Source organism: Halichoerus grypus, chromosome 1 (genome assembly GCF_964656455.1).
Source record: "Halichoerus grypus chromosome 1, mHalGry1.hap1.1, whole genome shotgun sequence".
Lineage (NCBI taxonomy): Eukaryota > Metazoa > Chordata > Mammalia > Carnivora > Phocidae > Halichoerus > Halichoerus grypus.
Window position 1 is genome coordinate 4,595,460 of NC_135712.1, and position 144,179 is coordinate 4,739,638.

Below are 144,179 nucleotides of genomic sequence, written 5' to 3' on the forward strand. Positions count from 1 at the left end.
TAAACCCATCATTTGTAATTATATAATTTATCATTATACATCTATATTGGCAAAACACTCCACTTGATCGGTGCAGAGCACACCTGTGTGTTACATACCATTTCCACTTTACCAGTTTATCCACTTTTGATCCTGTACAAATAATTCTCCCTCTGCAAAGGGAGCTGACCACATCTCACCGCCCCACAGGCTCGGGCAAACACTGATCAGCAGATATTTAGAGGCGAGACGGGGATTTTACTAGCACACCTGTCCTGTGTCCCGAGATGTGAGCTGGGCACATCCAGACTCACTGTTTCCCCAACGGTGCCCACCAAGTACCCGAGGGCTTTCCGGGACACGTGGAGGCTCTCAAGCATCGAAGGCCAGGTACCCTGGAGCCGCTCTTGCAGTGGGTGGGCTGGATCTGAATTTATCTGGATCTGTATTGATTGGTTGAGGTCATGTGTCCTCGTGACACTCAGAATTAACCCCAGGATGACATTCTCACCAAGCCAGGGCGTGTGCCCAAGCCCCTGGCTGCGTTCACTAGGACACCCGGGGAGCCTAGTGACCTGCCCGGATTCCTACTAGGACCAGGGTGAGCTCCAGGCTGGCATGGCCCCACGAGATGCTCCAAGTGTCTCCGACGGCAGGTGTTCCCAGAGAAGGAATGTGGTCAGGAACCTGTCGGATTCTTTCTGAAATCAGTGGGCTGCCCCGGCAGGGTGGGTGGATGTGGCATGTCTTGAGTTGCTTTGGCTTTCGATGCAACTGTCAGATGCTCAGACCCTAAAGGTAACTGCTAACCACCCCTGCTGGCTTCAGCCTGTTGGGACCCTGTCCTATCAACTTCCCAGTGTGCAACCTTGAACCTACAGCCTAAGGACCATGACCTGCTTGGGAGCTCATGCGTCTCTAGTTTTGTTAGAATGCAGGTGCCTAAATATGGCTGCAAAGCAAGTTTCTCTTTGATAAACGATAAATCCTGAGAGGTTCCTTTGGAAAGTTCCTGAAAAGTAGGGGTGCAAAAAAAAAATCATTTCCAAGGGTGGAAATGAGTTGCCTAGGACATGTACTCAGTTCACCCAGACCTTTGCGGACACCTGCTGACCAAGGGATAGGACTTCCTACCCCACCTCCCTTCCTACGTTCTAGAACCTTCCAAGTCCCAACCATCCCCTTCCCTATTCCTCTAATGAACCTTCACCTGGCTCGGGTGAAGCGTGAGGAGCCACATTCTCACTTTGTCCACATGACTCCAGCTTGAATACTCCTGGAGTTTGGGGTTTGCTGCTATGTAGAATACACCACATCTCCAGTTGACGCAACTTTACGGGTGAGAGAAATCTGAGGGTTCTGGTAATTAATTAAAGCGACTTTTCCAGAACAGCCACTTCTGCATACTTTGCATACTTTTGATTATGTTTCTCTTTTCCTTCCCCACTCTCAAAATGTATTTTTTCCTGCTTGCCATTTAATTGGTAAACTGCCGTTAAGTCCAAATCTGAAATTCTTAAAACCCACTAGAAATGTCCACAATAGCTTCTGTCGTTGTAGAGTTTCCTTGGCACTAAAAATCTTCTATCTCCCCAATTTTACATTTTATGACGTTTTATGTTTGTTTTTCCTAAAAAAGAAAAAAAAATCGGTGGCAAGTGTTTTGTCTGAACAGTTCTGTAATCAGTTGTAATCAGTTTGTGCAGGAAAAAGGCACACTGGGAGTCCACCCAGGTATCTGCTCCCTCCTAATAAGGAGAAGCTGGTGAAACTCGATCATTGTTGCTTATGGCAGGCTTTTGGGAGGGCAGTGATTTATTCCCCGTGACATCACATGGCCCTAGGCCAGAACTTAGAACTGAACCACACTTGGCAAGCCACCACGCGGGGGCCCGGTAAGAGGAACGTGACCAATTTTTCATTTGCACAGGAACCTATTAAATTATGAAATAATCTGCTCTCACTTCTTCAATAAGACAATGCAATCCCTACACCAAACCTGCTTGCTAAATCTATTACCCAAAGCTCTGCGGAGCTGGTAATGCTGCCTTGCTGGGGATTACTTTCCAAATTTTGAATTATAACTGACCCCAAATTGACCCCTTAACCAAAAACCTCTGCATCTCACAATGAGTCAGGTAAAATCTTTCCAAACGTTCAGGAGCGGACTGTGTTCCGGAAAACATTCCCAGAAGTCACATGCCAAGAATCTGTTTCTTTAATGCCAGGTACTTGTTTTTTGGTTCCGAAGAAATACAACATACTGTATGGGAAATGCCAGATGACCTGGCACCAATCACGGTGGTGCTTTTTAAAACTCCCGAGGGGGAGGGTGGAGAAAAATCAGATTCAGTCCCCATCTTGTTTCTTGCTAGTTTTCATAGACAGTTCCAGCTACTCAAGACAGGATTTCATGTGGGGCTTCCAAATAACTTATCAAGAATATAAAGAATCACCCTATTAAAAAAACATTGTTCATGAAGAAGCATCCATTTCTTATAGGAGGGCTGACAGCATCTGACGACAGGGTTGCAAAGTGCAGCTTTCAGGAAAGGACCGTCTTCCGGCTTTTTCCGCAGGTTACAAGGTAAAAATGACACCCTCAGACGACTGTTGCTTCCTTTCCCGTTCAAAGCAAGCCTCCTTGAAGGTTTTCCAAGCTCGGTATCAATTTACATAATTCGAGGAGGTGGGTGTCACTAACCAGGGTTTTGACTCAAAAGTCCAATTTTCGACAGCAAGGCATGCCAGGAAAATGTCCCACGTTCAATTGTTTCCTTCTTGTTGCTAAGTTATGCTTTTATAATTTAAGCATCTCCATTAAAATGTCACGTCCAATGACATCGGAGATGAGAAGGTGGATAAATCTGATATGAAATTCAGAGCATTATAGCAAACTTGATTCAAATAGCCTAGCTTGAGATCTGCCGTGCTTTTATCATGTACTCTGGGAACAGCGCCTGCCGATCCGCTGTAACAGAAATGTTCCCCAGCTCAGAAACCAAACACGAGAAATTGGAGAAGGCGCCTGTGTGAAGGAATAAGCAGCCAAACGAACCGGGTCATCTCTGCAACTCCCTCCTTTTATTTCAGGGGTCCGCATTTTCACAGCACAGGGAAGGTCCGCTCTGGAAGGACTGCCTTCCCTTCTGACCACAAAATGGGAACGGATGGAAAAGCCCATGGGACGAGAGAATTAGACTTCCAGAGATTTCTAACACTGAGGTGTATTTTGGAATTACTACCATTCACCTAGCCGAGACCAGACACCATAATGAGTACCTGGTAACAGAATCCCCTCCTGCTACCCCACCGTCATGAGGGCTTCATGCACGCCAGACTCAAACTGTTTCTGAGAGAGGGCCCAGAAGGTTCAGGTTCTAAGATGCAATTCAAACCCGCTGCTGCTGGAGCATCTGCAAGGACACCATGACATGTGTGAGTGGCCCCACAGTTCTCCGGTCCTATATTCCCCAATATGGACCTGCCCTGGTCCAGTGAGCAGAGCCGATGGCTCAAACACCCACATGCAGCCTATCTTGAACAGAAATGACAATCCAGCCAGAGGAGACGCTCCAGTTAGCCCTTCCAGTAGGATTCTATCGTACCTCCAGCTCATCCCAATAGCGAGGCAATGCGAACACTGAACATGAGAAGGGATATTGGCTTTGAACCCTTCTTCTCATTCTATCTGATCGCAGAAGGCTGACTGCAACGAGTTAAGGCTTCTGCTTTTTTTTTTTTGGTGAAGAAACTAATTTATCAAATTAATGATAGTTAAGAGGAAGGTTCCCCATGGAGGGAGAGCACTGCACCCGTCCCCGAAGACTAAACACGCCCCGGGGAGGAGGCGTGTGGGTAAACACCTCCACAGATGTGTTTATGCTGACACGGGCAGCCGTGCTGGAGGCTAGGGGTTTCTGCAAAATGCAAACACGCGGTCTGAAAGCGTGGGAGAAGCAGTTCCTTCAAGTCCTCTGCATGTCTTGTGTCTTCCTTCCCCTGAGAGTTGGTCAGGAGGATGGGCATGGAGCCATCTCCCTATTTCCCTCCAGCGAATACCCAACCCACCTCCAGAGATTTGGAAACACAAACAACTATGCTAGCGAAAGAGGATTTGCTTTTCTCACCAAAACACCTTTTGTTAATTTTAAGTAAGAGTAAGCATGTGACACGACGACCCGCTTGGAGACAGAACGGCACCAGGCTACCCTGGCCTGTTGGAAGGAGGATTCTTTTCGCCGAGGCCAACGGCTGGAACTAGGCTGCCCACAGCCCGACCCGGGCACAGGGCCCTGGGCAAAGTCTCCACAGAGGTAGTAGCTTTTTATCTTTATCCCAACAAGACTACAGAAGCACTGAGTACAAAAGAGTAGGTTTCCTTCCTACTCTACCAGGACGGACAAAGGCTTTCCTCTTCAGAAGAGGCTGGTGAAGACCGTTGAGTGATGTTCCCCTCCAGGAGGACTCTGGCTCGCACTCAGAGCACACAGAGGCTCAGAAAAGGGCTCTATTTCTGATTCAGAAGCAGGCAGGATGGTGAGATCGTCAGGCCCCAGGCTGGTTCTCCTGCCACCATATTGCAAAAGCCTCTTGTACTCTCGGACCCAGGCTGAGGCCTGGTGCAAAACACCCTTAAATGCAATTAATATGAAAAGCTTCCCGTTAGCTAAGAGGAGTTACGAACCACACGTACTCATTTCTCCAGAGACGGGAGGAAGAGGAGAACTAGCCAGAAGCTTGCCTTTTTTTTTGGTGGCACACCTCGACAGTTTGGCATGACCAGTCACAGAAAGCCTGAAGCCCAATTCACTCTCTTTTGGTTTAGAATGAGGTGTTTTTTATTATAATTTTTCTTGGAAGTGAGGGAGAAGAAGGAAGCTTTAAAATCAAGAATCAAAATACAGTGTAATCTGGAAGGCATCTGGGAGCAGAACAGATTTAAGACTAGTGGACACAGGGAGCAGCCCTGCCTTACGACCCCGCCTGCTCCACCTGAAATGTAACTCTCTTCACAGAGAGTTCAAGGTCGCTCGAGTTCGGCCTCTGCTCTTCATTTCCAGCGGTGCCGGACAAGAGAGGACTCATCATTGACAACCTCGGGATCGCGGGGCAGGTGCCGACACCGAAAGGGAAGCAGCAACAGGATGATCAGGATGAGAAGGATGATTCCACACACGCTCATGAGCGTATAAGAGACGATCCACAAAATGGGCTCATTCAAAGGCAGGGCGGGGACGCAGTTGCTGGCCACGTCGTCTGTTGAGAAAGGCCCAGAGATTTCAGACACTGGAGCACCTGCAATTTCTGAGGAGACAGAAGGGGGAAAATCCACAGCTATGAAATGAGCAGTCTGTCTGTACCCTCTGGAAAAGAGAGAACATTCGCCTTACGACCCCACCTCCTGCCCTGCATTGTGCCATGTTCCAAGGACTGCAGCTGCCGAGCCTATGTGGCGGAGAGCAACGTGCAATGCCGAAGGGCCCGGGCAGAAGCATCAGGCGCTCTGGGGAGGCCAAGCTGCGGAGCCCCGTGGGTGAGCGTGCGGAGCTCGGCAGAGCCTGCCCGAATCACGGGATGGCCCCGGCGTAGTCAACCTGACTTCATGCTCTCGGGTGACTGTCCTCCTACCAGCCCGACCCCCAGTCTGAATGGGCTCCAAGACCACCCGGTCAGACCCGGAGATTCTTCCCTGCCCCATGCTTGCCCCGCGTCCCACCTACAGTGTAGGGAGGCCCTGGAATCAGGAATGGTACGTGAGGGCGACGTGGAATTCACAGCCTGCCCGGGAACAAAGGGACACACAGTGACGATTCACCTGGAGACCCGTGCCAGCAGACAGTGGGGAAAGGCTCTTCCAGGGGATTCGCTACATCAGACGTATCTGCCCTTCTCAGAAGTAGAGAATTTATCTGGCATTTTACGTTTCACTTGGAAAATGAAAAAGGCCTTGTTACCCACCTCACCCATGTTTAATTACCATAATGAACATTTAGGCACGAAAACACAATGTTGCTATGCATTTCATTTCTCTGTAACTAAAGCCTCAAGACCCTAATGCCTGCCTAATAACATCCTTTTTTTTGTTTTTTTAATTGAGGAAAGAAAAAGTCAAAATAACATTAACAATGGCCTTATCAGAATGGTGTAAAATGAGGGAAAAAACAGATTCGGTTAGAACAATTTCCTTGCTAACGTGGATTCTGTTTGTGTGGATTCATGCCTGCTTCTGCGTGGCCTCGAAGAGTCCGGCAATGCACGAGAGCCTGCAAATACCCAAAAGCAGAGGGAGGCTGGCCTTTTGTTCATCGAGGGCCCAAAATGCCCATGGCTAAAGCCACCATTTAAAACACACACACTCAGGGCGCCTGGGTGGCTCAGTCGTTAAGTGTCTGCCTTCGGCTCAGGTCATGGTCCCAGGGTCCTGGGATCGAGTCCCGCATCGGGCTCCCTGCTCTGCGGGGAGTCTGTTTCTCCCTCTCCCACTCCCCCTGCTTGTGTTCCCTCTCTCACTGTCTCTGTCAAATAAATAAATAAAACTTTAAAAAAAAAACAAAACACACACTCACTGACCATTTATATTTCTGTTACAATTTCTTCTTCTCCTGATTTGTAAGAATCCTTTATATGGTAGAATCTTAAGTGGCAAATGCCTTCCCACAGGTCATTTTTCTTAAAAACGTACTTGCTTCGCGAAAAGAGAAGCTTTAACACATACACTAATGTGGGTGAGGCGTGCTTCACGCAAAGCACCAAAACCCCCGCGCAGCGTGACGGGAGGCAATGAAAATCACCGGAAACCATCTCTACTTCCAGACAAGATGGAGTAAGAGGGGCCAGAATGACCCCGCGACCTGAAACAACTAAAATATTGGGGAAAATACGTGAAGAAAGAAAGGCTCTGAAGATACTGCTAACTGAGCAAGGAGCGAGATGGGAAGACAACGAAGGGAGCCCGACAGTTGCCTTGAGAACGTTTGGGGTTGTAGTGCAGGGTGGGGGACACAGGCAGAGTTGGGCAGCCTCCTGGGCTGGGGGGGCAGTGCTGAGGCTCCTGGAGTTTGAAGGCACAATGCAGGGCAGGAGGTGGCTTTAGACAGAAATTCCATGCATCTCTGGAGGGCCTCCCCCGAGCCTTCAGCTGAGTGCTGACCAAAATTGAGTGAAGGCTGGTCAAAGGACCACTCGAAAGGGTTGGAAAGAACAGAGCTCGGAGCTCCCAGGTAGGGCCGAGAACAGTAGCTACTGCCAACTGCTTCCTGTTTGCTGTTTCTCAGGGTGAAAAAAGAAAAAAAGGCCAAAAACCCCAAGCCCAATTCAAAGGGCATCAGTTAAAAGTCCTAAGGATCTCTCGTCCGTCCCGGGGGGAAAGGAACCACGCACTGCACTTTGCTCTGATCTCATCTAAAGAAGCTTCAGAGCGAGACAACACAGGACTCTAAGTAACTTAAACGTGACCCAGGACACGTGTCAAGAATACCTGCAAGAAGACAAAAGTATTCAGCACCCTTTTGGGTACCTGGACCCAATTTCAACGTGTTGGAGGTTAAATTACCAACAGGCGATTCTCACACACCAGCAGGATGTCCAGGAATTCAACTCACTTCTGACACTATCTACCCAGAAACAGCATCAGATCCCACTACTTCTGACGTGAGTTAAAAGCCCAGGCTCTCGTCACCTGTGCTTCTGACCCACTGGCTACAGATCAGAGGGACCAACCACCCCCCACCCTGAGCTTGATTAATTTGCTAGAGCAGCTCATGGAACTAAGAGAAACAGCTTTCTTACTACATTACTGGTTTATTATAAAAGAATATAACTCAGGGGGCGCCTGGGTGGCTCAGTCAGTTAAGTGTCTACCTTCAGCTTGGGTCATGATCTCAGGGTCCTGGGATCGAGCCCTGCGTCGGGCTCCCTGCTCAGCGGGGAGCCTGCTTCTCCCTCTACCTCTGCCCCTCCTCCTGCTCATGCTCTCTCTCTCTCTCTGACAAATAAATAAATATATATATATATATGTATATTTTTTAGAAGAATGTAACTCAGGAACAGCCAGATGGAAGTCATGCCCAGGGCAAGGTCCATGGAAGGGGGCGGAGCTTCTGTGCCCTCCAAGGGCCACTCTCCCCAGTCCCCCGTGTTTACCAGCCTGAAAGCGCTCCAAACCCTCTCCTTTTTGGTTTTTATGGTGGTTTCATTGGACAGACAGAACTGCTTCAACCTCCAGCCGCTCTCCCTCCCTGCAGGTCAGGGGGCGGGACCAAGAGTTTCAACAATAATCACAGGCCAGCCCTACACTAGGATGTTTTCAAAAGTCACCTTATTAACATAACACAAGACATCTTATCGCTTAGGAAATTCCGAAAGTTTCAGGAGCTCTGTGCCAGAAATGGAGACAAATACCAAATACATACTTCTTGTCAATCGTAATATCCCAAGCACCCAACAAGGTGAAGTTCACAATGTCTGGCGTCCAATAAAAAATGTACAAGTGTGCAAAGAAGCAGGAAAACACAATTCATAATTCACAGAGAAATAAAAAAACACAATTCATGGCAAGGGGGCAAACCAATCATCTGAAGCGTGGCAAGAAATGACACAGATGGTAGTGTTAGGAGACAGGCTGTGAAGACCGTTACTGTAACTGCGTTCCACTCGGGATGCCGGAGGGAATACCAGATGTGCGAAGCAGAGACACAGGACCTCTAATAATGTCAGCTGCGTTCATCAGAGACACAGAAGCTATAATCAAGACCTAAGTCAAATTTCTAGAGATAAAAACTATAGGATGTGAGACAAGAAATACACTGCATGGCATTAATAGAATATATATCTGCAAGAAGAAAAAAAAAGACTAGTGAACTTGAAAACATAGTAGAAACAATCCGTGAAACACAGAACAAAATCCTGGAAACATAAAGGGAGAACGTCAGTAAACCGTGGGAACACACTAAGAAACTCAACATCCATATAGTCAGAGGACCCCGATAAGAAGGGATGGGAGGCAGAAAGCATCTGAAGAAATAATTACCAAAACCTTCCCAAATTTGAGGGCAACTGTAAGCTCACAGATCCAAGAGGCTCAAAGATTCCCAAGCACAAGAAAGGCGAAGTAGATTACAACAGTGAACTGCTGAAAACCAGCGACAGAATCATACAAACATAGAGAATAAAGCAAAACAAAATAATCTGTATGAAGGAACAAGAAGAATTATACCTAATTTCATCTTAGAAATAACACAAGCAGTAAGACTGTGGAGTGCTGGAAAGGAAAACCTGGTCAACCCAGAATCCTGTACCAAGCAAGAGTGTCCTTCAAAGTGAGGATAAGGATGTTCTTAGACATACACAAGTTGGAAGAATTTATCACAAGAGACACACACACTAGAGTATTATCCAGCCTTAGAAAAGGACATCCTGCCTTTTGTGACCACATGGATAAACCTGGAGGACAGGATACCAAGTGAAATAAGTCAGACGGAGAAAGACAAACTCTGCAGGGTCTCATTTGTACGTGGAATCTAAGAGTCCAACTCAGCAGCAGAGAATAGAATAGTGGGGGTAGATCTTGAGAGAGAGAGAAAGAGAGAAAAAAGAAAAGAAAAGAAAAGAAAAAGGGAAGGAAGGAAGGAAAAAGAAAAGAAAAATGTAAAGAAGGACAACGGTATCCACATGAGCTGATGGATATTAGCTGGTGGTGATCACTTTACAATACATACATACAACAAAACCTCATAATGTATACCTTAAATGTGTGTAGCTTTTTATGTGTCAATTATACCTCAATGAAGCTGAAGAAAAGAAAGAAATCATCACAGTCCATTTGCACTAAAATTACACTAACAGAAGCCCTTCAAGCAGAAGATCAGTGAAGTCAGACAGAAACCAGGACCTACAAAAAGGAGAGATGAGCACCAGACATGGTAACTACCTAGGCAATGATCACATCTGCACTCTTCACTTTAAATACGTAAGAAAATAACTGGATTAAAGCAAAAATGACACCATTGTCGTGGGTGGTTTATAACACAAGTCAAATGCACGCCAACAAGATCGCAAGGGGCGACGGAAGGAACTTCTCCTCCTGTGTTTAGGAGTCGAGCAAGTCCCTCAAAGGTGCATCCTATAAACCCTAAAGCAACCGCTATGCCGACACAGAGCTGGACCTAAGACACGAGCCGCGATGAAGAGAAATAAAAATAATCCAAAAGAAGGCAGAAAAGGGGGAAAAAGAACAGAAGAGACAAAGAGAAAACATGGGACCACATGGTAGATGAAACCACCACCTTATCAATCATCACATTAAACAGAATCTACACTGGGGGTCAGCAAAATTTTCTGGAAAAGGATCACAAAGTAAATGTGTTAGGGTTTTTTGGGTCACGGAGGATTTCTGTCACATTCTTTTTGGATTTTTTTTTTTTTTTCACACCCCTTTAAAAATGTAAAACCGTTTTTACAGGCCGTACAAAAAACGACAGGCCAGATTTGGCCTGCAGGCTGTTATCTGCCAATCTCTGGTTGGAACACCCGGAAGACAAAGCAGAGCTTGTCGAATTAGATGAAAAGCAAGACCTGACTATTTGCTACCCAGAAGAAGCCCCCTTTAAATATAAATACTCAAGGGGCGCCTGGGTGGCTCAGTCATTAAGCATCTGCCTTCGGCTCAGGTTGTGATCCCAGGGTCCTGGGATCGAGTCCCACATCGGGCTCCTTGCTCCACGGGAAGCCTGCTTCTCCCTCTCCCACTCCCCCTGCTTGTGTTCCCTCTCTCACTGTGTCCCTCCCTGTCAAATAAATAAGTAAAATCTTTAAAAAATATATATATAAATACTCAAATCCCTTAAAAAGTCACAGGGTGGAAAAAAGATGTGTCTGGCTAATAATGCTAATCAAAAGTAATACAGAGAGAGTGGGGCGCCTGGGTGGCTCAGTCAGTTGGGTGTCTGCCTTCAGCTCAGGTCATGATCCCGGGGTCCTAGGATCGAGCCCCATACTGGGCTCCCTGCTCAGCGGAGAGTCTGCTTCTTCCTCTGCCCCTCCCCCTGCTCGTGATATCTCTCTCTGCTAAATAAATAAAATTTTAAAAAATCTTTAAAAAAAGCAACTATACTTTGATTAAAAAAAAAGAAGAAGAAGAAAGGCAGAGTGGCTAGATTCGCATCAGATGCTGCAGACTCAGAGCAAACAGGATTACCAGGGGTGGCAATGGTCATTTCATAATGGTAAAGGTTCAGTGCACACACAAGACAGAGCAACACTAAACATTTATGCGCCTAATAAGAGTTCGAAAAGGAAGAAACAACCATGATGAAGCTGCAGCAGTTTATGGAAACCCACAAAGACAGAGATGTCAACAGCCCTATTCTGCTCAGTAGCGGCAAGTGGGCAGGAATGAAGCGAGGGCAGAGACCAGTGTGACCTAACAGCCAAGTGCAGAATGTTCCACCCACACAGCAGAATATACATTGTTTTCAAGAACACATTTACCAATACGGACCACATTCTGGGCCATAAGAACAAATCTCAAGAAATTTGGAAAAGAATTCAGTTGATACTATGTTCTCTGACAGCAGTGGAATTCAGTTAGAAGTCAGGAACAGAGAGCAGTCTGTGCTGTGGGCGTGGCAGCAAAGCCCCGGCAGGGGGCCGGGGTTTTTCCGAGTCCCATACATATGGGAAACTTCAGCAAACTGGTCCCCCGTAACACAAACTGTACATTTTATACCAATTGTATCTCAATAAAGCTGTTAAAGAAAATCAAAAAGAACGAGGTAGTCAAAAAAGTATGTCAACGAGCAACACATGATAGGATTGCCTTTAGGCTGAAAAAGAAAAATGGAAAAAAGAAAAAGAAAAATGAACCTAAGCCCAGCTCCGTTAGGTACATGGGGGTTAATTCTAGCATTGTTCAACACTCAAGTTTATATTCATTTTTTCATATGTACATATATACAAGTACATCAAAACCCTCACCAAAGTCAAATTGTCTTCAATGTACATGTATTACTTTTATATTCAGAAAAAAAATGTTTTTTTAAGTGATTGAAAAACAGCACCAATTTAAGGTTGCCAGTCAAAATGTATTATCTGGAAACAGCTGTGTCCTCACATTTTATAAATAGCTACTTCACATTGGAGGAGGGGCATGGGCTGGGGGAATGTGCAACTCTTGATCTCGGGGTCCTGAGTTCGAGACCACATGTTGGGTGCAGACATGACTTAAATAAATAAACTTTTTAAAAAATTAAAGGAGGGGGCAACGCAAGATGGCAGAGGAGTAGGAGACCTGGATTTCGTCTGATCCCAGGAATTCAGCTGGATGGGGATCAAACCATTCTGAACACCTACAAACTCAACAGGAGATCAAAGAAAAGAATAGCAACAACTCTCTGAACAGAAAAGCGACCACTTTCTGGAAGGTAGGACGTGCGGAGAAGTGAATCCGAGGTGATATTCGGGAGGATAGACGGCGGGGGAGGGGCCTCCGTCGGCCGCTTCTGGCAAGTGATAGAGCCGCGGAGCACAAAATCGGAACTTGTAGAAGTCGGCTCCGCTGAGGGCCGTCACTCTGGTGGCTAAGCAGGGGGTGGAACCCTCGTGGGACACTATGGTCTCAGGACCCTCGGGGTCACAGAAAGACCGGGGGTGCCTGAGTGCGGCAGAGCTCCCAGGGATCGGAGCGGGGAAGCCGGCTGCAGAGACGGAGCCCAGGCGCGGGCTCTCAGCTCGGGGTTGTCATAGACCGTGATCCGCGGCACAGTCGGGCCACTGCTCCTCCAGCAGGGACCCAACAAGCGGCAGATCCGAGGAGACTCCCCTTCCTCCCCCGGGAGGAGCGGCGCGGGAGCGCACCGCGGGGATCTGCTGGGTCTGGAGACTCCACACGGGGTCGGGGGCCAGAGATAGAAATGCTCGGTCACAGGCCGGGTAAGCACGGAGTGCGGCCGGAGACCGGGGAGACAGGCGTGACTGACTGCTTTTCTCTGGGGGCTCACTGAGGAGCGTGACCCCGAGTTCTCGGCTCCTCCGGGGTGGAGACTGGGAGGCTGCCATTTTCACTCTCCGCCTCCAAAGCTGTACGGAAAGCTTGCAGGGAACAAAAGCTCCGGAGAGCAAACCCGAGTAGGTTACTTAGCCTGGACCGGGCAAGGGCGGGGCAATTCCGCCTCCGGCAAAGACATTTGGGAACCACGGCAACAGGCCCCTCTCCCAGAAGACCAGCGAGAACAGCCAGCCAAGACCAAGTTTACCGATCAGTGAGAATGGCAGAACTCCAGTGCTAGGGGAATACTGCACATAGAATCCATGGCTTTTTTACCATGATTCTTTAGTCTTTCAAAGTTAATTTTTTTAATTTTCTTTATTTTTTTCTTTTTCTATTTTTTTTGGATTTTTCTTTTTCCCTTTTTCAATGAATATCTTATCAATTCCTCTTTTAAAATCTTTTTAATTTTCATTTTTAGAGTCATATTCTATCCTTCATTGTAGTTAACCTTATTTTTTGTATATATGTAAGTTTTTCCTTCTTTAAAATTTTGGGATACAGTTTCTTCTAACAGACCAAAATATACCCTAAATCTAGTGTATGACGTTGTCCTAGTCTCCTGCCTGATCCCATTCTCCTTAATTTTTTTTCATTCTTTTTTCAACCAACTTATCAATTTCTTTTTTAAAATATTTTTTAATTTACATCTTTACAGTCATATTCTATCCCTTCATCGTATTTACCCTTATTTCTGTATATAGGTTTTACTTCCTTTAAAATTTTGGGAGGCAGTTTCCTCTAACAGACCAAAATACACCCAAAATCTAGGGTGTGGCTCTATTCTATTCACCAGCCTGATCATATTCTTTTTTTGTCTTTTCCCCCTGGTTTTGGGTCTCTTCTGATTTGTTTAGTGTATATTTTTCTGGGGTCATTGTTACCCTTTTAGCATTTTGTTCTCTCATTCATCTATTCTTCTCTGAACAAAATGACAAGATGGAAAAACTCACCTCAAAAAAAAAAAAAGAAAAAAAAAACAAGAGGCAGTACCAACGGCCAGGGACCTAATCAATACAGACATTAGTAAGATGTTGGAACTAGAGTTAAGAAACACGATTATAAAGATACTAGCTGGGCTTGAAAAAAGCATAGAAGATACTAGAGAATCCCTTTCTGGAGAAATAAAAGAACTAAAATCTAACCAAGTCGAAATAGAAAGGCTATTAATGAGGTGCAATCAAAAATGGAGGCTCTAACTGCTAGGATAAATGAGGCAGAAGAGAGAACTAGCGATATAGAAGACCAAATGATGGAGAATAAAGAAGCTGAGAAAAAGAGACAGAAACAACTGCTGGATCACAACGGGAGAATTCGAGAGATAAGTGATGCCGTAAGATGAAACAGTATTAGAATAATTGGGATCCCAGAAGAATAAGAAAGAGAGAGGGGGGCAGAAGGTATATTGGAGCAAATTATAGCGGAGAACTTCCCTAATTTGGGGAAGGAAACAGGCATCAAAATCCAGGAGGCACAGAGAACCCCCCTCAAAAATCAATAAAAATAGGTCAACACCCCAACATCTAATAGTAAAACTTACAAGTCTCAGAGACAAAGAGAAAATTCTGAAAGGAGCTCGGGACAAGAGGTCTGTAACCTACAATGGTAGAAACATTAGACTGGCAGCAGACCTATCCACAGAGACCTGGCAGGCCAGAAAGGACTGGCGTGATATATTCAGAGCACTAAATGAGAAAAATATGCAGCCAAGAATACTATATCCACCTAGGCTGTCATTGAACATAGAAGGAGAGATAAAAAGCTTCCAGGACAAACAAAAACTAAAAGAATTTGCAAACACCAAACCAGCCCTACCAGAAATACTGAAAAGGGTCCTCTAAGCAAAGAGAGAGCCTAAGAGTAATACAGACCAGAAAGGAACACAGACAATATACAGTAACAGTCACCTTACAGGCAATACAATGACACTAAATTCATATCTTTCAATAGTTACCCTGAATGTAAATGCGCTAAATGCCCCAATCAAAAGATACAGGCCATCAGATTGGATAAAAAACAAGACCCATGCTGTCTGCAAGAGGCTCATTTTAGACCCAAAGACACCTCCAGATTGAAAGTGAGGGGGTGAAAAACCATTTACCATGCTAATGGACATCAAAAGAAAGCTGGGGTGGCAATCCTTATATCAGACAAATTAGATTTTAAACCAAAGACTATAGTAAGAAATGAGGAAGGGAACTATATCAATTCTTAAAGGGTCTATCCAACAAGATCTAACAATTTTAAATATATATGCCCCTAACATGGGAGCAGCCAATTAAAAACAAAATCAAAGAAACACATTGACAACAATACAATAATAGTGGGGGACTTTAACACACCCCCTCACTGAAATGGACAGATCATCTAAGTAAAAGATCAACAAGGATATAAAGGCTTTAAATGACACACTGGACCAGATGGACTTGACAGATATATTCAGAATATTCCATCACAAAGAAACAGAATACACATTCTTCTCTAGTGCTCATGGAACATTCTCCAGAATAGATCACATCCTGGGTCACAAATCCAGTCTCAACTGGTACCAAAAGATTGGGATCATTCCCTGCATATTTTTGGACCACAATGCTTTGAAACTAGAACTCAATCACAAGAGGAAAGTCGGAAAGAACTCAAATACATGGAGGCTAAGGAGCATCTTACTAAAGAATGAATGGGTCAACCAGAAAATTAAAGAAGAATTTTAAAAATTCACGGAAACAAATGAAAATGAAAACACAACTGTTCAAAATTTTTGGGATGCAGCAAAGGCAGTCCTAAGAGGAAAGTATATAGCAATACAAGCCTTTCTCAAGAAACAAAAAGGTCTCAAATACACAATCTAACCCTACACCTAAAGGAGCTGGAGAAAGAACAGCAAATAAAGCCTAAACCCAGCAGGAGAAGAGAAATAATAAAGATCAGAGCAGAAATCAACAAAATAGAAACCAAAAGAACAGTAGAACACATCAACGAAACAATGAGCTGGTTCTTTGAAAGAGTAAGATTGATAAACCCCTGGCCAGACTTATCAAAAAGAAAAGAGAAAGTACCCAAATAAATAAAATCATGAGTGAAAAAAGAGAGATCACAACCAACACCAAAGAAATACAAACAATTATAAGAACATATTATGAGCAACTATATGCCAAAAATTAGATAATCTGGAAGAAATGGATGCATTCCTAGAGACATATAAACTACCAAAACTGAATCAGGAAGAAATAGAAAACCTGAACAGACCCATAACCAGTAAGGAAATTGAAGCAATAATCAAAAATCTCCCAACAAACAAGAGCCCATGGCCACATGGCTTCCCAGGGGAATTCTACCAAACATTTAAAGAAGAATACCTATTCTTCTGAAACTGTTCCAAAAAATAGAAATGGAAGGAAAACTTCCTGACTAATTTTATGCGGCCAGCATTACCTGATCCCAAAACCAGACAAAGACCCCATCAGAATGAGAATTACAGACCAATATCTTTGATGAACACGGATGCAAAAATTCTCACCAAAATACTAGCCAATAGGATCCAACAGTACATTAAAAGGATTATTCACCACGACCAAGTGGGATTTATCCCTGGGCTGCAAGGTTGGTTGAACATACGCAAATCAATCAATGTGATACAATACATTAATAAAAGAAAGAACAAGAACCATATGGTCCTCTCAATAGATGCAGAAAAAGCATTTGACAAAGTACAGCATCCTTTCTTGATCAAAACTCTTCAGAGTATAGGCATAGAGGGTATATACCTCAAGATCATAAAAGCCATCTATGAAAAACCCGCAGCGAATATCATTCTCAATGGGGAAAAACTGAGAGCTTTTCCCCTAAGGTCAGGAACACAGCAGGGATGTCCACTATCACCACTGCTCTTCAACATAGTATTAGAAGTCCTAGCCACAGCAATCAGACCACAAAAAGAAATAAAAGGCATCTGAATCAGCAAAGAAGAAGTCAAACTCTCACTTTTTGCAGGTGATACAATACTTTGTATGTGGAAAACCCAAAAGACTCCACCCCAAAACTGCTAGAACTCATACAGGAATTCAGTAAAGTGGCAGGATATAAAATCAATGCACAGAAATCAGTTGCATTTCTATACACCAATCAGAAAGAAGAAAGAGACAGAAGAAAGAGAAATTAAGGAGTCGATCCCATTTATAATTACACCCAAAACCATAAGATACCTAGGAATAAATCTAACCAAAGAGACAAAGAATCTTTACTCAGAAAACTATAAAATACTCATGAAAGAAATTGAGGAAGACACAAAGAAATGGAAAAACGTTCCATGCTCATGGATTAGAAGACGAAATATTGTGAAAATGTCTATGCTACCTAGAGCAATCTACACATTTAATGCAATCCCTATCAAAATACCATCAACTTTTTTCAAAGAAATGGAACAAATAATCCTAAAATTTGTATGGAACCAGAAAAGACCCCGAATAGCCACAGGAATGTTGAAAAAGAAAAGCAAAGCTGGTGGCATCACAATTCTGGACTTTAAGCTCTATTACAAAGCTGTCATCATCAAGACAGTATGGTATTGGCACAAAAACAGACACACAGATCAATGGAATAGAAAAGAGAGCCCAGAAATGGACCCTCAATGCTATGGTCAACTAATCTTCGACAAAGCAGGAAAGAATGTCCAATGGAAAAAAGATGGTCTCTTCAACAAATGGTGTTGGAAAAATTGGACAGCCACATGCAAAAGAATGAAACTGGACCATTTCCTTACACCACACACAAAAATAGACTCCAAATGGATGAAAGACCTAAATGTGAGACAGGAATCCATCAAAATCCCTGAGGAGAACACAGGCAGCAACCTCTTCGACCTCAGCCGCAGCAACTTTTTCCTAGAAACATTGCCAAAGGCAAGGGAAGCAAGGATAAAAATGAACTACTGGGACTTCATCAAGATAAAAAGCTTTTGCACAGCAAAAGAAACAGTCAACAAAACCAAAAGACAACCGACAGAATGGGAGAAGATATTTGCAAATGAAATATCAGATAAAGGGCTAGTATCTAAAATCTATAAAGAACTTATCAAACTCCACACCCAGAGAACAAAGAATCCAGTCAAGAAAGGGGCAGAAGACTTGAAAAGACATTTTTCCAAAGAAGACATCCAAATGGCCAAAAGACACATGAAAAAGTGCTCAACATCACTTGGCATCAGGGAAATCCAAATCAAAACCTCAATGAGATACCACCTCACACCAGTCAGAATGGCTAAAATTAACAAGTCAGGAAACGACAGATGTTGGCGAGGATGCGGAGAAAGGGGAACCCTCCTACACTGTTGGTGGGAATGCAAGCTGGTGCAGACACTCTGGAACACAATATGGGGAGGTTCCTCAAAAAGTTGAACATAGAGCTACCATACGATCCAGCAATTGCACTACTAGGTATTTACCCCAAAGATACAAATGGAGTGATCCAAAGGGGTACGTGCACCCGAATGTTTATAGCAGCAATGTCCACAATAGCCAAAGTATGGAAAGAGCCCAAATGTCCACCAACAGATGAATGGATAAAGAAGAGGTGGTGTATATATATATACAATGGAATACTATGCAGCCATCAAAAAAATGAAATCTTGGCATTTGCAACGATGTGGATGGAACTAGAGGGTATTATGCTAAGTAAGTCTGAGAAAGACAAGTACCATATGATCTCACTTATATGAGGAATTTGATAAACAAGACAGGATCATAGGGGAGGGGAGGGAAAAATGAAACAAGACGAAACCAGAGAGGGAGACAAACCATAAGAGACTCTTTAATCTCAGGAAACAAACTGAAGGTTGCTGGAGGGGAGGGGGGTGGGAGGGCTGGGGTGGCTGGGTGATGGGCATTAGGGAGGGTAAGTACTACCATGAGCGCTGTGAATTGTGTAAGACTGATGAATCACAGATCTGTACCCCTGAAACAAATAATACATTATGTTAATTTAAAAAAAATTTTTAAAAATTAAAAAGAAATAAAAAAATAAACTAAAGGAAAGTTGATTTAAAATTATTACTGGAGGTTATTTGCTAGGAGTGCCATTCAGTGGATGATTTGTATACTTATTTACATATGCTACTAATTCTATGATCATGGAATAGATTTTAATTTTTTTTTTTTAAAGATTTTATTTATTTATTTCAGAGAGAGAGACACAGCGAGAGAAGGAACACAAGCAGGGGGAGTGGGAGAGGGAGAAGCAGGCTTCCCGCAGAGCAGGGAACCCGATGCGGGGCTCGATCCCAGGACCCTGGGATCATGACCTGAGCTGAAGGCAGATGCTTAACAACTGAGCCACCCAGGCGCCCCGATTTTAATTTTTTATACTGGAATTATTTATGAGGCCATCCTATGCAGTGGTGAAGAGCCTGGACCCTGGGGTCAGACTGCTGGGGTTCAAGTCCTAGTTCCCACTTATGAGCTCTGTCATCATGACCAATTTACTTAACTTCTTTGCCCCTCCGTTTCCATATCTGTAAGTTGGGGAAGGTAACGGCAGCTCCCAGTCAGTCTTGTTGAAAGGCTCACCAAGCTAACTGAAGGTACTTTAGCACAGCACCTGGGGTAAGGTCGGTGCTTCCTAAGTATCTCTTGTTAATATATTGTTATTTTAAATCTTTCATCAATGTCTTGGTTAAAATTTCAATTATGTTTTCTCTGTCTTATCTCCTAGAAGACCCAGCCCCAGTTGATAATGGGCACCCAAGGAAGACACATTAATTTGCCAATTATAAAAATTATCATAGTTGGGTCTTTTCTGGTATGGAATGCAAAATAAAGTGAACTGTCTCCCCAGATCAACTCTTTGGTAGTAAGATGCCGTCTGAGTAGCTGTGGTTCTATGGTTCATTTGGTAGAGTGTTCTGGAGTCTACAGGACCGGTGTCCTGGGCCTGGGGCCATTTTGCTCTGCAGCCACATGAGAACCACTTAGTACCCCCAGTCCTCAGTGTTCTTTTCTATCAAATGAGGAATGAGGGCTACCTGATCCATGTCTTTGGGGGCCCTGGCTTGCCATCTTTCGATTGGATTCTAAGTAGATGGCAGAGGCCTATCTCTCCAACTCTGCTCTTAACAGCTAACTTTCCTATTTTTAAATATGAATATGTACCAGATGATCCACTTTCAACCTGCAGCAAGGAAAATTCACAGTGAAATGACTGCCACAATCCACGAGGAGTCTCAAGTTGTAAAAGCTGAAATCTATACAGCTCTTGGGTGCTAAATGTCTTATTCTATAAAAAGAGATGGGTGGTATTTCAGAAGCTTTGGATACATTAAGAGAGAGCTGTCACTCTTAACACTCGATTATCTTCCTAGCTCCAGGACACTTGGCTCGGGCAACACAGAGGCAGCTGAACGGGCTCCAGCCTCTAACACCTGCTCCTGGCACGCGAGACACTGTCCGTGGAAGCTCCAGGTCAGCCAGCCCCACGGCACACGGAGCCACCAGCCTTATTTACGTGGCTCTGATCCGAGACTAGAATAGTGACTCTTCGTAGGGGTTGGGGGGTGAGGCGAGGAGAGGCAGGGCAGCATGAGAGAAGCATCTGTGCATCTTTTTCCAAAATAACCATCACCCTCCCGCCCACCACCATTCTGATACACCCTGGCTGAAAAAGGAGGGGATGGTGTGGGACATAATGTATTTTAGAAAGCTCCCTAGGAAAAGTCTTCAAAGAGCTCCCACTCACTGCCCTCCTTCCCACCCTGCCCCAACCCCTATAGAAAAGCCTAGTCCTCTAGCTAAGTGTTGTCTGACAAACACCAATTATTACGGAAAGCAAATAAAAGATATGAAAAGGGAAGCTCCCAAAGATTTGGGCTCCGCCAAGTGCTAGTTGGCACCAAGGTAGAACTTCCTCCTACTATAACACATAGAAAAGATGATAAACTCATATTTTTAAATATGTAGATGAGCCTAGAAATAGGCCCTAGAACTGGGGATCCAATGCCCAGGGACAGGGGGAGGGGGTGGGGGGGGTGGGCAGAAGACTTGACCCCAGCACCACAGAGATGGGTGAATAGAGCCTGGTCCACTGGTGGAGGACTCCAAGAAAACTCTGCCAACCAGGAAGCCTGCCTCTGCCTGGGGTCCGAGGAGCGGAGTGCAAGGAGGGCAAGAAAGAATCTTCCGAGAGAAACAGAGTCTCCCAACCACCACCCCAAGCATGGCAGGCATCTAAACTTGCACAGCTTGGTGCAGAAATCCTGAAAGTTCTCATCGCCTCACACTCAAGCAGAAACAAATGCAAAGTTGCTTTACAGCAACATTTTTATAACCCAAGGTGCACAGAACTCTCTCCAAAGGAGAAAAAAAAAAACAATTCCCACTAAAGATAAGCTCACAACAAAAAGTTGCAAACCAAATGGGAAGAAGATCTACCCTGAGAGGACAGTCAGCAGACCCAAACACAGAGAGACCCGCTCTCCACAGATGACAGGAAAACAGAACAAAAGGCTTGAGACTATATAATAGCTGTGTTTACAGTGATTAAAACCTCACAAAAATACTAGCAAGATATTTTTAACAGGCTGACTTAAAAGTTCACAATGGAGAATAAAATTAAGAACAGCAGGGAAGTTCTGAATAAAGAATAATAATGAACAGAACTAAGGCTGTAAGATCTAGCCATCGAACAGAACGGAAAGTCCAGAGATAAACATGTATCTTCCAAATATTTACTGGAATTTGGTATATGATAATTGTGGAATTTCTGATCAGTGAAGAAAATGTGGATTATTTGAAAAATGTTACAGGAACAATGGGGTAGTCATCTTGGGGGAAAAAAGGTTATCCATACGGACTACGTCAAGGTATATCAAACCTAAAAGTACTTGCACAGATCACAAAATAATTTCAATAAAGAAGGACATTTTTTTTTTTTTAAAGATTTTATTTATTTATTTGATAGAGAGAGAGGGAGCACAAGTAGGCAGAGTGGCAGGAAGAGGGAGAGGGAGAAGCAGGCTCCCTGCTGAGCACAGAGCCCGATGCAGGGCTCGATCCCAGGACCCTGGGATCACGACTTGAGCCTTTGAAAGGCAGGTGCTTCACCGACTGAGCCACCCAGGCGCCCCAAGAAGGTCATTTAAATGTGACTTCAAACCTAAGAGCCTTAAAAGACTGATATATTTAAACATATAAAAGCATTTTTACAATAAAATTCATCAGCAGCAAAGTAAATCTGTAAATAATGTATAACTGGAATATGGATTATAGCTTTTTTTCACCAAATGGTTAATTACTCCATTACACAGAGTTTCTACAAATCAATAGAAAAAACTAAAAACCCAACAGAAAATAACAGGGAAAAGATATGAGCAAACAGTTCACAGAAAAGGAAAAACAAATGCCCTTAGACACATGAAAATAAACTCAATCTCATGCATATAAAGTAACTGAATAAAACTACGCTGAGATCATCATTCCTACCTATCAGACTGGCAAAATTCCCAAAAGTGTGACAACACCTTGTTGGTGACGCTGACTGGGGAGTCAGGCCATTGTATACGTTGCTAAAGAACCGGTACAATCAGGTATAAAAGGGTAGAACCTCCTTGGAAGGCAATGTGACAATATCCATCAAGATTACAAATACTTGGGGCACCTGGGTGGCTCCGTCATTAAGCATCTGCCTTCGGCTCAGGTTGTGATCCCAGGGTCCTGGGATCGAGCCCCGCATCGGGCTCCCTGCTCAGTGAGGAGTCTGCTTCTCCGCTCCCCCTGGCTCATGCCCTCTCCCTCTCTCTCTCTCTGTGTCAAATAAATACATAAAATCTTAAAAAAAAAAAATTACAAATGCTTGTACCCTTTAACCTGGCAATTCTACTTCCAATAATCTAACCTAGAGGTATACTTTCATATGTGTGAATGAACACAGACAAATGGTATCATTCCAACACTGTTTATAGTAACAGGAGACTGGAAACAACTTAAATATATCAATCGGGAATTGTTAAATAAATTAGGGAACATCCACATAACAGAGGATTATGTACTCATGATGGCCTCTGAGGGCGTGAGGCACTATGTAATGTATTGTATCATTGGGACATTACCTGGCCATTTTCAAAAATCAAAGAAAACAATGGAGACAAAGTAAATACAAGCCATGACAAAATTATTACGGAACACTCCAGGAAAGTAAACTAGTATATTTGAAAGAGTACAAAATGGGGGGCACCTGGGTGGCTCAGTCATTAAGCATCTGCCTTCGGCTCAGGACATGATCCCAGGGTCCTGGGATTGAGCCCCGCATCGGGCTCCCTGCTCTGCAGGAAGCCTGCTTCTCCCTCTCCCACTCCCCCTGCTTGTGTTCCCTCTCTCGCTGTGTCTCTGTCTGTCAAATAAATAAAATCTTAAAAAAAAAAAAAGAGTACAAAGTGGAATTTCGAGAAATGCAAAATACAAGCAATGTCATTAAAAACTCACTGAATAGGTTGGGGCGCCTGGGTGGGGCAGTTGGTTGAGCGTTGGACTCTTGGTTTTAGCTCAGGTTGTGATTTCGTGGTTGTGGGATGGAGGCCCACGTAGGGCTCTGCACTCAGCGTCAAGTCTGCCTGAGATTCTCTCTCCTTCTCCCTCCCCCTTTGCCCCTTCCTGCTCATGCATGCTTGTGAGCTCTCTCTTTCTCTCAAATGAATAAATAAAATCTTTATAAAAAGAAAACCTCACTGAATAGGTTAAATGGTAGACTGAACACAGCTGGAGAGAACTAGAACAATATAGGATGTGTGTGCAGAAACTACACAGAATGCAGCAAAGATAAAGAAAGGAAAATATGAATGAAAGGTCAAGGGACGTGGAGGAAATAATGAGAAATCTCAAAATTTATCTCAGGAGATCCAGAAGAAACTAGTAAAAAATGGGTGTGAGGCAAGAGTGGAGGAGGTAACAGCTTAGAATTCTCTACGACTGATGATAAAAAACATGAATTATCAGATTCAGAGAGCACAATGAGTCTTGGAGCAAGATGAAAAACAACTGATATCCAGATACATCATGGTGAAACTCCAGAAGATGAAAAATGTAGCCTAAGTCTGAACAGCAACCAGAGAAAACAAACAGATTACCCTCCAAGGTACAACAACTGAAACTGACTGGGGTTTTTTTGCCAGCAATAATGTTGGCCAGAAAACACTGAAAATAGCACCTTCAAAACACTAAGGGAAAATGGTCAACCTAGAATTCCATACGCAGTTAAACTATGATTCAAAAATTGGGGCAAAATGAAATTTGAAAGAGATCCTCAAGTACATTTTTCAGCAAAAGGAAAATTGCTGTGTCATAATTTGTTTATCCATTCTCCTTCATTACATTTTGGGCTGTTTTTAGTTTGACGAAAAGGGTGGTTTTATGTAATAATGTACTACTGAGGGATGTAGTACTTTAGTTCTTTTATGAATAAAGCTACTTCTGGTCAAGTCTTTGGGTGGACACACACATTCATATCCCTGTTGCATATACCTAAGAGTGAAGCTGCTGAGTCATAGAGTAGGAATATGTTTAACATCAGTAGAAAATGTCAAACTGTTTTTCCATTCAGACCAAACAATTTCAGCAAACTGAGAATCCGAAGGCAATTCCACAAACCTGCTCCATGCATCAGACTATATGAATGCTTTCATAGAAAACCCAAGCAACTCTAACAACTATTTTTTAAAAGAATTCAGCAAGGTGGGTGGCTGGATAGAAGATTAATATACAAAAAGCCCCTGCAGGCCTATAGACCAATCAAAATGCAATTTAAAACAATCTCACTTATAGGAACAGTAAGAGCTAACAGGTATCTAGCAAGAAGTATATGTGTTAAGACCCTCTTGGAGAAAACTACAAAGCTGCTGTAGGACATAAAAGAAGACCTAAACAAATGAGAATTAGTACATTCATGGTGAAAAGACTTATATAATAAAGACTTGATTAATCTGTAAATCCAATGCAATTCCAATCAAAATCCCAATAGAGTTCTGAGATCTTGACAAGTTGAATGAAAGCACAAAAGTAGCCAAGAGCATTTAAAGAAGAATAAGGAGAAGAGTTGAGCCCTTGCTAGATATTAAGTCTTACTGTAACTACAGAAATTAAACCGTACGTTACAGCACAGGGACAGCAAATATACCAATGGGATAAAAGAGAATGCTCAGAAATAACAGATCCAGGGGCGCCTGGGTGGCTCAGTTGGTTAAGCAACTGCCTTTGGCTCAGGTCATGATCCTGGAGTCCCTGGGTCGAGTCCCGCATCGGGCTCCCTGCTCGGCAGGGAGTCTGCTTCTCCCTCCGACCCTCCCCCCTCTCATGTACTCTCTCTCTCTCTCATTCTCTCTCTCAAATAAATAAATAAAATCTTTAAAAAAAAAAAAGAAAGAAAGAACAGATCCAGATACATACTGGGTCTTGGTATATGACAAAGAGGTTATTAAAATTTATTTTATTTATTTATTTATTTATTTATTTTTTAATTTTTTTTTTAAAGATTTTATTTATTCATTTGAGACACAGAGATACAGAGAGAGAGAGAGAGCATGAGCAGTGGGAGAGGCAGAGGGAGAGGAAGAAGCAGACACCCCGCTGAGTCAGGAGCCCGATGTGGGGCTCGATCCCAGGACCCCGGGATCATGACCTGAGCCGAAGGCAGACGCTTAACCATCTGAGCCACCCAGGCGCCCCAAAGAGGTTATTAAAATTTAGTAGGTATTTTGCAAAATTAATTTAACCTGAATTTAACCAAGCCTCTAGACCTAAGTTCAAGTTTACAGCAATAAAGGTAAAGTTAAAGGAACATGTTAAACGATACTATTAGGAAAAATCCAGACAAATCTGAATAGGATATATTCTACAAAAAAATTGGCCTCCAAAAGAAAAAAAAAACAACCCATAGCTAAGGAAACCATTTTTGAGGTAACTGAGGAAATCTGAATACAGCCTAGATACTACATAATACAATATAAATATTGTTAAATTGTTAGGTGTCATAATGGTATTACATTTATGTATGAGCCTGTCCTTATTTTTAAGAGATATTTATGGATGAAATATTATGGAGTGAAATATTTAGGGGTAAAATGTCATGATATCTGCAACCTATTTGTAAATGGTTCAAACAAAAACTACATATACACATATACTGATATATGGCAAAACGTAAAAACTATCAAATCTAGATGGTGGGGGTGGGGGTGCCTGGGTGGCTCAGTTGGTTATCTGCCTTCGGCTCAGGTCATGATCTCAGGGTCCTGGGATCGAGTTCCGCAACAGGCTTCCTGCTCAGTGGAGAGCCTGCTTCTCCCTCTCCCTCTGTTTATGCTTGCTCTCTCAAATAAATAAATAAAATCTTAAAAAACAAAAATCTAGATGGTGGGTATGTAGGACATCATTGCATTATTTTTAGTCTTTTCTGTATATTACAGAGGGGGTAATATATTCAATAAATAATGCTGAGAAAACAATGTCCTTATAAAAATTAGATTCCTACTTCACATTATATGAGAAAATGGCGGGGGGAAGTACACTGTATCTTTAGAAAAAAATCTCTATTTCCTGAGATTGAAGAAAAATTTCTTAAATAAGAGTAAAAGCCATAAGGAAGACATTGGTATATTTTATCTCACTAAATTTAAAAAAATGTAAATGAAAGATAATAAAAACAAGTAGAAGAAATCCAGAGAGATTAGCAGTTATTATTTACGACGCATAAGCCCCCCAAATTAATGGATCAAATATTAAGAATGTATAGACATCAATAAAAAAGATAGGTAGAAAAATGTACATAAGCTATTGGTAGAAAAATTCACCATCAGAAAAAAAGCTCAGACACTCCATAAATATATCAAAAGTTGTATCATCTTGGGGTGCCTGGATGGTTCAGTTGGTTGAGCGTCCGACTCTTGGTTTTGGCTCAGGTCATGATCTCGGGGTTCTGGGACTGAGCCAAGAGATGGGCTCCATGCTCAGTGGGGAGTCTGCTTGAGATTCTCTCTCCCTCTCCCTCTGCAGTAAATAAATCTTTTTAAAAAAGTTGCATCATCTCAGAAGTAATCAAACTGTGACACTATTTCATACAGATTGGCAAAAAAACAAAACAAAACAAGTGAACGTTCTTATGTAATTCTGATGGGTCCAGCTGCTTGGAAGACAAATCTGACAGTAGCCAGTAACGCTGAGGACTAGCATACCAAACCACCTAGAAATTCCATTTTCGGAAGATCTCAATAGCATGCAGAAAGATGTTTCCTGCAGTGCTGTTTATGATTGCAAATATTAGAAACAAACCAAATGGTAATCAAGGCAGAACTGGGTAAATAATCTGGGTATATTCACACAATAGAATACTACACAGCAGTCAAAATGAGTGACCTAGTACTCCTATCAACAGGGAAGATCCAGTAAATGTGTAATGCTGAGCAATCAAGCAGGTTGAAAAAGGATATGCACAGTACTGTAGAGCATTCACATACATGTAAAAATACCAAAACCCCACAACCAACCAACCAACCAACCAACGTTTTGTTATATGGCACTTCTACTTATTTATAGGTAGACGGGAGACAGGTTCTAAGGGGACTCCAATGATCCCTGCTCCCTGGTATTTACTTTTGTGTAATCCCTTCCCACACTGGGCCAGGGTTGTTCTGAGCAACCAACAGAACAGGGCAGAAGTGACAGCATGTCACTTTCAAAATTGGGTGCAAAAGGACTGTGGTGTGGGTGCTCTGTGGCACTCTTACTCTCTGGAATCACTTGCTCTGGCGTGACCGGGTGCTCATCTTAAGGATGTTCAGGGAAGCCTGGCGGGAGGTCCCAATGGTTTAGAAAGGAGCTCCTCTCAGGTACCACACTGAGCGAGCTTCCAGTAGGACCCTCCACCCCACTGGGAGACCCTAGCCCAGAACCACCCAGCTAAGCTGCTCCTCGATTCCTGACCCTCAGCACCTGCACAAGGTCAGACGGTGCTGCTAAACGTGGGGCGGGGCTAAACTGTTACCAAGCAAAAGACAACTAATCCAAGGCACTTGTAACTATGTAGCCAAATCTTAAGTGTGTAGTAATTCTGAGAAGAATCGACACCATGTTCAGGATAAAGGGTCATTCTGGGGAAGGCAGTGGGGTGGGGCTTTAAGCTATATTTATTTTCTGTTTCTGTAACAAATTTTTGAAGAAAATATGACAAAATGTTAGCATTTGTTAAATCTGGGTGTTCCATAAGTGTGCCCAAAGCACATGACTTCCTAGGACTTAAATCATTTTGTTATTTAAAGCATGTGATAAATTAAAAATAAACACTTTTAAAAAGAGGGAAAAAAAGGCAGTGTACCTCTTCCATTTATTACAGCGCTAGAGATCACTGTCTGGCTCCTAATTTGCAGCTTGGAGGGAAGTAATTACTTTAATGGCTAAACAGTTTGCACGGAAGAGGAGACATATCCGTGTCTATTCCCAGTGCTGGTAAAATCAAATGTTTAAGTACCACAACCTTAAATACGCCTTTTTTTAAAATAGTAACAAAAAAACTCCTATAAGCACACCTAACAAAGAATTCACACTGAAACGCAGGAATGAATGTTGCTTTGCTGGCAGACACTTAATATTAAACTATTTCCAACAGCAATTCACTTAGGAGACGCAGTGATTACTCGCTCCGTGCTATTAAGTGGACGATATAAGGGCTGTTGCCATAGTAGCCTCTATTTTCATGGTATTTAACAAGAGAACAGAAATTGTGGGGAAAATTGCTTTAGTGCTTAGTTCTCCGGGTTACAAGACGTGAAATACTCACAGCTGGGAGACAGAGTAACACCGTAGAGGAAGGTCTCTCCAGGGATACCTCCCAGGCTAAAAACAGTTAATGCACTCTGAGAGGTAAACATTCACTCCCAACAAAGATGACAAAATGACAAGCCCCAAGGATTCCAAGCCCGTTCACCAATGCAGAGCGAGAGAGCTCGGCGTTAACACCCAAGAAGGGATTTGCAACAATCAAGTATGTACATAGTGTTGGGTGCTTTTATTTATGCAGCATGTGAGTTGGACTAATATTCCAGATGTAAGTTTTCCCTTTGATATGCATCTCTTCCCACTCTCCAAATTGTTATTTCACCCTCTGGGAATGCCCGTGTGTCCAAACAAGGATAGGAAGCATGACTGACCTTTATTTACCAGGATTCCCATTTTACCAACCGCAAGTCGGATAGTAAATAAGACCTGAAATGTCTCCCTCTGGAATAAATCAGCTGAGATCACTGACATTTGGCCTGCACAACCTGCCCCCCCCCAATCTCCATGGCTCTCCCCCAGACTTCTCCGTTGGTTTTAGATCCCAGTGAAGGTCCGGTCAGGGTCAGGGCGACCGGCTCAGCCAGCATTCCTGCCTGTGGGTCACTATCCTGAGTGTTCCATCAAATTCACACCTCCCTCTCCGCACTGCATGGGGACCCATGTCTCAACCCACAGCCTCTCATATTCTCCTGTCCCACCTCCTGGCTGTCTCACATGTGCTTAATTTTTCTCTCCATTGGCATGTTACCCGCCAACTCTGAATCCCACATGCCAGGATCTGTCAGTCCCCTGAAATCCCACTGCCTGGTCATGCGCTCTCTATGCGTCCCCAGCGATCCCAGCTCATGCCCACGTCTAGGACTGGCCTTTTCTGCCGGAGGTACCCGACCCTCCCAGTAAACCTTGCACTGTGTGGACACTCCATCCTAGCAAACTGTTCATCTACAGACATTTTCGAGTTTGGGGGTTTACCCACCCATCACCTTTCCTGCCCTCTCTCCTGTGGTTTCCCTGAACACTGGCCCAACCTTCAAGCTCAGCATCGCAGAGCAATGCTGCTAACTCACCCCCAAACCAGCTCTTCAAAGGGGTTCTGGGAGAAAAACACGCTCCTTGATCTAATCATTTTAGGATTTCAAGAAATAGCAATGATAGGCATTTACTTCTTATGGCACAACAAAGATTGCTTTGATGGAAAAAAAAATACATAGCTTACCCATGAATCTTTATTTATTTTAATTTTCCTGTCAAAAAACTGTAATTCTTCCCCAAGTCCTCTTTACTCTGTGGTGTGAGATACCATCTTAACTTTAATGTGAGAAATAATCACAATACTAACGTCGATCACGCATTTGCCATGTGTCAAGCATGGGACTAAATGTTTTACACGGAGGGACTCATTTCCTCCTCTCTGCATCCTGCCGTGCGTCTTACTGATACCACCCACCACGGATAACGGGCCCATGGGAAACAATTCAAAGGCAACTGACCCGTCATCAAGAGTTGCTCCCAAGTCAGTGAACAGACATCGAGTACTCCAGCTGGGGCTCCCCGTCCAGCGCGCGCACCACTTACCTGCACAGGGGCTGGCCGCAAAGCCCACCCTTTTCCGAGCTCTGTCGAAGATCACGTAGAAGCCCTCCATCACGGTAGCACCGATCACCAGCGCGTTCGTGGAAGGTGAAATGCCGAACCGGTAACATTCATAATTCAGGCCCGCCCCCATCATGGGCTGGATGTAGAGCTGTTTATGAGGAGCGAGCACACAGACAGGGGGAAGCATGAATCCGGCAACATCACAAAGCTGTCAAGGCCACAGCGCGTTCCAACCCTCCCAGGTGCCGTGGGGCGATGCGGGGGGGGGGGGGGGAGATGACATCACCCTGCCGGGTCCCTGCCACCTGGAAGATGACATCATAAGCATGGTGAATAAACATTCCTGAAAGTGATAAAAACACGTGCGTTGCCTGCAACTACACACAGGGGCACCCATCCACCCGTCCGTCCGTCCGCCCGTCCATCCATCCAGCATGTGGCATGGCCTAGATAATGCCTCAGTACCAGCAACCAACACAGAGTCCCACGCCCTTGAGGCTTCCCATCCAGGGAGGGGGCAGGTGAGTAAATGTGGAGTGGGACGGGCCCCTCTACCATAATGTGGACCAGCTAACTCTCCCCCTCAAATCTCCTCCTTCCCTGGGCCTCTGAGAAAAGGTTGTCTCGTCTTCCTCCCAACACTGGCTGCTCCTTCTCAGGCACCTGTGTAGGATTCACTTTACCTTCCTCACTGTAAGCATCAGAGAATGCCAGGGCTCCAGCCTCCTGGTGGCCATTGCCCCCACCCCCACCCCAGGTGACCCATGTGGCCCCAAGGCCCTAAGCACACCCCAGGGCTCTATGCTGATGCCCAAATCTTGACCTCCAGCCAGATCTTTGCTGCCTTGGCCACACTCAACAGGCTCCCCAAATCTGCTTTTTTTCAAAGTCTTCTGTTTCAGTAGGTCTGTGATTCATTCACTTCCTCAGGCCCTACAGCACCGGGCCAGGATCTCTTTCCCCACCTGGAAACCATAACAAGAGGCTGCAGGCCCTCCTTTGAAATGGCATCTGAATCCAATCCCGCCTCCCATCCCCATGGCTTCCAGACCATTAGCATCCTCTGCTCTCCTGCGAGACCGCAATGCTCCTAACTGGCCCCAGGATGCGGTCTTTGTCATCCTCTGCCAAAGAGAGCTTAAAAGTAGGCAGCAGGGTGGAAGCAGGATGACTTATTTCCTCAGAGAGACAGAAGATGTCACAGGGAGAAGACCCAGCACCCCCTCGTAGGAAGCTCCCATGAGGATGAGGACCATGGGCTGTGCATGTTCCATCAACACAACACATGGCCCTTGAGGTCCTCTGGGGGCAGAGCCTGCGAGGAAATGAGTCAAAACTTAATCAAGGAGCAAACCAATGTCACCTTGGTGAGAACAATCCCTTTGTGTTTTAACAGCAAAGTATTCAAATGCAGGCAAACAAAAGAATAGAGCAGCTTAGAAAGACAAAATACCAAATATCTGGAAAAAAAGCAATAAAGGGCAAAATGAGTAGGAAGAAGGACTTTCTTGTGAGTACTGACCAGCCCTAAAGGGGTAAAAGCGCAAGAAAGATTACGGAGGGAGAGGCTGGGAGCCCGGGGCATTGTGGCCAGAGGGAGTGTGAGGGGTGGGGATTTTTAGAGGGTGCGGCAGGGAGGGGCTGCACCAGGGTGACAAGGGAGGGGTGCAGCCGGGAGGCAAACCACAGCATAGAGGCGGGACCGAGCACCAACCCTAAGGAGAGGGAAACACAGGAGCACTATTTAACGTCTGGGCAGAAAAGGAAACCAGAAGTTGTACTAGAGAAAGAGAATATGATCAAGCTGACACCCGAGGAAGATGAACTTCACCGCCCTTGCCAGCGCCAGATGGCGAGAGGGAGAGGGGCTGTCAGGGCGGGGGTGAGCAAGGACAGAGCTATGACAGCCCCTGACGTCATCAATGGCTAGACACGGAGCAGCTACTGGGTCCAGAACTGTGCCCGCAGTCAAAACCCTCCACGACGGGTTTGTCTGCCTGCAAGCCCCGCTTCGAGGCAAGGAATCATTCATTCTGTTCTCCGCTATGCTCCTGGCCCCTCAGCTGCTGTGAGGGTAGGGGAGGCACCCAGGAGGGCTTCAATCAATGCACATGATGTCAATGAGTGGTGCTGAGCTTGATGAGCATCAAACGAAAGACACAACTTCTCACGATTAACTCAAATTAGGCAAAGGCAGGGGATCACTGACCTGCCGCCACAGCACCTTCACCTAAGGGTCTGTAAGCAAGCCCTAGGAACGTACGTGGACACACACACAAACACACCTCGGCCTTCGAAGGAACTAACTCTATAATAAAACCCAATTAATTATCACTTATCGTGTAACTGAGGATATTGATGCAAAAATATGCAGACCGAATTTGTATCTTTTACTCCTTGTGTGTCCCAGCTGACTGCCAATAAAAGTTCCAGACTGTAGATGCTGTAACAAGCTGGGGAAAGCTGAAGTATTGCTAAATCTCAGAATAAACTGTCTGTCTTCAACTAAAATAGCACAAATAGACCAACCAGTGATAGACTGAAATTATTTACATTTTTAGGGTTATGTGGAAAAGAAAACCAGAATTTGCCTGTGGGCTGGGGTTGGGGGCTGCTTTTGTCAACGGGCCAAAAAAGATGCAGCCCATGTGTTTTTGGGAAAGAGTGCAGACAGACAAAATTTAAGATAATTGCCTTTGACACAACTCTTTTCTGCACCATCAAGCATATGCCCATCTAGTCCTGCTGATGCCAGAAAGGTCCTGGACACGGGCCCTATTCTAAAACTTCGGTGGGAAGGAGCCCTGATGATTGCCATAAACGTTAGGGAGAGGGGGGCAGGCAGGCAGAACTGCGGTGTTAGGAGGTGACCCCCCAGCGCTGACCCCGAGGGCTGTGTCAGTGACACACAGAGCTCGTGAGGTTATCGGCACAGGATGGTTCACAACTGCCCATCCAAGCCCTTTTCCAAGGAGGCGATGGAAAGAAAAGGGAAGGGGAATGTTGAGTAAGAAATCAGGAAAACAGCAGGGGAAGCAGATTTTTAAAAACCAAAAATGTGAACTTGTCAAAGTCAACCAAAAAATATCTACAGTCTCGTGAGACTAATACTGGATTCTCACGCAGAGATAACAAAAATTAAAGGCAACACTCCCAAGCCTCCCTCATTGTATTCCCGCCCCCGGCCCGTGCTCGGTCCTGGAACCAGCTGCCGAGCCCCAGTCACCTTCCAGCTCTGGCGGCTACTACCCGCCCTGGACGTCGTAGATTTTCCCCAGAATGCCTGTTTTCTCCTGCATCTTACGAGTCCCTGATTCTGCCAACCAACGCCCCCGCCATTTATTTACGATCACACGCTCACCTCTGTCCTGAAGCTAGGCTTCAACTTGAGTTACAAACCACACTGAGGAAATACTGTCCAAATCGTGCTGTTCGACTGGCCAAGATTTCATCATAAAGAGCAATTATTTTAAAGATGCAGGAAACATATCACTGTGTGCAGTGAAAATGTCTTTGGCAAGTACTACGATTCCTCCCTTTATAGTTAAAGGGACAGACGGAGAAAGGGCTCAGTGATCTGCTCCACGTTACAGCGTTGAGTCAGGGGCGGAGCTGAGCGTGTAACTTGAGCATGTAACTCAAGCCTCGGTCAACGTGTCCTCTGTCCAGCCGTGTTTTCTCCTGAGGCTCTCAGGCTCTTCCCCAGTAACCCACCATTCCACGTATAAAGTGGAGAAGGGAAAAGGCAGCATTATCACTTCCTTTTCACTTCTGAAATCATTCCTCCTTCCCTATCCCCCAATCCCACCCTTCGTCCCAAAGTCACCAAATCACGACAAAGGCACATTGATCTGTCTGTTCAAAAAAACAGTGATTACACACTAGTCTCCATGCACGCTCGTGCCAGGGAAGGAGCAAGGATCTCCGATCTCATGGTTCTCCTCTGCAAGGAATTAACGTAACGGAGGAAGAACTGTAAGTCTGTGTATGTGCTTTTAAAGAAAACAGAAGTCCAACAAAAAAGGCAACAGCATAAAATACCCCCTAAAGGGGTGACTGCCTGCGGGATGAGTAGACTAGGAAGCATGCATTAGGAGTCTGAAGGGCAGGCTCACAAACGGGTTATTCTGCTCAGCAGAGGTTCAACAAAAGAGGGGTTGTTTGAGTTGGATCTTGAAGGATGGGAAGAATCTGGATATGCAGAGGGAGTGGGGGAGGAGAGGGCATTTCTGGCAGGGGGGGTGGCAGAAGTAAAGGTCAGGAGAGTGAGCTAGCACGAAGCCTGGGAGGACACTGACTGGTGAGTGGCAGGTCAAGGGTGTGGAAGGGTCCAGTGAGGACCAGAGAGCCACAGGGAGTAAGGTCATCAGTGTGCACCGAGTGGGGACTCCCTGATGGCTCAAAGCAAGGACAGCAGGCTGGAAGATGCCACCTAGGAAGATCATCTGGCAATGGCTTTAAGGGCAGAAAGGAGGGGACTGGGCTACACGGAGCATACTTGGAGGTCCCCGGAGGGGTGCAATAGGGGACCTGAGAGCCTCGGGAACCGGGAGGAGGTGAGAAGCGTGACTGAGCAGGGCAGAACATGCTTTGTTTGATTATAAGCTTAGGAGGAGGAAGGAGCCAATGGAATATGGAAAACAAAAGGATGTCTTCATCTCTCTGAGGGTCCAGTTTTATTCTCCTTTTAAAAAGAACATATTTTGGGGGCACCTGGGTGGCTCAGTTGGTTAAACATCTGCCTTCAGCTCGGGTCATGGTCCTGGGGTCCTGGGATCGAGCTCCCTGTCGGGTTTCCTGCTCAGCGGGGAGTCTGCTTCTCCCTCTCCCTCTGCTGCTCCCCCTACTTGTGCTCTCTCGTTCTCTCTCTCAAATAAATAAAATCTTTAAGATAAATAAATAAAATAAAAGAACATATTTTGGTGCTGTGATGGATGCTGCACAAATGTCCTCCATTCCTGGCCTTCCCCGTTGCCAGGCCCTTGGGATGGGACCACGCAGCCGGCCTCTCCTGCTGGGAGGTAGGTCCACTTCCCCAGTCCGGGGTCTGGGCTGCCTGGGCCCCGTGCGCGCAGCGTGCTCAGAGTAGCGGGCCTGCCCAGACTCCCGAGCAGGGGTGCAGGCTCGTTGATGAGGGCCGCCCGGTTTCTCGGCCATCCCACAGCACCACTATGCTACCTACCTAGGCGCATGAGGCACGAAGCGCCTCACTTCGGCGTGGTGCGTGTTCCGGGAGAAAAGCACAGGTCCCAGTTCATACCTGAGGCAGGATGGTTACACGGAACGACTGGCTGGAGTTCTCGTCTCTCAGGTAGATGGAGATTTTAGGGAAGTAAGACCAAGGTGTCTCAGAATTCGTCCAGCAAGCCAGCTGGGACCCAGTCCAGAAACCATCAGAGAATTCTGGAATCTGGACAAAACGAGATCATGTGAGAAGCGAGGACTAGTCTGGCACATCAACAGGAAACGGCTCCCAGCTCCCCTCATCACCTCGCCAGATGCCCGTGGCGGTAAACAGTGTTTCCTTTGGACGGCGTGGTGGAGACAGCCGTCCTCTGGAAGGAGACCGGTGATGACAAATCCACAGCTATCAAGATTAGGCACAGGCAGGCACGCAGAGTACCGACCGGCGCCAGGCACCGCTGTAAACCCTCTGCAGCACTAATGACTTTAGTCCTCGAAAAGCCCCAGCGGCCCAGGAGCGGCACCCCCGCACCCCACATTACAGGTGAGGAAACCAGAGCACACAGAGCTGAAGCAATGTGCCCAAGGCCTCAGTAGGGGGCAATGGCCCTTTAGAAGAGAGAATACATCCGACATGTGGCCCTCCAGACCCTTTTGGGCATCACCTCTCCTCTGAATTTCGAGCACAGCACTCGTCCTCCTGGTGCAGAGCCCTGCACGGGCTCTCTGCTCTTCTGGAATATCTTTCTCCTCCTCCAGACTTCAGCTCAGATGCCACCTTCCAGGAAGCCCTCCCCACCGTGCTGATTACCCTGCCATAGAGCTCTCCCCTTGGTCTTTCCCCTCATAGCAGCTGTAATGTGACATTTATGGGTGTAACTGCTTACATTCTCTTTCCTGCACTACAATCTGAGTCCTCAAACAACAGAAATGTATTGTCTGCTCGCCTTACAGTTCTAACACCTAGCCCACAGGAGAGATTCGGGAAATAGCTGTGGGAAAAATGAACAGTCAAGAACACAGAGCGCGCCCACCTGAGCCTCCCAGCAGGGGTCTGCTGAACCTGATGACGAGCGATGCCACCTGCACATGCCCACTAGTCGCTAAATTCTCAAATTAACTACAAATAACTCCCACTATCTCACCAGAGCAAGGGAAGGTTCCTGAGCAAACCCGACCTGTCCTGCACCTGCTAATAGTGTATGTGATGGAGATAGGAATGTATGGGTAGGCGGAGCTAGGGAAGGATGGGATGGGGAGGAGCTAGGAGAGCAAGGGATGGGGCGGGGCCAAGAGAGCCAGGAGGACAGGGGATGGGGCGGGGCCAGGAGAGCACGGGGTGGGGCGGAGCCAGGAGAGCAGTGGGATGGGGCGGGGCCAGGAAAGCAGGGGATGGGGCGGGGCCAGGAGAGCATGGGATGGGGCGGAGCTAGGAGAGTACTGACGTGGATAAGACGTGACTGTCAAGGGAGCATCCCCAGGGAGCCCTAGGAGATGAATTTGAAGGAGGGCGGGCCGAGCACGGAAGCTGCCTCACTGGATAAAACAGATGGCAGCCGTGGAGGCCAGTGCGACGGACGGGAAGGAGCAGGAGATGGGGGACAGAGGGTATCCTGGTGGCCTTGGCGTCTTCATCAGAGATCATGTGTCAGAGATCTGAGCTTTGTGGCAAGCCGGGTGTGATTTAGAAGTCCAAATGGGACTCACATAGGCCACTGGTTCTTGAGTCTAAACTCCTGTCTAGCCAGGCCCACTCGAGAGTCACTAAGGGTGGGTGAGAAGTGGTGATGTGGCACCGAGGGAATCCCTTGAGAGGATACAGGGAGAAGGGAGGGGCCCAGGATCCACCCTGGATGGGCAGGCAAAGGACACACCCACGAAGAGGGCATAGGGCCGGGAAGTCCAGGAAGGAGGGTGCTATGGAAGTGGAGGGAAGGTAAGACAGGTAAGCGGGGATGGTGCGGAGACCAAGCAGGGCAACTGAGGAATCGGAGCCTCACTGGATGAACGCTGAGTGCTGTGTGCTGCAGGACCATACATGGCAGGTGCGAGCTTGCGTGCCCTCGTCACTCTGTCCATCCGTCCCTCCCTCCATCAGTCCCTCCCTCCAGGACCAGACAGTGGGGAGAAAACGCCCTGGGGTTTTCACCCATTACATGGACCATCCATTATGAAACCGTCAGTGATCTGTAACATGTCTAATGTTGGCGTTAATTTTTTTTTTTTTTTTAAAGATTTTACTTATTTATTTGACAGAGAGAGAGACAGCGAGAGAGGGAACACAAGTAGGGGGAGGGGGAGAGGGAGAAGCAGGCTCTCTGTGGAGGAGGGAGCCCGATGTGGGGCTCGATCCCAGGACCCTGGGATCATGACCTGAGCCGAAGGCAGACGCTCAACGACTGAGCCACCCAGGCACCCCGGCGTTAATATATTTTTACCTTTTGTAAAAGTTAAGTCGATTTGAACTATGTATCAGAGGGCAGATGAGTCAACAGAGTGGGGCAGTCATTTGCTGGACTTAAGGATGGGCTAAGGTGAGGCTGGGTGGGCCTGCGCCCAGGACGGGGAGCCCCACATCAGCGCCCAGGACGGGGAGCCCCACATCAGTGCCCGTGGGCAGCTGCAATTTGCAGATGAGGGATCAGGCCTGGAAACTCACCTAAGGGGCACAGCTCTGAATTGGATGGGGGACCACCTGCCTCGAAAGAGGCGTCTCTGAGTCCAAGGGCCTCCCCGGAGGCTAAGCCACGTGTCCTTGGAGGACAGTTTTGACCCTCAGATCATGGAGTTCAGAGTCCGAAGTCATCCTAAAGCAGGTGTCATCCTGCGTCTGGATTTTACAGATGGGGGAGCGCTGGGCCGAGCACAAGGGCGCTGCAGCTATGAGGAGAGGGAGCCCGGGTCTCTGCCATATACAGAACTCCATTTCAAAATACAGACCTATAAACCATGCATTCCTAAAATCCCGTCTGAACAAACCAGGCCAGGAGACAGGAGCCCAACATATGCACTGCATTTAATTCCCCAAAGCCAGGTTATTCCCTTAACCAGAAAGAAACGCTACTCAATAGGTGAGAAAGAATATGCCCATCTTTGGACCAGGCACGCGGACACAGGGACCCCGTCCGCCCTCGCTGGGCTTTTCTTGCCCAAGACGGAGAACCTTCCCGGGTCCTCCCCCTTCCTGACACAGGCTCTGAAATCAGAGGATTAATTTTAGATAAGGCAAACAAATTCTGTAATCCCACTCCTTCTACCTCGTGGTTTTCTTATAAAGTCAGTCCCCGCTGACCACGGGCTCCCCAGAGGCGGGGCTGGCCAAGGGCGAGCCAGGCTCACCCGCACGCCCTTGAGCATTTCTGCGGGATGGTCCTCACACACTTGCAGCCCAGAATACTCAGTCTGAAGATGCTCGTGTCAGGTCTGCTGAGGACAGTTTCACTACTGAAGAAAATCAGCATATGGCTCCGTATTTTAAGCATGGTCTGATTTTCAGCCAGCATTCTGAATTTAGGGCACTAAAAACTTTCCTTGCCATTTTTTCTGATTCAGCAGATATGAGACAAGATAGGAGCTTTCCTCTGGCTTCTGACCACTGCTGCCCTGAAGTCCTTTCAAGCTCAAAAAGGGGCCTCTGAGCTACTTCTTTTTCACTGCTCCTGTCCGTTCTCTTAGTTCACTCGCTGCTCTTCCCACAGCAGTTTCAGACCTCTGAAGTCGGGTTCAGGACAACCAAACGCCCCTTCCTCCTTCCCCTGCTCCTGCTAGAACCTGTAACAAAGCACCGCTATGCATCTTCCCATCATTCTCTGAATTCGGCCAGCGGAGTCGTGGGACAGTCAGGCCCGCGTTAGTACCAGCATAAAGACTTTGGACAGGAGATGCTGGTTTCTGGTGACCTTGCAAGGGTGGCCCTATACAGAGGGAGGCTTATGAAAACACCCAAGAAGCGGAGAGAAACGTTTCTCCCGTTCTAACAAAGAGCACCAGCAACCGCGGTGGGACATTAGATGCCTCTCCTTCTAGAGCACCGCTGTGTGGGGCGCATCGTACCCCAGCCCTCCCAACAGCCCCGCGATGAGAACGTGGAGACTCCGAGGGCCCGAATCCCGCCCCGGGCACCCAGCTAGTGAGCGGCAGAAACCAGCCCCCATTCGGGTCCATCTCACCCCTGAAGCTGTGCTCTTCCCAATCAATGCCTTCGGTCTACCCTGGTGCCCAGAACCAACTGGAAAGTTGGGGCCATACTGGAATGCTGTCAGCCACTTCTCACAAAATGCATGTTGTTCTTGAGCAGGGTTTTAATAATTATTATACTGGCTGATTGACCTTTGTCTTCTGAGAATCACATTCTTTTATAGAAGAATTAGAATCCCACCACAGCCTGGATGAAGGCCAAAAAGTATGATTTGGGGCTCGTGTCTCTTGTTTTAAAGGCTACGAACATATTCATTGGTCACTATTTCCTTTAATATAGAATGTGACCAAGAGGCTTTTTTTCTTAGATTAAAAAAAAAAAAAAGTACTGGGCGCCTGGGTGGCTCAGTTGGTTAAGCGACTGCCTCCGGCTCAGGTCATGATCCTGGAGTCCCGGGATCGAGTCCCGCATCGGGCTCCCTGCTCAGCGGGGAGTCTGCTATTCCCTCTGACCCTCCCCCCTCTCATGCTCTATCTCATTCTCTCTCTCAAATAAATAAATAAAAAATCTTAAAAAAAAAAAAAAGTACTACATCCACTACACTATTATTTGAAATACTAAACAGCATGGCACCTCCAGATCCAAGTTCCCTGAGGTTAACGTGAAGAAATTCTTTGCTAGTTAAGAGTAAGGCTGTGAACTTAATAAGTAATAGTTTAAAAAAAAAAATCCAACCCCTCAAAATCCCCAGATGAAGACTGTTGAATACACAGGAGTGCTCCCCAGCACGTGGCCATGACCTGGCGCTCTCCGGGATTTATCAGCACCCTGAGCACTCACCAGAGACGTGCGGGCCACGGCCTCAACCACTGCATTGAACACCTTCTGGGGCAGGCGCAGAAGTGTGGTGCCGCTGTCCACGATGGCCTTGTCTGCGTTATACTGGAACAGAGGAGAATTGTGGGGAGAGGGCATGAGTGACATGCAATGTGATTCCAGCCCGCTGTCACTGTGGGTCCGCCATCCACAACTTCAGGCAGCCCTACCTCGCTGGTAGCTCCACTCACTGCCCAGTCTTGGAACTGGGACACCAGCCCAACATTCTCACTTCCCAGATAAGGAGACGGAGACCAGGAAAGGGAAGTGACGTGACCAAAATCAACAGCTCTCCCCATGCACACATTTCCCCGTTTGGAGGTGCCCAGACGTCCCTGTCGAGGAGCCCCAAGAACAAAGGGGGGAAACCCCCTTGTCTTTCAGATTGAAATGACACATTAATTACCATTTATACAAATCCTACAGAATCAATGATTATCCCAGGAATGGAGACAGAGAATTAGGATGGAGTTTTTTTTAACAGACACCCCATTTAGGATGGAACTTTAGGATGGAACTTTAGGATGTATTCAGGAAGAGGATCTTGCACGTGTGCACACACGAGTTTGTGTTGTATTATAGGCCTTCCCCCTTGATTCTACCACTGGATTCTTTAGTGGCAACTAAGTGCCTCTGACAATAAACCCAGCTCTGTGGCCTTAGGACTGGACACTCTCATAGTGGGAGGGGACACCGCTCTCTCAAGCTCCGACAGGTTTCAGAGGCATCTGTGCACATGGGCACCGTGGTGGACGGGGATGGTTCGTGAGAAAGGAGGTGAGGGCAGGCAGGAATGGAATGAAATGCTGGCGGTTTTTATAAACCATCCTGCAGACGTTGTGGGAGACGGACCCCCGCAAGCTGTCCTCATCATAACGTCATTATGGCCGCAAGTAAGCCAAATGCAGACAGGGTGTGACCGGGGCTCCTGTATGACTCGGCGCCCAGCTCTGCATGTCTGCCTCCTGTCAGGACAGTCGGGACATGCTGCTCTTCAGAGCATCACTTGTCCTGGAGGGAGAGGTGAGCGGCGGGGGGCATGAATGGAAGATAAAGCTGATGGTTTATTTTCAGTTTCATTTTGCTTATTTCTAGTCGTTTTTTCCCTTGCACTGATGAAAGCCTGCTTATTCGATCCTCTTAAATGGAGTCCAGGAACCATCAGGCCCAGGAGAACAGTGAAAGGGGCTGGATAGTGCTCTTCATACACACCATTTTATGCTAATTTTTCCCTATGAAGCCAAGTGACCGGAAGGAAGCAAGTTTTCTGGAAGGAGGAGTTTGTTTTCATACAAAAAGCCCCTGTAACTTTTAATGTAATGAATCTTTGATTTATCTTGTAGTGTACCTTCTAATTTCTTTTTTAAGATTTATTTGTTTATTTTAGAGACAGTGTGCCCATTGGTGGCGGGGGGGGAGGTGCAGGCAGAGAAAGGAGAGAATCCAAGCAGACTCCCCCTGAGCTCAGAGCCAACACAGGGCTCCATCCCAGGACCCTGAGATCATGATCTGAGCCAAAACCAAGAGTCAGACGCTTAACTGTCTGCACCACCCAGGCGTCCCTGTACCTTCTAATCTCCTATTTGGGTCCCAACTATAGTAGTGAAGTGACCCAGGCACCTAGACACAAAGAGATCACAATGTGAATACCTCTCTGCAGTCCAGATTCAGGCTCTGGCCTCCAATTTCCAACTTGAGAATTTCTATCTGATAATACCACTCCTCCTTAATAGGGGTATACCAGATGTCTCCTTTGTACAAACTCGGCTCAATTCCACCCAGGACCTGAGAAGAAAAATATTTACGGGTGTAAGAGAAAAAATATGGAGGCATATCAACAGGTTACACAGAGAAGCATACAATCAGAAGGTGAATCCTCACTGGAATCAGTACCTTCACATTATGACGATGTTACAAAATATATATGCTTGAAAATTAAACAATCTTATATCCTCGTCTGATCAAGATGCTCTGGTGGTTTCCCTTCTATAAAAGAAGTACCTACAATTCTAGCCTTACCATACTGAGATCCGCCCCCAAACAAATGAAGTAAAATAGTGAGCCACATTGACGGACAAGAATTCAGTTCCTCGGAAGACAAGAGGAGGACTTGCAATCTCACACATTTGCATGGAAAGCAAAACAAAGGAGCTTCCCTCATCAAAATTTCATGTTGCAAAACTATAAAACATTGCCCCACAAATCCTAGGCTGTCCTCTGTCCTGAAAAGGGGGGTAAATAAGGTATTAAGATCGGGTGTAGTGTAAGCAAATGAAAGCAACCGAGTGTCTGCTTCTCATAGCTGGACTAGAGGGTTGTCAGCACCCGCCCTGAGGGGCCCTTCTCGGGCACTGTCCCTGTCACCTCCTGCTTGAGACATCTGGGTGCAGGGTCCATCGAGGGGACACTCAGCCTCAGCACATCCACAGGGCTGGGGGCCTTGATCTGTTTCTGTTTCACTAGAAAACTTTCTGCTGTGAGTGTGTGAGTGTGTGAGTGTGTGAGTGTGTGTGTGTGTGTGTGTGTGTGTGCAAAGAAAGGATATGCAGGTGTTCCTGTCTCTACACCAAATTTAGGAAACCGTCAGCATTTCCCTCAACTGGCGGCCAAGCCTGGGTAAGGCCCACCTGCCACACCCCCTACGGTTCCTCACTTGCCCCTCCCTCACCTGCCAAAAAGTTACCCTTCAAGGGAAACATTTTAAAAAGCTTTAATGGAATTTGGGGAAGCATTGAGAATCATCTTTTGGCTGGCAGGATAATTAGGAAAGATAAAAATAATACCTAATTTTACCCAGTTTTTTTTAAAGGTTCTATAACAAGGGTTATCAAAATTCCACAGTACTTATGTATGCTTCTGCGTCTAGTATTTCCACCAGGGTGTTCATAAAACAGAAAAGCTGCCCGATTTATTTGCGATTTTTGTTCCCCCTTTAAGACTAAAAGATACCCACAAGACTACCTCCGTTGGTACCAGATCCAGCTACAGGTAGCCCCGCCCCACACATCTGCATGGAGAAGACATTGGGGATCTTCGCCTGGGCCACCAGGGAATCGAAGAACGTCTCCAGGGAACTTGACGGCTGCAGGAGATACAAGGACAGCAGCTGAGATGAGGACTGACCCCGAGCAGACACCGGGCATGAGGTACAAAATGGTTTTTCTTTGTATTTAATTCTTTTCACGGTGAACCAACAAACAAGCTTCTGATCAAGGGCAGTAATTCAGAAACCAACAACAGGCCTTCCTACTACGCAGTGCTTTCCCTGTGCGTGCGGCTCTGTTGGAAAAATCAGATAGTATTTCTACAATTGGAACGAGACACAGAAGATCTGCACGGACCCTGCGCAAGGCTGAGACGCAAACCTAAGACGGTATTGCTGGGGAGTTAGGACGTCGTCCCATTTATCACCACGATGCCCTGTGATGCAGGCACGAGACGTGGAAGTGGGTCACCGGCGTGGGCGGTGGACTCTCATCTCAGCCAGAGCGAGGAGAGAAGCGTCTCTGGGAGCGGCCTTCGTGGCTTCAGAAAACATGCTTCACTTCTCCCGGCCACGGTCGTCTGCCACACACCAATGACAGGTGCTGAGCACGAGACCTCTCAGACCCCAGACCCCGCTGACCTCCAGTGAGCAGGAAAACAGCAGGAAAGAACAGTCCCACACCCCTGAGGTTGAAAAGCCCCGGATTCCCAGCCACCACAGTTCAGTGGACCTCAGTGGCCCGTGCCTTCCTTCCACGGAGCCAGCACTCACTCGGGGCGCCCCCATGTCTCCAGGGCTCAAAGTGAAGAGGTGTGGTTGTGCGAGCAGCTCCGAGCTGGGGGTGGGCCTCCAGGGCTGCTGGTCCCGAGGGCCGGTCAAGCACCTGCGTGTAAATTTTGGCTTTGACGACCGGGAGATCTGGATCTCTCTGAGCTGCTGGTTCCCAATGGAAACTTACTTGGAGTGGCACAGATGCTGCGGGCACATTCTGACCACCAGCGGTCAACGTCGGGACTATTATTTACTGCCTGTAGGAATGAAAACTGTAACTCTGGAGGGAGTAAGACCCCAGCCCATTAGCAAGTAGAAATCTTCCCACTTATTTAACTCAGTTGCGTCTGGCTTCCTCCTCCTGCTTCCGTGGAATCTCTGGCAGGATTCGGCACCATCTCCATAGGTGACGTGGGCAGCACGTGTGGCTTCTGGGTGGATGACGGGGACAAGGCCCCCCCTTCCCAGCGTGGCCGGGTGTGCTGCTGACCCAGGCCACCGTTCTTCCGGCCACCTGCTTGGGAGGCTGCAGAGTCACCACCACCTGGGACTGAATTCTGGCTCCGCCACTTGCTCACTGCGTGACTTGTTTCTTTGTTTCTTTATCTGTGAGATGGGGAAACAGTAGCCTCCCAGAGCTGCTCCTGGGGCTTAAATGGGCCAGTACACACAAAGGCCTTGGAACAGTGCCTGGCGCACAGTAAGGGATCTATTATGATTCTGCCGAGTTATTCCTCAGGATCCCTCTTGAAGTTTAAAAACATACAGGTGCCAGGGTCAACCCAAGAGAGCCCGACTCGTATGTGTGCAGTTGGACCCAGGCATCGGTGGCGTGGGAGACCCCGGAGGGCAGGGTCTGACGCACATCCTCAGCAGGAATCCTCGGGACTGACCGGGGGCCGCCACGCGCCATGGCCACCACGCGCCGTGGCCACCACTGAGCGCTCGGTCAACCTATTTCAGCCGCAGCTCTGGCCCACCAAGCCACACCACCCTGCTAGCCCTGTTCCCAACCACGCGCCACGTCCTCCCAATCCTGTGACCATCTCCTCAAACCCAGGACAGGAAGCCGATCATCTTCATCTTGGAATTCCACACAGAAAAAGGTCGTGTGGCGAGTCCGGCCACCCCTAGGGACCCTGAAGTCATTATTTGCGAGGAAGCTTATTATCAGTATCATCCATTGCGGGCAATTTAGCTTTATTCTGCCATCTTTCCAATAATCAGCATAAAACCAATCATGTTTGTACCTTTCACGTCCAAGTCAGGTAACAATGCAATGTTTTGTCCTCGGTCACACTGTCCATGAAATCGTACTGAGGAATGTATGTTATTAAGAGTCTACACAGTTCATATTAAGCTCACCCTACGGTACTGAGAAGGGGCTCCACAGCCCCCCAGGCTCCGCAGACAGGCTCTGGGCGAGCAGGGTAAACCTCTCTGACCTCGGTCGGCACATCCCTAAAATGGGAGAACTCGGCCTCCTGCGAAGCGCACCAGAACCTAAGGAACCAAGTCGTGGGATGTCCTCAGCCCGCCTGCCTCACGGGCCCCCCTCTCCTTGAAAATCACAGGGTCAAGAACTCCCCTGCCTGCCACCCCCTCCCCGCCTCACCCCCCTGCAGCATTTACTAGTGAACTGGGGCTGGGACGCACATCCCTGCGGGGAGAGAAAACAGGCCTTCCCTCCTGGATCCTCATGGACCACGGGGGGCTCTGCGGCTCCTCCAACCTGCTTCTGTTTGTTCCATGCTTCTCTGGCTCCAAGCCGAGCACCGAACAATGAGAGGGCAAGGTGCGGTGCCCGTTACGGGCCAGGAGGGGTGACCGCCTTCTGCTCTGCTCTAGGCCATGCCCTGGTATCTAACCCGCTTATCTCCGGCTCCCTTCCTGGTGGAAATTCCCCCACCTGCATCCCCCCTCAGGCACACCAACGTCACTTCCTTTGGGCTGGCCTGAGTACAAATGTTTGCAGAGTCTGTCTTTCCCATTTTGTGCGAGTTCTGATGCTGATGAGAGGGCGGGCTGCACGCGTTCCCCTCCTGGGCTGATGGCTGGCAGTCCCTGGGACGTGCATCTCAGGCCCTACCCGGGCTCCAGGTGGCTCCTCGTGGGGTATCCGCAGCCACGGGAAGGCAGCACGATGCTCTCTCCCCTGGTGGGGGGCCTCCCCAGCCGAGGTTCCAGGCCAGCCGCAGGTTCCACGTCTCCATGAGAATGTATGAATCTAATAAGGGTGTTTTCTTTTAATCCTCCCCTCAGAAAAACACTTCGACGCCAAAATTAAAGTGACTCAGATTCTGTTAACATTTTTAAACTACAGAAGTAAAATAAGCAAAAACAAAGACAAATGAAAAAAAAAGTAATGCTATGGGTATATCTTGGCAGGAAGGTTCAAAGAACTGCACCATTCACTTTAAATTTTTAAGATGCCTAGGAACGTAATTAACTGTGCGACCACGGTCTGTCTCCACCAAGCGACTCTCACCGACCAACCGTGTCCCGCAGCCGGGACCCACCCCCACCGCCCGTCTGACTCGTCCCACCTTTGACCTACTTAGATCCCCAGACTGGCCTTACCTTGGCCAGAGCAGCATACGCGAGTCCCAGGATCCCATTCCACTTGATCCCAGGCAGAAAGAAATTCTCTGACTCAAAGATAGTGGCGATGTTGACAAGAAACGAGCTATTGAAGCCCTTCGGGATGGTGACAACGTCCTCCCCGACGAAGCCCGTCCAGCTGCCTTGCGTGTACTTCACCGTGACGTCAAAGCCCTTGGAGCGGTAAGTACTGGACCTGGAGAAGGAAAAGCCAAGGCCCGCTCTGCACCTGCGCGTCCGCGTTCGGACCAGGTGGCCCGGGACGGCGGCAAGCACAGGGACGCGAATGCACGCATCACGAACCGCATTCATTCCTGTCGACAAAGGGACCTAGCCCACAAAACATCAACACTCACACTGGGGTGGTGTTTCCGTGCCCACGTGTGAGGGAGGCTCTGGGGTCGACACGCAGCCCCGAGTTTAACGTCTACACAACTGAAGCATGTACCTGCCCGATCTGGCACCAGCCTGGCCCTGTGGCTTTGCAGGGACCCTGCGCTGCTCTGTGTGACACAGCGAGGGGCCTGGGGCCCAGAGTCACATGCACAACCCATGTGACAAATAAAGACCACCACCACGCCTTCCTCCTCAGCGCCCATATTTGCTCCTGATGTCACAGGCTCCTTCTCCAGGCTCTCTCCAATGCCACACTCATACCAAAACATGGGGGTACAGCCAGTGCCGTGAATCCCTGTGATACCATCTGCAGTCCTGTGTGCATATGGTCCTATGGGTAAGAGCTACTCAATCAGAGTAACGTGAAGGAGGTCAGACCATGGGCAGGGCAGATGAGAATGCTGCCCCAGGGCTTTCAGAGACAGGCGGGAAACCAACAGATACATAAAATTCCAATCTAGGCAGTGATAAAGAGTGGAAGGACTCCCCAGGGAATAAAGTGGGCGTGGGGGTTGGGGCAGTGACTTGGCAGTCACCCAGGCCTCTCTAGTGCAGCCACGTCTGTGTGGTACCCACGTAAAGACAATGACCCCGTGGGAAGGACGTTCTGGACGAAGGACAGCAGGTGTCAAGGCCCTGGGGTGTCCAAACCTGTAAGGTAATTCTTACACCCATCTGAGTTTTGAAAACTCTGAATTAGAGGAAGGGACCCAGAGAATGTCTCTAGGCAAATATCTGAACATTCAAACCACACTCACCCTAGGAAAACTGTTAAGTTCCTGAGAGAGGTATCAATTCACCAAGCAAATCATTGTCAAGTGCTCCCATTTGCCTGAGGTTTTCATTCACTATTTTCACATTAAGCCTCTGAACACCAAGTCTTTGTCGTAGGATTGTCTGAACTAGTGCAGTCTTGCCTGGGGTCCAAAAGGAAGTTAAGTCAGAGATGGTATGACCTCTTCTTTGGGGGCACATCTCTCAAGCTTTAAATACGTTAACAGTCTTTAATTCAGTAAACTGCACTTCTGAGCATCTGATCCTAAGGAAACACCCATGATGCAGATGGAGATTCAGGAACAAAGACGGTCATTATGTTTTACTGAAAATAGCAAACAGTTGGAAACAACCTAAATGCCCAAGAAAAAGGGAACCATTCAGTAAAATTATAGTGCATCTCGATGATGGAATATTATGTAGCACCAAAGAATGCTATTTACAAACTCATTTTCAATGACACAGAAATAAGGGGGAAGAAAACATTCAGTGGCTCCCTCTGGGTGGTGGGGTTTGGGAGGGAGACTCTCCTTGTGGTTAGGCCCATCTAGAGTTTCTGCATACATAGCTTTTATAATCAGGAAAAAGAAGCGATTCTTGGGGTGCCTGGGTGGTTCAGTTGGTGAAGCGTCTCCCTTCGGCTCAGGTCATGATCCCAGGGTCCTGGGATCGAGTCCCATATCAGGCTCTCTGCTCAGCAGGGAGCCTGCTTCTCCCTCTGCCCCTCCCCCTGCTTGTGCTCTCTTGTCTGTCAAATAAATAACATTTTTAAAAAGTAAATTAAAAAATAAAAAATAAATTAAAAAAGAAAAAAGAAATAAGTGATTCTTAAAACGCCTGGCAGACACATTTTGGAGATACCTGATTTATGCGAACTTCATAATGGGATACAAAATATGGAGACTACTTAATTTTAGTTTTTACCATCTTAGCTCGCTCTGCCACGATCTTAAAGGCACAGCACATTAGGGGACTACCTCGCGTGCGCGTGTCTCCCGGCAAGGGCAGAAGACACAGACAGAGAGTGAGAGTGAGAGGGGACGGGTCTGGGCACACGGAGCGCTGGGGGCCCGCCCATCAGAGGTCACACAGGCAGGGCAGTCAGTCACTGAAACAGGGCGCCTGTAGGGTTGCTCTAATCCCACATTTACCACCAGCACCAAGTCAGATGTACCTGCTGCAAAGCAGAGGCTGTACACATTTGTGGTGAACAGCAATGAAAACACTGAATTTGGACCATTTGGGGTCAGTCTCAAGGGCACAAATACGCCGCCGCTAACAGAAAAGGCTATTTTGAAATGCGAAGAGAACAGGACCCAGTCCAGGCTCAGCACGCTTTTGCTGTCCAGGGCTAAGAAAACCTTTTGCGGGTCCCATGATCTCCGTTACACCTCCCCAGCTCCGCAGTAGAGTGAGAAAGCAGCTACAGAGGATACTTAACAAATGGGCACTGTTGTAGTCTAATAACGTTGTATTAACAGAAAGAGCAGGTTGGATGTAGCCTGTGGGCCCTCGTCTGCCAAGTCCTGATCTCAAAGATTAGTTCTCTCCCCAACACAGCCTAAGGAACCATCACTTTGTTTGGAGAAATTTTTTATTTTTACACTGCCCAGTCTCTAGAACGCTCATTAGAACCTGCTAATGTCTAAGAGCCTGAAGCAGCCTCTTGGTTGTCTATATAGCGTGTTTCCTACACTACCCTGACCAGCTCGTTCATCCCCTCACGGGGGGGAGCATTCTGGGTATTTCGGTGCCGCGTGCAGGGATGAGAGGCCGTTGATATTACACGGCCCGGGTTCAACCACTCAGCTGTGTGACACCAGGCCAGGTTATTTAACCTCTCTGTCCTCTAAGGCCTCAACTGAAAAAGGGAGACCACGTAGTACCACCTCTCATGGGGTTAATTCTGAAGACCAAGACCGTGAACTCTGGAAAGCGTTTAGAACAAATCCCTGGGACGCAGCAGGTGCGCAAAACACAAAAACAAAAAACAAAACAAAACAAAAACAAACCAGCTGCTACTATTATAATTATCCAAACACTTACTGTCTTTATTCAATCTATGAACTACTACTAGAAAGTGCAAGAATGTTTTTTCCTGGGGCGCCCGGGTGGCTCAGTCAGTGGAGTGTCCCAACTCTTGCTTTTGGCTCAGGTCGTGATCGCAGGGTCGTGAGACGGAGCCCTGAGTGGGGCTCTGTGCTCAGCGGGGAGTCTGCTTGGGATTCTCTCTCCCTGTCTGCCCCTCCCCCCGCTCGCATATGCGTGCGCACTTGCTCAAAAAATTTAAATAAATCTTTAAAAAAATGTTTTTTTCCCCTGAAAATGCTCCTATAGAGTTACTCTAAATGAATACCCACAACAGTCTCATTTGGAAGTCCAGCCATCCCCACAGAAAGGGGCAAGTCTGTTGTAGGACTTGGTTAAGGTGGTCAGGAGTGGCGGTGGGGTCTTCTTGGTTTCTAAAGGCAGAGTTCTCCCGAGTCCCAGCACTGTCCAACAGAACGGGCTGCCATGACGGAAAGAGTACGTATCTACGCTGGTCAATACGGGAGCTGCAGGTGCACTGAGCGCTAAAACACAATTATACAGCGGGGCTGAAGAAGTAAGCTTATTTCCTCTAATATTACATAATTTAAATAGCCACATGTGGCTAGCGGCTACCCTTGTAGAAAGCATAGTTCTAGAAAATGCGAGAAAAAAGTAAAAGCATACTCTGAACTCCTTGAACTAAGCCTCAAAGGGCAAAAACCCCAGTGATGAATTTTAAGTAACTCTGAGGGGTATCGACGTAGTTTCCAGCACTTAAAAAAAAAAAAAAAAAAAGGGTTCCTCCATCTTCATGCTCTAACATCCTACTTGTTGGCACTAAGATGCTTTGGCTCTCAACTGCTCTGCACATTAATTAACTATACTGAGAGAGAACCCCAGACTGGCTCGTCCTGCGGCATCCATTCTGGGTGCTCAGAAACAGCAATCAATCAGGGATGTAGGTAGCCAGGAAAAAGTCCACTCACAGCAATAAAATCACTTTGAACCAAGTTCAGGAGGCATTCTGCCTCTGATAAGAGTGTTAAGGAAACACAGGAGTGAAAGGTGAAATCAATGAACAGGGGAGAAAAGAGCCAAAGAACATTTTATTATTTTAAAAGAAACCCGCTATTGTTTTCGGAGGACATAAAAAGAGAAGGTGGAAGGGCATAATTGAAAAGAGTTGAGTCCTGGGTTCTGCTCTGGTTCTCTGAAGCCACCCGAATGCAGCCAGGGGCTCTTCTGCATTTTGTGGGGGGGGTTGTAACCTACCTTTGGGGCTGTCAGACTGGCCCAAGTTGACCAGATACCATCCCCCTTCTCTGCTAAGGGTCTGGAAGTGATCAGACCAGAGTGGATGGGGCCACTGGTGGCCCAGGGGCCGCTCGACCAGCCCGCCCACCCTGGAGGTTCAACACGCTCAACAATGGCCAACGCTCGTGGGCTCCAACAGTCCCCTCTGGGACAAGCAGACAATGGGCAGGCTTGAAAAACAATCTAAATCATCAGGCCCAGGTATCGGTCATCATCACAAGGAGAGATGAGGCCTTTCTCAGGGGTCCAGCTCAGCATCCTTAAGGAGGTCAGCCGGTAACTTCCTAACATCCGAACACTACTTACAAGCATCAGTTGAGGAAAATAAACTGCTCCCTTTGCCACAACTACTCTGTGGGCCTTTACCGCAGATGGGAGTATGGGAGGAGGAGACATTTTAATTTCCCCCGAATAGTTTAGTAGAGGGTCAAGGGAATGAATATATCGGATCTTTAATCAAGCCAACTGGCTAGAGGCTATTTTATTGGCTAAAAAGGAAGTACATCTAAGGAAATACACAATCTTCTTTTGCCATGTAGAAATTCACTGGAGCATTGACCACCATGGAAAGAGGGCCTCTGATGGGAAGAAGCTACACAAGTCATTAATGGTAGCCTGACGGCTCATCCCATAATCAAAGAGCTCTTGTCAAAGAACCCAAAGCCAAATCTCCAATTACTGGGAAATGTTTCAGGAAGCATTAAACCTGAATATCCAAAGACTGGGGGACTTGAATCAGAGGCTGACAAATCCAACCAGAAACCTTATTCTAACTAAGGGAGATCAGAGGGACAAGCAAACACAGAAACATCATAGGGCAGGGAGCTACATCTCAGAAAAGAACCCTTTGTTGGAAATTGAGAAGGGAAGTGAGAACGTTCTCTTGGCTTCCATTAAATATGGTGGTGGAAAGCATACACCTTAGGCCAATGGAAAGTCAGCTGAAAGCAATACGCAAATCAGTAATACATACCTCACACAGAAAATGTTCCTATCTTCACCACATTAAATCTGTGCTTGGGGCGCCTGGGTGGCTCAGTCCGTGAAGTGTCTGCCTTCGGCTCAGGTCATGATCCTGGGGTCCCGGGACTGAGCCCCACACTGGGCTCACTGCTCAGCGGGGAGTCTGTTTCTCCCTCTTCCTCTCCCCCTCCCTCCTGCTAGTGCTCTCTCTCTCTCTCAAATACTAAAATCTTCTTAAAATCAATCAATCAATCAATCAATCAATCAATCTGTGTCAAATAGAAGCCCGTGAGAAGCACGGGATAAAAAAAACAGAGGAAGGGAGAGAAAAAGTTAACGTAAATTGGAGCAGGTACTTAACCTGCAAAGCACCCACTGTTTGTAGGGATGTGGCTGATGGGACAGAACTTGCCCCAAACTCAGAAATGTGATGCTTCCCATCTGATTTGGCTAAGAAGAAACCTGACAGCCCTGCAGAAGAATAGTTCTCTTAAAAGGAAAGCCAGAGGGCCAAAATGTCGGTGACGTCTTATGGGTCCTGAGTACATTTCAGCAACACCTGCGAACAAAGAAGTGGGCTGACGATGACAGAGCCTGGGGCTTCCCCTGCCCACTGGTAGGTTCTGGGGGAGCCCAGGGAACCTGAGTGCTCAGAAAGCTGGTAGGGAGCCCTCAGCTCTCTCACGGAGGTAGCAGGAAGGAAGGCTACAGTCGTTCCCACGAGTTTTCACATTAAACCAGGCTCAGTGTTTAAGTATGAAAAACAGGAACATCTGCCACCTGACCACAAGCCTGGCCAGCAAGGTGAGCAGGTAAGTTAGAAAGACGTGTCCTGGGGCGCCTGGGTGACTCAGTCGGTTGGGCATCCACTCTTGATTCTGGCTCAGGTCATGATCTCAGGGTCCTGACATCGAGCCCCGCATCGGGCTCCATGCGCCGTCAGCGGGGAGTCTGCTTGAGATTCTCTCTCCCTCTGCCCCTCCCCACCGCCTGCCCTCTAAGAGATAAATAAATCTTAAAAAAAAAAAAAAAAAAAAAGAAGGACCTGTCCTACTGAAGCCTGAGACAGAACCACTGTTCAACCAAACCATGAACAAAGTAGGAAGTAATTACGACACCGGGAGCGTACACATATTCACTGGCATCGTACATAGTATTTGTAACGTTGACTATGACTCACCCTCGAATGTTCCAGTAACTACGTGGCAAAAGCGTGACTGCTGCAAAGTGCTGTTGGTCTTTATCGACCCCTGGCTGTGGGCGTTTGCCAAAGAAATGCAGTTCACCCACCAGGAAGGAAATACTCATCCATAGGGTTAAATCCGCACACCTGAAGCTAACGTGACTATGCACATCTCTTGAACTTTGGCTTTGCTCTGTCTCACGCGTCTGCAGATCCGTGATGAAAGACAGAACTACACGGAAAAAACCACTAAAGATACAGCCAAGCCTCAAGCATGCGTGTTCTGAGCCCCATGGCAGGTGTGGGGACGCTGGGTACATATGGGGACCACTGCCCTACAGTGGGAAAGACGGAGGGCTAGGATTGCTTTGCCACCAAAGTAACGTTTTTTTTTACATACTTTGAATACACATTGCATTTTCCAGAAATGCAGCTAAACTAGGGGAAGGTGATACTTTTGGGGGAAAACTTTACCAAGATTCTTCACCTATTTGGAAAATCACATCACCAACCCAAGCTGCTGTAGGGGTCTGGGTCTACTTCGACCCCCTTCTATCAGTCTGCACTGGGTGCTGCAAGCCCCCCGGGACGCTCATGGCCCCCCACTGCAGACGACCAGAGCATGCACATATCGAGGTCCTGACTACCTCTCTCCGCCTGACCTCTTCATTCTCCCAAGCACCACAGTAGGGCGTCTAGACTTAGGTACGTAGGCAAGTGATGTTACCTTTGCATTTCATTCAGGGCATTACAGAGTACCGGCTATATGGACGGAGTGTGGGGGCTGATGGTCTGAGAACTGCTGACCTAGAAGCTGGAACCTGGACAAGTATCCTCCCCTCCTGGACCTCCCGTGCTACATGAGTAAAATCAAGGTCAGGACCAACTCGAAGCTCTGCTCCATGACGAAGCAGTCCAGAGTGAGCAGCCTGGGGATGGGCGGCCGTGGGGGGGTGGCAGAGGACGTGGACGGACCACCCATCAGAACGGGGAGGGGCAGAGGGTAGCCCCCCGCCCCCTGCACACAAACAGAAACAGCCCTGCCCCCACCGCACATGTCCCTGGCCGGGAAGTTCACCCAGAATGTCAATGATGAAACGGTTATCAATACACTGAGTTACACACTAAGCTGCAGGCTCTTCGGAGACCACACCTCTTGTGCCACCAAAATGGAGACCAAGACGCGCTCCCGGGAGAAGACAGACCGGCACTCCTCCCACACAGGGCAAGCTAGGCTGCCTTGTTAAAGTTGCCTGCAATTTCCAGAAGCTTCCCAGTCGTTCTTTTCCCCTAGCGAGAGTTGGGGTTTGTTCCCGGGAACAGAGACTGTGGGTGAGGCAAGTGAGCAGGGAGTTTCATGGGGCCGCTCTGAGAAAGCAAACCATGTGTCAGCTTATTCGTTTCATCTGTTTGAGTTTCAATTTTAGGGTCATGAACACAGATGTGAAAGTAACACACGCATCTGGAAGACAGGGCTCTGGCCCCACGGGCCCCCTGGGAGCCGAACGCCGCCACGAGGCCCTGGTGGCTGTGTCCGGAGCCCACCCCCCGGCTCCCCGAGGCCCAGGCCATGCAGAGACAGCCGTCCGGGCTCCACTCCGGTCTCACATCCCCACCCTGTGACAGAGGCTCGGAGCCCGGTCCCAGGTCTCAGTGCTCTGTGCTCCTTCCTACGCGAGCCACAGATTCCTCGCACCAGCAACCCTATTCCCACAGAAGTGGTTTCGATGAACCACACCTTGACCACTACTGAACGTCCAAGAACCAGGCCGCTGCCCAGGGCAGCCTCACGCTCACACCGAATGCCCCTCTCCCTGCGCTAGCCCACTGCCACTGTAGGACTCGAGGCCTCGATGACCAGCAAAGGATGCTGTGCTCTCTGCAATCAGGTGTAACTACACAACGTCCAGCTGACTCGAATTTTCAGAAAGTAAATGTCGTAAGAACGCACCACAGCTATTAGGAGAATCCTCCGCTGGATTTCCCTGGAAGGAACCCATACAGGTACAAACACACGTGCCCAGACGAGTCCACCGGTCACAGAAAAACACACAACCACTCACACACACACACAAACATACACATACACATATCTACATATACCCAGATGTCTACACACAGAAATATGCACAAAACCGTATTTACACATGCAAATTATCTACACATACACACAAATATACACACAACCATATACACATACACAGATATTTACACGTATACGTAGATATATACACAATCATATACACAGACACACAAATATACACGTACAAATATATACACAACCACAAACACATGCAAATACCTACACACACAAATGTTTACACGCATATATACAATACACACATACGCACAGATGTCCACACAAACCTATACATACAAATACGCACACAACCGTCTACACGTCCACACGGATATCTACACATACAAAAGTACACACAACCATACACACATTACACATACACAAAAGTATATACATACACAGATCCCCCTTAAAACGACAGACCCTTGGCTCCTCCTGTTCCAGTGTATTCTCAAGCACCGGCGTGCTGCCCCGAAAGCCCGCCGCGCCCGGCCCCGCGCCGTCACTCACCTCTCCGCGTCGAAGTACGAGTCTGTGTAAGGGTGCGGGGCACCTGCCACGGCGAAGTTGCTGCTTCCAGTATCAACGAGAATCTGCAGCTTTTATTTGTAAGGGGAAAAAACAGACACTATCAGGTTACTTGAATAAGGCAACACTCTTGAATAATTCTTTCAAAAACGAAGCACCAAGAGCAATGTATTACTCGGAAAAAACTTGTATTGATTAGAAATTTTTTTTAAAAGCTGCTTTGAAACTGAAATCTGAACACAGTCCATTAAGAAGCTTACGGCAGGGAGGGGGATCCGTTTTGCTTTGGATTATTTCAGCGAAATAATAATTTCCTTTTTAAGCCACCGGCGCTTGCTTCTAGGCAGAGCCCCGTCCCACCCCGGGCTGTCTCCCTGCCTTTCCAACCTCACGAGGAAATCCTGACCCGGGGTGGGGGCCCTGCCCAGGATGCCCCGACAGCCTCCCCCTGGAAGCTGGCATTCCCTCATCTGTGCCCCACAGCACCTGGGGACACCTGTCACACGTGTCATTTCCTGGTTTTAATGACTTCGAATTTACATACAATAACAATGCAAGATCTTCGCTTTCCCACCGGTGGGCTCTGGCATGGTCGGCATCCAAAGCAAGAGACAGGCACTTCTATTATTCCCAAAAGCTCGCTTCCTGCCCCCTTTCCAGGCAACCCTCCTGTTCCTCAGAGGCAAGCACCTCTGACTTGCTTGCCATGGACTGAACGGTGTATCAACATATGTGGGTTTGTTCTTTTGCCCGGCAGGGTGGGGGGCATCTCGCTTCTTCTGATCAACAGGTTTCTGAGCTCCTCTCCTGCAGTGATGTGTGCTGGGACTTGTCCTACAGCTGAGCAGTATTCCTCACACGGACAACGTCTGTCCTCCTCAACGGGCACTGGGGTCGCTTCTGGCTTCAGCCTTTTGGGCACAAGGCTGGTACGGACGTTCTTGTAGAACTCACTCTGTGGATGTCTGTTTCCATTGCTTTTGGGTAGATACCTAGGGCTCTAACATGATGGGTCATAGAGTAAGTGTATTTTTAATGTTGTTTAATTCCAAACACCTCTCCAAAGGAGACAATACCAAGTTACACTCCCACGGTCCACTGTTCCTCTGGTTCATCCGCTCCATATCCGCCTCCAATTTGGCATCGCTGGTTGTTTTCCTGGCAGCCATTCTAGTGAGCGTGGACTGGGCTCTCCCTGGGGACCAGTGACCCCGAGCCACCACACTGTATGTGAATCGTCGTCCACCCCCCCCCCCCTCTGGCAAGCAATGATGTCCGCGGGCAGGGTGTGCTCAGCATCATCCCAAGTCCAGACGCACAGCCCACTGCACACACAACGAGGAGAACTTTCGGAAGCAAACACAGAACATGCAGATAAAACCCCAGAGGTTGGAAATCGAGTTTAAAAAGCTGTAGATAAGGGAATCCAGGTGGGTAAGTTTCTACCTAGAATTCTCTCAACACTCCCGCCGCTGCTCTGGTCAAACCCTCAGTTTTGCCAAAGCCCATGTTTTCTGTCTTTCTCTTACCTGGGCCCCCCCACCCCCGGCAGGATGTCCCTCAGTCAGCCACTCTGTCCTTCTGGAAACTTCTGGAAATTGGTCTTTGCTTTGGATTCCGGGACACGGCACAACCAGCGTTCCTCCAACGTCTGCACCTGCCCACCTCAGCCTCACTGCTGGGGCTTCTCTTCCCCGCTTGTGGACCAGAGTTTCCCACTGGTCAGCCCTGCAACCACTTCTGGGCACCACACACACAGGCCTCATGGCGACCTCACCGTGTCACCTGGCATTCCGTGCCCTCCACCCACCTGTGACTCCCTGCGTCTCCCACCTGGGCCACCCCTGAGCTCCAGGCCTTCCCTACTCAACGCCTCCACTTGGGATGTCCAACAGCCGTCTGTTAGCGGTTGAACTGTGTCCCCCAAGAAGACACACTGGAGCCCTGGCCCCCTGGGACCTGTGAATGTGGCCAGACTTGGAAAACAGGGTGTTTGCAGATGTCGTCAAGTTAAGATGAGACCGTTAGGGTGGCCTCGTCCAACAGGACTGGTGTCCTCCCAAGAGGAGAACACCACGAGAAGACACAGACACACAGGGAGAAGGCCAAGTGACAGAGGCAGACACTGGAGTGACGCGGGCGCAGGCCATGGTGCTCCGAAGACCGGCGGCCACCCCCAGGACCAGGAGATGCAAGGACGGGCTCTCCCCGGGGTCCCAGAGGGAGCTGGGCCCTGCGGCCACCTTGACGTCAGACCTCTGGCTCCAGACCGTGAGGGGACATTTCTGCGTTAGACCACCCGGTCTACACGTCACCACGGCAGCCCCAGGAACAAACACACCATCTCAAGTCTGCCGTGTCCGAAACTGAACTCCCAGCACCCCCAGACATTCCAATCTCAACAGTGGCTCCATCACGTCAGCTCAGGCCGCCCAGCTTGGCGACACCATCCGTGCTTCTCTCCCTTGTGCCCCACGTCCGGGCCATCAGGAAGGTGCGCCGCTGCCTCCTCCAGGCTGTACTCAGTGCCCGCCCACTTCTCATCACCTCCTGGGATAACCACAGCGACGGTGGACAGCTAACTCCTACTATGTGCCAGGGACTCCTTACAGTGCTTCAAATACACTAACCTGTTTAGTCCTCACGAGGCCCTTCTGTGGGCAGCGCCACCATCACCCCCATTTCACAGGGCAATCCGGCGCCGAGGGGCGGACCTGCCCAACCACGCCGGGGTGAGTAGCGGGGCTGGGTCTGAACCCACGTCGCCTTCCTCCAAACGCACTCCTGTAACCCACCTACCGCTCCCTAGGCTCTAGGAGCCCTCCGTTTTCCCTCCAGCCCACCAGCAGGTGCGCTCTCGGGCGGGGACTGGGCCCGTTTTGTTCTCTGCTCTGTCCCCAGTGCCCAGAACGGGGCCAGGCACAGAGCAGACACTCAAATATTTGTTGAATGAACAGCTAAGGGATTCTCAAAGGTAAAACCAAAGACACTAACCTTTCCCTTGGCAGAAGGACATTCCAGATTCGGGAAAAAATAAAGGTTCGGTCGGTATGCCTGAACCTGCCGTGCGCGGGCTCCCCAGACGCTCGGGTATGGGCTGCCAGGCATCAGACAGCAAACCCAGCTGCCGCGTCCCTGATCCACGGAGCGCGCCGGCCTTCCCTGCAGGAGGCTGTGGAAATGGCGGGGAATCGTCCTGGGAGCCCCTGCCCTAGAGCTCTGGGCACAACAAACGCATCACCATGTCTTCTCAAACCAGAGCCTATTCTGTGAGCCCAGAGTGTGCCCTTCCCACCACTGAAGATCCCGTCCGTGACACCGGAAGGGATGGCGGGGACACAGACCTGGGGACTAAGGCCTGACGTGAATCTAAAATGCACTAAATAGGTGCACCTGGGTGGCTCAGTCGGTTAAGTGTCTGCCTTCGGTTCAGCTCATGATCTTGGGGTCCTGGGATGGAGCCCCATGTTGGGCTCCCTGCTCAGCGGAGAGCCTGCTTCTCCCTCTGACCCTCCCTGCTCATGCTCTCTCTCTCTCACTCTCTCTCTCAAATAAAATCTTAAAAAAATAAAATAAAAAGCACTAAATAAAGATGATAAAAGTCACTTTATACGCCTTAGCTTTAGGAGGTGAATTCTGCGCTTCATCTGCATTTATTAACACAGAGTCACTCGCAAAGGTGCAAGATCTCACTCCCCTACAGAGAGGTTTGGGTATTTCAGACAGCATGCAGCTTGAATGAAAATTACCTGGTTCCCTATTCAAATAGTTGATGCCCAACAGCCCTGAGCTCCCAAACCGCAACGTGGATCGGACTGCATATGAATTTCTCATAAACGTACAAAGGGGTGCCAAGAAGTCTGCATGTGCTCGGATTTGATGGGAGAGGAAGTGGCGATGCAGAGGGATCCCCTGTGCATCCAGCAGTCTGAGCAGGTAACCGGAGCGGAGAAGCTCCGTGCACAGGTCAGTTGGATGGGCCAGATTTTCCTACAGGGCAGAGTTCTCTGTTCCCAGACACGCTCACGTTCAGTGGCTCACCACAATATGATCCTTAAAGTGGGTGTATCAGAATCTCTGTGTGGGTTTTGTGTTTTGCTTTGTTTTTTTAAAGTAGCTTCCCCTGCCCTGTGTGGAGCCCCCAAAGCGGGGGCTTGAACTCACGACCCTGAGATCAAGACCTGAACTGAGATCACGAAATCAGAAGCTTAACTGACTAAGCCACCCAGGCGCCCTTCTGTGAGGGTTTTTTTTTTTTTTTAATCCCCTCAACTTTAATTCTTTTCAGAGACGAGTTCATCCCCTGTACGTCCAATCAGATACATTTTTCTCAATCCTTTGACTTCCCATGCCACATTTCCATGACTGATAACCACCTCAGGCACCTTGCCCTCCAGAGGAGAAAGCGGACTCCACCTCTCCTCCCAGGCTGGGTTCCCCACCCTGGGGGCTTTCCAAGAGCCAGCTCATTAAGTCACTCAGTTGTGGCCCAAAGATGCTCGCTATGCATCACAAAAGATGCCTTTATCAGTCCTCTCCCTGGGGGAACGCCTGGGGTTTCAGGAGCTCGACCAGGAACTGGAATAAGACCAAATATAGATTTCTTCTTAAAAGTCACAGTATCACAAATAGCCAATGTGAAAACAGCAAGGATGGGACCTTTACCCATCCTGGGAATGCAGTTCCAAATGCAGCCTGTCATGCACCAAGGCTTTTGTCCCAAGAGCAGACACCGGGTCCAAGTGGACATAAGCTCATCCATGCAACTCACAGGGCCCTGCATCCAGATTTCAATGGTTCCTGGAGGCAAGATGAGCTTTTCAAGTTGCCTGGATGAAAGCGCAGAGAGGCAAAGGAGGAGAAAAGGCAACAGGACTCCTTCATGAACCAATCAGGCAATTCCACGCTTTTAAAAGCAGTGGGGCTGAGTGTATGTGGCAACACACCTCAATCACCCGAAAAACACAAAACCAAACCAGACACCAATTGTACAACAGTGAGTAATACTTCATCGGTCATTAAAAGTCACAGACAATCAAAGCTCTAGATTCTAACATGAGCATCCTTCCTGCCCACGCTCGTGGTCAGTCAGGAGAGCGCGTCGTCTCTATGAGTGTTTCTGGGTCTCCACGCACCCGGCCACCAGCAGGCCGTGTGCAGAAAGGCCAGCCGCTGGGGCATCCCACGTCCCCACCAAATGCTCCTGCGCAACACAGCGTGGTCAGAGGGACACAAGACTACTGTCCTGGGCATAATGGCCCAAGTGACCAAGGCCTTTCTGGGCAGACGTTCCCCCCATGGCCTCCGCATACCAGACCCGAGAGTTTTCATACACCCCCACCCATACCTCTACCACGACACACAATGTCCCCTTTTGCAGAAGCAGGGGTCAGGAACGCAGAGAAAAGTTGCACCAGAATACAAACTGCCTTAACTTACACGCAGACAACTCCAAACCATCCAGGCTTTCGGTACGACCCTCTTTCCCAGCTAGTTCAGCAGGGGCCAGCTCGCAAGAAAATTCAATTCGGAGGCGCAGCTCAGCAAAGCTGGCCACCCCGGTTGTTCCTAGAGCTTATGATCCGAGGAGAGAAATCGCCCCAAGAGATGAGGCAGCCCAAAGTCAGGCAAGGGATGGATGTCCAGGGTAAACACTGTGGGTTGCATTTCAGGTGCACAGCAAACAAGCCAACACCTTTTTCTGTGAGCCGATGCTGGACGCGGAGGCCATGCGTGTTGACTTCTGGCCAAGAGCCAAGCCTCCCCTCGGGAAGGAGTCTGAACCATAGAGGAAGAGGCTTAGTGCCCCCTGCCCTATACATTTCACCCCATCTGCTCTGAAAGGATCGAACCTCCGAGGCTCTGGGTGCAGGCCACCTCTTAGCCTGTCTCCACGCACCTGCCCAATCCTCTGCGGGTTCCTTCATCCCGAACTTCCAGAATCATCTCCCGCTTCCTTGGGTTCAAGTCCACACACACGATGGTCTAACCCCAGAACACATCGCTCGGCCCCATCAAGGGACATTGAAAATGCACGCAGTGTCCTCAAATCCGAGGAATGTTTGCATTCTCAAAACACAACTGGAAATGACTCAGATGTGCTGAAGAGAGACAACGTGCCCACCTTACACCGGGTGCAGATGTGCCGTCCGGAGGTGCGAGTCGCCCTCCCTCCCTACGCTGGGGAACTCGTGTTCCGTTTCTTCTAGAACACAGCAATGTGTGACCAGCTGGGGCCCGTGTTCTGAGGGCCCTCTGGAGGGAAAGCAGCAGACACGGGCCCTGCAGAGCTAGGTACCCAGCAGAGAGGACCAAAATATCCACAGGCCTGTCCTCAAAAGCTGCCTGTGGTCCAGGTCGAAAGGCCCAGGAAGGTCCAGAACGGCAGGAGTTGACAGCACAAGTTTTTTGTCACTTCTTAGAATCAGCAAAAACCCAAATACACTCCCCGGAGCTTCTGCCCTTGGCCCCTGTCACAGGCAAGCATCAGTGAGTTTAGCTCCTGTCTGGATTCCTCACCTCCCTTCCCCTGCTCAACCTGCTGAGGTGGGGCTTCTGTCCAGGCTCCAGGCCCGCCAGGCTCCCCGGGGACCTCCCAGCTCTCTGCCTGCTCAGAAGCCTGTAAGCAGCACTGGCCACTACTGACCAGTCCCCCTGGAAGCTTCAGAAACACCACCTTCCTGCTTTTCCTGCCACGGTCCCCCTTCTCATCTCCCCTGCAGATAGCTCCCTCCTCTGTGCTCTTGGAAACACCTTACAAATCGTTCCTAGGAATTGTGTGTCCCCAGCCCCTAGTGCACCATTTCCATGCTTGATGGAGTCCAACGGTCTTCTCCAGATGACATGCCCCCAGCACAGGGGGCCCTGCAGGAGGGTGGGCCCTGGTGTGGTTCTGCTCTTCGTCGCCAGCACCTAGGACAGTGCCCAGGACATAGTAGGTGCTCAACAAACCAACAGTTGTGGAATATACAAGTGGGGGACAGACAAACTTTTACTGGGTGGACACTAAGTGGCAGATGTGCATATTCTGGGCCAAAGAAATGTGTTTATTCCTCTATAAGACAAGTCTGTACTGCACACCTGTGAATTATACACAAAAGATCAAGAAGGCAAAAAGATCTTAGACCATCTATTCTAGAAGATGATGAGAGAAGATGTGTGAGAATCCTACTACCCCCAAAGCAAACACTCCCCTCTTAGATGTGTGCTTCTTCAACAGTACCCTCCGGGCCCCCCACTCCCGCCTGGACCTGCACAATGCCATTCTACAAAATAATCCTGAAACAAGGACAACTACTCTGCACCAGTCACTGGTGGGTGGGAACTGGATAGGTTTGGAATGCGAACGAGCAGTCTGTCTGCATGTCAGAGAGCTTCTTCTGCACTTTGCTGAGCAGGGCGCAGGATCAAAGGGCACCCCACTGCTCACAGACCTGCGTCTGGGCAGGCTCCTTCTGCTTGTGTCTAGCTGCTCCATGACCTAGGAGGCCAGTGATGGAGTGCTCCCAGGGGGTGCTTGTGAGGGGTAAACGCAGTCAGGTGAGTTACCCGCTCCCCCAATGCAGGCTCTCGGGGAGCGAGCAATATCTCCTGGTGCTAAATCCACGTGCACTTCTCAGCAGGAGACAGGAGACCGAGGTCAGTCCTCGGTGGCCACCAACACGAACTCCATGGCACCTGAGGGACCTCTGCCCAAGGGGTGGTTCCTTGACTCTGACGGTTTCTTCAGGACGTTCTCTTTGGGCTTGTTCTTGGGGACAGCCATATCCTCATGCCCTGCCTAGACAAAGCTCACTCATGTTTAAAATGGCACATTTTGTGGGGTTTGATTGTCCTCATTTTGCGTTGGCATGATTCTGACAGGCACTCCTGGAGGTCTGGGTCTTTACTAGCCTCCCATTTCTCCAAATTGCATACCTTTTCTTTCAATGACCTTGTAAGCTGCCGGAGGGCCAAACACATTTTCTGGTCTCTTTTCCACGGTCCCCATTAATGACTACAACTAACAGGAATCTGCTCATCACCTGACTTGCGGGGCGAAGAACACACGTGAGCTGATACCTGGGAGGAGAGATGAAGGCGCACCTGCCGAGAAGCTGGAAGACGCGGGAGGCCGTTCAAGAGGCCAAACTCCTGATACACGTGTGCAAAGTACTTAAGCTTTCTGGAGATGGCGAGGGTGGGCTAACTTCATGTCCCCGCTGCTCTACCAAATAACCACACACGTACCTCTTAAATATCCAAGGATAACCAAAGTTGGAATCCAAGACGAGGTTTTGGTGCCCACCCACGTGCCCTGGTACTTAGTCCAGCTTCCGGTTACTCTCTGTAGCCGAAAGAGCAAGAGGCTTCAGTGTCCAGGGCAGGCCTGCAGTGCCAGGGAGTGAACGCTCCTGGGAGCGCCCTCAACCCCAAATACACAGCCGCTGATGGATGGATGGAGTCCTCCACCTGCTGGCTCCTCACGCGGACAGCCGGAGCCGCGCTCTGCCACCTCCCAGAAGTCCCGGCAGGGACGGGCTCCTTCCTGCCCCACTGCCTTGCTCCCACCAGTGTCTCAGGCCAGGGAGAACCAAGGGAAGGTGGACTCATGCAAACCTTGCCTCATGCGCCCCAAAGACCAAATATCCTCAAACTCAGAGAGCCTGATCGAAAACAAAAACAGTGTGGCCAGGAATGCAAAGAGCCTCGTGGGGCTCCGAATCATCTGACCGTCCTACCACCAGCTGAAACCAACCAGCGGACTGTGCGTGTCTGTCTCCCACTATCTGTCCCTCCTCCATCTTCCGAGGATGCACGGGGCAGTAACCTCACAGAAAGCCATCTGCTTGTCGCCACAATGAGGTGAAATGTTGCACTGAAGAGAAGAAATGAGTTAGGTGCCTAGTTAACAATTAGCAGCCAGAGATTTCTCAGCCATCACTGTCTCTTTTTCAGCAGGTTAATAGATAGGAAAATTAGCAGATAATTTAAATAATGGCTCATTTAACACAACGATTCCTAATTACATTAGCAGCCCATCTGCCGAAGGCTGCCGGCGCCCAGAACCCACAGCAGCGGCGGTTCCGGCCCAGCTACGCGGGGCTGTTTGCCCACAGCTATTACACGTGATTACAGGCGCTGATCTTGTTAATCAGGTTCTTTCAACGCTTCAGTTCTGGAGATGAATCTCATTTACTTAAACACATCTTGTCGAAGAAAGCAAGAGTAACTGCCACACGCCATTTCTCCACAATCTAAAATTAAGGGTGTTTTCTAAAGAAGGGAGAAAAAAAAAATCATTTTCAAAGGGCCCCACTTAACACAAACAGATGTTACAGAACTTAGCTAAGAGGGGCTTGATTATGCAATTTATTCGGGCCTCGTGTGCACGCACACTAGCGCTTTACTATTCTGATGGGGCTCCTACTAGAAAAACACATGTCAAGAGCCACGTGGATTCCCCGGCTGCTTTTGGGAAAACCAGCACCGCCACAAGCGGACAGCACAGTGAAAGGGGAACACGGAACACTCAGGGCTTAGCAGGTTAATTCTGGCGGTGGAGGGGGAGTGAGCAGAATCTGGGGTGCAGGAGGGTTGATGTGAGGGGGTCCCGGTTTTAAGAACCTAAGAGTCATGCATCCCCAAATCAGAATCCTCCTGGACACAGGAGTTACCATTCCCTCTGCAGTGACCACCCATCGCTGGGGTGCTGGGGTGGTGGGGTGGTTACTGCCGGGAGGGGGTGGTCCCTGAGTTTTGAAACTGCCAGACAACCCATCCCTGTCAGGAAGACTGGAAAGGCGAAGAGTGGGGGAGATTCTATCACACACCCACAGCCCAGGTCCCTAAAACGTGCTGGTAACTACGTCCATTCACAGGACCCTGGCTTCAAGCTCACGGTCTACCTATGGTCCCAGGATACACTCTGTGCCTTCTCTAAAGCAGAGCCGCGCGACGAACAGGGGTTCACGGTCTGTTAGACCCGGGTCTGAGCACTGGCTTGGCCTCCTCTCGGCTGGCCATGGAACCTCACACATGGTCTCTGGGTGCTGGTGTCCTCACCATCCACCCGCAAAGTGGGATGACGGAGAGTGCTGTTCCGAGGGGCGCAGGGGAGAATTTATGGGTGGTGCAGCCAGAAGAGTGCCTGGTACCCCGGGATGCTTTAATTTCTCAAACAGGGTGGCATGACTCTGTTTTTCCTCTTGTTTCAGGGCCGACTTTCAGCACAGGACTCGCATCAAATTACCCCCCAAACTTTCATTCAGTCCTTGCTTTGCCGCTGGTCAGGACACAGATCAGAGGTGGCATGCCTAAGCTCCAGAACGGGCACAGCGTCCTCAGCAGGCCCCCCGAGGGGCACTGTGGCTGGTCCCTGCAGCAGGTGATGCCCACAGGGACGTGACCACGTGCTGAAACACGGGGGGGGGTGACCCACGTGTCAGGAGCACCCACACACGGCTCAGACTCGAATCCCAGGGCCACCAAGGCTGTTTGCACTCCCCAGGCCCTTCTTCCCCACTCTGTCCCCTGGGTGCCCGAGATCCCCCACCCACCTCCTTTCCTCCGCCCTCCCCTTCCACGAGTCCGGGTGTCTTGTCTGTGGCTGTCCCTGAATCTCTCCTCAAGCCGTCCGTGTTCCTCTTCCTCCCCCCTTCCGCCTCCTGGAGCACCCCGGAGGCTTCAGGTCAGCAGCTCTGAGCGCAGGGCTGAGCACGGTGCTCAGTAAAGGTTTGCTAAAGGAGTGAGTGGGGCCCTCTGGTCCCCAGAGACGGGAGCCAGTTAGCTCCAGCTCTCTGGGTGGGTTTTCCCAGGGTCTGATGCCCTGCCCAGGGTCTCGGGCCGCAGTGACTCTCCTGGCTTCTCCCCCACGGCACCTCTGCTGGCTGTGCCTTATCCCCTGGGGCCATCGCGGTGTGCACACAGACTGGGCACGGGGCGGGGGGGCAGGACCCTCGGTGCCAGCACTCCGTCCTCAGCAGCCCTGTCCTCCCGCTGTCAATGCTGAGCAAAGGTGACACTATTCAGGACCTCTCCCTGCCAGCGGCCTGCACAACACTGAAGCTTTTTCTTTCATACTCTTCTCCAGGCCAGCCCCTGGGAGCGCAGGAAAGCCGAAGACAGACCGGTTCCTACTGATCAGAAGTCCATGAGCCCCGCCCCTACGCCCAGAAGGCAAAAGAGTCCTCTAAGCACCTGGGATTTTAAATACCCTTTTTGCCCCATGGAAGACGCCATGGGGGTAAACCTGTGTGGGCGCCCCGCTGCGAGAGAGGTCACCTGCCCCCCCCCAGGTCATGCCCTTCCTGGGGACAGCCACAGGTAAAGACTGAGTGATACTGGGTAATAAAGGCCTGGCCATTTCTGCCCAAGTTGGGCCGACTCTGCAGGGTCCTTCTAGCTCCCGCGTGCCCTGCAGGGCAGCAGAGACTGTCCCTGGGCATCATCACTGCGTGACCCCCACCACCCACTCCTGCTTCCTCCTCCCCGTTCACGGGTGTGGACCCTAAGAGCACGCCACGAGCACCCGCAGCCACACTATGCTCAGAGCTGCTCCCCGGAGCCCAGCCCACAACGCTGCTCTTAGCTGAACAAATGCTCCGTGACTACTTCTCCAAGAGCTTCCCTCCGAAAACCACCTCAGCAGATGCCTAGGCCTGGTCTCCAAAGAAGACGTCCGAGCCTGTCTCCCAAAGCAGACTGAGCGGATGTCCCCCCCACGCGTCAAAGGCCAGGGACGGAGGCCTCACAGTGAAGCAGTCAGATCTGGTCTCCACTTTGCCACGAGCTGGCTGAACAGTCATCCCGTGCCTCAGTTTGGCCATCTATAAAATGGAGAGAATAATTTCAGCCTTCAAAATCACTGTGTCTAAGTTTAGCTTTGCTCTTAGAGTTCAGACAAGGAAGGGGCGCCTGGGTGGCTCAGTTGGTTCAGCGTCCAACTCTTGGCTTCGGCTCAGGTCATGATCTTGGGGTCGTGGGATCGAGCCCTGCCTCAGGCTCTGCACTCAGCATGGAGTCTGCTTGAGATTCTTCCTCTCCCCCTCTGCCCCTCCCCCATCCCTGCTGGCAGGTTCTCGCTCTCTAAAATCAATCAATCTTGGGGCGCCTGGGTGGTTCAGTCGGTTAAGTGTCTGCCTTCGGCTCAAGTCATGATCTCGGGGTCCTGGGATCGAGTCCCCCGTCGGGCTCCCTGCTCAGCGGTGAGCCTGCTTCTCCCTCTGTCTGCCGCTCCCCCTGTCTGTGCACGTGTGCTCTCTCTCTGTGCAAATAAATAAAATCTTTAAAAACAAAATAAATCTTTAAAATAAAAAGAATTCAGACAAGGAAAGCCATTTGGAGTGTGGGTCTCCCCCCGTGTGCAGGGACGCCCGACGGGGCCAGGCAGACGGAGGGTCAGCCCCCGGCAGCCTCCCAGGTGCAAGGACAGTTTTTGTTGTGGGCAGCAAGAGCGTCACCGCCCACATGAAGCTGTGTCTGTGGGTTTCCAGCTCTTATGCTCGTCCTTATGCGGGAACGTGGGCCGCTAGCTTGCCTCAGTTGGCATTCTAAGACTCCACCTGTGCTTTCGGCCGCAGAGACTCGAGACAACACCCGCACGCACATCCTGCGGGTGGTCACGCATCCAGGGCTGGCCCTGACTGCTGACCGGCAGAGCGAGGGCCAGGATCGGGAGCCCGGTCCCCACTGGGCTCACAGCCGCTGGTGCCACACCTGAAGAAGGTGCGGGCTGTTGGCCAAGAGGCTGCACATGGTGGCCTATCTTCAGGGATCCAGACAGTCCAGGAATCTGGTTCTCTGCCCCTTGGACAGCGGAGCCAAGCATGCATTGATCGGGGAGCTGCTGTAAGCAGCCTCATATCCACCAAGCTTCTAGAAGAAGAATTGGAAGCCACACTGCTTGTTTGCAAAGGGATATTCAGCGACAGGTGGCCTGGATGCTTCCATCTGCTTGCCCAGCCCCTCCCTCTGTGTAGGTGAACTCGGAGGGGGCTAGGGAAGTGGAGAAAAGAGCACAAAGGGCCCCTTCCCTATGAGGCGTCCCAGCCCAGGGGGAGCTCCCCGGATGGAGTTTCCCTCGGCCTCTGGGCTTACGTAATCCACCTGCTAGCAGGAGACAATCCCACTGATGGAGGAATGGCGGTGGATGGTTAGGATTCCTATGTAAAAGTCACAAGGCTAGACCTCATTCACTGATGCCAGTGAAAATAATGATCCTCTTTACCATGGAAAAGAAAATTCACGCTGAACGGTGCTTTTTTATTTTTGTTTAAAGATTTATTTATTTGAGACAGGGAGAGGGAGAGAGAGAATCTCAAGCGGACTCCACGCTGAGCGCGGAGCCCGACCCGGGGCTCCATCCCATGACTCTGAGATCATGACCTGAGCCGAAACCAAGAGTCAGACGCTTAAGCTTAACCAACTGAGCCACTCAGGCGCCCCAAACGGTGCTTTTTAAAGAAAGTACAAAAGCAGGTTTGTCCCTGTATTTGGGTGACTGTGGAGGGAAGGAAATTTCTATTTCCAGAGAGCAAGGTAGCCTCTTCCTTCCCAAAAAGACAACCAACCACTCCCCAAAACCCATTATAGGTTTCCAAGGATCTTAGGAGACATTGTTTTAGCTAAAAATCAGCTCTTTCTGCACATTTTCCAAAGGAGTTTAAACAGATTCGCATCAAAGGTGCAATATCTTAACTCTCACGATATTTCCGGAGATTCGCTAAATGCTCCCTTTTGCTCAAGAGTTGGTAACCGTAACTGAAAAGCTATTTCACATCTAATCTTTCAGAAAAGAGACAGGAGATAAACTTCACCCAGGTCCCACATTCAAATATCGTCAGTTTTTAGTCAATATTTAAAAAAAAAAAGGAAAGACAAGGCGTATATACACTTGGCTGCAGCAACAGCCAAGATTGTCAACTTACCGTTATGATCAAGTGGTTATTTTTCACTATTACTCTCAGCATTAAGATTCATTTTTTTAATCGTGGTGAAACACACAGAAAATTTGCCATCTTAACCATTTTTAAGTACACAGGTCAGTGCTGTGCAGCCATCTTCACCGTCTACCTCCAGAACATGTCCATCTTCCCCAAACTGAAACTCTGTCCCCCATGAGACAGTAACTCCTCCTTCCCTCCTCCAGCAGCCCCCCCACCGGCACCCACGTCCTACTTTCTGACTCCATGAATCTGACTACTCTAGTGCAATCAACCCAGTATTTCTCTTTCTGCATCTGGCATATTTCACTGAGCCCAATGTCCTCACGGTTCACCCACATTGTAGCAGGTGTCAGAAGTCCTTCCTTTTTAGGGCTGAGTAATAATCCGCCGTATGGATTCATCACCATCATGCTGCGTCTGTCCATTCATCCATCAACAGACACTTGGGTTGTTTCCACCTTTTGGCTGAATAATGCTGCTAAGAACACAGGTGTACAAATATCTCTTTGAAAGTGTTTCAAGTCTTTTGGGAAGATTATTTTTTTCAGCAAGTATTTCATGAGCCGCTACCACGTGCCCGGGGCCACAGAGACAAAGAAGATCGGGTGCCCCTTCCGGATTTTACCACCTAATAAGATTGAGACAAAAAAGACCAGCCTTCTCTTTTATGATGGTCTTCTGTCTCTGTTGAGGTGACTATGGGACCAGTGAGGAACGAAACGCTAGTAACGAGAGATTAATTATTTGAGGCTTATCCACTGAATTAAAGTTTAATTTCTAAGTCCTTCCCCCTGCCAATCAACACACTTCAGAAAAAAATAACTCCCTCTGTTTTAGGATGCTATCTGCCTAGTACTGTAATCAAGTTTTAATACTGTGTGAAACACAAAAGAAGGAGCACAGAGACACGGACTGCCGATCACAACCCAAAACTGTCCATACACTGTACTAGATCTAAAACTGATCAGCCAGATGGGCCTGCCAGGTTAGCCTCTCACGGTTTATTTTATGAAAATACACATACAGTACTACCATTGGGCTTCGAAAGCAGAAAGCATGACTTAAGCCCTAAGTGTCACAAGGGTACGAACACCTTCTAGCAACACTGACAATTACACACAGTGAGTGCTAACCCATGAATCCTCACATCTGGCTCACTGTGGGACGGGATGCAGCCTTTGCAATGACCATCTCTTCTTTTTTTTTTTTTTTTTAAAGATTTTATTTATTTGAGAGACAGAGTGAGAGAGAGAAAGAGCACAAGAGGGGGGAGTGGGAGAGGGAGAAGCAGACTCCCTGCTGAGCAGGTAGCCCGATGCGGGACTCGATCCCGGGACTCCAGGATCATGACCTGAGCCGAAGGCAGTCGCTTAACCAACTGAGCCACCCAGATGCCCAATGACCATCTCTTCTTAAAATCTAAACTGTTACCTCCATCTTGCCTCACCTCTTTGCATGCTGTCTGATCGGCCCAAACCTAAAAGGAGTAACACAGAAAGGCCACTGTTTTGGGGCTTGCCAGCCTTGCTAATTTCAGGCCAGCCATTTAAGAAACCGGCTACTTCTATGTGGTTTGTAAAAGGCTTTGATGGTTTTTTCTCGTTAAACCCATGAGGGGGAAAAAATGTTTTAATAGGCATATGGCGATCAAAGAGATCATTCTCTGCTAAAAAGATTTTTTAAAGCCCTTCCAAGTAAATTCCTCTCAGGAAAGACATTAAATCTGAATCTCCATTGATCTCCACATTTTTATGGTGTCTAGATATTTTGAAAGAATGCTAACCCAAAGGAGAAATGACGGATGCATCCCTCTTTTGTTTCCACGCCAGCGAAGCATAGACATTTTCCTAATTACGGTGTAGAACAGCCACACAGAAACCTTCCAGAACATTCTAGAAATGGGAGAAACTAAGACTTGGCTAGAAAGATTGCAACATAATTAACCTTGGCAAGATCTCCAACACACGTGAGAGCTTTTCTGTACCATCACTAAAAGCCCCTGGCGCAGCAAACATAGAGACAGACACCATCATCCACCTCCTCCTAACTCCCGCCGCCCGCCACGGGCATTGGAAGCCCCCCACCACCCACGCAAGACAGCACACCACCAATGCCCCCAACTCTCCTCCATATCATCCACTTGTCCCTGCCAGGATCACTCCCGCCTGCTTACAAACAGGCTGTTCTATTTTCCATCCTAGGAAAGAAAACAGCACACAACTGTCTTAACCCCAGAGCCTCCTCCAGCCACGGCCCCGTGCCTGGGCGCTCCAGCAGTGAAGCCCCTTGCAAGAGGAGACTGCACTCCCGGCTGCCAAATCCCCCGTCCCTTCCACCTGAACCCAGGGGACAGCTCTTCTCCGCATCATGTGCCAAGGCCAACCGAAAGACCTTCTGTCCCTTGGCCACCGTGGGATTTGGGCCTGTTCCTAACTCTCTGCTTCCCCGGGCTCTGGGACGTGTGCACCTTCCAGCTCCCCTCCCACGTCCCTGCTGCTCCTTCTCAGGGACCCTCGGCTGATTCCTCCCTCACCTCCCCAGCCTCCAAGTTTTGGGGTGTCTCAGGGCCTCTCTGATCTGTCTCTGCTCACAAGAGACTGCATCTCAAGCCACGGCTTCACCCAGCTGCTCTGCAGTCAACACTCAGACTTATATCTCTGCCTGGGACCCCTTGTCTGAACCCCACATGCATATTCAGCTGCTCTGGGACCACTCACCTTGCATGTTATAAAAGGCGTCTCAATTTGGCATTTCCAAAACCAATCTCCTCATTTTACCTTCTTGACCACGTAGCTCTCAGCAAGAGCAATGCCCCCCTTCCTGCTTGTCTCCTGCCTCCGCTCCCACAGCACGCCCACCGTGCTCCAACTGGAGCCTGCCCGGGGCTCCGCCAACGTGGAAGCACACGTCCTTCTCAGGGCCTGGGCCTGGCTGTTCCCTCGGCCTGGAACACCCTTCCCCACGGACCTCACTCCCTCTCCCTCCGGGCCTCTGCTCGAGCGCTGCCTCATGAAGAACCCTTCCCCGGGCCAGCCTACAGAACGCAGTCACACCTCCCTACTCCCCGCACGCCTCTGTCTGCGCTGTAATCCACCTGGATTTGTCCGTCTCTTCCCACTAAACGTAGATCCGAGAAGGCCAGATGTGTCGTCTCTGGCTCGCTGCCGCACGCTCTGTGCCCAGAACAGGGCCAGGCAAGTAGAAATAACACGTCACGTATCTGCTGGATGCAGTCAGTCACCTGGGACTTACAGTAACTGCCTTACAAAACAATACCCAAACTCCGACACTAGGCTGGATTTTATTAGGAAACGTAAAAACAGAAGAACTGAAATGAATCTGAGGGGTCACTGTTCTATCCACCGGAATCACTCCAGGAGCTACTACCGGTCATCTCCAACCCACAGAGCAGAACCTGGAATCCACACTTCTAACAAGGTCCCAGGTGACCTGCCAGCCAGCCAGGAACGGGGACCACGGACGCAGTCCAACCCCCCGTAACACGGCACCACCACCCAGAGCCCCCCAGAAAGCTGCTGACCTTTCTGCCAAACTCCTCAGCCAGGGGAAGCTCACTACTTGCTGTCCCAACTTGTTCTAAGTCTAGAGCATCTGTTTGGGCACGTTCTTCTTTTCTCAGTTTAATTCAACAAATACTTATTTACTCATTTATTTTTAAAGATTTTATTTATTTATTTAACAGAGAGAGAGCGAGAGCAGGAACACAAGCAGGGGGAGTGGGAGAGGGAGAAGCAGGCTTCCCGCGGAGCAGGGAGCCCGATGCGGGGCTCGATCCCAGGACCCTGGGACCACGACCGAGCCGAAGGCAGATGCTTAACGACTGAGCCACCCAGGCGCCCCTCACAAATATTTATTGAGGATGGATTCGGTGCCTGTCCTCATGGAGCTTCCACGGGGCTAAAGAGCTGACGGCCCCCACTGCTTCCCAGCAGACCCACGTGTGCACTCTGTCGATTATCGGAAGTTGAGAGTGTGTCCTCCCTAGAGCCCACGGTACCCCTCCTCTGGGGCCGGATGGGATGCACATCTTCCTGGAGGTCTCCAAGTGTTGGTCATGTGACGTGACTTCCTACCCCTTCCTCATTGAGGTACCTTCCCAGGGCCCCACTGAAAGTCAATATCCAGCCTTCATTTATCACCTTCCAACCATCCGCTAATCAAACATCTAATTATCGTGCTTGCTTATTAGCACAGCCCCTAAGCAAGGATGACAGGCAAATTCATGAAGCGTCCCATGTTTTCAAAAGAGGGGATTAAGAGTACATTTATCATAATGAGCACTGAGTAATGTAGAGAACTGTTGAATTACTATATTGTACACCTGAAATGAGTATAACTAATTTAACTAATAAAAAAAAATCTGATTCTCTATTTCCATACATATCAACTAACCTTCCACGCCATGATACACACACACCACACTGGGCGATGATCACCTCTGCCCACTGATCACAAACACCTGTGAAAACAATTCGTAGTAAATACTGTCTTGTGTGATTTCACAATTCCTTAAGACATTAAAAACTATATAAAAGCCAACATCAGACAAAGTTAGGATTTGTACTTCATGAAGACTTTTAACCCTCCAGTACACACTGCCCCATCGCATCAGGGCCCGCTGCTATCAGCATCCACCTGAACTTTTAAAACAATCGACTTTTTTTTTTTTTTAAGATTTCATTTATTTATTTATTTGAGAGAGAGAGTGAGAGAGTGAGAGAGCATAAGCAGGAGGAGCGGCAGAGGGAGAGGGAGAAGCAGACTCCCCGCTGAGCAGGAAGCCCGATGCGGGGCTCGATCCCAGGACCCGAGATCATGATCTGAGCCGAAGGCAGACGCTTCAGGGACTGAGCCACCTAGGCGCCCCAAAACAATCACCTTTGAGTTTTAATTACTGACAATGATCCTAAAGAACGCTGGGCTCGCCAGCCTGGAAAATTCCTGGTGGAAATTGCCAAAACGGACTCCATCTTGACCTCCTCCACCATCAGAATAGATTTCCCTCAGAAGGACTGTGAGCGTGGACTCCAGAAAAGCGTTCCACCTCCTGACCTCCCGTGCTGGTTTCCATGAGGGCCCGCAGCTGTGGCCGGGAGCGGCCGTGCACCCCCACGCGGCCCAGCTGCACCCCTCGGGGCTCCTAGACACAACAGACGTGGAAGCCGGCTGCTGCGTCTTCAGTCTCCCCGGGGGAGGCTGCCAGGTCTGAGATCAATGCACTGATCAATCACTGCTGAGATGGAGGCGAGACCGTAAGAGTCCAAGCTGAAAGCCTCCTGCGCCTAAGTGCCAGGTCTTGGACAAAACAGTCCCGTCCTTTTGGACTCAAGTGCACAGAAGGGCAGGCAGCGAGCTGGCCCTGGCCTTTGGGTAGCTGGCTATAAAAGATGTAATCTTCGGATGGGCCTGAATGTCACAATTTTGCCCCAAGTGGATGGGTCTTGATTTGAGAAAAATAAATAAGCTTAACTCCGTTAAACGTGCTTCCCTTCCGTCTAGCGTGTGCTGAGAGGAGTGGCTGTGGGTGCCCCGTGGGCTACCTTAGCATTCATTTACTCAAGAACCAACACTTAACAGGACGAGTGTGTTATGGTCCAGAAAATAAAGGCAGGTGGCATCTTACAGCAAAGGGTCCATTCTATCACGGAAGGCCCACTCCGTCCTCCTTCCTGCCAACATAAACCGGCCTGGTGAGCAACGACCACGTGGGAAAAGTGGGGAGGACCTCCGGGGGGCCACAGGCGCTAGGACTCCATCACAAACCGGGAGGGAGACAGCGCGTATCACTTGGCTCAGCCTGGCGTCTTTTTTTTTTTTTTTTTTTAAGATTTTATTTATTAATTTGACAGAGAGACACAGCGAGAGAGGGAACACAAGCAGGGGGAGTGGGAGAGGGAGAAGCAGGCTTCCCGCCGAGCAGGGAGCCCGATGGGGGGCTTGATCCCAGGACCCTGGGATCGTGACCTGAGCCAAAGGCAGATGCTTAACCGACTGAGCCACCCAGGCACCCCGGGAGTGGGATTTATACACCAGCTTCTCTCATCCGACCAAGCCCAATCCCAAGCCAAGGGAAAAGGGAGTCTGAGCAGTGCAGTTCCCAGAAGCTGGCCACCCAGACAGGACAGAAGGGCCTGTCCCAGTAAAACTCCCTCCTCCGTAGGACCCCTGTGTGGTGCCATTTGCACGGGGGCACCCCAATCAGTTGCCACCCACAGAGGCATCCCGAGCACCTTGCTCCTAGCTGGCCTCCTCTTCCTCTCCCTTCCAGCAGCATCCCCCAGAAGAAGGTGGGGAGGAGGGCAGGAATGGGAATTGAGGGAGGATGGACAGGAGTTAGAAGGTGGGGGCGGCCGACCCGCCACCCCACATGCACAGCTGGGAAAAGAGGAGAGCGGAGCCAAGCTGGACCCTGCCTTCTGAGATTGCCCATAAACAAGTGGACAGCACAGAAACAAAGCGGGGGTCACTCCCGTCCGCTGGCTGGACAGAGGGGAGAGACACGCCACACACAGGCTCTGCGTGGCAGATCACTGCTAGGAGTTGATATTTACGGTTTAGATCAAGCTTTCGATTGTCCAGTGCCATTCTGGGGCTGCTCTGGGAGAGAAGCTTATTGGAGAAGGCAGCCGGTACATCCTCCAGAAGGCCGAGTGTCCAGAACAGTCCAGCGAATAAACCAGTGGATGACTGTTTACTGGGCATCTGTGCTATTCCAAGACACACACGAACTCAGCTCACTGACAGGCAGTTTCTCTTAAATCAAACCAGCCCCCGACTCCATACAGGGCTCCCGAATTCTCATGGACTAGTGACTGAAATTTTTTGGATAAACTACTGTAACAAGGAGAATATTTTGGGGGCACCTGGCTGGCTCAGTCAGTTAAGCGTCTGCCTTCGGCTCAGGTCATGATCCCAGGGTCCTGGGATCGAGCCCCACATCGGGCTCCCTGCTCGGCGGGAAACCTGCTTCCCCCTCTCCCACTCCCCCTGCTTGTGTTCCCTCTCTCACTGTCTGTCAAATAAAAAAAAAAAAAAAAAAAGAACTAAAATTCCTTGGGGCGCCTGGGTGGCTCAGTCAGCTGGGCATCCAACTCTTGGTTTTGGCTCAGGTCACGATCTCAGGGTCGTGAGATTGAGCCCACGTCAGGCTCTGCTCCCAGTGGGGAGTCTGGAGATTCTCTCCCTCTGCTCCTCCCTCTCCCCCTCTCAAATAAACAATAAATCTTAAAAAAAAAAAAAAAAGAACTAAGATTCTTTGGAAGATTTTTACACAGGCAGTAAATTCTGTTTCTAATCTTAGAGTTCAAAAGTATTTATGTATGTAGCAAACATACCATTTCTGGTGGCAGAAATCAAGTAAGGATGGAAACATGTAAAGATATCTCCCTGAAAAGACCTCTCTCCGTAGCAGGAGTTTCTTACGAAAAGGCAGTTTCTAAGTCCGTGTGAAAGTATCACCTGAAAGGGACCTGCCTGAACTGTTTATTATTTTTTTCAGTATCTACTAAGCAGCATACCCCTGCCAGCCACTTGTAATCACAGTAAAAGCCAGCAAATCTGGCCCGGTGGCTTTTTGGGAAGTGAAAGCATGTAACTCATCTGTAGAGGTCTTGAACTTTCGACAGAGCAGACCCACAATGTGCTGGAGCCTGCAAAGTGCTCGGCGGGCTGTCACAGCAGAGGAACGGGTGTGGGAGCAGGGGTGGTGCTCACTGAGCTTAACCATCACCTGGCTCTGGGGATCCCTGTCCCGGACGATCTCGAGAGAGGAGAGAGAGAGAGGGGCGCTTACATGTGCCTACCCGCTTTGCCAGATGCACGCTCTCCTCTCTTCTCCACCTGGCCTTCCTCACTTGAAGTCTTTAAAGAGGGTCCTCGCTCGCTCACGGACGCATCGTGCCCCACGTGTCGGTGTGCGGCATTTCCCTCCCCCGGCCCCCTCCCCATGAACATCCAGGTTGTCTCCAGCCGTTTGCTGGTGCAGGTGACATCACAAATAGCCGTGGGGATGCAAATTTTTACAGTTTTCCCCAATGTAACTTTGTGTAAACGCCCAGAAGTGGGTTTGTGGGTCAAAGGATACATGCACATGTGATTTTACTAGATATTTCCAAACTCCCCTCCGTAGCCTTTGTATGACAGGAGAACATTTTAGTAGAACTTTCCCTTGTTCTACAACTGCCTTCAAACACACTTAATTGTTCTTCCCCATCCCTGAATGGAACCTTGGGCAAAGACTGTTTTTTTCCAACAGCTTTGTAGTAATTCATTTATTTCTAGGCATTAGAAGTCCAGTCCAATCTAAAGACAAAGCTTAAGGTCAAAGCTCCTATCTGGCATCCAACACCATGGGCCCACCTTAGGCTCAGAAATCTGCAGTGGGGAAGAGGAGGCATGGTGGGATTCACGTCTCTTTCCCCACCTGGCTCACAGCAATGCCTGAAACAGGAGGGAAGGAAGGTTTGGGGAAGAACGTGCTCATCTGACGTCATGACTGGTACGTTCTGGGAGTGGCTGATGCCTACACACTCACCCTCCTGGGGGGTATTTAGTAGGTTCCTCAGAGCCCTGGTCTCCCCCTCCCCCATTCCCACCACACAGAGCCCCCACCTGTACTTCCCAGTGTGGACAAAACCACGGCCCGCCCGCTGGCCATGGATGCTCCCGCCTTGGTCTCTAGAACCTGACAGTCTAGCCCGGAGGTCAGCCAACTTTTTCTGTACAGAGCCGGGCAGTGAATATCCTCGACTCTGGCAATATGGTATCTATCTCGACTCTGCCACTGCTGTGTGAAAGCACACACAGACAACAGGTAAACCACCAACCCGGATGGCTGCATTCCCAACTAAACCTTATGGAAACAGGCAGATCGGCTCATGGGCCTTAGTTTGCTGGCCCTGATCTACCCCATGCGAACTCCTCCCAGTGCTCGTCTCCTGAGGGGTCTCCCTCTGTGATGGCCAAAGCCTACATCCCTGTAACAGGGTCCCACACGGTGCTCACTGGACGTAAGCGTCTTGCCGAGAACAGCAACAAAGACACTAATGAAAAGACTTCTCAACTTCTCCTCCTCCTCCTGGGAGATTTGAAGGAGAAGAAAAGAATGACAAACTACCTTAAAGTACTTTTTTTTAAATTATCAAGCTATTTTTTTCCCCAAAAGTTATGATGCCACATCATTTGGAATGTTTTCAGCTACGAGTAAAAGCTAGGTTTCGAGCAGCTCAAACAAGCGGGGATTCTTCTCCACACCGAGAAAGGTCTAGGGACAGCTGGTATCAGATCGGCCCCTCAAAGAAAATCAGCGTCAAATCACCGCTGCTCCCCCCACCTGACTCTCAAGGTCAGAAGCTGGCTCCCTGTGCCGACCTTCACCCGCATCAAAGGCAGGAAGAGCAGAAAGACCACCCCAGCCACACCCACCACTTTTATCCGGACATACAAGCTTCCCTGAAATCCTCCAGGAGACCCCACCTTAGGTCCCCTGTCCACAGCCGAGGGCTTAGTTACGCCGGCAGCTGCAGGGACAATTGTGCTCCAGGCCAGAGAGGAGAGGGCTGAGAAGATGTTTTGGTTCAACCACCCAACTGAAGGCATCTGCCACGGGGCAGGTGACAGAGTCACCAAGACAGCCATGTTTCAAAACCTAAGCATGCACGTAAATAACAAAAGTACGTTAGGGGCCTCCGGGTGGCTCACTGGGTTAGCGTTCCACTCCTGGCAGCTCAGGTCCCCATCTCGGAGTCGCGAGACTGAGCCCCCCATCGGGCTCTGCGCTAAGTGGGGAGTCTGCTGCAGATTCTTTCCCTCTGCCCCTCCCCCCACTCCCTAACAAATACATCTTTTTAAAAAATACTCTCTATACTCAGCCTAGGCACAGCCCTCCACTTGGCCTTCTAATGCTTCCTTTTTATTTATTTTTATTTTTTTATTTTTTTTAGTAGACTCCACAGCCAACGTGGGGCTTGAACTCATGACTCGGAGATCAAGAGTCACATGCTCTGCCGCTTCAGCCAGCCAGGCGTCCCTAACACTTCATTTTTAAATGTGAAGTCAGCTAATAATCACCAGACATTTGTGGAAAGCCTCTGGCGCGAGACACAGACCAGACGACGACCCCAAGAGAAGGACTCGGGGCCAAAAGAGAAAAGGCAGGAAGCCGAAAAGAAAAACTTCAAAAAAAAACTGTAAGTTATTTCCTCAGAGAAATAGCAGATACGCAATTTGGAAACAGGAGCAAAAAGTACAACCATAAAAAGGAACATTCAGAGGGAAAAAGAAAGTGCTCTTGAAAATTAAAGAGAAAGTGGCATATATGAATACAGAGTAGAACCCAGAGACCAAGCGATGGGAAATAGTAGGAGCTCGAACTAGGAGGCCAACATCTGGATAACAGGAGGTCCAAAAAAATCAAACATTTTACTAGAAAGTTTCTCAGAATTCAACATCCTGAGCCAGACTGAAAAGACCAAGTGCTGAACATTAAAACAAACAAACAAAACAAAACAAAACAAGCCATATTAAGACACGTTGTCATGAAATTTCAGAACACTAGGGCGCCTGGGTGGCTCAGGTGGTTAAGCGACTGCCTTCGGCTCAGGTCATGATCCTGGAGTCCCTGGATCGAGTCCCGCATCGGGCTCCCTGCTCGGCAGGGAGACTGCTTCTCCCTCTGACCCTCCCCCCTCTCATGTGCTCTCTCTCTCTCATTCTGTCTGTCTCAAATAAATAAATAAAATCTTAAAAAAAAAAAAAAAAAAGAAATTTCAGAACACCAGCTCTAAAAATACGGCCTATCCAGTGTCCCCTGTAGCTCATTATCTTATATATGGTTCATATACAAAGAATCGGAAACCACAAGTGCATGGGGCTTATCAAGAGCGTCAAAGAATGCTAACTCCCCAGGATGCAGGGGGATGCTGTCTGGCCAGAGCAGCCAGGACTGCTGGGCCCTGGGGTCCGCACGCACCCCTGGGGTGGGGATCGGAGGTCATGCGGACCCAAGGAGCCACAGGAAATGTTACCGCTCACTGGCCATGGCCAGGAGCCCCACCCACAGCTCTGCTGAAGCTGGGGTGGGGCATGAGGCCAAGATTTTGAGGCTGGGCAGGCCCCTGCCTCTCTCCGGAGGCCTGAACACAAACACTAGGATGTTTCATGGCTCATAAACCCAGGACAGCGAGGTGTGTGTTCACAGCCACTGGGATGAGCAGCCCCAAGCGAGGCACCAGCTCAGGTGTGGAGGGGCAGGTGAGGATGGTCCTCAGGCACACGGGGGTGGACCCTCTATCAAGAGCCCAGCACGAGGCCTGCAACCCGACCAGCCCACAGTCTCTCCCATTTGGGTGAAACGAACAAGGAGGGGGGCTGCCACAGAGTACCATGTCCCACAGGGTTAAGAAGCCGAAGTGCAGCCCTTTCTGCCTCCGCAGCTGCCATGGTGCCCGTGAAAAAGCTTGTGGCGAAGGGGGGCAAAAAAGGGAAGCAAGTTCTGAAGTTTACCCTGGAATGCACCCACCCTGTAGAAGACGGAATCACGGATGCTGCCAATTTTGAGCAGTTTCTTCAAGAACGGATCAAAGTGAATGGAAAAGCTGGGAATCTCGGTGGAGGGGCTGTAACAATTGAAAGAAGCAAAATCAAGATTACTGCAAATTCTGAGGTGCCTTTTTCCAAGAGGTATTTGAAATAGCTCACCGAAAAATATTTGAAGAAGACTAACCTCCGTGACTGGTTGCGCGAAGTGGCTAACAGCAAAGGGAGTTACGAGTTACGTTACTTCCAGATTAACCAAGACGAGGAACAGGAGGAAGATGAGGATTAAAACTCATTTATCTGGAATATTTTGTAGGAGTTCTTAAATAAAACTTGGGAACCAAAAAAAAAAAAACAAAAGAAGCCAAAATGCAGGGGCACCTTGGTGGCTCAGTCCTTAAGTGTTTGCCTTCGGCTCAGGTCATGATCCCAGAGTCCCGGGATCGAGCCCAGCATCGGTCTCCCGGCTCAGCAGGAAGCCTGCTTCTCCCTGTCCCACTCCCCCTGCTTGTGTTCCCTCTCTCTCTCTGTCAAATAAATAAATAAAATCTTTAAAAAAAAAAAAGCCAAAATGCCCATATTTGTACTGACCAAAGGGCGATAAAAAGTATCTTACCTATTTCTGAAATGAGTGTATACTTAGGAATAAGCACACCACTTATGCTGATAAATTCTTAGGCATCAGGAAGCTTGTGGATTACATGTGAGTGTCGGTGGGGCAGGGACCTGGCCCCATCCTGTACCCCTTGTCACCCCTTGCTGCACGGCTCTCAGGCATCCCAAGGTGCCAGGCACGCAAGAGATGTTCAAAGTCTTAGGTTCAGAGCACTCGATCTTAAAAGGAGGTTTTGTGGTTGTTTTTAACCTCAAACATCATCTCCCTTTGCCCCCCAATCATTTTCTCTTGCTCAGTGCCCACATCCTCCTCTTCTGGAAAAAAGTTCAAAGTACATATATCAATGAGAAGTACACTCTGGACTGACTCACAGAGGCTTTTGTGAGTTAGATTCTAGATCACTTTGGGGAGTTAGGATTTTAAAGTATATAGAGCTTTAAAAATAAATAAATAAAGTAGAGCTTTAAAACTGTTTTGTGAAAGGCCGAAATGAGGCTCTCAAATACAGTCAGTGACAGAGAGCATTCCTTCTTTCATTCCTCAAATATTAGCCTAACCTGTGCCAACCACAAGGTCCAGGAGGGCTGTGCTGAGCCAACAGTTTTGTGCATCTGACCCCCGAGCCTCCAAATGCATGGCCCTGCCACTGTGCCTGGAGGCTTTCTCCAACCAGCTGGAGGACCCCAAACACTGAAGGTTAGCCCACTCGTGAGCAGCCCTCAGCCCACACCTGGCAGGAGCCGGGGCGGGGGGAGGGGGGAATGCCCGGTGCCCTTGCCCTTCAGTTGGGACCGCTGAGTCTGGCATCCTCTCTCGGGGATCCTCAGGGGGCTCGCGCCCCGCTGCCCACACCTTCTCACTTCTCCACCCCCTACACATGATTCCTGAGATCGCCTCCCAAATAAACTGCCCACTCTCACGCTTGTCTCAGTCTGTTTCTGGGGACCCTGACCGAAGACACTGTTAGAAAACAGGCAATGGTCTCCTGGTGCCCCGCCTCCCCTGGGCATGCTGAGCTTAATTTTCCTTTCTAATTCAGAAACTCCTGGCTAACCATATTCAGGTCCCTTCCCCCAACTCTTGACGACTCTCTCTCTCTCTCTCTCTCTCTCTCTGTAAGGACCTTGTTCTAATAAAATCTAACCCCAAAGCACAATTTTAAACTAGAGGAAAGAGGAGCTGCTCCCAAATGCTCCCAAAGCCGGCACATCGGAGGGGCCCACGGCCCATGTGCACTCACGGCATGTGCCCCCCGCCCCCGCAGGGGTACAGGGGTAGACTTCACCTGCCTGGCTTCACCCTGGAACCTGGTTCTCCCCAACCTCTCAAGGCTGGGTCTTCCCACGCTGCTGGTCACAGCCAAACTGCACCTCCCCGGAGAGCTTTCCTCCAACCGCCAGGCTGGAGCAGTCTGTCCTGACCCGTGCCCATGACCAGGTTGGACTGTCTCAGCAATCAGCGGAAATTCTGTTTACTGTCTTACAATCGGTCTTGCCAACAAGCACACAGGTTCTAGCAAAGTGTCCAGATCTTTTACTTGTTTTGGAAAATTGAGTTGATTGGGTTGTTTGCTTTGCTTTGTTGAGTTTTGAGATACAAGTCCTTGTTGACTGGTGCACCCCGGGGCTTAGAACAGAGCCTGCACATGGTAGGTGCTCAATAAAGATGCCGAATGAGAAGAACCACCATGCTGGAACGAGACAGGGCTGTGAAGATCAGGGGCGATCCGCAGGTGTCACGGTGTCCCTCCTTGCTCGTGCGTATGGCGGATACTTCTCCTGGACATCTTCCCCTCACTGCTCCCAAGCCAGCTGAGTCGACATGTTGTTTCCAGGATTTCTCGACCTTGGTACTGCTGACATTTCAGACCAGATAATTATCTGTCGGGGGGGGGGGGGGGGCTGTCCTGTGCCTTGCAGGATGTTGAGCAGCTGTCTAGGGAACCCAGGAACTGAAAAAGTAGCACTTGCATCTATACATTTATTTTCCTTTCGTTTTCCTACTAATTCATTTTTATTGATTTACAAATTATTGCTATGTGACAGAAGGAAATTTAAAAAGGACACCGTCAGCACACACGCCTTTAGAACACTTTCCCTGGAGAAAACGAAAGCCACGTTTCCAACCTGCCAAACACAAGGAAGTTTTTGGAACACAATCTGCTTGAGGTAGAGATTTGCTAAACCGGCAGAGGAAAACGCTAACCAAACAACAACATTTAGGAAGATAAAAGAACCTACCCATTCCACGCAGGGAACCACGAAGCAGAGGAGAATCTGGCCTCTCTCGTGGCTCCCAAACCGCATCCATGGGCTGGGGCCGAGCGGAGGACATGGTAAAATGCAGATGCTCAGGCCCGGTGCAGACTGTCTCACCCACTACATCTGGGCTGGATCCCGGGAAACTATTTTTAACAGTTCTACCAGGTGCTCTTAGTCCCCCCCAGGCTGGCTGGGTTTGGGGACAAGGACTGCAGTTGCGGCCAGTGAGCCCGCAGCACTTACCCTCCTCTGCCCCCTCCCCCAACCCCAGGGCCCTGAGCCAGATTCTGACAGATGCCCAGGTGTCTTACCTGCACACAGCTGCTGAAAATTAGAGCTTTTGAAAGCACTCAGAACTAGAACAGATGATAACCGGGGAGAGAGTCCTCAAAGGGATCTCAGGTCACCTGGTCAAATCTCCTAATTTACAGCAGAGGAACCGAGGAGCCAAGAGGTTCTCCCACACCAAATACTCGGCCAGCAGCACCTCTGGGATCAGCACCCCAACACCCAATTCCCAAACGACTGCAGTTCTGCCGGCTTCCCGGCAACTTGTCCGACTGCAAGAAGCTTATGGTTTCCAGGGGGCAGCCTGATGTCGTGGAAACGGCTCTGGATGCCCACTGAGACTTCTGGAATCCCACCCACTTTCCCCAAGCAGCAAGCTTCCCTTCCCGCAAGCATCCTGATTGTCCTGACCTCTCTGCTACCTGGAAAACTTTTTGATTCAATACTCTCCACCTTTCTTCCCCCTCGGCACCACTTTCTGAGGGGCTGGCTTGTGGGCGGGGCTTTTGGGGGGTTTGTGGGGCTTTGTTTTGTTTTTGTTTTGTTTCAGGCAGGGGGTTTGCATGGCTGGCAAGCTGAAGTAGCCCCCCTGCCTACCGCAAATAGGGCCATTTATCCAGTGCGGGCTTTGGAGGGGCTCCACGGTAGGAGCACGAGCCTGGCCTTAGTAAGGCCAGGTATAAATCCTCCCGCTGGGCCATTCTCGGTCTAGTGCGAAACGGAAGGAGAGAAGTTTCCCACTGCCCTTTACGGCTCCCCGGAATGATGAAGCTGGCCCAGGGCAGCACGCCTTACTCCTCAGACAGTCCTCTCTATCTTCCTAAAATGGCAATGCTGAGACTGTGTATTTCAGGTACAGGTATATGACGTGCCATACAGTAAAAATCCAAAAACGTCCAACCTGAGACCTGTGTTGGCTAGCACGCGTCAACTCATAAACAAACCTCCTAGTTGTTTCCTTAATGCGGTTACACCAGTTCTGTTTCTTTAACGTGGTTACACCCAAGAGTATTTTTGTTTCCTCTTTGAGAATTCCAAGAGCAAAAAAAGCAACTTGAGTACCAACAGGCAAAAAATCAAATAGTCCATCTGGACCAGAAGGGGACAAAGGGGCGCCAAGTGACAGTCAATCTAACTGTGCATCACACACACATTCTCCAAGGCTCGGGAAACTAGCCCAGAATATGGGGTACACACCCTTACTCACATTTCACCCATAAATACATATATACGAAGTCACAGAAGGTGAGCGGGGCTGTCCACCTGCCTCACGGTTGCATTGTTTTGCAGATAGAATCGGTTGTCACTAATGTACAATAAGCCCCAGTGTCAACATCAAGCCCAGGCTGGACAAAAAGAACAGAGTGAGTGGAGGAGTCCAGGACATAGGGCAATGGAGCCAAGTGTGAGCAGAAGCCCCACTGCTGGTCGTAGGGGAGGTCCGTAGGTTGGAGACAGAAGTGCCCATCAACACCCTGGACCCACCACCTACTTCCGCTGCACCCTGCCCGGGGCAAAAGTCAGCAGCCACCAACCCCGACCTTCAGCCTAGGTGGACCCTGAATCCAGGGGCCAAAGGCTTGACCTGCTCCATTCTGGGTCTGAGCTATAAAATAAAACCCAAGCATGCTGCCAGGCACCAGCAGGAAGGGAACGCTGCCTTGAAATGTCTGTCCTCGGGTCCAACACGGCACGTACTACCGTGTGCAGAAATCACTCCTCACAAGAGCCAACCTTAACCTCCCCCTTTGGGTTTTTAGTTAGGAGGGGCCAGCAATGTTCTAGGAGGAAACAGCCCAGAGGTTATGCCCACCTGTCTTTAACAGAGGAAATCAGAAGTCAAGAAAGCACTGGATGGGACAGGAAGAAGTACTGGAGGAGAAAGGTGTGTATTTTCTATCAAACATACTCAATAAAGAGGATTGATGGATGCCTTACAGTCTTTTTTTTTCTAAGATTTTATTTAATTATTTGAGAGAGAGAGAGCACAAGCAGGGAGGAGGGGCAGAAGGAGAGGGAAAAGCAGGCTCCGTGTTGAGCAGGGAGCCCAACGCGGGGCTTGATCCCAGGACCCTGGGATCATGACCTGAGCGGAAGGCAGACGCTTAACAGACTGAGCCACCCAGGCGCCCTGCATTACAGAGTCTTTAAAACATGAAATGCAAGCTTTCAAGCCTTCTATATCTTTATTGTTCCCAGCATGAGTATTTGTTAGTCATGGGGCAGAAGGAGAGGGAATCTCAAGCAGACTTCCCGCTGTGCACGAAGCCCGACACACGGGGCTTGATCTCATGACCCTGAGATCATGACCTAAGCAGAAACCAAGAGTCAGATGCTTAACCAACTGAGCCACCCTGGCGCCCCTAAAATAAATACATTTTTTTTTAAAAGATATGTTGAAATCCTAAACCCTGTCTTTACAGTTGTAATGAAGCTAAGATGAGGTCAGAACGGACCAGGGTGAACCTTAATCCAATGACTGGTGTCATTCTAAGAAGCAAATTTGGACCTAGAGACGCACACAAGGCGGGGGGGTGGGGGGGAGAATTTCATTTGAAGACAGACACAGAGATTGGAGAGATGCAGCCTAGAACCAAGGAACAGGGAGGCCTGTGGGCAGCCACCAGAAGCTGGGAGAGGCGGGGGAGGGAACAGGGCCCTGGCAACACCTTCCTCTGGATGACCGACCTCCAGAACGGCGAGAGAGTGTATTTCTGTTAAGTCAGCTGGTTTGTGGTGATCTGTCACAGCAGCTGCAAGAACCTAGAAACTCAAAGATCTCCAACCCGTAAGGGAAGGGCAGCACAGCGTGGCCGATCACCTGTCCGCCGCCATCACTGGGGTAATGCCACCAGCATCCCAGATGCTTCCGGCCACACCCAAGTCCTCCGCAGGTGAATGAAAATGGGTATTTTTTTTTTTTTTTAAAGTCCAAGTGCACAAGGGGAGCAGTAGTAAAGTGCTCAGACTGCGGGACGGAACCGGGCAGACCCCACTGACAGATACCCCAGCTCTGCCACTCACCAGGGGGACCTTGGACAGATTACTGGGCCTCTCCGCACCTTGCTCTCGCCATCTGATCATTAAATCGAGTAACTTCTACGTCCTTCCCAGGGCCGTTTGGAGGAGTAAATGAGACGATCTGAGCAAAATGCTTAGCATGGTGCCCACCATCCAGTGAGCCTGAAGTAAAGGTTAGCTAGTAATATTAATGGTTGTTAGCGACTTCTCAGACTGTCCCTCAGGGGCTTTGAGCAGATGCCTCGGCCCAGCCTTTCTGCCTTCCGGAGGAGGACCTGGATTTTGAATTCTTCCACCAAAGCTCAGAGCTGCTACCCGCCGCTCACAGGAGCTGGTAGGAACCTCGCTTTTGCCTTTCCTGTTCTTCAGACCCCAGAAATCTCTTCCTTTCCCATTGTCCTTAATATTTACCATCTCACTGTGTTCCATCAAATGTATTCTCGGTGCCCATCGCCTTCCTTTTTCCAGCCTCGCATGCAGTGAGCCTCATGTAATTTAGGGACACTGGATTGCTTATTCTAAAAAAGACAAACTCCTAAATTGCATATACTTGGCACATATCTTCAATCCAAAGTCTTCCAAACAATTGTGTACTAAGAAGTGGTAAGCCAATGCGCCATGATTAAAATGTGAGTCCCCAAAATAATTTCTTAGCTCCTTACGTTCGAATGTTTAAATATGAAAATCGTGTTGCTGTCTGTTTCATCCATATCAGCGGAGATGACAGAAAATCTTTCATCAGAAACCCCTAAGGGCTTTTTGAGGCCATTACAAGGTACAGAGCAGCAGACCCTTAGCATCTCCAGTTGGATTTACTGCATCAGGGTGAAATCCTTTTTTTTTAAATAATGGAAATTGCTATAATTATAATCACTTTAGAACACCATTATTATTATTAATAAGACCAAATTGCATGGTTCAAGCGGCTGCTGGTTCTCTACTGTTCGAAAGAAGTCACGTGATGGTATCAAACACCTGGCACTCATCTCCATGCCAACGTGGTCCTGCTCTCGCACCGGCTTCGGGGCACATGCCTGTGATGTCCTCAACAGTGGCAGGCAGAGCGACGAACCCCTGGCTCTTGATGAAAGCATTCAGGGAACGAGCACATGTCCAACAGTGGGCTTTCCCATGGGAGAGCAGGGGTCTGTGCAGCTCTGGTTCCGGATGACCTCTCCCTCTCCCATGCATACCTGGATCCAACCATTCAGTAGGTCACCCTGAAGGGAGGGAAACGATGAAGGGACAGCAAGGGGCTGGAGTCCATTTTTGGTCACCCATTAAATCCCTAACACCTTGGGCTTTAAGGTCCAGGGACCTCTGGCTGGAGAGGGTAGTTAAAGGCCAATTTTTTTTTTTTTTTTAGAGGGAAGATTAGGGGTGCCTGGGTGGCTCAGTCAGTTGAGTGTCTGCCTTCCGCTCAAGTCACGATCCCCAGGGTCCTGGGATCGAGCCCTGCATCGGGCTCCCTGCTCAGCGGGGAGTCTGCTTCTCCCTCTCCCTGCCGCACCCCCTGCTTGTGCTCTCTGTCAAATAAATAAATAAAATCTTAAAAAGAAAAAAGGAAAATGGGAAAAAGAAAAGGAAGCAGTAAGGAAAGGTAGCAGTAGGTAGGGGCCCAGTGGTTCAGAACTTGGCTTCTGGAGTCTAGCCACCTGGGTTGGATTGCTGGCTCTCCCTCTTTCTTGTCTGGTTCAGTCTGGGCCAGTCATTCAACCTCTCCAAGCTTGTTTTCCCATCCCCTAAATGGGTATCAGAACTGCGAGGTGGTTGCGAGGATCCCCCCAGGAGAACACACGCGCACGCACGCAGCAGGGTGCTTACCACGAGGGGAGCCCTCCACACAGTCAGGGACTATCACTTCTCCACAAATTCTTGGTTATTTAATGCCTGAACTTACAATTTCATCTTTCTCTCCACCTAAGCAAGTTTTATTTTAGGCTTAGGAGAATCAGCAGAGAATAAATGCATAACTCTTGGCCATTAACAGAGCAGGAAACCTCACTCCAAGTTCAGAAGTCACCCCAGGGCCTGCTGCAAACACCTGCTGGTGGCCGGAGACATTTCAGGAGGAGACAGGGAAGAAATGAATCCCAATGCACTTGTCACTAATACCTAACAGTTTATAGTAGGCCTCTGGAAAGATCGTACACACGGATTTTGCTATAAAACAGCTTATTACTAAATCAGGCCAAGAAGGAGGAACAGAATATTTCATTCCCCGTCAAATGTAAAAATTAAATCTGGATTGTTAAAAACAGCCTTCCCTGGAAACATGCTCATCTTTAACTGAGAAATAACCTTGAATGAACTACTTCCTTGGCCAGGGTAAAGATATAAGCACTAGGCTTCAGTACGATCCTGTTAATTAAACTTCATCATTTTAAAGTAAAGGTCACTGGGATGCCTGGCTGGCTCAACCTGCAGAGCATGCGACTCTCGGAGCTCCGGGAGGTGAGTTCAAGGCCCACGGTGGGCCTAGAACTTACTTAAAAAAATAATAAAATAAAGGTCACTGGATTAATTAATAAAGAAAAGCTATTATTTATGAAAGGTTTGTGTTCTTTTTTTTTGAGAACCCAAGAGAAATCTTATCCCCCCCACCCCCTGTTTTTCTTGAGGCTTTCTTTTCCCCTTCCTGTCTTCTCTGGAGGGAGACAGACATCAAGGACCCCTTTCATCACAGCACCCAAACTGCCCAAATCTTTACTTTAGTACAAAGACTTCCCTTCCACTCAAAAATTAACAAGAGCTCTTCCCCACAAGGCACATATTTTACAAAGGGAGAGTCATTTCCTGTTCCCAAAGATCATCCTTGAGCCACTAAAGAGGTTCATCCGCAAAATCTTTCGAAATCTTGGGAAGGCAAAAAAAGTACAAAGTTCTCATTCTCACCACGAGCGCGTGTCTTCACGTGGTGGCTCTTACCAGCACCCACACCTCTGTGGTCAAGTTAAGCTCCCTCAGCTGACGCCCTCCCCCTCCCTGCCCACCATCCCCGCCGGGAACACCAAAGACAAGGCTTCAGAGGAAAGGCAACCAGAGTTAAAGTTTTGAGAACACATTTCTGAAGGTTTTTTTTTAAAACTAATTAAGCAAGTATAGAAGTTACTCAGTAGAGTTTCTTTTTTTAAAAGAATTAGCATCGCGTCTTTCCTCTTAAGAAAGTCTTGAATAATTTAATTAGAATTACACCAAAGTCATGAGTATGTTCTATTTATGGGGGAATCATAGCTGAATTGAAACTCAAATGACAATGTTAAAAATAAAAACAAAGTATCTTGGGACTGTACTCAATTGATAAGAAAAACCTGACTTCAAATAATCACACTTAGATTAGGTAAACGTGGAAAGAGGAGGGGGGCCAAATCAACTCCAGGAATTCTGTTTCTCTTAAGATTACTGAGCCGGGGGCCATTAGTTTCTTGCAACAGAAAGTGCTAGTAAATTAAAATCAGATTAAGATAAAAAGAAGGCTGTTTGGGTTTATTTTTATTTGGTCATCGGGAAGCCACCCGGGCCCCGGAAGGCTTGCTCAGCCCGTATTTTTCCGCAGGAGCAGGACTGCATTTAGTACATTCCACACACACGTCTGCAGACGCTGGCTCCGCGCAGAGAGGCAGGGAGGCAGGGAGGCTGGGCGGGCGGGAGGAAGCCGACGAGCCAACTCCGGGAGAGGAGAGCAGCACGGCGGCCACGCGGCCCCCTCCGCCCGCAGCCAGCGAGCCTCCGCGGGCAGGGCTGCTCGGCGGAGCTCGCGCACAGATCCCTCTCCAGGCACTGCGCCTCCGGAGCCGGCCACCAGCCCCCGTAGCAATGAGACAGCATGGGGTGTGTGTGTGGGGGGCGGAGAACCGGCACCCAAAGTGAGCCCCAGTAGCCACAGCATCGCGCCCAAGGCCCACGGTGCCGGCTCCCCGCTCGCCAGAAGGGCTGCCCGTTGGAGGCGCTCGCCGCCCGGCCGCTCCGAGGGGAGGACTAACAAGTTCTTAAACACTCGCGCACACCCTCGGCTGCGCCCCGGACAGGACGGCCCGCGCTCCGCGTCCCCAGGGCGCGCGCCCCGCTCCCGGCCCCGCGGTGCCCCTCGGCGGGCCCCCACTCCGCTCTGCCGGCGTGTGGTTGGGGGCGACGCTAAACCGCGCGCCAGCACCGCCGGGCGCCCCCCCCAGAACCCCGGAAAACCTGCGGCTGCAGCCTGGGGGAGCGCAGGGGTGGCGAGGAGCGGGTCCCCCGGGCGAGCGAGCGAGCAAGCGCCAACCTACCTTCTGCGGGGGGGTTCCGATCAGCATCTCCAGGTAGTAGCCACGGCCAGAGTCGCCCTGCAGGTTGTCCACCATGGCCAAGAAGTTGGCGGCGGCGCCGCCGGCGGGCTCCAGGGCGAGCGCCAGGCCGTCCGCGTGGGGCGCGGCGCGGGGCGCGGCGGGGGTCCCGGGCCCGGGGGTGGGCGCGGCCACGCGGAGGGGCAGCGTGAGGGGTGCGGGGGCCGGCGCCGGGGCTGCGCGCAGGAGCCACTGGGCCAGCAGCGGCAGCAGCAGCGCCGGGGCCTGCGCGCCCATGCCCGCGGCGGGGCCCGGGGGGCGCGCCCGGCCGGGCCCGTCCCGTCCGGCGGCGGTGGCGGCGGTGGTGGCGGCGGCGGCTCGGCGCGGGGCTGCGGGCAGGGCTGAGCGCGCACCGGGCGGGCGGCGGCGGCTGGGAGGAGCGCCGCGGGAGGAGGACCGGGGAAGCGGGAGGAGGCGCCGGAGCCGGAGCCGCCCCAGCCCGCGCCGCCAACTTGAGCAAGTTGGTCGCCGCTGCCCCCTCTGGCGGGCGGCGGCTGCCCCGCAGGGGCCGGGCCCCTCCCCCGCGGCCAAGGTCACAGCTGAGCGCGGGGTCCGCCGGAGCACACCGGGCGCGCCCTACCCACTCTCTCGCTCGTCTCGGGCCGCGCCTCTTCCCCGGGAAAACTCGAGTCCCGAATTTCCTCGGAACGCGCCCCGCTGCTACGGCCAACGGATGTGACGAGGCTCGTCTGCTACCAGGGGGAAAGTTTCGGGAACCCTTAAAGGGGCAGCGAGGGCCTGAACTGGCCCCATGGCCCCGCGCGCGAGGGGGCCCCCGCAGCGGTGGGGGGGTGACTTGAGGGTCAGAGAGGGGAGTAGGGAATGGTCAGAGAGCCGCGAGCTTCATCAGGAGTCAGCACCTCCCCTCGCTAAGTTCGTCCCTGCCGCACTTAAGCCCACGGGAGTCTGGCTGCATCTCCGGGCATTTCCCGTGCGCTGAACCCCCGCCCCCACCCCGGTTCCTCCTCACTCCCTCTCCCCTATCCCCACTTTGGCCCCTGGCTGTTGGGGCTGGGGGGAGGCAGGGAGAGCGCGAGAGCTTTGGAGACCTCTCCCTAGAAATCTTGGGGGGAGGGGGAAGCGGGCTTGGCTGCCTTTGCTGCCGCCCGGGGCCTCGGCTCCCCCACGCGCCCACCGTTGCCGCGGGGGAGGTGGGGTCCACTGCTGGCTTTGAGCTTGGGCTTCTTCGCTCCACGCTCGTCCTCGTCCATAATGCAGACAAGAAGCTGCCGGGAGCTGCTCCTTCACCTCCCCCAGGACTCCCTCAGTCCACCGAGCAAGTTGCAGTCACGATGCAAAAATCAGGGCCGCCAAGTCTGGACCGCTGCCTCCCATCCCCGCCCCGCCGGCCCTTGGAGGATTATCTAATTAATACTTGTTTAGCGGTGCACACCAAGACCAAGTAGCGCAGTAGTGCAAACAACGAGGGTTATTTTATTTCAGGTACTAAACGCGGGGGGGCGGGGGCAGTTGCACCAGCTAAAGCCCATTGATTTCTACTGAAATAAGGAGCAGAAAAATCTTTCTACCTCCTCCGGCTGAATTATGCTGGCTGTTTTTGAAAAACAAACAAACCCATCTTCAAACAGTGGGAAGGTTGGAGCAAAGCTTCACTCCTCCCTATAATTTTCAGCTACTTCTGTTCAAGATTTGATTTTTATTCCTGTCTTCTCAATTTTAGAATCAGGTCTAACTCTGCAAGAGACCCATATGTCAGAGACCTTCAGTTGTGTATATAAGAATCCCGTTCTCTCCAAACTATATCCCAACTTTAACAAATCCCCAGCCTCAAAAAGAAAGGCCTAGTTGGGCCTGTGATATAACCTAAATTGATATCCCCATAAATCTGCATAGTAATTCCAGAGCTATTATATTCATATATTCACATTTCAAATTCAAGGTTGTAGAGGAAGTGTAATTTTTAAAGAATGATTATTTATACTCCTTAGTGTCCAGTCTTGAGGGGTTCAGAAAGACGTGCAGACAGTTCTCAGAAGGACATAACCTTGTAAAAAGCACATGGAATTTATTAAGGACATTGGCAATGGGGCTACCTGACGTGAAGTTCAACATTAGAGACATTTGCTCTAATAATTAAAAACCTCAAGGGAAAATTTTAAAAATCAAGTCTAATTAAGGTTTGTCTTTCATGGTGCTCCTGACTCCACCTAGTGTGAGTATTCATGAACTTTTCATTTTGAAAGGGCTAGTTTTAAGTTTACGGGAAAACAGATGCATTAAGATATAGTCACAGAGGAGCTCATGCAGTTTTAATGGATGGCAGAGCTGTCTCATCAGAAAATAATGTGGGCTGAAGTGACAGCATCTGATGACGGTCCCCTTGGCCATCTCTGTTTTATGAATGGTCTCGCGGTTCTTGACCCCTCCTCAGAACGAGGGTGCTGGCTGGGTCTGGGAAAGAATCATTTCATCTGCCAGGTGTTCTCCCTGAAGCCCTATGGGGCAGGCCTCTCAGGGGGCAGCATTAGAGACTCTTTATATCCTTCCAGAAGCACTTCTCTAAGAAAGAAGCCACTTCCCATAGCATGGGCGAGGAGGGGGAAGAAGGTGGACCCCTCATGCACCTACAACACCCCTGCATCCTCTTCAAACTGCCCCATGCCCCCTCCATGCACTGAGGGCCCCCAGCCATGCACTTCCTGGGGCCACTCAGAAAAACCAGGGCCTACAAGTGAGACTGGCCCATCCTCCTTGTAAAGAGCAAACATCCTCACCAAGAGCTCCCCTGGACAGCAGAAGGTGAGGACAGGTCTCACCCTCCTGTGCAAGGAGCCAACTAGGGATTCCTTCCAGAAGAACGTGGTGCTTGGCCAGGAAGATTGTCATTGGTGTGTTTGTTGATGTTCACCTTTTCTTACCGCTAGCTCTGAGCTCCTTTTACACCAGCAATTCTCAAATTTTGGGTCTTAGGGCCCTTTAACTCTCTTAAAAATTGGGGACCCCCATGGAGCAGTTGGGTGGCTCAGTGGGTTAAGCAGCCCACTCTCGATCTCAGCTCAGGTCTTGATCTCAGCGTCATGAGTTCAAGCCCCACGTGATACAGAGATTACTTAAAAATAAAACCTTAAAAAAAAAAAAAGTTTGAGAACCCCAAGGAGTTTTAATAAACCCATTATACAACAACATAAAATAACATTTTAATGAAAACTAATCTTTTCAAAAAGTGAGAAGAATGGTTATTTTGCATTTTCGCAAGTCTCTTGAAAGGGTCAGATCATACTTGGAGAACTGCTGCGTGTACTATCTTTGGTTTCTACGTTTGCATCTACATTTTCAACCTATAATGACTCCTCTGTATCAGGCACTGTGTCAGCTGCTGGAAGAGAAGGGTGAAGTAAGATCTGGTCCTTGCTCTTGAGTTTGCAGACTCAAAGGGCTCGTTCCTCTATCTGAGTGCCTCCCACACTTAGCAAGAGGCGGACACCAGCCACCTGCAGCCCTGTGAGAGCTTATCAGCTCATCTCTTTATTCTCCTGTAGCTTCATTTTCTGCCTGTCTCCTGGTTCCTTCTCAGAAACTTACAAACATGCTTACAGCCCCCACTTCTCTTTTTTTAAACCCATCTTCATCCCACTTCTGCCGGTTACTGGGCCTTTTCTCCTTCCCCTTATAGCCACACTTGGTGAAAGAGCTGCCTGGCCTCCTTAGCTCAACTTCCTCCAACTCCAGTCACTCTTCACCCTACAAAACTCCACTCCCAAATGGACAGGCTAGTAGACTTTTCTCCATCTGTATTCCTACCCAGCCCCTGGGCAGCACTCCATGCTCATTCCTCAGAGCCAAGCCTGGCTGCTCAGTGAATCACCTGGGGGATTCTGCCTGTGCCTCTTCCCATTCAGTTGGTTTGGGACCAGCCTCCTAGTGGTAAACTGCTAGTTTTAAAAGCTGCCCAGGTGAACCAGGAAGTAGAGCATGGGAGAAAGGGGACAAGGTGTCAGACTGAAGAGATTCAGGAGCCGCGTGGTCCTGAATTGATTTGGAAATTTCAGTAGGTATTCCTGAGATCCTTTTTTTTTAAATCAAAGATTTTATTTATTCGAGAGAGAGAGCACATGAGCAGGGGGGAGGGGCAGAGGGAGAGGGAGAAGCAGACTTGCCGCTGAGCAGGGAGCCCAATGTGGAGCTGGATCCCAGGACCCTTGGGATCATGACCTGAGCCGAAGGCAGACGCTTCTCAGGCTGAGCCACCCAGGTGCCCCGAGATCTTTCATATTTAAAAAAATAAGCCTTGGAATACCTGAGAGTATCAGTCAGTTGAGTGTCTGACTCTTGGTTTTGGCTTGGGTCGTGATCTTGGGGTGGTGGGACCAAGCCCCACATCAGGATCTGCACTCAGGGCGGAGTCTGCTGGAGATTTTCTCCCACTCTCTCTCCCTTTCCTTCTGCTCCTCTCCCTGCTTGCATTCTCTCTCTCTCTCACAAATGAATAAAGAAAATCTTAAGAAAATAGTAATAAGCCTGCTGCATCTACTGGAAAGGCCTACATACAATGAGCACCCATAGAGCCTACATTAGGGCTTCTAAATATCACTTCACTGTAACGCAAACTGCGGCTCCCCAGAGAAGGCTGATTATAGGTCTGGGGAAGAAACCGAGCATGGTGACCCTGGACCATTTTGTCATACCAGAAAGCAAGAATGTTACCAAAGACTCTGGAGGCCCTGTCCAGAGCTGGGGCAGAACCGGGGCAATTCAAACATCATTGAAAGTAATAACTATAATGGCTCAAAACACTTCAATTATGTTGAAACCTATTCGTTCATAATGTTCTTTGAAAAAGTACATTGATTATTTTTGAAGACTGCTAAGGAGCCCAATGCATTATTTTTAAAAACTGGCAGAGAAAGGAAAAGAATCAAGCATTTATTCATGCATTTATTTATTTATTTATTTAAAGATTTTATTTATTTATTTGACAGACAGAGACACAGCGAGAGAGGGAACACAAGCAGGGGGAGTGGGAGAGGGAGAAGCAGGCTTCCCGCTGAGCAGGGAGCCCGATGCGGGGCTCGATCCCAGGACCATGGGACCATGACCTGAGCCGAAGGCAGACACTCAACGACTGAACCACCCAGGTGCCCCAAGAATCAAGCATTTATTATCTTGAGTTTCCTGTACAAACTCTACCTCAGTATAACCAAATAATTGATGAGGGGAAATTTCTCTTTACAGAAGGATGGCAGCTAATAAATGAAGAAGAAATGATGGGATTGGAACATTGCCATCATGGAGCATACATGGCTGATAGCTTTGCACACAAAACAGAGACCACCCAACGTTCTGTGCTTCCTGGTGGAAGTCCACAATGCTACCAGGGAAATGTTCTCACTAGAAAATCGAACCTGGGGCGCCTGGGTGGCTCAGTCGTTAAGCGTCTGCCTTCAGCTCAGGTCATGATCTCAGGGTCCTGGGATCGAGCCCCACATCGGGCTCCCTGCTCAGTGGGAAGCCTGCTTCTCCCTCTCCCACTCCCCCTGCTTGTGTTTCCTCTCTGTCAAATAAATAAAATCTTAAAAAAAAAAAAAAAAAAGAAAAGAAAATCGAACCTGAATCTGACTAAACCTCTACATCACAGATCGGCACATCACATCCTGGGGGCCAACTCAGCCCTGATGCCTGTTTTTATGAATAAAGCTTTATTGAAACACAGCCATGCCCATTTAAGTAGTGGCAAGAGAGACGACTTGGCTTTGAGGGCTAAAATATTTACTGTCTAACCCTTTACAGAAAAAGTTTGCCAACCCTTGCTACAGATTCTGAAGAGTCCCAAGACTTATCAATCAGTTGCAATATAGGTATCTTACTTGAATCCTGATTGAACAAAAAGGAAAAGTTACTTATAAGAAAATTAGAGAGGGGCGCCTGGGTGCCTCAGTCGTTAAGCATCTGCCTTTGGCTCAGGTCATGGTCCCAGAGTCCTGGGATCGAGCCCCGCATCGGGCTCCCTGCTCTGCGGGAAGCCTGCTTCTCCCTCTCCCTCTCCCCTTGCTTGTGTTCCCTCTCTCACTGTGTCTCTCTCTGTCAAGTAAATAAATAAAAAAAAATCTAAAAAAAAAAAAAAGAAAATTAGAGAAATTTGAACACTGGTTGGAAGATGTTATGGAATTATTATTAATAATTTTAGATGTAATGATGGTATTGAGTGTGTGTGTGTATAAGAGGTATTATCTAGGGCAGACATGCTGCAATATTTATGAATGAAATGAGATTGATTTCAAAATAATACGGGTTGATAGAGAACGTGCCAGTCAGTATTCTCAGGGAAATATATAATCCTACTAATAACTCTGTTAGCAGGCACCATTATGATTCCCATTTTACAGATGAGAAACTGAGGCACAGAGTTGATATCGGACGGCTGAGAGGTGGGACTGGGACTCAGATTCTGGCGACTTCAGAGCCTGTGCCCCTTACCAGCCCTGCCATGTGGCCTCCGGGGGATCACAGGATGGTCTAGCTGGAGAGGACCCCCAGAACACCTTCCCCGGGGGGCATACAGAAGGTGAAGCCACCAGGCGATCCCACAGAGCATCCCCGTGGCTCACTTAACGGACAATCTGAGCCCTCTGTGCCACTGACCACGTTAGAGCTACAGCCACGTGGGGCGAATGGCCCCTTCCATCAGAGATGCCAGTTTAGCAGGAGACATACCACAAATACATGTTCGTTTTGGAAACCCCGCTCCAGCTGGGGCGGAGGAGAGGTGGGTGGTGCTGAGCCTGGAGACGGGAGACCAGTTAGGAGGCCGCTGCAAGAATCCATGAGGAGGCGACAAGGGGCACGGAGAGGGAGAAGTGAACGTCGAGTGTTGAGAGAGCGGGACTCATGAGTGCTATAGAGACGGGGGCATTCGTTCTGTTTGCTGGGGGCTGGCCCCGTGCAGCTGCGCTGTCACGCGCCCGGCCTCATTCTGACTCTTGGACAGTGAGAAGCAGGGACGGCAGATGTCCCCACTTAGGAGAGACAGTGAAGGACAACAGCCCCGAGCTCCTACCACGTCCGGATGCTGCGGGCTTCGCATCCTCTGCCACTCCGGGGCAGGCTTCCTGTGCCCGCGCCGCAGGGGAGAGCGCTAAGCACAGGGCACCGAAGACCTGCCTGAGATGCCAGCAAGTAGTGATGAACCAGGTTTGCACCCGCGGAGGCAGCCTCCAAAGCTTGTGTTCTTTTACCTGAAGCAGGCTGCCTTCTCCAAAGGACTCATCAGGCACATTTTAGGACAGAGGAAAATAAGACTCACCTCCGACTTCCCTTTAAATACCAAGTATCCCTTCGGGTGCCTGGGTGGCTCAGTCGTTAAGCGTCTGCCTTCGGCTCAGGTCATGATCCCAGGGTCCTGGGATCGAGCCCCGCATTGGGCTCCCTGCTCAGTGGGAAGCCTGCTTCTCCCTCTCGCACTCCCCCTGCTTGTGTTCCCTCTCTCACTGTGTCTCTCTCTGTCAAATAAATAAATAAAATCTTTTTAAAAAATAAATAAATACCAAGTATCCCTCATGCATTTCAAATAGGTCTCCCTGTACAAGAAGCCCTGTCCACTCTCCGGAGCACAGTGGCTGGATAAACAAGGCCCATCAGGGCAACACTCCATCAGCTGGGGCCAACCAGGCAAGGCTCTGCCTGGAGAGATGGGCTCGCTCCCAAGTCACGGAGGTTCCCAAGTGTGTGTCCACCAGCAGCCCTGCTCTTGCAGCCAGTGTGGAGAGCACGGCCAATGGCAAGTGCATAGTCCCGAGCCCCGAGACCTGTGATCAAGTTCTGATTCTGCCTCAGCCCCTGGGACTATGCCCAGTACCTCTCCTTTGCTCTGGGACCTAGATTTCCTTCCACGTGTGTCTGGTGCCCACCTCCGCGGTGCGGTTTCAGAGATTCAGCATGGATGGGGTCCCCTGACGTTGTGTAGCAGTATGGCTTATCTGCTGGCTTTAGGGGGCTCCTTGTTAGAATGAAATTATATCCCATAACCCCTTGATTCTATTCACATTTTAACTGCTCCAAAGCCGGGACACAGATGTCTATAGCTGTGAAGGCATGTATTTGGTTGGTATTCCTGGTGCCATGATCGAAAACCACTCCCCTCAACATTTCAGTTACCAAACAGTTGGAGGCTCATTTGTGAAAGCTGTATGAGTTTGGGGGTTGCCTAGAACTTTCTGTTGATACTTGCAGGCAATGTTAAGAAAGCCAAGCATGAATGCTTACGAGAAGGTGTCTGGGGCTGGGAGTCTCCTGGAGACCACAGTAGGGATCCACTTGTGTGAGGCAAGATAATGGTCTCCCAGGACACCCACATCCAAATCCCCAGGGTCTGTGAGTCATTACCTTATGTGCCAGAAGGGACTTCACAGATGTGACTAAGTTAAGGCCCTTGGGATGAGCAACGTATCCTGGATTATCCGGCGGGGCCCAATCTAACCTTGTGCATCTTTAAAGCCAGAGAACCTTTCCCAGCTGTGGTTCGAGGGATGTGGTTTTGCTAGCTTTGAAGAGGGAGGAAGGGGCCACAAGCCACGGAACGCAGGTGGCCTGAGAACCTTGCAAGGGTGAGAAAAGCCACTGTCCCCTAGAGCCACCAGAAAAGAAAGCAACCCCACCTACACCTTGACCTTAGCTGAGGGAGGCCCAGGTGAGACCTCTGACCTCGTCTCATAGTGTCAGATAATAAAATTCACGTGTCACAGTCACTGAGTCTGGGGCAGTTTATTACAGCCCCAAGAGGAAACTAAAGTACCACTCTTCAGGAAACCATCCCCTCACGCCTTACTGGCACAGAGGATGACATTGTTACGGAACCTGGACTGGATCGCCCGATGGAAGAACCAAGCGGCACCCGGAGACCTTGGAGGACAGGAGGTTTATTTAACGCTGGGCGGGCTCAGAGGAGAGTGGTCTCCAAAGGTCTGAGCCCCGAGCACAAACAAAGGGGGCAATTTATACACTTCTACTCCCGCATACTTGGCACTTTTGGCACGTGCGAAAAGCGGGGCAGGGAGAAGAACCCGGATTGGTGCGTGCGGGAAGCAGAGCAGGGAGAAGAACCCGGAAGAGCCCCGGGGCAAGGACTGGGACTCTCTTGCTGCCTCGGTCGGCCATCTTAGGACACAGATTGTCCTTATCAACATCATATGGAAAAACATGGATATTGACCACTACGAGTCCATAATGCTTTGAAGAATGGGCCAGAACATGAAAAATGTTGAGAATAACTTACCAGTCTATTCACCTGTATTTTATGTTCACACAGGAATGGCTACATAGGGCTCCAATCCTCTTTCACAGATATGAAACAGATAACCCAAGTGATGAGAAAGTATCCTGTCATGGGTTAATGGTAACATATCCTTTCTTAGTGATTCATGAAATAATGGTTCTTTCTGCTGAGGCGTGTATTTTCTTAATTAATTAAATTTTTTAGATGGGGGAGCAGAGGGAGAGGGAGAGAAAGAATCTAAAGCAGACTCCCTACCTAGTGTGGAGCCCGATGTGGGCTCGATCTCACGACCCTGAGATCATGACCTGAGCCGAAACCAAGAGTCAGACGCTTAACCGACTGAGCCACCCAGGCGCCTCTGAGGTGTGTATTTTACCATCATGACAGTCAATGACATAGAGTAACCCACGTGGACATAGGAGTCATTGGGTTAACGTTTGCTTCCCTGAAAAAATCTTGGGTTTTAAGACTTGGCCCCTCAGCTGTGTGTTTCTGGGATTTGGGGGGTGCCTACCTGCACTGTCATCCTTCCTCAGTTCTAGGACTCGGTCTGAATGGCCTCCTTCCCTCTCTGTAACGGAGCTTCTCTGTCATTCCCGTTGCTCTGGGAACCGCTTCCCGTCCTCATTCTGGAGCCTAGGAGTCATTTGGCTAGGATCCCACAGGTGAGAAGGGGGATCCTCTTTACTGGAGTTAGCATCCTTCTGGAGTTCACAGCTGTCCTGTGGCCTTTGATCTTTACATTGTCAGAATTAATTGATATTAATGCCAAGGCAGGTGGAGTCCCTGAGTGGCAAAACCAGAAGCGGCTCGGCGGCCGCAGACGACTCCTTCGGCTGCACACACGTCTTCTTTAATGTGCTGTATTTATTCTGGTCACCTTCTGAAAGCCTCGATGGCATCCCTTTCCTGGTAAAAGTCTGGAGGAAGACAAATTCAAGCATCTGTTTGGACAGGGGCCATTTGGAGAATGGGACTGTCCTCTCTGTGGATTTATGAGTTCGTTGGAGGCACAAAGAGTGCAGAACGGACGCAGGGGAGGAGACAAGTAAAGAAAGTGCAGAGAAGTCTCCAGCCTCTGCACTGTCACACCTGCTTCTGTGGGTCTTGGGCTCAGCGGGGTTTCAGAGCCCCTGGCTGGCCCACTGTCGCTCAGATCTGTCTCAACATCGCTCGAGAGAGAAGCAACGTGGGCCGGGAAACCACCTGCCCCTCCAGCTCGGCATACAGAGTCCCAACCTCAACCAACAAACTCAGGGTGCAGCAGCCCACAGTGGGTCATCTGGGTGGGGTTGGAGGAGGGGAAGGCAAAGGAATTCCCGAGAGGATAATGAGGCAAGGCCCTCCCTGTAGGTAAAACAGCCAAACCTAGCCTTTGACCTGCTTGCCCCTGTGGGCTGCCTGCAGGGTGTGTGGGACTTCTGGTCTGGCAGGGCACTTAGAGAAAAGCAAGGACCCAGAAAGGAGAGGGTAGGACTGCAGTTCACTTTGGGATGCCATAATAAAAAGGAAGGGGAGGGGGTTCTCAGGCATTCCTGAAATGCCCAAACATGCTTGGACCCCGCCATGAGCTTCTCTGGCTTTCCCTCTGACCTCTTAGAGATATCCCATCAGCACAGAGGCTGGAAGGGTGGGTGGGCAAACCTGGAGCAGTTACGGGAGTACTCGTGAGAAATATGAGAAATTCCTTCAGAGCGTCGCACACGGAGTGACCGTCAGCCTTTGCCTGCAGACTCAAGGGCTCACAACCACCCACTTGGCTCAAAATGGCAGCCACCCCCTGTGAGCGGGTTTCTTAGCTCTTGCCCACCTGTCCCCATCCTGCCTCTGCACCATTTCCAAGAGGAAGCATGTCAGCTCACCCCCACCTCCAATTTCATTCTCTACTCTCTCCTGAAGACTCCCACTCAACTAGTTGCAGAGAGAGCCCATGCCAGCCACCAGAATTCATCAGGCTCTGCTTTTGCTTGTAAGTATGCACAGACAATGAGAAGCTCCCAGGCACATGAGGAGAGTCAGTGGCTGAAAAGGGCCATTGAGCCAATATTTTTGAACTAATTTTGAGCTATTCCCCCCCACCCAGGGAAGTATCAGAAGCTATTATATGAAGGAATGAAAAGATTTTAGTGTTTAAAAGAAATGAGCAATTGGAGCTCAAAGAAGAATTCTTGCGAAAAAGCCATAATTTTTGAGAATAAAAGAAAAACTGAGGAGAGATAGCAAATGGCAGAAGGATAGAGCTGAAGCCTGATGGGCTGGATTAGCAGCTCAGTGTAACTCAAAGAATTGTTGCCACCACAAAGCAAAAGGACAGATGAGGGAGAACCATGAAAGGCAGTATTTACAACCAAGGGAAATCCACGAGATCTTGTCTTTCACCTCCCAGGAGTCCAGGAAGGGAGAACAGAGAAGAGAAAGGTGATCAGAGAAACAAGTGTTCATTGAGCTGAAGACATTGGATCACAACTTTTCACCAAAGACTGGGTGGGATTATTTTGAAAGGCACTTAGGAATTCTGAAGATAAAAATGGTTTGTACCTTGTGTTGGGTGACATGGGCTCATCTCTAGGATCCTGAATGGCAGAAGACAGGAGCACAGCAGGTCCAAGGTGAAAAGCATCGGTTCCAGAATCTGTCTTTCCTGTGGGAGGGAAGTGAGGAGAGCATGGGGTGCAGAAAAGGGCCATGCCTAGCAAAGCTCTTCCTCAAGACAGTGCCAACCAAATGAAAAAGAAATGAATCAGGAGGAGGCATTCCAGACAACGAAGGTGTGGTGTGTGAGCAACAGTGACCCAGGATAGCAATAACGCCGGCAGCTGAATCTGAACAGCTGTTGATAATATGACCGAAAGACATAAGTAATATGATTGTTAAGAGCAAATTCTTTTTTTTTTTTTAAGATTTTATTTGGGGCGCCTGAGTGGCTCAGTCGTTAAGCATCTGCCTTCGGCTCAGGTCATGATCCCAGGGTCCTGGGATCGAGCCCCGCATCGGGCTCCCTGCTCAGTGGGAAGCCTGCTTCTCCCTCTCCCACTCCCCCTGCTTGTGTTCCCTCTCTCGTTGTCTCTCTGTCAAATAAATAAAATCTTAAAAAAAAAAAAAAAAGAGTGGGAGAGGGATCATGGCCTGAGCCGAAGGCAGATGCTTAACGACTGAGCCACCCAGGCTCCCCTTAAGAGCTAATTCTTGACAAAAATGAACTATTGAGACTTTATCAAGATAAAAAGCTTCTGCACAGCAGAGGAAACAGTCGACAAAACCAAAAGACAACCGACAGAATGGGAGAAGATATTGCAAATGTCTTACCAGATAAAGGGCTAGTATCCAAAATCTGAAAAGAACTTATCAAACTTAACACCCAAAAAACAAATAATCCAATCAAGAAATGGGCAGAAGACATGAACAGACACCTCTCCAAAGAAGACATCCAAATGGCCAACAGACACATGAAAAAATGCTCAACATCACTTGGTGTCAGGGAAATACAAATGAAAACCACAACGAGATACCACCTCACACCTGTCAGAATGGCTAAAATTAACAAGTCAGGAAATGACAGATGTTGGCGAGGACGAGGAGAAAGGGGAACCCTCCTACACTGTTGGTGGGAATGCAAGCTGGTGTAGCCACTCTGGAGAACAGTATGGAGGTTCCTCAAAAAGTTGAAAACAGAGCTACCCTATGACTCAGCAATTGCACTACTAGGTATTTACCCCAAAGATACAAATGTAGTGATCTGAAGGGGTACATGCACCCCAATGTTTATAGCAGCAATGTCCACCATAGCCAAACTATGGAAAGAGACCAGATGTCCATCAACAGACAAATGGATAAAGAAGATGTGGGATATAGAAACAATGGAATACTACTCAGCCTTCAAAAAGAATGAAATCTCTAGGCACCTGGATGGCTGTCAGTTAAGTGTCTGTCTTTGACTCAGGTCATGATCCCGGGGTCCTGGGATCGAGCCTCACATTCCCTACTCAGCAGTGAGTCTGCTTCTCCCTCTCCCTCTGTGATCTCTCTCTCTCAAATAAGTAAATAAAATCTTAAAAAAAAAATGAAATCTTGCCATTTACAACAATGTTGTTGGAACTAGAGGGTATTATGCTAAGCGAAATAAGTCAATCAGAGAAAGGCAATTATCATATGATCTCACTCATATGTGGAATTTAAGAAACAAAACAGAGGATCATAGGGGAAGAGAGGAAAAAATAAAACAAAACAAAATCAGAGAGGGAGACAAACCGTAAGAGACTCTTAACTCTAGGAGACAAACTGAGGGTTGCTGGACGGGAGGTGGGTGGGGGGATGGGGTAACTGGGGGATGGGCATTAAGGAGGGCACGTGATGTGACGAGCACTGGGTGTTATATGCAACTGATGAATCACTGACTTCTACCTCTGAAACTTTATATGTTAATTAATTGAATTTAAATTTTAAAAATTAAAAAAAAAAAGAACGAATTCTTGAAACGGAAGAGGCTGGTAGAGAACCAAACTCCAGATTTCACCCACTCTTGTAGTTGGGTGAGAGGGGGTGGGATAAGGAGGAAGGAGGAGGAAGAGCCCAGAGTTGGGCCAGGGTGGGGTGGGGCTGGATGGGGCGGGGAAGGCGGGGAGGGTTATCTGAAGAGGGAGGGAGACACGCTGGTCTCTCCTCTCTCTCTCTCTCTCTCTCTCTCTCTCTCTCTCTCACACACACACACACACACACACACACACACACACACACACACACACACAAGGGCTGAATTCTGACCATGTGTTGTGCCCCCTCACGCTTCCTTGGCTTCCCCATCTGTGAGGTGGGAGATAAAGCCTACTTTGTTGGACACCGTGAAATTAAGATGCAAAACATGGCAATCGCCTCACACAGAGCTGACACATTTTAGGTGCTTTAGCTATTATTTTAACTAATAACAATTATTGTTATTGACGGTGATAGGAAAATATAGGTTAAACCATTATTTTTAATTTTTTTTTTTAATTTAAAAACCTAGGATTTCAGTGATGCCATTATAAAACATTACCAGACGCTTGGGGGGCCTGGCTGGCTCAGTCGGTGGAGCATGTGACCCTTGGTCTCCAGGTCACGAGTTCGGGCCCCACGTTCGGTCTACAGCTTACTTTAAAAAAAAAAAAAAAGTTACCAGAGACTGATTCAATGGACCATTCTGGGTGTGGAATATTGACATCCCAGCCCCATTGACAAACGGGTGCTGCTGCTGAGGGCTGGGGTGTGAACACTTTCCAGAAGCCCAGGGAGAGGCGGGTGGGGTGTGCTTCTTCCCTGACTAAGCCCCGTGAGCAGTCTGGCTGGCCAGGGCTGGGTTGGGCCGGCTTTGGAGGGTGGAGTGTGTTTGCTTTTTTCTTGGAGGTTGGGGCTCTTTCCCCTCAGGTGGGTGGGGGCCGAGTCCAGAGCCAATAAGAAAGTCACAGGAAAGTTCTGCTCCCTGCAAAGAGCAGGATGTAGGCCTGTGTAGACAGCGGGATGGCAACTATTTGTTTTTTGTTTTTTTTGTTTTTTTAGGATTTTATTTATTCGAGAGCACAAGCAGGGGAGAGGGGCAGAGGGAAAAGGAGAAGCAGGTTGCCCACTGAGCAGGGAGGCTGACACGGGGCTGGATCCTGAGATCATGACCTGAGCCGAAGGCAGCCCCTTAACCCACCGAGCCACCCAGGCGCCCCCAACTATTCGATTTTAAACCACAGCCATAGGATTTGAATGAGAGGCCAGCGCTGTCCTTGGCAGCTCCCTTCAGCCATCCAAACTCCTGCAAAGGGCCATACTCCTTTCCATGCTGCGGAGAAAAGGTCCTGAGTGGCCTGTCCCCAAGGCCTGGGCACCAAAGGCTCTCACCTGGACATCCCTCCCTTAAGGGTCACTTGGGCCCCACTGCTGTTAGGACTGGACTTTGGGGTTTCCTGGGGGTTTGGGGCATGAGCCCTCTGGTAGAAGTTTATCTTCTAAAAAAAAAAAAGTTTATCTTCTTGGGACATGTGTTTAAAGCCAATCTCCACTGTAACAGTTACTATTTATCAGCCGCCATACGCCCGGCTCTCACACACTTTCTCTCATCTACTCCTTAAGCAACGGTGGGCAGTGAGCATTATCATCCTCAGTTTACAAGCCCGGCCACTGAGACCGGGGAGTTAGGAGCTTGCCCCATACTGGGTGGAGGGGACGCTGGACCCCAGTCCCGGATCCCCCAATAACTTCAGGAAGAATTCGAGGGTTTTCCCTTCATCAATATTTTTAGATTGTTTCCATTTCAGGGAAGCTTTTCTTTGGTTTTGAAAGAAAATACCCTAATGTATCTGTCCTTTATAAGGATGTAGGACAGTAGCGCTCCATGCATGGAACACGGTCTTGCCCGCTGGTTCTAGAAGGCTGGTGGCTTTCTACTTACGAATGTGGCCATTGGGTGGTGACATATACCTCTCTCCCCAGAACGTGCTGGCTGCGGTGTTTCTATTTTTTCAGCTTTTCGTGATAACCTTGGGCTGGGGTGTTTACTTTTATTTATTTATTAAATAAAGCTGGAGGCTAAATAAATAAGCTTCTATCCTTGAGTACCTGTTGTCACCACCTTGGACATTGAACCTGATGGAGTCCCTTGATGGAAACCAAGTGTGAACCCTGGGGATGGGCTTGTACAACCCAGGGAAGGACAGTCAAGGTTATGAAAATCATCTTGGGCTCTGAGCCCCGGAATAGAGTCAGGCGTTCTCATCTGCCCCGAGCCCTCGGCAGCATTCGATCCAGGGCTGACCGTTCTGTCTTCGCTCTTCTTTCTCCGGACTTCTCGGCCACCCCCATCCCTCTGTTTCCCTGGGTCTTCTCCGACCTCTCCTCGGGCTCTGGTTCCTCCCCCTGAAGCCCTCGGGGCTGGAGATGCCTGCCCGGCTCGCAGTACTGGGTCCTCTCCCGCTCCCGGGGGGCTCACCCCAAACCGTGACCAGCTCAGCCCTCTCCGTCCTCAGCTCCCAACACCAACACACTGTGGCTTCTACCTCCACTGGGACATCTGAGACTCATCAGGGTCAAAATGGGGCTTCTGCCTCACTTTCTTCCTGAGTCCTCCACCGGCTGTCTTCTTCACCTCCGTTAACATCCCACTCATCCCGGTTGTTCAGACCACAGATGCGGGTGGCATCCTTGACTCTTCTTTCCCGCACACCTCCCATCCAGTCGTCAGGAATCAGTCTGGCTCCACCTTCAAAATTTATCAGAACAGGCCGCTCACTCCTCCACTGCCACTCAGTGCAAGCCACCGAGCCCACCTGCCCTAGGCTCGCAGCGGGTCTCCTGGCCGGCACCCCTGCCCAGGCACCACGGCGACCCTGTTAAAACATGCCGCCCCTCGTGGCCCCTCCGTTGGAACCCCTGCAATGGTTTCTGCGGGACCCACGTCTTCCAGTGATGGGGAGGCTCTCGCCTCCTCTCAGGCTCAGCCTCAAGCTGTTCTGGGGCTCAGGGGAGTGCCCCCTCAGGGCCTCTCTGCTGCCCACTCCCTCCGGAGAATTTGCTCTGCAGGGCTTCCCTGAGACAGCTCCGGGACTGCACCCCCCACCTCCCTGCTCAGAGGTGACCCCGCGCCGTTTCCACTCCCAGCCAGCTGCTCTCTCTCCCCGCCCTGCCCAGGTGCCCCTGTGCGGGTGCCCCCCTACCCATATGCTCCTCTGCCATTTTGTCGTTCAACCTCCCTCCCCCACTTCCTCAACACCCCCTTCCTCCCTCTCCCCTTCCCTCCTTCCCATCCCCATTCCTTGTCCTCACCCCCTTCCCCTCCCCTCTACCTCCTCCTCTCCACTCCCCACGCTTCTCTCCTCCTCCCCAACCCCCACTCCTCCTCCCATCCCCCATCTCTATCCTCTTCCCCTCCCCCTTCCCCTGTTCCTCCCTCCTTACTCTCCCCTCCCGTCCCCTCATCCCCTGTCCCACCCCCCTTTCCTTTCCTCTTCCTGTCCCTCCACAGCGCTGACACTTTATAATACACCACACCCGTTGAGTCCCTGAGCTGTAGTTTACAGCCCACTGTCTTGGGCACACCGCCCTCCCGCAGCCCGGGAAGTCCACACGGACAGCATTCCTTGCCTGTCTTGTGTGTTGACACATGCCAAATGCCTAGAACCCAGGTTGGCAGGCCGAGGTGCTCAGCACATATTTCTTTAACTAATGAAGGAAGGAAGGAACAACAGGGGTCCCAAAAGTGCCCCCCAGGGCTCCTCTTCCTTCCTAGAGTCCCAGCGCGTCCTCCAGCCTGGGTGGTCCTTAAAAGTCCTCTTGGCCCCTGTGGTTCCTGCCAGTGATGTGGGGAACAAAGGCCGAAGGAAATGGAGATAAAATGGAATGTCCTTATAACCTACAGCCCATTGACAAATACTTGAGGCGGGCAGAGTGTACTGTTCCTCCAGGAAACTCCCAACTGTCTTCATGTTAATGCTTTGCTAGAGGGAAAAACAACTTTAACTAGAAATGGCAGGGCTTTCGATATCCTGTGAGTCTTCTTTAGCATATGAACGTCCTTTTGGAATTTCCTTTCGCTTTACTTCCCCCAGCCCCAAAGTATATAATCAGTCACCTCTCACCATGCTCACAATCCCAGGACAGCGGCTCTTTCTGCCCACGGGTCCTGTCCCCGGGCTTTAATAAAACCACCTTTTTGCACCAAAGACGTCTCAAGATTTCTTTCTCGGCTGTCAGCTCCGGACCCTAACAATGTGACTCCCAAAACACGTCATCGCCACCACGGGCGGCCCTCCATGCACCACTGTGGTGAGCCCAGCCACGCTGCCGTCGTGAGTGGGAGGCTGTGTTGCTTCCTGGTTGAGCTGGACCGTCCACTGAACTATGACAATGGTAGTGCCTTTGGCCCAACATTGGTGGTTGGAACCCACTCTTCATCTTCTGGGCAGGAGAAGCTCAAGTATAGACCAAAAGAAGAGTGTATCAAGGAAAGGCTAAAAGAGCAAGCTGAGGACACTGAAAGTCTTGTTTCATTCTCTTTCTTTCTTCCTTTTTTTTCGTTAGATGGGGGAGGGGGCAAAGGGAGAGGGAGGATCTTATAGGCTCCATGCCCAGTGTGGAGCCTGATGTGGGGCTGGATCTCAAAAGCCTGAGACCATGACCTGAGCCGAAATCAAGAGTCAGATCCTTAACTGACTGACCCACCCACACGCCCCGAGGACACCAAAAATCTTGCTTGGTTTCTGCAGATATTAACAAGAATATCCTAGTAAGGGGCACCTGGGTGGCTCAGTGGGTGAAGCGTCTGCCTTCGGCTCAGGTCATGATCCCGGGGTCCTATGATGGAGCCCCGCATGGGGCTACCTGCTCAGTGGGGAGCCTGCTTCTTCCTCTGCCTGCCGCTCCCCCTACTTGTTCTCTCCCTCTCTCTCTCTCAATCAAATAAATAAATAAAATCTTAAGAAAAAAGAATATCCTAGTAAATAAAACTTATATTAAAAATAATGTCATAGGGGTTTAAGTGATTTTCAAGTGAATAGGCACAGAAACTTAATTTTTGGCAAAAGACCGACACAATTTTTCATGGTTTTGTCACTAAACATTGAGGATACTCTGTAGATCCTCTTTTACACGTTCCTATGGATTCAGTTGATTCACAGGTTATATATGGGAAACACTTTTCTAAGGCATGGTTCTTTTAGGTCCATTTACTTCCTACTCTGACAATTTCCCATATTATATACTTTTATGCTTATATACTTTAAGTATACTTTATATACTTTAAAATGTCTTTTATGGATGCCTGGGTGGTACATTTGTTTGAGCGTCCAACTCTTGTTTTTGGCTCAGGTCGTGATGTCAGGGTCAGGAGATCGAGCCCCATGTTGGGCTCCATGCTCAGTGGGGAGTCTGCTTGGGATTCTTTCTTATCTTCTCCCTCTCCCCCCACCTCCACTGTTTCATTCTCTATATATAAAAAAATAAAAAAATATTTTTTAGAAGATTTTATTTTGGGAGGGGCGCCTGGGTGGCTCATTTGGTTAAGTGTCTGCCTTCGGCTCAGGTCATGATCCCAGGGTCCTGGGATCGAGCCCCGCATTGGGCTCCCTGCTCAGTGGGGAGTCTGCTTCTCCCTCTGGCCCTCCCCGTGCATGCTCTCTCTCTCTCAAATAAATAACCAAAATCTTTTTAAAAAATACATAAAAATAAAAAGGGAAGGATTTTGGCAGCAAACTGTCAGACTCTTCAGACCTGACCCCTCCATGTCTGACCACTTCAAACAGGCAGCTGCCACCGGGGGCTCCGCCAGACTGAGCTCCAAGAGGAACAGGGATCCTTCCCTGCTGGAACATAAGTAGCAGTAAGTGCTGAGAGCTGACCCGGCAGGACTGAGGCCTTATCTCAACCGCATGCCTACAGACTGACGTCGCATTTGGTTCCTTCACTTCCTACATCCTTCTGTTATCTGTTTGTGGTGTGGCTTGTCTTCTGTCCAGCTCTGTGTGCTGTGTAAGAAGCCAAGTTAATCATGTGGTGAATTGTCACTGAGTTTGGAATCCTAAACCTGCTTCATCATTATGATTAACTTTGCTTTATGACTGAATAAAGCAGGACGTTGTGGAAAGACACAACTCGTGTGCGCACCTTCACAGTGGGCTCGAGACAATGGGGCAGAGGGTTACATAAATGACCTGCACGGTAAGTTGGTGGGTAGGTACCTGGTACACGGTGATTTTGTATTGACATTATTTTGCAAAATGTAAGATCCTACACAAATTTAAAGAAGACATCAGAGCTTTGTTACTTGTGTATCTCTAGAGGATAAGAAGAATAGATTATTCCAATGCCTGAATAAAATATTTTGCCGCATGAGTATTTTACAATATTAAAAAAACAGCATGGCAGGGCATGATGAACAATATCGTTAAGGGCTTTGCTAGCAATTCTGGAGGTCTTCCTCTGTAACGAGCTTTCTGCACATCCCCACAGTCACAACAGTCCCAAGGTCCCTTCACTATCACTGTGTACATGAGGAGATCCCACGCCAGGGCTCAGTCACTTCTGCAGGGGTATCCTGGGCTCCAGGCTGGCCAGGACCTCCTGTCCGCAGCTGCTTGCTGCAAGTCGTCTAGGTAGGATGCGCTTCTCCCAACATCAGCTCCAACCGGGCTCTGTCTATCCCCGTCTGAAAAGCACTACCAAGCCCTAATGTTACCCGAAACTGGGTTCGCCTCTTGCTGGCGTCGCGAGCCAAAGGGCACGACCAACCAAGCCCAAGAATAGGACAAGGAAGGTGGTACTTGGAATAAGCAAAGAACACCGGGGATATTTCCCGAAGCAGTGTCTCCTCAAACAACAGAACTGGGGAAGGTTTACGTGCATATTCATGTTGGGGTTTGGGCAATGGGGGACGCAGTGCGGACTTGGGGCAAAAGCCATCTTAAGGGACAGAGTCCGGGTCCTAGGTGATGGAAGGCACAGGGCCAGCCAGGGTGACACCATCAGTTCTCTGGGTCCAGTTGGTCCGGAATCTGCGTGCTCACGGGGTTAGATCCTGCAGTGATGACTCAGGAGTGTGTTGGACCAGGGCGTCTGGCTGGCTCTGTAGGTGGAGCATGCGACTCCCGATCTCAGGGTTGTGAGTTTGAGCCCCATGTTGGGTGTAGAGATTACTTAAAAATAAAATACTGAGAAAAGTAATGTGTTGGGCCTATCTTTACTTTTTTTTTTTTTTAAAGATTTTATTTATTTGACAGAGACACAGTGAGAGAGGGAACACAAGCAGGGGGAGCGGGAGAGGGAGGAGCAGGCTTCCCACGGAGCAGGGAGCCCGATGCGGGGCTCGATCCCAGGACCCTGGGACCATGACCTGAGCCGAAGTCAGACGCTTAACGACTGAGCCACCCAGGTACCCCAAGGCCTATCTTTACTTTTGAACAAGCCCTGGGACTTTTATCACTGATTGATTGTCCTCGATACCATTAGGCTATCTCCTGGCTTGATAGAGGCTGTTTGTTCTTACATTCTTTTCTTCCCTTAAAATCCTTAACTACTGGGCTCTATTCTTCTGCAATTTCGACATATCCCAGGAGGTTCTTCAAGAAATGTGCTTTGGGCAAGTGCAGGTCAGGCAGAGATCCCAGGATGGCCCGGGCCTAAAATGACCTTTCTTATGTCCAGAAAGCTGTATCTCATCTTTCTTTTTCTGGGGACCTCTAATTCTCTCTGCTTGCACTAATGCCCTCAGGCCCACCCTCCACGCCTCCCCAGCTCAGCACCCGCAGCTCCCTCACTGAGCTCACAAGAAATGCCTTGTGTTCGAGGAAAATTGTTTGCGTACCCAAGATGCATCCACCCGCAGCAGGGGTTTATGAACCTGGACCCCACTCTGTCTGCAAGTACTTCTCCCCCTCCCCCCTTCCCAATCACTCCATGGGCTGGGCTGGCCCTGTCGTCCTCACCAGCTCTGGCGCTTTCTCTTTGCCCAGCAGGGCTGCTCTCCGGGGCTGAAGGGATCGGCTGGGTCTTATCTGCAATCCGTCTTCAGAACTGCAGACACAGTTGAAATGAGCTCCAGAGACCCTAAGGCCAGTTTGTAAGCAGGTCCATCTTGGGAAATCACTTTTATTATGGCCAATGTTCACGTTCTCCAGGGTCCCCTGCCTCAGTGGGCAGGGTGCTTGTGCATGGGGTTCCTTTTTAAATATGGATGTGGATATCCGATCGGTTTGAGTAAGTTCAGTCCCCAACTGATTTTTTCCTCCGCTGAATTAAACTTTTTCTTCCAGCTAAAATATATTGGAAAAAGGGGGCGCCTGGGTGGCTCAGTCATTAAGCGTCTGCCTTCGGCTCAGGTCCTGATCCCAGGGTCCTGGGATTGAGCCCCGCATTGGGCTCCCTGCTCAGCGGGAAGCCTGCTTCTCCCTCTCCCACTCCCCCTATTTCTGTTCCCTCTCTCACTGTGTCTCTCTGTCAAATAAATAAATAAAATCTTTAAAAAATAAAATAAAATATATTGAAAAAAAAAGAAGAAGGCGTCGTTGGTTTGTCTGCTGTATGCGTTTCTTTCAGCGGGGTCACTGAATCCCTCTTTGTTCTCGGCTACAAGCCGAGGCTTTTATCTCCCCCATGATTGTGCCCATGTGTAGCACCGTACCAGGTGATGAAAGGGTTTTTCTAATGTTTCCATTCTTTGTTTTCAAGGAACAACAGAGAGAGGGTATTTCTCAGCAAGTGAGTAAGTTCCCAGAAGCAAGTGGCCAAGGACCGCGAATCCTGGAAAGCAGAGTTGAGTTGAAGAAACTGTAAGCTACATTTCCTACTAAGCTGCTTATTGTCTTTCCTCCCCAAAGAGTGGCCTCCTGCACAGGGTTATTTCCCACCCGAGCCTCTAGGAGCCAACTTCCCGACCCTGCTCCCAAGGAATTTTCCTGGGAATGGGAGAGCAATTTCCCTGGGAATGGGGAGGCTTGGGCTATCCCAGTCCACACCCTACTCCTCAGGGGGCCTCATCCGCTTTAACTCCTGGCTCAGAGCCATAGGAAAATACCAGTTTATCATGCTAATTAGGTTAATGATCCATTGGCCTTTGGAGTATGCTTTGACCTCCCTGCTGAGCACTGACAGCTCCTCGGGGTGACCCCTAGCCGCCCATCCTGCTTCCGCCTCCAGGAATGTGTCCAAAAGTCATTAGCTCCTTGGGGGACTGTCAGCTGGCCCCGCAACCCTCTCAGGTGTCACCTGCTTCATTATCCCCTCCTGGCGGGTGTTCTGGGATGCAAAGTTGACACCATAATTGCGCTCGTCTAGCAGAGTGGGATCCGTGAACACAGTAGTGAGAGGCGACGAGGTTTGGCAGCTGCAGGCTCACAGATCAGGGAAGGAGGTGGGCAAACACCTAGTCCTAGGATTTTGAGCCTAATGGCTTGATGGTGTTCACTGAGGTGGGACAGGCGTCTCAGAACTTGATCTGTTTGCAGACCTTCGCTGAGCCAGGGGCTCTGGATACTCTTGTCCTCCGCCCAGGGTCATCCCCAGGCTCAGGGGCGCCCAGGAGGCCAGTCTTGGGAGGGAGGTAAGAGCATCCATCAAGGGCCAGTGAGGGCCCTCTCCCGCCCAGGGGACTCTGTGCACTGTCCCCTGCATGTTTGTCCACTTCCTCCCTCTCATGGTTAACATCCCACCCCCACCCCATTTTCCCTTCTCCTCCAGTGGTGTTCCTGACCTGCCCTGGTGGCTCTCAGGATGGGTCATGTCGCCGCCCCCTGGCCTATACCGCCAGGGACATAGAAGACTGCTCTTCAGAGGTCGCAGAAGGTTTCCCCTGCACGATACCCTTTGTTCCTCACGATAGCCACATGGAAACGGTTAGATTCTGGATTGTTTTTCTAAAGATGCATTTATTCGTTTTCTTAAATATTTTATTTTATTAAGATTTTATTTGTTTATTTGAAAGAGACAGAGCATGAGCAGTGGGGAGGAGGCAGAGGGAGAGGGAGAAGCAGACTCCCTGCTGAGTGGGGAGCCCGAGGTGGGACTCCATCCCAAGACCCTGAGATCATGAGCTGAGCTGAAGGCAGAAGCTTAACCGGCTGAGCCACCCAGGTGTACCTATTCGTTTTTTTAAGACTAAGGATTTAATTAATTAATTATTTTAAGATTTTATTTTTAGGTAATATCTACCCCCAATGTGGGGCTCGAACTCACAACCCCGAGATCAAGAGTGGAGTGCTCCCCTGACTGAGCCAGGCGGGTGCCCCGCATTTATCAGGTTCTATTTATTTATTTATTTTTAAAAATTTTATTTATTTATGAAAGAGAGAGAGCACAAGGACAGGGGCAGAGGGATAGGCAGAAGCAGACTCCCTGCTGAGCATGGAGCTCGACGCGGGACTCGATCCCAGGACCCCGAGATCATGACCTGATCTGAAGGCAGACGCTTAACCGACTGAGCCACCCAGACGCGCCCCCAATTAAGTTTTAATAAACATGTTGCTGTTTTCAGACATCACGTTTGAAAAAAGGTTTGTTGTGGTCCTCGATCAATATACAGTAAAGCTCTTTAGGGGGTTATAGCATCCATACCACGTCCTTACCGTTACAAAATCTGGGAGGAGATTGTGGCCATAGTAACCCCCATCATGCTCATTCTCTTTTTACTGCAGGACAAGAATAAATAGCTCTTTTTTTTACAGTTCTTTATATTAAAAACAAACCCATATTCAATTCACAATGTAATTGGATTGTCTTCACAATCTCATGAGGTAAGAGCAAAAGTGACTGTCTCTGGTTTCCACACTGAGGACACTGAGGCTTGTACAAGCCCAAACGATCTGTTTGAACTCACAAATAACTAGTAGGTAGCTCAGCTAGAATTTAGACTTTCTGACTCTTTCTAGGAAAGATCTCATTTCTTTCCTAAAACTACAGTTTCTGGGTGTGGTTACGAAAACACAAGTGCCCATGCCCTGAGCACACTCTCCCCTCACGCTCCTTTGTCCAGGTCGTTCTGCGGGTTAAAAAACAAAATTCAGGTACACCTGGGTGGCTCAGTTGGTTAAGCGTCTGCCTTCGGCTCAGGTCATGATCCCAGGTCCTGGGATCGAGCCCCGCGTCAGGCTCCCTGCTCGGCGGGAAGCCTGCTTCTCCCCCTCTTGTGCTCGCATGCTCTCTATCTCACAAATAAATAAAATCTTAAAAAAAAACACCCCAAAATTCCCCTGAGTCAATTTGAAGATCTAATTGGCTTTATTTAGCGACTCATGAATTAGGCAGCGTCCCACCCAGCAAGTGGAGGGGAGCTCTGGGGCATCGTGACCAAATGGGAGGTTTTTATAGGAAGGACGTTATTAGCAAAAGAAAAGAAAGGATGGTTTCAGGCAAGGTCACCTTCCCTCAGTGGGAGGAGCAGGGGTCTTCCCCTGCAGATTCCCTCCTCTTCCCTGGGGGGAGGGACAGGGCCCAGGAGAAGGGTCACCTCATTGGTGACACAGAACATTCCTCACTTGCCGGTTAGGACTGCATTTCTGGGGGAGGTCGGGACTGCAGTTAGGTTAGGGATGAAGCCTCGGTTTGGTGACTTGGCCTAAGTGGCTCCACTGTGGGCCTGTGGTTTTCTTTTTAACACACGGAAGCTGATACACTGATACACAGTTTCGGGGGTCCCCCTTCTCCCGGGCGGGGGCCTGAGGATGGGGCTGTTGCCGCACAAGTGGCAGAATGTGGCCTGGCTGGACGCGCCTTGGGAGCTGGAAATGGAGTCTTTCTGGATAGTTTTCCTGGAGAATAAACGAGAGCAGCAAGTGGGTGATTGAAGAGAATCCTTGTCACTGCTTTTCATGCTGGAAGCACGGTGGCAGGATCGTCCCAGCAGGACGACCCTTTTACTGGACAGTGAACAGATAGTTGTCTTGTCCACCCCGAGTGCCGCCAAGTCCCGTGTGCCGTGAGCTCCTGGAGGCGGGACAGGGTGTCCGCCCCGGGATGAGCGGACAGGGGGCCCCGGGGAGCCCAGGAAGGAGGCCTGGAGAGATGGCACCTGCAGGATTAGCTCAGGTAGGGACCGACGGTGAAAGCAAGGAGGGGTGGCTGTTGGTCAGAGCCATCCCTGGGCCTGGGAAGCAGTGAGGAAAGAGGGGGCCAGTAAGGAGGGGGCTTCAGCAAGAGTCTTGGCAGAGGACCAGCTGGTGGCCGAGGGGTTATCCTGCAGCCGGGCAGTCCTAGCTGAACGAGGAGGGCCTGCTGCATCCCAAGGGCTACTGAGCTCACTTTGAGATGTAAGAAAAAGCCAGAAAAACTAGTTTTGTGACTCGATATACTGCTTTCTTCTTGTCTGTACTTTTCCAACTGGACTCTGAATGCTTTGCTGCAGGAAATCCTGAGGTCCTCTCCACCCGTGGCACAGAGCCGCGGGGCCCCCAGCGTCATACCCGCGTCAGCTGGGTCCTGGTGGTGATCCCAGCGGCCTCTCCGAACTGGGTGCGCTAGGATGTTTGGAACTCAGCTGCCCTCTCTTGCTTCCTTTTCCACGCAACAATCCCACAGTCACGTTCGTAAGGGAAGAAGCCATCTCCATTTTATCACAATTCCCGAAATGCGTTTGCTTTCCATTCCTGCCTCGCTGGATGTGAATAGGGAGCACTGGTTTCTGGAGGGTCCGCTGATGTGCGGTGTTCGTTTCTGTAAAGGTTTGGTAGAGCAAATGTGCTGGGCACCGAGTTATAAATGGTCCTGTTGTGTCTAGGAAGGGCATGGACTGGGAAGGCAAACAAGACTTCGGCCATCCTGGTGCCAACCTCTCTGGGTCTCAGTTTCCTCCTTTGCGAATAGGGACAATCGTCGTCCCTTCAGGGGACAGCAAGACGAGGCATGCTGTTGCACATCGGGTGGCACCCAGAGCCGGGCACACGGGCTCCCCCAAGGTGACCTCGCTTCCCCGGGCTTTTCCCACCCTGCTAGCCCAGGGACCGAGGGCACTGGGAACACTCACAGTTGATCTTGTGAATCATTAAAGAATCGTCAGTAACGACATGACTAAAACCAGAACACAGGTCCGCTTTGTGCTTCTTGTGTACAAAAGGAAAAATGCAGGACATCTTCACCTTTTCTTTTCTTTTACTTTACTTTACTTTTATTTTATTTTATTTTAGATTTTATTTATTTGAGAGAGAGAGAGACAGAGGCAGAGGGAGAGGGAGAAGCAGACTCTCCACTGAGCAGGGAGCCCGATACGGGACTCGATTCCAGGACCCTGGGATCATGACCTGAGCCGAAGGCAGAGGCTTCTCGGGCTGAGCCACCCAGGCGCCCCGATTTTCACCTTTAGACTGAAAGTGCAGGGGCATCAGAGGCCGTGCTTGGGGGCATGGTTAAATGGAAGGGGAACAATCTGGAGGTTTGTTAACACACCACCTGGACCCTTCCCCGCAGCGCCAGGCTGTCGGTGTGGGGAGGCTGCTGGAGCTTCGGGCCTGGGCGCTGCATGCGGATGTCGGTGGGACAAGGCTCCTTCACGCCTCCTTCTCGGGGCCTGTTTCTGCTGGTGCAGGAGACACTCCGCGCTCTGTTCTGAAGTCAGTTTCGCCAGGTGATGGTGGCAGCGTGACTCCCAGGACTGTGACTCGGTGAACAGTTTCCGGGCACACGGTGGGCCCGTCGGGTCCCCCGGCAGCGAAGGCACGTCTGAGCTCTGCTAACTTACATGCAGGGGTACTTTCTCGTCATCTGCACCTGTTCGTCTAACCTGCCAGCCAGTGCTGTGCATCGGAGCCACTCCTTACAGAGAAGTTGTTCAATTCGGGGCTGACTTGGCAAACGCCAGGCCATCGGCAGAGTACATCAGGGACATCAGCTGGAGGGAGGGCTCCTCACTCCGGGGCCGTGAGGCAGGGTCTGCGGCCCGGCTGTCCCCGGTGGGTGCTGCTGCCTGCTGGAGTCTGCTGCTGGAGTTTGGGGTGCAGCCGTGATGGGGGGAGGCTGGACTGGGATGAATGGGGGCACCTGCACCCCTGAAGGAGCCCAGCGAGGTCCTCTGTGCTCCGGCGGCGGCTGGCCGGACTCTGTGACAGCCTTCCAGAAAAATGAAGCCCACGTGTGCCCCCTGAGCCCTCGGAGGCACGGGATTATTGCGCCGTGGGGCGCTTCAGGCCGAGATGGGGTGATGTATCTGCAAGCCGCGGGGCACCGAAGATTGTCGGCAAAGCCCCAGAAGCTGGGGGAGAGCCCGGAGCAGATTCTCCCTCCCTCAGAGGGATCCAGCTCTGCTGACCCCTGGATCTCAGACTTCTGGCCTCCCGCACTGAGAGACCGTAAATTTCTGTTTTTTTTTTAAGCCGCTCGTGGTGCTTTGTTCCAGCAGCCGCAGGACCTTCATACAAGAGTCACGCCTGGGGGTCAGTTCTGGGCCCTCGTTTCTGTCCCGGGGACAAGCTCGCTCAGTGAGAAGCCCCAATGCCTTGGAGCAGGGGCCGCCCGGACTTGGTCTCCTGTGCTACGCGCTCCCGCCCCTTTGGCCACCCGACCCCAGCGCCTGGGTCTCTTCTCTTTTCTCTCGGTGAAGACGTCGCTATCCATTTTCCCTGGCTTGTTTTTCTACCTCGAGCGCCAAGTGTTTCTGAGGTCATAGTGCCCTGGGGCTGATAGCTAGCTATTTGGGAGGCAGATAGGCATTTATAACCAAATAAATACCGAGATTATCCATAAAGCAAATGTTAATGGTGACCAATAGCAATAAAACCAAGGACATTGGAAACTGGGCCTTCCCGATCTTTCGTACAAGATCTACTGCCAAACTGTAGACTCCGAAGTGCACTTGAAAAACTCTCCTCGTTCCCAAACACGCAGCGCCTGCCCCCAGCCTAGTCTGTCAAATGGTCCTCTGAACAAAGCAAGGACAGGAGCGTTGTCTTGGATTTTCTAGAATGACGAGTGTGGAAGAACCTGGCACACGGTGGTCCCCGATGCGTGAGTGTTGATCTAAAGTAGTGGGAAAAATCTTCTCCTGGGAGCTCCGCCCCTCAATTTGAAGGACAAATGGCCCCCAAATGGTGCAGATGCTTCTGGACTATCTTTTAACTATCCCCTCCCCCAATAGCAGAAGGGCGATCAGACCAACTCCTTACCGTGCTGGGCTCTGCGGGGATGAGATCCAGGCTGGTCCACCTCAAGACTGAAAGGGCTCCAGTGTTGGCAGAGCAAGAGGCCTTGGTAGAGAGCCTGGGTCTGCCATCTGCCAGCCGTTCTTGCCTGTGGCCTCAGGCAAGTTCTGAACTCGAGCCTCAGTGTCCTCATCTGTAAAATGGGTATAAGAATACTATCAACCTGGGGCACCTGGGTGGCTCAGTCGTTAAGCGTCTGCCTTCGGCTCAGGTCATGATCCCAGGATCCTGGGATCGAGCCCCGCATCGGGCTCCCTGCTCGGCGGGAAGCCTGCTTCTCCCTCTCCCACTCCCCCTGCTTGTGTTCCCTCTCTCGCTGTGTCTTTCTCTGTCAAATAAATAAATAAAATCTTAAAAAAAGAAGAAAAGTATCAACCTTACAGTTTGTATAGCAGCGATTAGAATAGGCTGACTGTAAGTCCTAAGCATGTATGTCTGTGAGGCGAACGTATAAACCAGTAGCTGGCTGTGGGCAGCGTGGGGGGTGGGGGTGGAGAGGCAGCTGCCCGGAGCCCCTGAGTGACGAGAGGACAGGCACTCGTAGGAGCAGTGCCCCGCGAGAGGAACACCTGACAAACCTTACCTGCTTCCTGGTATTTGTTTCCTACCCTGGTTCTCTCTATCAGAATGGGAATGTCATGTCAGACTCACACCGTGGATTCCTTTTCCTGCCAAAACGCCTCTTCTAAGCAGTGATCAAGAAAGTCGTTTGAGTGAATAAAGCCAAAAGCCCATTTGGCAAGAATGCCGTTTTGGAAAATGATCAGCAGTGTGGGTTGGGATGAGGTTTTCTGTGCATTTCCATTATTTCTCCAGCTTCGCGTAACCCTGACTGAGCAATGTTCAGCTGAGTGAAGGCTGGGCAGCAGATGGACAGAGATTTTTCTCAAACTTTGTTCTGAGCCAATTTGAAAATACATAGAGAGGAAAAAAACACCCCTTGTTTTACCTTTTACATTTTGAGAGGTTTCATATGTAGACACAATTTTAAATCTCTTTTCACCTCAGTGAGGTGTTTGGAGGTGGTGGGACAGGAATGGGAAGGAATTGGTATTTATTGAGGAGTTTCTCACCCCAAAGTCCATGCCATACTCTTCACTGCCCATAATTCAAGAAGTGGGTGGGTGTTGTTTCTGCTAAGGAGTGTGTGTGCGCGCGCTCGTGTGTAAGACATGTTATGTAGGGATGTTCAAAATGACTGCAGTGAACACCAGTTCGGATTAATTCTGTGAGAGTAAAGAGGCAGCGTCTGGAGTTTTTCGTCTGCTCAGTTCTTTGCCCGTCTGGGTCAGCCACCTGTTGATTGATGGATGGATGCATTCTGGTACTTACTGAGTGCCCACTCTAGCCAGACAGGGGTTGAGGCACTGGGAATCCAGCAATAAAAAAGCAGGAAAAAAATCGTGGCTGTGGGTACCTGGCCTTTTTGGGCAGGGGTGGTGGGTGGTGGCCCAGGAGATGCCCCTCGCAGGCAGCCATAAGCACGGTCCACCGCCCGTGGCAGGGGTCCAGGGGTGTCTGGGACTCTCCGCCTCGTGCTTCCAGCTTCCTCGCCCTGTCTCTGGCTCTGCACTCCTGGCTCCCTGTGCAGATGAGATCCCCCAGCTCTGCCTTTTTTTGGGAAGTAGATACAGCTGGGTTCAGATTGAGGCTGTACACAGTGGTGGCCCTGGCTCAGCTCGATCCCCTCTCTGAGTCTCAGTCTCCACGTGTTTAAGACGGAGCTGACACCCTTCCATGGAGATGGCACGAGGACAGGGACACAGTGCGCGGCTCAGCACTGGGGCACAGTTACTGTCCGGCAAGGGCCCACCAGGCTCTCGGTTCTTCCTGGCATTGCAGACCTGAGGAGCCCAAGGGAGAGTTCTGGCTCCTGGCTGCTCCAAGAGCCTCCCTCTCCAGGGTGCCTCGCAAGGTCCTGGGTGCACAGGATCTGTCGTTTGCCTGGAACCCAGAAATGGAGGGCTGGAGCTGTGGTCACTGCCCACCCTCTGGAAGTGTGGTAGCGGTGAGGGGGCTGTGCCCAGATCCTGCGGGTGAAGGGGCTGCCCTGGAGAGGTCAGGGCGAGGAGTGAGGAAACTCCAGGGCTTTCTCAGCCAGCCACGTGGTGGAGACTGTTCTTTTGTTGGACAGCTGGAGGTCATGTCTGGTGTCTGTGTCCACGTATCCAGGGGGTCTCTGTGGTCCAGCTGCCCCTACTGTCCTGGAGAGGGTCTAGAAGTCCTGAGCTGCCAGGGGCACTGAGGTCCACCATCTCGGACCGGGGCAGAGCCCTCAGGCCAAGGGGAACAGACGTCCACCTGCCAGCCTTCAGGTTCAGTTCATGGCAGGCCTGGGGGGCGGTGGGGAGGGGGGTGGCCTGCAGGGAGCATTACACAGATGGACGAGCCAGCCCGCCTTTCTGGACTGATTGACTTACTGGGACACTACGGGCTGACCTTAAAGCGGGGTACCTCCTTCTGACAGGACTCCAGGAACACTCTTGCAGTCAATTCCCAGCTTGGGGGACCATCGAGTCAGGCCATATCCACCTGCAGAACGCCATTCAGCTGAGCAATATGTGAAGCCATTGACCCTGCCCCGCGCCCCTGACGGCAGAACCATCACCTCCGTCCCCTCCTCCATTGCCTCCGTCCCCACCTGCATCATGTCCGTCGCACCCTCTTTCCTTCGGGCGGTGCTCTCTGGGAGCTAGTGTGCCCACAGTCAGTGTGTGGGGCGTTGCCATTTTCCAGGTATGAAGGTGGAGGGGAGGCCAGGGACCCAGTGTGGCCCGTACCTGGTGTTCTTGCAGCAGCCGCTGGGAGGCAGGAGGCGGGGCTCCTTCACCTGCAGCTGAGGCCACATGCAGATGCCCAACGCAGCCGAGCTGCCCTTAAGGGGCTGTGGGCACTCTGGGCGACCTGGGAGTTTGGTGCACAGGCATGCCCAGGAGAAGGCTAGCTTGAGCCATCGGCCTTCCAGACTTCCAGACTGAGAAAGGGTTTCTCACTCCGTGAAGGGTTATTGGGGCAATGGCCGGAGAGGGACAAACAGCATGCCTATGCTTTCTGCAGCATGCCACATTTAGAATATTTTCTTTAAGATGGATAATAAATCGTAAACTCAGCCTGTCTGCCCTGCGCCCCCATGCTCCGCCCCCTATACTTCCCCTGCTGCAGAACCAAGAGCTTGGGCTCTGAAAATAGTTTGTGAAAATAAGGTAAATCGGTAACAGTTTGTGAAAGTTTTCCATCTGTCTACGTTTTCCACCACAGACGCTCCCAGGTGGTTGCTGAATGACCATAGCTGGTCCAACCAATTGCAAGTAGCAGCCTTCAGTTAAGACATAGGTGCCTGGAGAAATTGGTACATATCTTAATTAAAGCCCTGAGGACTGAACACAAACTAAGTTCAGCACACTCAGGGAAAGCAACTCAGGGTCTTTCTTCATTTTGAATGGCTATTACCAATGGGACCTCTCCGTGGCCACCAGATGTCAGTATAATGTAGGTCTAGCAGGACCCTGCCTCCAGACAATGCCAACCCATCTGGGAGAACCAGCTCTCAGACGTCAAAAAGCCCCAAGAATAAAGGACTGGCCTACACCTGCAAAATCATGGCGGCCTGTATTCCTTCTTTGCCACAGCGTGAGCAAGTGTTTGGGGAAGCCTGCTTCCTATTTTCAAGAAAATTCAAGAGAGATTTAAAGGACTGAAGAAAGCAGAAAGCAAAAATTTACCTATATGACCTCATTCAAAGATCTTAAAGTAAATATAGGCTTAAGAAAAGGTAAAGAAATCTGACGTGATCTGATATTCCAGAACCTTCTAGAAAGATGTTTGTGGCTATAAATGGTGTCTGTAGCATGTTGTTGATATTTTTAAAAAATAGGTTAAATTAGCATATATAATGTAATCCTTTTATAAAATGTACATTCTATACATTTTAATTAAAAAAATAAAAATACTTTCTTTTGTACAAAAATAATAAAGTTTTTAAAGAAACAAACTGTGTGGCTTCTCTCACACAAAGTTACACACATGGAAACATTTTTAAACTTCCTTTGTGGTGACAGGAGTTTCAGGTGGTCCTTTCTTGGTGGGTATCTCTTTCTGGAGCTAGAAAGGGGGTAGACCAGGTGTCCCCTTTATACCTTGTCCCATGTTTTTTTGACCTTAGATTTTTCTAGCCCAGTACAAAAGGAAAAGGTGCTTGAGAAAGTTAATTGAATAAGAAGATCAATAAGATTTAATCACGTCCCATAGAAACTTACACCCAGAGGGGAATAACACCCTCCCCCCATACACACAATTCTAAGTATGGTTAATGTTGTTCCTTTGCCTGGGATGCTCTGCTCCCTCCTCCTCCTTACTTGGATTGACTTATGCTTCTGAACTAGCATCTCCAGGAGGCCTTCTTGAGCTCCTCCTGTTGCCTAAGGGCACCATTCACTCTTGCACCTGCTTCCCTGTCCCAGGACCTTTGCATCGCCAGAGCACAGGGCTATCTGAATGTGCCAGAAAATAGGTCCGTGCAGAGCAGCCCGTTATCAGTGGTGGATGGGAGATGGTGATAAACACCCAGGTCTTCTCCCCTTGGCAGGACCCCCTGGGTCTCCCAGACATGCCCAGTGGGGTGGAGCTAGATGCTCAACAGTTGCAGCCATGCACATGTATGGACTCCTTCTCTTCTCTATCTCATCTCTCCATCCCCACACCAGTGCTACTTAGGATCACCTCCCAAATACACTGTTAGGTCAACTTCTTGTCTCAAGGGTTGCCTCTGGGGGAATCAAGCCTATAGCAGGGAACATTACTGTCCTAGCACGTATAGACTGTATTAGATATGCCCGTTTTCTAGTTTGGGTCCCCCCTGGGCTATGAGCTCTATGAGAACAATGGCCGTGTCTAAGTCCAGCTCTGTCTCTGGAACGTAATAGTTTCTCAATAATTTTTTATTGACCCCTTGAATCTCTCCAGAACTCCCTGTATAATTATTGGCTTGAAAGAAAGGGAGCTTGCAGATCCCAGACTTTTCTTTGCCTAACTAATTGGAGAATAGTTTTGCTCAAAATCCACTCCTGATCAGAAGAGGCCAACAAATTCTAGATTTGTTAGAGCTGTATTTTTTTTTCCTTCCTTCCTCCCTTCCTCCCTTCCTCCCTCCTTTCCTTCTTTCCTTTCCTTTTTTTTTTTTTTTGTTTATCCTATCCAAAATCCTCTCTCTTCTGGGTTTGGATACTGATTCCTGCACATATCCTCCTGATAGCCCGGGATAGGAAAAGCCATGGTGGCAAGAGACTATGTCCATGAAGTGAAGACATATTGACCAAAAAATGAAATGAATGTGGGTGAACTTGTGTAACACACACACACACACATTTAGCACACAGTTAACACACACACACTTTTTCTTTTATTTTTAAGTAATCTCTACCCCCAACATGGGGCTCAAACTCACAACCCTGAGATCAAGAGTCTCACGCTCCACGTAGGAAGTCTGCCAGGAGCCCTCAAAACGTGCACATTTTTTCACATGAATGCTTTCCCCCACATTCTTTACTCCGGCTGGTTGCCTGGTGTCTGTGGTAGACACGCCCCTCTCCCTTCTGTAGGAGCTTCTCTCTCCACTTGGTCCCTTGGCACGTACTGTTCCTTCTGCCTGGAGCTGTTCCCCGGGCAGTCTCCCCCATTCCCGTCACCTGGTCCTGGCCAACTTCTCCTTTGCCTCTTGGCTTACACACCTGTTCTGAAAATGCTTTGTTTATACAAAAGTCTGCAGAAGCGGGCCCACCCCAGAGTGCCCTTCTCCCGCTGGGCGGGGCTCTGTTGCTGACCTTGACCTTGACCCCTTGCATTAACCATCAGCTTCCTCGCTCTCTTTCCCACCAGATGGTTTCACTTTTCCTCTTGGTCATTGCTCAGAGTTTACAATAAACACCTTTCAACAGCATAATTCCTCCATTTCACTTTTTTAAATGTTACCAGGCCCACAGTTACAACTGTTGCTTTTCACCGTTCATTAGCTTTTATTTTATTTTATTTTTTATTTTTTTATTTTTTTAAAGATTTTATTTATTTATTCATGAGAGACAGAGAGAGAGAGATGCAGAGGGAGAAGCAGGCTCCCAAGGAGCAGAGAGCCCGATGCGGGACTCGATCCCAGGACCCTGGGATCATGACCCGAGCCGAAGGCAGACGCTTAACCATCTGAGCCACCCAGGCGCCCCGTTCATTAGCTTTTAAAGATATTATTAAAAAAAAGAAAAATTTTAACACCTAGCTTCATTTTTGACCCATTTTCTGTTTCTGGAATTCTGCGTTCCTTCATGCACAGCTGTTTGCACCTGGAACCTTCTCATTCTCTGAAGAACTTCCTGTAATATTTCTAGTTGTTCAGGTATGCTGGTGACAAATTCTCTCAGCTTTTGTTTGTCCAAACATGTTCTTATTTCACTTTTCTTAATGATATTTTCTCTGGATGTGAAATCCTAGGTTGATGGATTCTTTTCCTGTTTTTTTTTTTTTTTTAAAGATGTTGTTCCATTAACATAAGGCCTCCTTTATTTGTGATGAGAAAGAGTATTCACACATCTTATCATTGTTCCCCTCTATGTGCTGTGTCTCTTTTGCTCTGGCTGATTTTTTTCTTTTTAAAGATTTTATTTATTTATTTATTTAGAGAGAGCTTGCATGTGCGTGTGTGAGTGGGGGATGGGGGGAGACAGGGAGAGAGAGAAGCTCTAGCAGACTCCCTGCTGGGCATGGAGCCCGAAGCAGGGCTCGGTCAGATCCTATGACCCTGAGATCATGACCTGAGCCAAAACCAAGATGCTCAACCGACTAAGCCACCCAGGTGCCCCTCTCTGGCTGCTTTTAAGATGACCTATTTATCACTAGTTCTCAGCAATTTGATATCATGTGTCTTGGGATGATTTTCTTTTTCTTTTTTTTTTTTTTTAAATTTTTTTATTGTTATGTTAATCCCCATACATTACATCATTAGTTTTAGATATAGTGTTCCATGATTCATTGTTTTTGGGATGATTTTCTTTGTGTTTATTCTCTCTGAGGGTTTGTGAGTTTGTTTTTCATTGAATCTGGAAATATTTTGGGCATTATTTCTTTTCATTTTCTTTTTCTTCTTATTGGAGTATAATTAACACACAGTGTTATGTTAGTTTCAGGCATACAATATAGTGATTCAAAACTTCCATATATCACCTGGTGCTCATCACGACAGGTGCACTCCTTCATCCCCATCACCTGTTTCCTCCATCTCTCCACCCACCTCCCCTCTGGTGACCATTAGTGTGTTCTCTGTAGTTAGAGTCTGTTTTTCTTTATAAGATGTTATTTTTAAGTAATCTCTACCCCATGTGGGGCTTGAACTTATAACCCCAAGATCAAGAGTTGCTCACTCCACCAACTGAGCCAGCCAGGTGCCCCTAAGAGTCTGTTTTTTTGTTTTTTCTCTTCGTTTGGTCATTAGTTTCTTAAATTCCACATATGAATGAGACCTTGGTTTATGTCTCTCTCTGTCTGACTTATCTCCCTCTACGTCCACCCATTTTGCTGCAAATGGCAAGATTTTATTCCTTTTTTTAAAAAAATATTTTATTTATTTATTTGAGAGAGAGAGAATGAGAGAGAGCAATGAGAGGGGTTAGGGTCAGAGGGAGAAGCAGACTCCCTGCTGAGCAGGGAGCCCGATGCGGGACTTGATCCAGGGACTCCAGGATCATGACCTGAGCCGAAGGCAGTCGCTTAACCAACTGAGCCACGCAGGTGCCCCGATTTTATTCCTTTTCATGGCTGAGCATTTGGTCATTATTTCTTCAAAATTTTTTATGCTCTAATATCACTTTTCTCTTCCTCTGAGACTCCAATTATTTGTTTATTAGACCACTTTATTTTGTCCCACAGGCTACTGGGGCTGTCTTCAGTTTTCTTCAGCCAGACCCAACCAGTGAGTATTTTATTTTACACACTGCATTTTTCTGTTCTAAAATTTCCACTGTGTTCTTTTTTTTCATAGTTTCCATTTCTCTACTGAGATTTCTCATATGTTCCATCATTATGCTCATGTTTTTGCTTTAAGTCTGTGACCATAATTATAACCGTTGTTTTAGAGGCGTTGTGGGCTAATTCTGCAATTCTGGGATGTCTGGTCTTTCCCTGATGATTGACTTTCTCCCCCTCCCCCAGGTAACAGGTCACATTATCCTGCCTGTTTGCATGCCTAGTAATATTTATATTTTGTGCTGAGCATTGTGGATGCTAGCTTGTTAAGTGCTTGGACTATCTCATGTTCCATAAAGGGTGCTGAGTTTTGTTCTGGCAAGTAGCTAATTTACTTGTAGTTCAGCACGATTCTTTCAAGGCTTGTCTTTAAGCTTTGTCAGGGTGGGTGTAGAGTAGCTTTTACTCCGGGACTAGAGATCCGCAGCTTCTGAGGCACGCAGTTTCTGAGGTGTCAACTGAGTTCCCAGGGTGTTCCCTGAGATTTATGAATTCTGGCAACTTGGAACAGCTGTATCCCACTTTTTGCAAGTTCTGGAATCTCTATTTGGCTCACAGCATCCTGGCCTTGACACACCACAGCTCAGTATTCAGCCAGACTTAAGGGGGTCCCTCTGCAGATTTCTGGAGCCCCTTCTGTGAAGTTCCCTTCCACCTTGTGCTCTGTGTCATGCATTCCCATGGTCTTAGCAGCCAAACTGCTCCTCTCTACAAGATGAGTGTGCCCTGCTTGGGCTTGCCTTCCCTGGGCCACTATCCGGAAAGTGCCTTAAGGCAGAAAACTGGGGAAATCGTAGGGCTCGCCTCATTTCCCTCTCTCGGAGATCTCAGTCTTGTCGGGTCTGATGTCCAATATCTGCAAACTGCTGTCTCATATACTTTGTCTGTTCTTGTAGTTGTTTCTGATGGGAAGGTTAGTCTGGTCCCACTTACTTTCTCTGACCCTCTGCATGTTGAGAGAATTGCTCAGGAGACAGCGACAGGGATTTCAAATCTGTGCACCCCCAGCTCTTACCGAGTACATGCCCCCCATTGATGCCTGTGGGAGGGTGAATGATGGTCCCATCCAAAGATGCCCACAGGCTCGTCTCCAGAACCTGTGAATATGTTATCTCCAATGGCAAAGGGGACTTTGCAGATGTGATTAAGTTAAGGCTCTCAACACGTGCGATGACCCTGAACTGAGGGTCAGGAGAGGTTGGTGCGAGCCACTTTGAGGAGGGAGGAAGGGGCTACAAGCCAAGGAATGTGGGCACCAATTGATCCTGGAGAAGCAGGAAAACACATCTGCCTCACCAAGCTTCCAGAAGGAATGCAGCCCTGCCAACACGTTGATTTTAGACTCTTGACTCCCGGAACTGCGAGAATAAATTCGCATTGTTTTGATCCACAAAGTCATGGTCATCTGTTACCATAGCAATGGGAAACTAATTTAGTGCCTTATAGATATTTGTTCACTGGACTTAAGGGGAAAACATCCTGAGGACATGGAGGTTGTGTATACAAATGCCTTGGGGATAATGAGCTCACAATCCTCTCAGGTGTTTGCAGCTTTTGACAAGTTAGCTAGGGAACAAAGTGAGGATCCTAGGAAAGGGTCCAGAATGTCAACGTTAGCTGGGAAACAGGGTCTGGGAGGAGCGGAGCCCTTCCCTTGACACAGCAGTGTAAGGGGGGGAGCTCTGTTCTGCATGTTAGTGAGAATGGAAACTATTTTCAGATACATTATGCTTCAGAGATAAATTTAAGTGATTGGAATCAGCTCTCACTGAGCTGGGATTCAAACGTAGGCTCTTCCGACCCCCGAGCTCAGGGTTGGAACCACCATACAATTTCACCTCCCTAGAGAACCAAGCCCACAGGAGCCCCTTGTGGGTATTACTCCAGCTTTGCCTGATTGGCTGCTGAATCTAGTCCTTCCATTAATCCCCAAGTCCTTACACGGAGGAATAAGCCACTTGCCTATTATGCTTCTCAATTTTCCCTCCTTGGGAATGCAACCCAGCTCTGTTAATTGAAAAGAGTGATTTTATTCATACCACCAGCCTCTGCCTTCTCCAAACTTTCTTTTTGAGTATCCACTCTTCTGTAAGGAGCTAAAATACTCAACGCAGCAAGTGAATCCAAGAAAAGAGGCTTCGGGGCTCTTTCCAGGCTTACCTCTCTCTGCCAGGAATAGCTGCGGTTTGTTGCTGAAAGCCAGGCCCTGCACAGTTCCCTGTGAAGGCGTGTCCCCTTCTGTGAGGCCACACCTCCACGAGCTCTGCCCTGTGGTCTGCGGGTGGCGTGGGCTCTTCTGCCCATAACTGGCCGCTGCCCATTTTCATCTCCGTCCCTGGGCTACAAATTCGTCTTTGTCCACAATGATTTGACTCCCCAGCCTCAGTGTGATTATAAATAATTCTATCTGTTCCAGGACGGGTAAGTCAAGACTCACACTCTGGTTTTGCCATATGATGGTAATTATATCATCACATCTGTGTGCGCCGCCCGAGTTTAAAGTGAAGTGATAAATATCAGCTTGCTGATGCTCAAGACTCGTTCCTTGGCTCAGGGGGCTGTGTTTCTTCTCATCCCCCAGGAAACTGGTATCAGGCCAGATGTTCAGCAATTGTGGATGATTGCACGTATGATTCAAAATGCCACTTGGAAAAACTAAGAAAGACCTTTTGGCATATCGGAAGTTGATCTTTTCTGACGTAACTGAAAATAGGTGAGGGAGAGAAGGGTGCTGGGAGTATTTCCTGTTAAGTCACACAGACAAAATTAGTGCCAGGTGTGGCCGGAGGTCTCGATGTGGTTAGCTGTGCTAGGTGTTGCACTAACTTTAGAAAGCTTGTCATGTACTTTGACGGTAGACAGTAATGTTAATGTTCCCACGTGCCTGACTTGTAAACGCTTCGCTGAAGATTCTAGTAAGGGCATCTTACGGGGACCCATATTAATTTAGTGCTTCCTCCAGCAGCCAGGTGCTGGTCAGGTCCCAGGGCATATTTCTGACTAAAGTGAAAAGCAAACAGCTATTTCTAAGATGATCATCTTTGCTTGATTTATGCGAATTTCTTGATAGCATTTAAAATCAATTCCTACTTTGATTGGTATTAAATATTGAGTCCCCTCCAAAGGGCAGGAAGACAAATGGGAAATAGCTTATTTGAACACCTGATGGGTTCATTCCTAAATTTAATGTAAAAACATGATAATACATGTGCTCTTTCAAAGATTTATATTAAAAAAAATTTGTTTTTAGAGAGAGAGAGAGAGAGAGCAAGCTCCAGTAAGTGGGGTTGGGGGAGGGGCTGAGGGAGAGAGAGAGAATCCCAAGCAGGCTCCACACCCAGCGTGAGCCCGCCGCGGGGTTCGATCTCACAGCCCTGAGATCATGATCTGAGCCGATATCAAGAGTCGGATGCTCAACCGACTGAGCCACCCAGGTGCCCCTTGAAATTTGGAAAAAAGCAAGAGACTTGCCTCTGAAGGGTGACTCAAATGTATTTTTTCCTTATCCATTTGGACGGCCACCTCCACATGCTCCTGGAGGGTGCTCCCTGCAGCAGGTCTTCAACTGCCCCATCCTGCGTGAGCTCCCGGGGGGGATAAACGCTCCGGGTTCATTGGTTCATTCGTTCAGTAAGTACTAAGTACTAAGCCCCGGGGGGGATAAACGCTCCGGGTTCATTAGTTCATTCGTTCAGTAAGTACTAAGCCTCTGTTGGGTGCCATGCTTTGTTCAGGATGATGAACAAAATTCCCTACCCACGTGGAACTTACATTCTAGTGGTTCTGTTTTTATCAGAGCAAAGAGATGTTCTGCCACACTTCCTCAGGGCCGAAATACTTCCCACCACATATGCTCTGGGTTGTGACTCCCCTTGTTCCTTCTGGTCAGCGCTCGCCATCCCTGTCACCGCCACCTCGCCATCCCTGTCACCGCCACCTTGGACCTCAGGCGTGCGCTGCGTGCAACAGTCGCACACAGGCTGGGTGGGTCACCGTCATCACTGCGTGCATCATAACTGTGCTCACACGACTGAAAGCCCCTGCTCTCATTTCATTGTTTATTTAGGGATGTGTTCATTTGTTTCTTATCTTTATCCCCCATCTCCGTAGGCAATCATATTAAAGTAATGTGCTTAATGGGCATATTTAATTGAAGGTGATCAGGTGGGAGGATGGGTTGGCCTGGTGATGGGTATTAAAGAGGGCACGCTCTGCATGGAGCACTGGGTGTTATACACAAACAATGAATCATGGAACACTACATCAAAAACTAATGATGTAATGTATGGTGATTAACATAACATAATAATAAAAAAAATAAAATAAAACAAAAAAATAAAAAAAATTAATTGAAGGTGATCTTTTGAAAATGTATACTCTTGTTTGATGGGTGCATATTTTAATTTTCTGTAAACGATGAAGAATGTGGCCTCTTGAGCCAGACAGCTGGATTCAAACCCACACCCTGCCACGTAGCATCTGTTGGTCTGGACTTAGTTACATTACCTTTGTGGGTCTTTGTTTCATCATCCATAGAATGGAGTTGATAATAGTAACCTGCACCCCTGGATTGCTGTGATGATTAAATTACTGAATACAAGTGAGGTCCTTAGAGGGGAGTCTGGTAGGTGGTCACCCCTCCATAAGGGTTAGTGACTATCATTACTAGACTGTCTTTAAAGACAGGCTGATCTTTGTATTCCCCACCAGACCGGCTCAGGAGTTCAGATCTCGCCGGAGAAGGTGTGGTTCAGCCACTGGACAGCAGGAAGTTTGCTGGTTCAGCCAGGCCGGAGTTGGTGGAGCCGCTGGGCGAACCGCCGGCCACCCCGAGGAGCACGCACAGGTCATGGCATGTGGCGGGGAGCGGAGCCCTTCAGGGCATGGAGCTGCAGGAGAAGGCTGCAGGAAGGCTGCCACCAGGCAGAAGCTGCAGGATCTCAGAGAGGACAACCCCCCTGGAGGTCCTCACTCCACCTAGACCCCTTCGATGCTGGAAGCAGCCAGAAGCGTCTTCCTTCTCCGCGTCCCTCCAGCGCCCTCTACTGAGAAAGCTTAACACAGCGCTTACTTCAAGGAGATGCTTGAAGAAATCCCAGGGACGGTCCCAGCACATAACACATAGAAGTGGGTGTGCGCTGTCAGGCTAAGTCAGGGGGCAATCACCCATCTGCATCGGCGCTTGGCCCTTCTGGAAAATGGCTAGAATATGTCCAATATTTTTTGAGTGTTGACTCTGTGCCAGGCACCGGGCTGGTGCTGAGGGGGCCAGAGGTAAAGATGGGCAAGGGACTTGTGCTCACGGGGCCCACATTCTAGGGAGGGAAGCAGATGAACTAATATACAAGAAGATATTAGGTAATGATCTCTGAGGGGCGGCATTGGACCTGAGGCGTAAATGTCAGGAAGGGACACAGGTGGGCGGAGGTGCGGAGGAAAGGCATGCCAGGGGCAGGAGCTCAGCCGGAAATGCTAAAATGCATCCCCAGAATTCCAAACATTCATAATGCACCAACCCTTCCCATTTTGTAGATAAGAAAATTATATGTATGAGCTGATAACTGAATCTATTACTTTACATATACTTATGGTTTATTTTAATGTGAGTTTTAAAAAAACCCACTTGTAGCATGTTGCCGTATTTCCTTGGAGATTCTTAGACTTTTCCGGGTGAAAATTTATGTGTGGCTCAGTTGCTGGGTCTGCCCACATGAGGGTCTGGGGTAAGAAAGAGGAGTGTCTTTTAGGATGTGGTCCCACCCCAGCCCTGACTTCTCAGAAGCAGACATTGCCCTGTTCTTCTTTCTCCGACAGCCTCCCTGGGGGAACCTGTCTCCGGGGAGACCTGTGACCTTGCGCTCTGACACAGGCCTCCGATAAATACTTTTCTCCTAGGAAGAGCGCACAATACAAACTCTCCCTCAGGCTCCTGCCATCTCTGCCATCAGATCTCGTATGCAGTCCATGACCACTTCGCAGACACTGGTCACAGACGCTGATGCAGTGCTCCGGGTCACCGTTGAGAGGACCGTACACTTTAATGTGTTACTTAGTCCCAGCCGTATCCGGGACAGAGAGATAGTTCTCTACAGTGCTGCCTTTGCATAAGCTGCAGGCAGATGGAAGAGATATTTGTGGATCCAGGTAGGGGATTTACCCTTCTATGTATGCTCAAGGCTGGTCCAAGATAAAGCAAAACGAGACCATTTTTGCTTCTTGCATGTGTGTGTGTGTGACCCAACGATCTCATTTTGTTTTCTGTTCCCGTTGGACTGACTTGTGGACACAAAGCATAAATAGCAATGGGTGAATGGATAAACGAAACGTGGTCTACACCTATAGTGGAGTAGTACTCAGCCTTAAAAAGGAAGGGCATTCTGACACCTGCCACAACATGAATGAACCTTGAGGACACGATGCTGAGTGAAATAAGCCAGGCACAAAAGACGAATACTGTGTGATTCCACTTACATGAGGTCTCTAGAATATAGTCAGGTCCGGAAAGGCAGAAGGCGAAATCGGAGGTGCTGGGGCCTGGGAGAAGGAGAAATGGGGAGGCAGTGCTTCATGGAGACAGAGTTTCAGTTTGGGGAAGATGAGGAGTCCTGGAGCTGGGTAGGGGGCTGGCTGCACAGCACTGTGGATTTCTTTCTTTTTTAAAAAATTTTTTAAAAAGATTTTATTTATTTATTTGTCAGGGAGAGAGAGAGCACAAGCAGGGAGCGGGCAGAGGGAGAAGCAGCCTCCCCCCACCGCCCCGCCCGGAGCAGAGAGCCCTACGCCGGGCTCAATCCCAGGACCCCGGGATCATGACCTGAGCCGAAGGCAGACGCTTCACCGACTGAGCCCCCCAGGCGCCCCACGGTGTGAATTTCTTAATGCTACTGAACTGTACAGTTAAAAGTGGTGAAAACAGTAAGTTTTATGTTACGTATATTTCATCACAGTCAAAAGAAAATGGGAAGGGCGCGTGTCCTGAGGCTGCAGACTGCTGGTTTCAGCGGGGAGAAGAGGGGAGGAGTAGAGGTATCTTACTGACTGGGACAGCCTGAGGCTCTCCGGGGTAGCTCCTTCTCCAGGGAAGAAATACCATTTCTTAGTTGCCCACTCTGGCCGGCGTTATTTCTGCAAACGACTTTCTTCGCATCCTCATCCCAATCCTGTCTGAGCATAGAGCTCCTCTTCTGCGGGGAAGAGGCGTGGCCTTGCAAGTCCTCCCAGCCCAGATTTTGGCAGAGCAGGGGGGCTGGACATTGATGCGGGACAGAGCTGCTGAAGGAAACAGACGCTGCCGATCCTGGTGCCTCCTGCACAGTTATTGTCCAGGAAGGCAAACCCCACCCCAATTAGTGGAGCTTGCATGGGATCCTTCCTTCATTATTCGCACTTCTGAAGAACATTTTGCAAACGTAAATGGCAGTATTTGACAGATTGTATCTCTTACTGAACGCGTCTCGGGGCTGTAATTTGGCTGAGTCCTGAGCATGCTGCAATATGCCTCCCCCCAGAAGACTTCCCTGGGTTTCTGCCATTTCCCAGAATGTACATAAAGCAATGGCTATTCCCTATAATCGCATCCCTCTCTAACATTTACCAGTTAGCAAGCCATAGATGGGTGGCCAAATCTTCAGGGTCTGATCGACTGAAACCACCCAAAGATCAAGTTTCATGGGGCCGCGGGCTGCCATTAGCTCGGATGTGGTGGATTATTTCGTGTTTGTTCTATGCAGACGTTGGTTTCCTCAGAAGTCTATGTGCTCCTAGAAGGAGTAAAAACAGCTAAGATTTGGGCCCCTGGAGCATCTGGAAGAAGAAACAGCCCCAAGTCACAGGTCTTTGACATGGGCAAGTTGCTATGGTATTTGAAGAAGTCCAACAAACGTAAAGCGTCAGTAACTCCAGTAACTGGCCGTGCGCCATCCCCCGCCCCGGTGTAGGAATGCTCCAGACAATCAGGCACGAGGCCAGTGTGTTTCATGGGTCCAGTTCCCTCCGGTTTGAGAGCGGAGGTACGCTCTGGAATGAGCAACTGGGCTGCTGTAATTGGCCCATCATGGATGGCACACATTCTTCTTACCTGCTTTTCTTTATTTTTAATAGAATTTATAAAAACAAAACCCTCTGAAACCACAGCTCTTCCTTCCGATGCGTCCTGTTGGGCTTGGAGTCAGCCCTTGGGTTTGGTTTGGTCGGTCAGCTCACCACACGCTGCCTGCATCACGGCTCTGACTGTGGGGCGGTGGCACGTGGGTCTAGGCCCCCAGAGAGCGTTTTCGGAGGGTCTGGGTGGGGGCAGAGCCCGAGTTAGGATTTGTCCCTTGCAGTGGAGCCATGCTTTCCCCACCAGGGCAGCTCAGGTTGTGATTTGGCTGTTGTTCTTCCAAGCTTGCTTCCTGAATCCAGCGAGAACAGCCTAATGTCCTTATTCATTTATTTCCCGCTTTATTTCCTAGCCAGAGGGCTATCTGTTGTGTGCGACGGATCCCTGACTGATCCAATATTGTGTAGAGACACACAGAATTGGAAGGCATTGAGAGGCCAGTCGGAAAAATGCACACCAAATTCACAAGTGTTTGCTTTTGGGGAGGGAAGCAAGAGAATCGAGTCAGAGTTGGTAAGAAGTGGACTTCAGTTCCATTTGGTCTATTTTGTGTTTCTTACTAAGCATCAAAACAAATACGATAAATATTGTTTAATTCTCTGTAATAGACTATGGGGGAATTTGTCATATTACATATTTTTTATTGTAAATTAAAAAATATGCATGGAACCACAACACAAAAAATTCAACACCTGAAGCCAAAGCATGCTTGGTGGCCATGGGTGGTGGTGGGCAGTGAAGTGAGGGGAGTGGATAGTGAACATGTATCAGCACATGCCTTGTGCAGTCTACCACATGTGCACCCTTGATGTGCAGTGCGAAACCTGCACAACTGCATTTGGCAGCCCTGCATTAGCTAGTTGGCTGCAGGGAAGGATCCTTGTGCACAGGCTGTGGGAGATAAAGCTGAAACAGTAGACTGTCACTGGGCAGTGGAGCTGTGAGTACCATGGCAGGATGTTAAAGATTTCCTAGTGGAGGGCTGACTTCACCTAAAAGGTGGATGTTTGGAGAACGAATGAGCATCTGCACGCAGGATGACGGTGGGCAGGGCAGGGAAGCTGTGACACCAGCAGTGGCCTGTTTCCTGCTCGATTTCTCGGAGGAGGTCCCTTGGCCACACCCACAGACCCGGTAGCTGCTTCCGGAACATCACACACCCAGTGAATGTCTGCTCTGACCAGTACAGGCCGGGCTCTTTCCTAAATGCCAGCTCCTCAGCCGAGTCTCAGATGTGGCCGGACACAAAGCGTTTGTCCCGAAGGCCCCTTCTGAGGACTCACGTCTTGGTTCCTAAGGCACGAACCTCCCGGGCAGCGAGGAGCCGGGTTAGTGGGATGTTACTTTCCCATTTCACTGGTGAGGAAATTGAATCCACAAGGACCAAGGCTCGGGAGAGGACACATCTCGAAGCAGTAATGAAACCGGTTCAGACATGTGAAATTGCCGTCCCCAGAGATGACTTAGGGAGCATGTGGTGTCCATGCAAGGAGACAGCTTCTCTGGTAACTCCCCGGCTAGTCCCAGCTCCTCTTGTCCAGCTCATCTGGTCTCAGAAGTTCATATGCGACGCACTTCTGCTTCATGTTCATGATGCCAACGCAGTGATCAATGACCGTGTTAGGGAGGTTGGATGTCCTGTGGGTCTGACAGTCACTCCCAGGATTGCCCAGGCACCAGAGGGCAGGAGAGGGGCAGGGGACAGATTGTCCCCGCCAGCCACTGGGAAGATCCAACACCTTGCCGTCGGACTCCTGGCCTCCAGAGCTGTGAGAGAATAAAGTTCTGTTGTCTTAAGTCCCCCAGATTTTGGAAACTCTTTGGTGGCCACCCTAGGAAACGGATATAAGCAAGATGCAAGATTCTCACATGGTTTTAGGATAAAACCAAAGTCATCAAAGACAATGTGTGCTGTGGTGCTGCTTTGATGAGTGGGAGTAACTTTTATTCTCCAGCCACGGAGATTTCCCCGTGGAAAATGTGGAAGCCCTTCTTCATCCCAGCCGATGCCCTTAGCAGAGGAAATTCAGGAAGCTCCTCGGGGTTCCCTGCTTCCGTGTCTGCTCTCCCCCTCCCATGAGTCTTGCCCCTCTCGGCTCTGCTGAAACCTGCTTCCGGCTGAGGACAAGTGTCCTGTGCTCCTTTCACAGGGAGGACATTCCTCCCCTGTGCTCCGGACCCCAGGGCTGTGCTAGTCCCAGCCCGCATGCCCTGGTGCTTAGGAGGCCCGCGCCTCCTTCCATCACCATCCCCCTCCGCGTCTCCTGTCCCCTGCTCTCCTCCAGGCTGTGCCCCTTGTTGTGGAGGTGGAGGGCCTCGGCCCTGGACGCATGGTCTTCCTCTGCACCGTGCAGCCCGGCATCCTCACTCATGCTAACCTCCCTCCTCCCCTCTAGTGGCCTCTCTCACCCCATGCCCATTTTCCCTCTCAGAGGTTGTCCTTCCTAGAACCCTCCCCTGTTCTTCACAGCCAAACTTGGTGGAAAATCACCTGCACCCATGGCTTCCATCCCTCCAGCCCCCAGTCACCGGGCGTCTGCCATGCCCTGAAATGGCTGCTAAATCCAGTGAATTCTGGCAGGCCTTGCTCAGCTGCCTGCCCTGCAGCCCGTGCCACCGTGGACCTGACTCTCCTTAGAAGATGCTCATCCCAGGTCCTTGGCGCTCGCACTCCCGCCTGGTCCCTGTTGCCCTGTGCGCTGCTGACCCTCCATGCTTGTGTGACTTCATCCTCCTGCCCTCGGATGCCGAATGTCAGGGCTCCTCAGGGCTGGTCCAAGGACCTGTGTTCAATTCGCACACACTCCTGAACCATCTCAGGCATGTCTGTCGTTTCAGTAACAACCCATCCTGATAACTCCCCAAAGTGCATCTACATCCCAGACCTCTGTCCTGAGCTCCAGCTCCTGGGAGACCCCTCACCCACAGGACAACTCCAACTCCATGCGGTTGTTCCTTGGGTTGCTCCAACTCAAATGTGTGACCTCAAATGAAAATGAATTCTGGTTTCCTAAAGCTATTTTACCTTCTAGAATTTCTGTCTCTGGGAATATGGTAACGTCTTCTATTAAGTCGCCCAAGCCAGAGACCTGGGTGTTTTCCTTGACTATTCTCTCTCCCCCACTTCCCACATCCAGTCCTTCACCTCATGTTGCTTCTAGAAGTATCTCTGGAAGCATCCAGGTCTCTCCATTTCCTCAGCAACTACCCTCTTCCACCATCTTGGATCTGGATGATTACCACAATTCCTAATTGTGTTTCCAGACATGAGCCGTCCCAATGCACTCCAAACTGCAGCCAGAAAATTCTATCAAAAATGCAGATATGATCATGTCTCAATTTGCTTAAATCCTTAGGAGGCTCCCCTTGTACTCGTTCATGCTGTAGGATGCCTTCCTGTCCAGTGCCACCTCTTGTCTCTAGAACTCTGAGCCCTATCATGGTGTACTCCTCATGGAACATGGACATGGCAGTCATTCTTGTTCCCTTCCTCTCCTTGTCTCTCCAAGTGCTAAGCTAAGCCTTTGTCCTTAGATTTCCCCCTGTCTGGCCCACCTGGTCCTCCCTCTGCCTCCATCCCTTGTTGACCAAGCCAACTCTTATCATCCAACGATCAGGACTGACTTCACCCTCTCTCTGGAATGGTCCCCAATCCCTTGGGTGACGTGGTCCCACTTAGCTCTCTGTGACCCTTGCATGCAGTTTACAACGCCTCTTCACCTGTTGTGTCCCCCCTCCAATCTATCAGCTCTAATCTGCACCTGTTTTGTTCACTGTTCTCTCCTTGGTGATTAGCACATCACAGGTGTTTAGGAAGTATTTGTTCAATGAATGAATAAATGTGAGTTAAATGGGTTGAATACTGCATGGGGCTCATATCCAGCTCATTCAAAGACAGGTAGATAGTTTGACTATTTTAGATTCCTCATATAAGTGGGATCACATAATAGTTATCCTTCTGTGTCTGGCTTATTTCACTCAGCATAAACGTCCTCCAGTCTCATCCATTTTGTCACATATGGCAGGATTTCCTTCTTTCTGAAAGCTGAAAGTAGGGTGATGGTTGCCAGGGTCTGGGTGGAAGGTGATGGGGGATGTTTAGCTAAAGATGCAAAGCTTTAGTTATACGAGTCCTAGAGACCCACTGTATAGCAGAGTGCCTACAGTGAGTAATTTCGTATTGCATACTACAGTATACTAATTTGCTGAGTGGCAGATTTTATGTTATGTTAAGTGTTCTTACACACAAAAAGAAAGAGGGCAGGAGGAAACTTTTGGAGGTGATGGATATGTTCATGATGTTAACTATGGTGATGGGTTTGTGGGCATATACTTATGTCCCAACATTAAGGTATGTATTAAATATATACAGCTGTTTGTAAGTCAGTCATATTTCAATCAAGTGGTTTTAAAAAATAGAAACCCAGGTAGACAGTATTATTACTGAGTGATAATGCTAAGCCTGTGCACATGGAGGTCAGGGCATCCTCGCTTCAGCACTCAGAAGGTCACATCAGGACTCCGCCTGGGGGCTGCTGTTCCAGGATAAGAGTCAGGGCCTGCAATAGCTCAGTTGCCTGAAGAAATGGTTCAAGTCATAGCTGGATGCAGGTTCCTGTCCCTCACGGGAAATGTCACCTTGTTTCACATCAAAGCATGTGCCAGCCACTGTTCAGGGAGATGCCTGGAGCCTTGCAGCACCAGCGCTGGGAAGGGGATGGGGCATCAGAGAAGACATGGTCTTGGCCCCAGTGAAGGGCTGACCTTGTCACTTTCAGATGGTGCTGTGGCCTGTGGGAGTTATTTGGGTGAGGAAAGGAGAATGCTGAAATATACTTTTAGGGAATTTAAAGACACATTGAAGCATTTTTAGGACATTGTTTAATGATGCCCCATGATTCTGTTTGGTGTACTTGTAGAAATATTCTCTCTGATCTTAGACAGATTTCTTATACTTTTTCACATTCAGTTTCCTCATCTGTAAGGTGGGGCAATTTCTGCTCTCCAGAGTACAGGGAATGGAAGGACACCTTGTCCCTCATATTGACTTGTGCTGGACACCTAGCTCTTCCCCAGTAACTGCAGAACAGCTCAGCACTGGGGATGGAGCCCACAAGTGCATGGAGTCCCAGGTGGTACCCAGGTTAGATACTTGCTTGTAGGTAGCACTGGGCCAGGCACCCCTTTGATATACAGGGTATCTTAGCTTGATGAAATGGGATGAAGACCAACTTGTACTCAGGCTGTTGAGTTAATTGGCTGTAAACAGATTTCCCTACTAGTAAGGAGGTAGGTTGTAGACCCTGGAACCAGGCTGCCAGTGCTCCAAGATCCTCTGCCACTTCCCGCTGTGGTCAAGCAGTGTGTAGCAGTTTCCTTATCTGCAAACTGGGGAGATAATAATTTTGACCCCATGAGGTAGTGGTTAGATTTAATGAACTAATATTTGTAGGACTCTTGGAGCATGGACTGGCTCAGGATTAGCATGTGGTGGATGTTAGCTATCATCACCATCATCACCATTACCACCATCACCATACCATCATCATCACCACCATCATCACCACCATCACCATCATCACCACCACCGTCATCACCACCATCACCACCATCATCACCATCATCATCACCACCATCATCACCACCATCACCATCATCACCACCAGTCATCACCACCACCACCACCATCATGACCACCATCATCATCACTATCCCCACCATCATCATCGCCATCATCACCATCATTATCATCACCACCATCACCACCACCATCATCACCATCACCACCACCATCATCACCATCACCACCACCATCATCACCACCATCACCATCATCACCACCATCACCACCACCATCATCACCATCACCACCACCATCATCACCACCATCACCAGCATCACCACCACTGTCATCACCACCATCACCACCATCATCACCATAATCATCACCACCATCATCATCACCATAATCACCACCATCACCATTATCACCACCACCGTCATCACCACCATCACCGCCACCACCACCATCATCACCACCATCATCACCACCATCACCACCACCACCATCACCACCATCATCACCATGATCACCACCATCACCATCACCGTCATCACCACCATCACCACCATCATCACCACCATCATCATCATCACTATCCCCACCATCATCATCACCACCATCACCACCACATCACCATCATCACCACCATCATCATCACTATCCCCACCATCACCATCACCGTCATTACCATCATCACCATCATCATCATCACCATCACCACCACCATCACCATCATCACCATCACCAGCACCACCATTACCATCTTCACCATCACCACCATCACCACCATCACCATCTTCATCACCACCATCATCGTCGTCATCATCACCACCATCATCATGTTCACCATCACCAACAACTCCACCATCATCATCACCATCACCACCACCATCACCATCATCACCACCATCATCATCATCACTATCCCCACCATCACCATCACCATCATCACCATCACCACCACCATCACCATCATCACCATCACCAGCACCATCATCACCATCTTCACCATCACCACCACCATCACCATCTTCATCACCACCATCATCATTGTCATCATCATCACCATCATCATGTTCACCATCACCAACATCCCCACCATCATCACCATCACCATCATCATGATCATTACCATCATCATCACCACCATCACCAACATCACCACCATCAATTATCATCACCATCACCATCATCATGTTCACCACCATCATCACCACCATCATCATCATCACTATCCACACCACCACCATCACCATCATCACCATCACCATCATTACTATCATCATCACCACCATCAATTATCATCACCATATCATCACCTTCCTTGTCATCATCATCACCATCACCACCATCACCATCATCACCACCATCATTATCACCACCATTATCATCACCTTCCTCGTCATCATCATCA

The 144,179-nt window shown here is 49.3% G+C and overlaps 1 protein-coding gene, 1 non-coding gene and 1 pseudogene across 2 annotated transcripts; 2 read left to right on the plus strand and 1 right to left on the minus strand.

Moving 5' to 3' along the window:
- Positions 1-4,796: 4,796 nt before the first annotated feature.
- BACE2 (beta-secretase 2) lies at positions 4,797-92,558 on the minus strand. Its single transcript, XM_036100912.2, has 9 exons — positions 92,184-92,558; positions 56,234-56,322; positions 46,962-47,178; positions 43,578-43,706; positions 42,275-42,409; positions 40,589-40,690; positions 35,687-35,836; positions 30,406-30,574; positions 4,797-5,286 (listed from the first exon to the last, which is right to left on the minus strand). The coding sequence occupies exons 1-9, from the start codon at positions 92,475-92,477 to the stop codon at positions 5,033-5,035; spliced, it is 1,539 nt and encodes a 512-aa protein (XP_035956805.2). The 5' UTR covers positions 92,478-92,558; the 3' UTR covers positions 4,797-5,032.
- On the plus strand, positions 43,904-44,005 carry LOC118541314 (U6 spliceosomal RNA). The gene has a single exon (XR_004920052.1). It is a non-coding gene; the product is annotated as a U6 spliceosomal RNA (small nuclear RNA).
- Positions 81,392-82,267, plus strand: LOC118541311 (large ribosomal subunit protein eL22 pseudogene; annotated as a pseudogene).
- Positions 92,559-144,179: the final 51,621 nt, after the last annotated feature.

Bases quoted from the DNA above. Each gene is read 5' to 3' on its own strand.
- BACE2 (XM_036100912.2), bottom strand. From the start codon at position 92,477: ATGGGCGCGCAGGCCCCGGCGCTGCTGCTGCCGCTGCTGGCCCAGTGG. The intron at 42,410-43,577 runs GTGGGTATCTTT...TTTTCTTCTCAG, and splicing joins GTACCAACGGAGGTAGTCTT to GTCCTGGGTGGAATTGAGCC. The intron at 5,287-30,405 runs GTAAGTGGTGCG...CTGTCTCCTCAG, and splicing joins TGCGGCCAGCCCCTGTGCAG to AAATTGCAGGTGCTCCAGTG.